At 42.2% G+C, this 144,179-nt stretch overlaps 2 protein-coding genes across 2 annotated transcripts; both read left to right on the forward strand.

The window, feature by feature from the left end:
- Positions 1 to 27,135: 27,135 nt before the first annotated feature.
- On the forward strand, positions 27,136 to 80,464 carry LOC122175136 (deubiquitinase DESI2-like). The gene is made up of 7 exons (XM_042862569.1): positions 27,136 to 27,174; positions 42,631 to 42,736; positions 45,035 to 45,090; positions 59,449 to 59,521; positions 60,771 to 60,864; positions 61,877 to 62,018; positions 77,507 to 80,464. The coding sequence occupies exons 1-7, from the start codon at positions 27,136 to 27,138 to the stop codon at positions 77,747 to 77,749; spliced, it is 753 nt and encodes a 250-aa protein (XP_042718503.1). The 3' UTR covers positions 77,750 to 80,464.
- A 1,794-nt stretch (positions 80,465 to 82,258) lies between these two features.
- On the forward strand, positions 82,259 to 119,872 carry LOC122180905 (cytochrome c oxidase assembly protein COX16 homolog, mitochondrial). The gene is made up of 4 exons (XM_042872875.1): positions 82,259 to 82,354; positions 90,219 to 90,296; positions 106,494 to 106,556; positions 118,908 to 119,872. Exons 1-4 carry the CDS (start codon positions 82,295 to 82,297, stop codon positions 119,022 to 119,024), a joined length of 318 nt encoding a protein of 105 aa, XP_042728809.1. The 5' UTR covers positions 82,259 to 82,294; the 3' UTR covers positions 119,025 to 119,872.
- Positions 119,873 to 144,179: the final 24,307 nt, after the last annotated feature.

The raw sequence follows: 144,179 nt of genomic DNA on the forward strand, positions 1-144,179 counted from the left end.
TTCCTGTAGCCTTGAATTTTGTCTCTATTCTGAACACTGTGTAGAAAATTTTCTGTCATGACTGAAGAAATGAATTAAATGAAAAGAAAAAAGCTAATGATGACAGGGTGTACATGCAAAAAATGAGAGAGAATGCTAAGGAGAACACTTAGAACAGCTGAAACTCTTCAATCCCTGTTTCTTTCTCATTTTCTTCAATTCCCTCCCTTATTGTGAACTTACTGACCTGCTGAGGCCTGAGTTTTCATATATGTAGCGTAAAGACCAATCCACTTCATTTAATTGGCTTCCTGTATATTCCAGGCATTTATGTCTCACCAGGTTTCCTGAACTATATACACTAATGACGTATATTTGATTTAGGCATAACAGTGAGAAAGAGAAGCCAGGCTTGATTTGAAGATAGGAAGATGCGCTGCTTCTGGCACTTCTTAACTAAACAAACTGAAAGGGAGCATATGAGAGGAAAAGATATCTTACTTCAGTTTGCCTTCAGATTCCAGCAACTGGCTTGTTAGGTGTTATGAAAGAGCCCTCTAATAACTGATGTTTTTTTCCCTGTGAGAGGGCTTGTGTTTTGTAATTGTTTTACTTTTCACATATCACTTCTAAGAAATTAAGCCAACGGAACCCATTAGGATTTTCAGCCAACTTATAAGAACTGGTTTGTATAAAATAACTTTTACAAATCTCTTAGAAATGGTAGACTCTTTTCCCCATATTTTTTTGTTTTCTGAAGTGCAGTACAGAACCTGTAGATCACAGTACAAATGCCATCGCCACATAGAGAAATTCACTTTTTTTCATTTTATATACCAAAAAAGCAGTACTGTTTGATCACTCTGTGACGCTAGAAATTTGTGTTAATTGCCACTTGAGTTTTGACTTCTAAATCCACCACTGTGCCCAGATGTGACCTACATGGTGTAAGAGTATGAGTATTTGTGTTTTGTGGAATTCATGCATATCTTATATGAATTGGTTGTGCTTAGTAACAGATCTAGATTACAAGATCTTTGTCTGCCTTGTCTGTGGTATAATTTGCTCAGCCCACTATCTGTAGTGATACTGATTTTTGTCTCCTGCCAGACCACTGGTGAAAATACTGAATGGAATTTGGTATAGAGGCAGTGTCCCAACATGGTTATGATTTTTTTTTTTTTTTAATAACTGTTGGCATCTTCTAATTATTGGATTCTTTGTATATTTAACAGACACGTTTTGATGGTTGAGCACTGGCACAAGATACCCGGAGGCTGTGGAGTGTCTTTCTTGGAAGTATTCAAAAGCTGCCTGGACGTGGCCTGGGCACCCCACTCTGGGTGCCCCTGCTGGAGCAGCGATTGGGTCAGATGGACCCTGATATTCCTGCCAGCCCCAGTCACTCTTTGGCACCATATAGCATCCTTTTTCAATAAACCATGTATCAGCATGCTGCACAGTGCTAAGTAGATTCCATCCGAGTGGCTGTTAAACGTCATCAGCTTTCTTCCTGGAAGAAGAAGATACAAGGATAGTAGTGTATTACCATTGTAATTTAATTAGGTGAGTTTATTAGTCTCACTCTCCTCCTCTTTCCCAACTTGTTGACGTCGCTTTATGGGACTGTGTCCCACAGCTGTGGTCCCAAGAGAACATTTCTATGGAGAAGTCTGAAGGAGAGTCTTAGCTTTCCTTGTGACTAGCTTTAGGCAGACTGATGCTTCATCCATGCTGCCTTCTCAAAATGCTTCCTTTTAAGAGCTCTGGCTGTTACCTTGCATGCAGCTGAGGGATACTCCATGCCGTTCAAGCTTTCTCGAAAAAGGATCTGTGGGAGTGTGCACTGACTCAAATGAAGAGCAATGCTGTGTGGACTTGAACCATGGCTTTCCTTGTCATTCTGGAGAGCTTTTGTTTTTGCTGCTGCATCTGTAACTGATTCTGGCAAATTTCACTATAGGCAGAGCTGTGTGTCTCTCATTTGACTGCTAAAACCAGCTTTCCTAGAATAGTGCTCTTATTAAGGGAGGCTAACTGTGCTAAGTATGCAGGATAATTATTCAAATTGCCTTGTGTTGATTGGCAGTTATTTGCCAAGCTTTTGTGCCTGTGTGCAACGTAAAACCTCTGTCAGTAGGCACTGTTTCTGCTTTCTCACTCACTGTGCATGTCTTCCAGCCAAGTATTGCTTTGGTAAGGTTCTCTTCCCTCTCATCCCTCTTCACTAACTCTCAGCAGCCTAACATTTGTGCCTGGCTTGCATTTTTTGCAATGACACAAAAGCAATTATTCTTAGAAAACTGCTGCTTTTGCCTTGTATCAGCAAATACTGATATTTGTTAATTCAGCGATGTCCCTTTAGGTAGTTAGAAGTTATGTCAGATTTTGACTTATGCACTGAACCAACTGTTGGACTTGCTGTTACTTACTCCTTTTCTTTCCTTTTTGGAAACAGACATTGGCAGTTAGCTGTGTGACAGCCCTCTTTCTGACTGGTGCTTCTGGTGTAGGACATATGACTGGAACACCAAGTGTGAGCCTTTTCTCATCTGATGTGGCTGAGGCTGTCCAGTTTGACAGCCTCAAGCTCTGATCAGCTCCAAACTTAGCCCAGAGATGTCCTAGAATCAATGCTCTGAGTATCAGTATGTTAAGCAGGATGCTACACTCTTTATAGCAGTCTTGTCTGGCCTCCAGCTTGGGGCATGTCTTTGAAGACCCCCTGGTGCAGTCATGATAACTCTGAGCTCCACATCTGTCCATTGTGATGTGTCTGTGCCTCACCTTCCCAGTTTCCTGATCTCCTGGGTGGTGGTGAGAGAAAAGAGGCTTCCAGCTGTTAGAGAGCAGCAGTCCACATTACGTCTGTACCCGTCTCCTGCTATGAGTTGGATGGGAGGGATAGACAGATCTTGGCTGGAGATCACCAGCCAGATGACAGTGCATCCAGTACTTGGGAAAGTTCAGCTGAATGCAGGTCATGCTAACTAAGCCTGTCATGATTCTGCTGGATCATGATATTCCCAAAGAAAACAAGCAAAAAGCAAGCTAGTTTTGCAGAGGCAGGCAGAGTTTTAGAAAGATAGCTGTACTTGTCTCTATATCAGTGGCTAGCAACATACTTGGAAAAAAAAGATTGGGAAAGGCTTTGAGCAGGCTGAGAAAAGAAGTGCTGGAGAATCCTATTTGTTCTTATTCATAGCATTTGTGTAAGTATTCTTCTAAAGAAATGCAAGTGAGATTTAAAGGAAACAATGTCTGAACTCTGTTCAAGAACACTCCTTGGGGTGGGGGAATTTGGGCAACAGTCAGGACGGGTTGAGAGATGGTTTTCAAGGTATATTACTAACATCAGTTGAACATCAAGCTGTTAATTTGGAAGTAGTCTACATGAGATGATGCAGTGGTTATTTTCCACTAGTTAGTGTAGGAGAACACTTTTTAAAATTATTAATTTTTTATTTTTTAATTTAGAACAATTGAAGTACTGGCAGTCTGATATTAAAAGTTGTTAGCATGAGGATTCCTGGGTGAGGAACTGCAGTCTGAAAGAAATTGCTTGGTTAACAGGCAAAATATTTAGTAAGTGTTTCATTTAAGTACCTAGGCTATATACGAGTCCAAATACAACACCATGAAACGGTGGGTTCACAGTTACCCTTAAGGGTCTTTTGCATTCACTGCTTCTCAGCCTGCTTCAGTAAAGGTCTAAACGATTAATATGATAAAATAACAAAGGAACAGGGATAAAAGTTGTAATGCTTATGGTTTCTTTCACTTCTTTTTTCTTTCTAAATAGCAAGCATAATACAGAATTTGAGTATATAGTTCAGAGATTTAATTGTGGAAGGTGAGTCGTAATCCATGATTATGTGGATATATTCCTGCTTTTATTGTGTAAATAACCAGAATGGTTTATAGTGAATGTAGAAAACAGGTCATGCAGCTGTGCTTACGCTCCACCTCAGGCTGTTGTGAGCTGATACACAAAAGGCACACAGGTCACACACTATGTTGGTAAAGACAGTACCATAGGCAGAAAAGGGGAAGTATTACAGAGGGGCAGTATTCACCTACTGTTGGCTCTGCTGTGTTTGGGGAGCACAGACAGGGTGAGAAATGAGTAGAGATGCCAGAAGGCCCAAAAGTCTCACAGAAGCAGAGACTTCATCCAAGTCCCTGCAGTGCTGTGGGGCTTCAGGGTCCCAGCTGAGCTGTCGCATGCTAAGTGGCTTAATTGCAGTAAGAGTGCCACAGAACTCAGCTTGTCTGCCAGCCAGCCACTGGAAGAAAACAGTTCTGCAAAGAAATTTAAGTCGAGTGCTTTTTTCATGTGATATTTTTTTTCCCTAGCAATCATACCAGCTTTGCCAGTCTCATTTCATGTTCAAGTTCTCCTTGCTTGGCAAGCCTTAATTAACCTCTCCTTGAAGTGCTGCTGTGCCATGTTTTTGTTACTGAATTGCTTGTAGTGTATAAATACTTCTAAAAATCCTATGTGGGGGATGTAAAAGTGCTGATCAGCTGAACGAGAGCACAGAGTTATGGCAGGAAGCTGAAAATAAAACAAATGCAGTCCAGCACAGGGGCTTCTGTGGCTGCGTTTTGTTTTTTGTTTTTGTTTAAAAAGCAATCAAAATTCTCCCCTCAGGGAAACCACTTACCACTTTTCTTTGGTACTGCTCAAAGTGCTAGCTTAAATGCTGGCATCAGAACACGTACCATTGTTCAAGGTGAATGCTGCAGTATGAAGATGTGGACTGGATTTGAAAGACACCAAAGACACATGATGGCTGGAGAGAGAGAAGGGTACTGAAACCATGAAGACTCAGCTGCTGTTGCACAGTTTGCTCGTGGCTCACTCAGTATCCTGTATCTTTCTGCTGATTCTTTGCAAAGCAGGTCCTGCTTTCCCAACTTGCAGGTTTATTTTTTCCATAAAGTCAATGTGCCCTTGATTTTGAAGTGGTTAAAGTTAAAGGGATTTACTCTCAGCTACTTGATCTGACTGAAATTTGTTCTGACAGTAGTGATACTGAGCATTTTAGAGGTGAGATTGTAGGCTTCTCTTTAATAGGGGTAGCCATTTCTGATGCAGAGCTTAAAAATGAGATGCTTTGTCAAAAGAAAAAGAATAGTAGGTCTCTGTTTCTCTGTACCTGCCACATTTCTTTTGGACTTGGAGTTAGTGGTGGGAGGAGGATGGCAGAGTTGTCTCCCCTCCTTGTCAAATGTAGATTTATTTAAGAAGCAACAAAGTGGAAACTGTTCTCCAAAGCTTTGCTTTGCTGTGGCCTTCTAGTGTTGGTTGTTTTTTTTTTTCTTTTCAGTGCCTAAAATACATTTTTTTCCTTTTATTATTTTTTTTTATTCAATTTTATTTTCTGGGTCTTTGGCAAAGCAGATGTCACATTTTTCCACTTAATTCTGAGAGTTTTTCTGCCTATCGCCAGATCCTCCATACACTGAAGAGATGTAAGAAATGTTTCATGCCTGAATTAGAAGCTTGAGGCTAAATACAGGCTGATGCATTTTCTCTGAATTTAACTCTGTTGTATTAACCAGTTAGACAACTTGAGAGAAAAGTGGTTTTTCTCTATGGAGAAGAGATCTTTGCTTGCCCTTACTGGTAGGCAGAGAGGTCATTACCATCTGTGGGACGGGGATGGGTTAGCAGGGGAAAATCCTGGTGTGCCCCAAAACTGTTGTCTTGAGACTCTGATTGAGAGAGGAATTGGAATTTCTTGACTTGCCTTTTAAGGGTATTCCATACGGATTAATCCCTTACGGATTAATTCTCAGGTATGGAGAACAGGAAGATGTTTTTGTGAAACCAGCATTAATGGTGTGTTTCTGTCACTTAAACATTGCCTTTGTGAATTCTTTCAGATATGAAGTATAGCCCATGTAGTTTTCATGAGGACACTTGATGTGCCTTCTTTATCTGAATCTGTTTATAAGTGCGTAGTACACTAGGACTGAAGAACTGATTTAATACTGTATACACACAGAAGTTATCCATCATTACAATCTCTGCCTGCTTGCTAAAGATCTATAATCAGTCAAAGTTAGTGATTCACTAGAAGTTCTTATTTTCTTGGTTCCCAATGTGGCAATATCAAATCATTTCCTGTTTATAAACAGTGACCAGTCCAAATATATTTTGATAGTTTTGTTTTGTTTTAATTAGCAAAGGTCAAAAATGTTCTTATGAGTTGGTATGCATGAATGCTAGGAAGATTGTGAAGCAAGGAAAAATGAGGAATTCATGCCAATGGAATGTTGTCACAGATGGTGAAAGAGATGAGTCAGACTGGGATGTGCTAATAGCTGTTAATGATGAAGGAACTCCTTCTCAAGCAGTTGTTAGTATGGTTTAAGCTTATCATTTGCAGACCTGTGTGTTCATCCACAGATTTTAACAACAGACTCTTCAAGAGCTCAGGGCTCATAGCCATAGCTCACAGTTGCTTGCACACATAGCTAATTGGAGAGGGTCTCCAGCAAGATGATTTATGCCAGAATTGGTGACTGGCTGCATTGTTTGTCCCTGGCTAAGAGAACATGCTGATTATTTAAATAGCCCAAAAGAGCAGGAAGAGGGTAGAAGAATGGAGAGCTTTAATGTTTTACCAGCACATCTCAGTTTTGCAATCCTACTTATTGGGCACATTGAAAGTGTCCAATTGTACGTAGTGGGAGGAAACTCTGCCTGTCAGGGGAATAATCTCTATTGAAGAGAGGGGATGTTCTTAATTGTGCTTCTTTCAGGATAGTAATAATGAGCTTTGCCATTGGAGGAACAATATCGAACAAGGAACTAGGTCCAAATGTCATACAAATTCCAGTAAACATAGTTGGATCAAGTGTTTGTTCAGACTGGTGACTTTGAAAAACTTATCTAAGTGGGCAGTGTCATAGCTGTCTAATCAATTGTTTGTAGACACCAGCTATATATGCTATGGCTCTGGTCTTTATTCAACTCTGTGCTGCTGACTATCAAAGCTTCTGTTGAAGCCCTACCCTGCACTTGCACTGACGGCACCTTCATGGAGGTAGCTTTGCCTCTGGTCAGCTGTTGAAGAAGGTACCTCACATACTCAATGGTAGCTCAGGGAAGGGAGCAGCTGTCCTACAGTGGTGAACATCTATCCTCAAGACAAAGGACAGATGTTCACTGAAAGAGTCACCCGTGTCAAGCAGGTGCTCTTTTGCCCGTTGGTAGCGCACACTCTGAAAACCAGCCTCGAAAATCTAGAGCTTTAGTGTTTTCTGCAGCTAAATTCCTACTTTGAAGACAAGACGAACCATTGTAGTTGCCCCTTTTATAAAACTCTTTTTATTACCTTAAAAGAGTAAATTTTTGTCTGAAATGGAAACAAAGCATGACTACTAGGGGGATCTTTGAAAAGCTGCAGGAAGAATACTTTCAGCTTTGTAAATGGTTCTTTATTGTAACCCTTGCTATTATCAGCACAAAGCTGCTTTTTGTGCTCTGCAGGTTAACAGGGAAGTTTTGAACAGTTTCCTAACAGGAAGACCTAGTGACTGAGCTAAGTGATACTTTCTACTAGATGAGAGGCTTAGCAAAGGGAAAATGAAGCCATTAACTAGAAAACCTGCTAAATGATTTTTATATCTTAACCTTGCATGCAGTATGAGCTGAGTGTATTTTTAAGTCTCAATTATCACTTCTTGCTGTGCTTTTCAGTACTGAACTTAAAGTTGACTGGATGCTTAATAAAGAAGTGAACTGAATTACTGAGCTGTAGGAATTCATCTTGGGGTGAGATATATCAGCATAGAATTTGTTTTTCTAGTAAGGGATGAATTCCTATTTTGAACCCTAAATGCTACTTCTGATACTGCCAAAGAAAATGTGGTAGTCAAGGCTCTTGGATTGAATCATCTTATAAAGTAATATTAAAAGCCTGTGTGAGATGTCAGCAATCATATGAGTGCACATTCATGCAAGTAATGGGAGCAGAGTGGCTGCTGCTCTGAGTTGCGTTAGAGATCTTTCAAATTCAGAGATGATTGTGGTTCTGGTCTGTGTCTGGGACCAGTACTGGCTATTTGTGATAGACTCCATGGGAGGTGCTAAGAAGATGAAAGGAGAGTTATAAAACTGTGGGGTCATTAGCTTACATTGGGTTTCCTCTGGTAATCCTATTCCTAAATACTGATGGTGTTTGTATACTGTTATAACCAGTATCCTTTAATCAGCTAGTAGAATTGTGAACAGACAGGTGGGTCTCAAGAGTTAGCATGCCTGCTTGCTGACTCTTCTGCCTGTTTCATCTATTAATCAAATAAAAGGTCTCAGCTCCCTGTATAAAGTTTGCTTTTCTGTTAGTGGTATCATTTGAAACATTGCTATCATATCACTTGTCTTTTTTATCAGTTGACTAGCGTGTATTTTAAGTGAAGAAACATCTGAGTTTTGAAAGTTGATATATTGTGCTGTCAGCCTTCTGTTACTGAGGAGAATTATTTGTTTATTCTTATTTTTCTGCCCTCAATCACAGGCCAGAATGGTCAAATTGTGATTCCTTCAGCTTAAACAACAGTTATTTATTACTTCATTATGAGGAGCCTTCTAAAAAGTGGAAGTTGGTCACTAGTTCTTCTTTGCGTTGTAATCCTGTAGGAGTATCTTTGGAATTCTGCTTTCCAGCAGCTATTCAACTGATTTATTAAGAAGACGAGCAAGGTTTAACTTGCTCAGATTACTGTCTGAGCCTTTTAAAATTAAGAAAAACAAACATGTTTTCCAGTTCATTGAAAGAGAAGCTGGTCTTAATGAGGCTGCATGTTTTTCCTCTGTATCTCCTCGCTTAGAAGTTCAATGTACAGACCTCATCCTTTGATGCTTGCAGTCCATACCCCTTTGGATTGCTTATACCAATGATCTCAGTGGAAGAATTAGGAATCTTTAACGTTACCTTCCCATTTACAAAAAATATTCAAGGGTGGTTTTTTTTTTCCTACTACTGCAGCAAGTAGTGACTGTGTTCTTTGTCTCTTTCAAGGAGTTGCCTGCCCCTTGATGGTCCCTTACTTCCCCAAATGTCCCTTACTGAGTTGTTCTTTGGAGTTTTTTGCTTTCTTCTCTAACTGTGCTCGTTCCCATTTTATTTATCCTGACTCCTGTCACTCTTCTGCAACTGCATACATCCCACCTTCTAACAAAAGCAGTGTACCTTATCTGCTTTTCTAGAGTCTCTGAACTGAGACTTTTGGGGATGCAGAGGGCAGACAGTGATGTATTTTCATGTTTAGGGTAGAGGCCGCTAAACTTTTTCAGATAGCTGTCTTAAATAGTAAGTCCTAGTTTTTCTTTTAGTTTCAGTATGTATATGTAATACGTACATATGATGATAATAGGCTCATACTTCTGCTGTTAAGCTTCAAGACAACTAAACTTCCTATGAGCTTCAGCATCTAAAGATACTTCCAGGCATATCAGTACCTGAAGATATGTTATTGAATGCAGAAGTTGTTCTAAAGTGAGAGTTCTGGTCTACCATCTGCAGGGGAGCTCTAGGTAGGGACTTTTAGCTGCTCAACTCTTCAGTGAACTTCATTTTTTCTTCTTTTCTCATCACTCAAATTAATATGGGGGATCTGCATTGTTTACTGTTCTCTGGACATCTTCCTGTAGCTCTTCAGAACGCAATAGTATGTTTTCTGCATCCTGTCCTCTAGAACAAAAGTTGACCTTAAGAGAGAACGTGATTTTTGGTTGAGTTATCAAAGAAAAGCTGCAATTTTTGCTGACGTTTTGCGGGTCAGAAGAGTGCTAATCCAAAAGATTCCCTGTGGAAGGCATTATGTTCCTTTTTAAGGGACTCTTCTGAGCAGCTGTCAGTGCTCAGCTTGTCGTGAACTCACTGATTGGGCTTTTGTGAATCTCACAAGCTCTGGAATTGTATAGCAGTCAAAGCCAACCTTTTACAGATGGCCAAAATGATTCAAGAATTGGTAACATTTCTGTGAAAAAAGTGGAAGAGCCCCCAAAATAGCAGTTAGTGCTTTGCCTTTGTGAACAATTTCATAAAGCTATTACAACCCTGTAGTGTTAGTGAAATAAAACATGCATCCCTTGGAGGTAATTACTTCTTGTTTCTGTGCAGAACTGAGCAACTGAGGTTGTTTTAACAGCTCCTTTCCACTCCTGTATCTTGTTCAGAGTTGGAGATCTCTTAAGAATACTGGTGGATTTTTTAATGCAAAATGTACTCTCTTTTCCTTGTCTTTATCTTTCCCTCTTTCAAATATCAACAGTTACGGCAACAGGAAGGCTGAAAGCAAATAAGCAGCTGACAGTCTTCCTAATGGGCAGAAACACAGGCTTGGAGTCTCTCCTGAATTCAGTGGCACAGTGGTAGAATCACAGCAGAATTGCTAGTAGTGACGTAGATTGCATTTTGAGCTCTTAGGGTAGCTGGATTTAATGAGGTGAGATATTACTCATGCAAAACCTTCTACCAGAACTGATCAGCACGATGTACACAAATGCAGAAAATATCGTCTAAGGTCTTAAAATGCCTTTCCTATTTATGTATTTATTTCTGTACCCATTACAAAATGAAGTTTTGTTTGACCTTCACTCTACTTATATTGTGCTTCAGTGCATTCTATCTTTATCTACTGAGTTTCCATAGCCCATACTGTTTGTAGATACAGGACAAAAATGGTGTTTTACAGTCAATCATCCAGGAAGGTAAAAAACAGTTGGTAAATTTAGCCCCAGATTTAGATAATGCAGAAAGGGTTTACCAGGTCTTGGGTGTCAAATTCATTTTTTGTCTGTTTGAAAGGCACTTAATGGCTGAATATGTCCTTGGTACCTTTGAACAACGGTTAATACTCCAAAATAAAGATCTCAGTCTATTCTTTCTCTTGAACTTCAAAGATATTTTATTGGAATTTCAATCTTGGCTTTATCTGCATATTGATTTGAGAGTAATATTGAGTTGAAACACCCTCCAGACTTCAGGAAAGTTCAGATTTGAATTTCAAGAATGGGTTGGATTGAGAGGAAGAGAGAAGGAGAGCCTAATTACTATTAATGCTTTAATTAAGTGTAACAGAGCTGCTTGAACATGATAATCTGATTTTCTCTTTAGAATATTTTTGTCTACTCAGAAATACCCATACTGAAAGTGTATCCTTCCCATAGTATCACACCTGCGTGAGAGCCATTTTATCCTGTCACTTTCAATGAAAGTTAAACCAGGAGTATTTGAAGTCTGTCACTTTTGGCTGACAACTACTTCATGTCCATTTTCATGCATTCAGCTTTGTGTGTATAAGTTTCCCCTGCAAGAGTACAGCTTAAATACATGGAATTCTGCATGCCTGTACTCTACATGGACTACCTGCAAGACCCATTTGACTGAGAACTATTCAAAATCAGTATTTAGATATGCAAAATATGAGCATGTGTGTTTGTGTCTATGTTCAGTGACAGGAATCAGTGCAAGAGTACCCTCCAAACTGAAGCTGTAAGCAGCTTCAGCTATTGTCAGCAGTAGTGGGTAAGGCCAGCTCAGCATATGTCAAATTGTGTGGAGGTATGTGTCAACAAAACAGCTCTTCTACAGTTGCAGTCAGACACTGTTCTTAGTGCTGGGGCATCCTGCAGTACTGTAGCTGCTGCTGTCTGCGTTGTGGTGTTCAGGCCTTCACTTTGCTCCCTGTTAGCTTCTCCTCCTGGCTCTCTTATTCTTTCCCTGTGATGGAGTGGCCATGAAATGCCAGTCCTGCAGATGGCACCCAGTCCCCCTGGGTTTTGGTGCCCCCCCGTCTAGAAGCAGAGCAGAAGCAATCAGAGCCCTTACAGCATTCTGGGGTTCAAGAGAAGAGGAAGAGAGATTGGGGCTGTGAAATTTTATTGAAGGCTGTTTCTTCTGTGCTCAGAGCAAGCTGTCACAGTGCTCCAGCTTTTCAAAACATGAAAAAGAATTAATCTTTACAAGTTCATCCAAAAAGTGCAGTAATGCTTGCAGCCTCTGAGTTGAAGCTACAGGCTGTTCCTTGCAGGAAACCTGTTAATATTTTGGGGGATCAGAAGGGGCACGAGCAAGGATCAGCTCTATGCAGCAGTGCATGTTGATGAACGCTTGTTGCTCAAGTGGGACTTGTTCTGTCTCACCACCCACAATCATGGTCACATCCAGCCTTTGCCACTTGTACACAGACAGCATGAGAGTTCCGCCAAGCTGACTGGGTACTGCTGGAGAAAACAACAAGAAATCCCAGTAGTAGGAAGAATAGGGGTATTCTCGCTTCTTTTGTGTAGAGGAGAATCTTCTCTGATAGGAGGCACTTGCAATTCTCTTTTAAGATCATTGTGTTACAGTGGAATTTAGGCTTCAGCTACCAGAAATTTTAGCACTGGGAGGATGTTCTGATCACTCTGCACTGCAGCCCTTCACCCATTCTGGACTGGTGCATGGTCTCTTCCTTTACTTTCCTAGACCTTGTGCTGCTCTCTGAGTGTGGTAGGACAATTCCTCTTTCCCCTGTGCCACGATTCCTATAGGAAATTTTTGCTGTTTTTTATCAGTGAAACCCGTCCTGTTCCATGTGTCTTTTGCATCTGCTCTTGCTTCCTGAAGTCAGAGTTGCTTCTATCTGTAGTTTCAATATATTAGAAGAGTGATGTTGCTTTTAAAGCAAGTAATAGGATTTCTAAAAAGAAAAATGCTTTTAGGGTCTAATTTGTTTTATGAAAAAGTGTTTTATAAGCTGAATATAAAATAAAAAAAAAAATCCTAAAAAAGTCTTGGACTACTCAAAGCAAAACAAACTTGGCCCGTTAAATAATGTGTTAATAATAAGCATTTATAAAATAGATGGTGGTTTCAATCTGATATGACATTTATTTGTCAGTCCTGTGCAGACAGCTGATGAATCATACATAGTTATGGCACTTGTGAACTGTAAGTTTCCTCATGACTGAAGGTAAATGTCAAAGATAGCATGTGTTAAAACAAGGTATCTTGCTTGGCAGGTATGGCTTATTCAAGAGAGAGACTTCTGTTTCATACACATTCTCTTTACGTTGCTCAATTGAGTGTACTGGTTCCTTGAGCACCATCCTACAGCTGTCTTATGTATTTGAATACCTCCTCCCCATTTAGCTAAATAACATTTTCTTTGGTAGTGGAAAATGAAGAGTGTATGATCAGTGAATTCTTTCTCTTTGGCTCTGTTGTAGTAAGCATCTGTCACCTGTGCAGATCAGAGGTGCAGCATGAGCTGGGTTAGGACTCTGCTGTGGCTGACATTGATATCCTACCTGAGTAGGAGTAGGTTTCTTCTGTCAGCACTCAGAGCTCCATCCTGGCTTTTTTCTAGCAAACATGATATCAGACATTCAGACAGAGCAAAGGACATTTGATGAAAAGCTTTTGTCACCTGGCCTTCCAGGGCTTTTCTGAAAGCTTTCCTAGAGGACTTGGATCTGATAAAGTTCCTGAAGAGTTTTCACATCTCCTGATGGTCTCTTTTAGCTTCTCACTAATATCACCACAGAGCTTGTTCCTAGGATAAGTCAACAAACCCTGGTCCTCAACAAACTCTAAAGGTGGGCCCATGTGAACCTAATGAAGTTCAGCATAGCAAAGAGCAGGGTTTTGCACCTGGGTCTGAGTAATCCCAGATACATATACATACTGAGAAAATAACTTGAGAGTAGCCCTGTGGAGAAGGACCTGGGGGTCCTGGTGGGTGAAAAACTGAACATGAGCCAGCAGTGTGCTCTTGCAGCTCAGAAAGCAAATGGTATCCTGGACTCCATCAGAAGAGGGGTGGCCAGCAGGGGCAGGGAGGGCTCTGCCCTCATGAAGCCCCATTTGGAGTACTGTGTCCAGGTCTGGGGCTCCCAATACAGGAAAGATGTGGAACTGTTGGAGAAGGTCCAGATGAGGGTCATGAAGATGGTCAGAGGGCTGGAGCACCTCCCCTGTGAAGACAGGCTGAGGTAGCTGGGCTTGTTCAGCCTGGAGAAGAGAAGACTGCTAGGAGACCTCATTGCAGCCTTTCAGTATTTAAAAGGGATTATAAACAGGAAGGGAGTCAAGTTTTTGCAAAGGTGGACAGTGATAGGACAAGGGGGAATTCTTTTAAGCTCAAGGAGGGGAAGTTTAGATTGGATGTCAGGGGGAAGTTCTTTACAGAGAGTGGTGAGGTGCTGGTATTTTGTCTGTGTAAATGTTCCAGTGAAGGACACGTCAAGGAAAAGAGTGGAGCTTTGTATGGGAACTGCTGAGTCACAGCCTGAACCACTGATTGAGCACCTGGGGAAAGGACCCGTCAGCCCTGGGAGCACAGGTGAAGGCAATTCAGCTGTGACCAGAAGGGGTGGAGCCTGGCTGCACCTCTTAGTCCCCATTTAAGGGCTGAGTGCCTGGGGAAGGAGCTCTTTCTGGAGATCTCTCCTTTGTGTTTTGTTTTTTTTTTTTTTTTCCCGTGGGCCTGGATCTTTGGAGACAGGAGAGCAATCCTTCTTTCCTTCCCTTTGAACACCTTTCTGTTGTGTTGGTCTCTCTGTTATTACATCTCCTGTGTCACCAATCCATCGTGTTGATCTCTCTGATTGTTACAAGCTTCAAGTTGTGACAGCAGTCTGCACAAAGGTGTGTCCCCGGTAGTCTGGAGTGGATGGAAACGTCACTGTCTGTACTGTGTAAGACTGGTCTTCATGCATGCATGAAACATGCTTCTGTTGTCGATTCTTCGGTGCTTATGTGAATCATTGATCTGCTCTTCCATTGTAGTCCCAGGGGAAATGTTCTGCTCTTTTGCCAGTGGTGAGTAATGGAGCAGTTATAAGGAGTGATGGGAATGTAGATCTGATGAAGACCTTGCTGGAATGGGAGGCAGAGTTAATCCTGTGCTGGTGCACACCTTATGAATATCTAAAAGAACCTCAGACGTGAATGACTTTTTAGTGCCAGCAGTGAGTTTTATAGCTGCGAAATTCTGACTGTTCTGAATTGTTATGTGTAGCTGAACTGGTGCGAATGATATTGTTGTTTGTCCCTCAGCTGCTGGGAGTAGGTTTTCAGGCCTGAATGAGACAGGAGGTACCGCTAAACAGATTTTAAGAAATTTCCCTCAAATCAATATTTCCATGATCTAGCATCTGAATCTCTCTTTTCGTACTATCTTCAAGAGATAGGATTAGCAAAGGGATTTGCTTGGAAAGAGTCCAGCAGAGGGCCACAAAGACAGTGAAGGGCCTGGAGCATCTCTCTTATGAAGAAAGGCTGAGTGAACTGGGTCTGTCAGCCTTGAGAAAAGAAGACTGAGAGGGGGCCTGATCCAGGTCTATAAATATCTAAGGTGTGGGGGGCAGAATGGCGAGGCCGGACTCTTTTCAGTGGTGAGTGGAGACAGGACAAAGGGAAACGGCTGGAAACTGCAGCATAGGAAGTTCTGCACAAATGTGTGCAAGAACTTCTTTACAGTGAGGTGACGGAGCACTGGAACAGGCTGCCCAGGGAGGTGGCGGAGTCTCCTTCTCTGGAGATGTTCAAGACCTGCCTGGATGCCTACCTGTGCGACCTACTGTAGGGAACCTGCTTTGGCAGGGGGGTTGGAAACGATGATCTCTGGAGGTCCCTTCCAACCCCTACAATTCTGTGATTTCAAAAGTAGTGTAGTTCAAGATAATGGAAAACTCCTGACCTGAATCTGATTCCATTTGGGATCTCAGTAACAGCTGCAAATGAGGCCAAGCTGAATTCTATCAGCAGAGCAAAATCTCAAGAGCACCTTTGGAGTATGCCTAGAATACAAAACACAGCTAACTCCCTTGCATTTATTAGCATGCCAGTTCTCTGAGAGGAGGGATAGGATGTGTATGTGTATGACTTGATGGCTAAGGTGAAATTGTGCTGCTTAAATCTGTAAGGATGAATTTGTAGAATCCTTGCTTGTTGATGAGGTTGGGATGCTTTTAAGCTGGTAGAGGGGAAAGGTTGAGCACCTGCTGAGATTCCATTTTGTCAAGCAGTTTCTTTCTTGATAATGATGGGAGTTGTTCTGCTGTGCAGTGTTTTTAGGAAGAGCTATCTTTTTCATCTCAAAGGCTGTTTTGTTTTTTAATTCTTAGGGTTTTTTTTTTTTTTTCCTTTGGGAAATATTGATTTCCCATACAGTCTCAGTGGGGTTTACCGAAAGAAACAAATTCCTTTCTTCTCCATTCTCTCTGAAGAGGCTTTTGGGGTGTGGAGTACAGGGATTTTTGCAGAAGTGAATAATGGAAAGAAAGATAATGCACAGAGCTCTTGCCAAAAATTAGTTTATTTATATGTATGTGAATCTATATGTACATATGAATATATGCACCTCCCCTGTATTTAATATTACATTTATATATGTGTAAGTATATCATGAAATCCTGAATTTCTTTGAAGAAAGATCACTATGCCAGTTTTTTCAGTTTCATCAGATATCCCTTTTCAGGACCAGCTCTAATAACTCTTATTCCTTTATGGATGGTCAAAATCCACACCTGTGACTTTACTCTTCAGTTGACTTCAGGCTTTGTATTGGAACAAATGCTGTTCATGGTCTGGCCCTTTCTTTCCCTAATTCTTCAATGAAGTGTTAGGCTTATAACCTCTGCATTCTATGGTGCTAAAATTGGTAATGTTCTGCATCTTAGAAGGGCATCCAGGGCTTTACAGATGGTCATTCCAAAACTAGACTGGGGAGGCAACGAGAATTCAAACCATGTGCTTTTCCATCCACACAGTTCAGCACAGCATGTCTTCCCATTGTACTTTTTTCCTGCCTGCTCAGGCTGTACCCTTGGTTTACTCTATAAGATTTTGCTCTGTGTGCCTTTATGTTACAGTAGAGCCTTTCATGGGTGAGTTCAGGTGGTTTGGTGCTGGGAAGAAGTGTCTTTACTTTCTCATCCAGTTAGCAACATTTTTCCTTTGTGTAAATGTGTCAATTGTTAATTAACATGCATTAATTGTTCATTGTTTCCCACTAAAGGAGGTGTGTCCCAGCACTATCAGGCTGGTGTGTCTGCAAGCCCAAGCTCTTTGCTGGTAGTGCTAAGGCAGCATAGTTATCATCTGTCACTTTGGCACTTTCATAACAAAGAGTTTGTGGTGGTGTGTTACTGCCTGCCAAGTTGTCATCTGTCTTATTTAGTGGTGAGTAGCAAATGATACAGGACATACCACTTAGTTCTGTTGAGCTGTTGAGAACTGTTCCATGCCGACATGAGCTCTCTGGCCAGGATTTCCTCTTGAATCCAGAGATGACTTTTATAGCAAGAGGAATCTAGGAAGAGAATGAATAAGACCATAGAAGAGAAGACACAGAGGATATGTTCTTGGTCTGTTGTTGAGAAAGGCAGTGGTATTGGTTGGGGGTTGGAGGAGGCATATAGAAACTGTTTCTTCCTAAACTAGCAGGCACTTCTTACCCCAGGGCTGTTAGCAGACCCCATAGGAGACACATCAGCCACATTCTACTAAGCCAGTTCTGTCCAGGAGGAGGGCTTTACTCATCATCTTTTCTCCTGTCACGGCACTGTGGCTTTGTTCTGCCATTCCTTATGTCTGATGAGTGAGATTAGGAGTTAGAAAGGAGTGCTGAAATAGGAATTCACAGCTCCTTGGTGGGAGAAAGGGAGGGGGATGAAGGGGATTGAGACCATTCTGATCCAGCAAATCCATGTCCATCTGAAGAACATCAGTGCACTCTGAGTGTAGCTGGAATCCTTGGGGTCCTAGCATAAAAGTGAAGATACTAAGGTTTTGCTATATGTTAAGTGCTGATGTCACTGCAATGGAAGTGCATTTGAAACTAGGGAAGCATGTGTGACATGCTCTAAGAACCACAGTGTTATCCTTCTGGAGAAGATGAAAGAATAGATGATTGCTTAATTAAAGTACATAATTTCTTTAGATCAGTTCTATTGCAGACAGAATCGTTCTATCCTCATATTATTGCATGGCATGCCATAATCTTAGATTCATGTGACAAAATGGAAATCATAAACCTTAGAAGAAAAGTTACACAATACAAATAGGCATGTCACATTTGAGAAGCTGAAGAGAGCAAAATCATCCGTCTATTGTTTCCTTCCCGAATGCTGTCTTGTACTTCCCCTACCTCAGTTGGAATACTATTAAGGCTGCACATTTGCTTTTCAGTAAGGCGTAATTTTCCAAGAAATGATCACACAGTAGCTTTAATTCTAGGAAGTCCTGTCCTTCGAAATAACGCCTCCACCCCAGTTCAGAGCAACAGTTCCTTGCATTTGTTTTTACATGAGTTATTGTCATGGATGGTGGCTTTGATTACTGCTGTGCAAGGGTACAAGTAAGGGCAAAACAAGCACCATGTATTCTTCTTTCAAGACACGTGAAAAGATAAATGAAGCCTCTGTGTCAAGCAGTGCTCTCTGAGTCGAGTCTGAGCAAGAGTAAAGCCCGATGTCTGGGAGTGTTTGGAAATGCAGATAAACCAGAGGGGAGTGGAGGGGGGTGGTTGTTGGTGGGCTGTGTGTAGGCTACCCTGAAGAGCCAGGTGGAACGTGTCTGGAGTGACACAGGGAGCAAGGCACAGAGTTCCTTGGGAAGAGTAAGCCTGCTATGGGCTTTGTGTTTGTTGGCAGAAATAAGACTTTGCGTCCATTTCTGTGGGCCAGCAGAACTGCACCTGCAGAAGTCCTTTACTGATACAATCATATCTCCTAATAGGAACATAGATAGGCCTCTGATACTAGCAAACTGCTTAGCTAGAATGTGCAACAGGGAGAAGAAATATGCTATTTTATTTATCTATTTATTTTAGTTTAGTTTCAAGACTTTTACCAGAAACAAGCTGATATTGCTGTCTTGGGTTGGTTATGGCTGTAATTGTGGATGAGTGTGCTTTAGTGTTCATGGCACTAACAGTTGGGAACAATCAAACTCTGATATTTGTTTGAAGCAATGCTGCCATTTTTATGTACTGAATTTCTTCAAGCTCAGTTATGAGGACAATCAGTTAGAACAAGTGAGCTATTTGTGCCTTGCAAAATTATATGCTTAGGCCTGTTGCTTTGAGTTTTTCAGTGATTCAGGGCTGGAGAAATCTATGTTAACATTGGAGCTTGTTGATAAGGATGCCAATTTCACTTCATTAATTCGTATATTATAGGAAGCTAGTCCATTAGCCTGCAGTGCCACCTAGCCTTCTCATCCTTTGGAGAGCAGAAAGTATGGTGTGACTATTTAAAAAGTTAAAAATAAATAGGAAAACATCTATGTAATGAACCTTTTCCTCCTTTGTTTAAAGATACAATTCAGTCTCATCAGAAGATTTTTCACTAGCATTCTGAAAATCATTATGCCAGTGTTGGGGAAAAAGCAGTGGAGAAATAGACAGTTTTTTTTCAGAATGTTAGTTCTTTGCACAGTGCAAGTATTACTCATAACTTGTAAGGTCTGAGCTTGATGAGGAAGCAGCCAAGCTGGTGCATGACTATTAAATATTTTAACAGTCTGATTCATCCCAAAGTGATTCAGAGACTATTGATAGTTGCCCTGTCAGGAGTTACCTTCTCTGTGGTAAGTTGCAGTGATTGGTGACATACCACTAGTGCTCTGTTTAGTGTAGGATCATGCTCCTGGAATTGGAAGAAAAGGTTGAGACATAAGTACAGAACCAGGCTGGGAGCAACAGCCCCCGCTCAGGTTGGATGCAGGAGGTTAATGAAAGATAAAAAAAACACGTCTTTACACCTATGAGCTCTGTCAGCTTCTGGCACAGCTCTGTGCTTCCATCAATCTCTCTATCCTGTCAGCTGATTCTTCTCCCTCACTGTTAAAAGGCAGAATTGTATTTTCCTCACTCTTTTGGTGGTTAGGTTCACATTATTTACTTGCTCTTCAAGTGTTGATCTGACTTGCATGTTGTTAGTAGGTGAGAGGAAAAAATAAAATCATCATTTTGACCAGTACACTTCCAGGGCATCTGTGACAGCTTCTGCTTTTCTAAATAACAAATGCAATTAATCTGAACTTTTGATTGTGTGGCTCTGTGGAAAAAAATGCACAGCTTTTTGCTTTGGCACCATTAGCCTGAATCACTATGTATTTAGAGCTGAAAGAGCTTAGAACATCGGGTTCTTTGTGAAAGACAACAAATGGTGAGTAAAGCTCCTGCCATGGCCACCCTAAAAATGTAAATAGGCAAAAGGTGGAAAGTGTGCATTGCCACAGGCTGTTTTTGGTGCTGGGGATTCTTTCAACTAGTTTGTGATTGCCAAGTAAAACCTCAAACCAAGCCCAATGAATATGGATAGGATGGGACACCATTACTGTGTTTCTCTGACATGGTTTTCAGCTTATATTATAGCAGTATTCAAAAGAATTGGTAGCCAGATATGTCACATGTACCACAGCAGGCTGCTTCAGATTTGTGGGTGGGAGGAGTGAGAAACAAATCTATTTCGTTCCATCTCCAAATCCTGCTCTGTTTTCCTCTGTATCTGTAAATCTTCCTTAGTATTTGATCTTATTAGATGTGAACAGTTTTGTTTGAGAAGGTACTGCAGTGGATTTGGGCTTGATTAAATAAAGAATCAGCTGAGCAGTGCATGCGTATCTGATGGTTAGCCATGGCTTGTTTGTTACAGATGATGTGCGAAAGCATATTAGAGTTCCCAGGGTGTATCTTTGCATTAAACAAAGCCCATTGCTGAGTCTTGTAGAATTGCAAAATGCTATCCATAGCAGCTTACAAGTTGCATTTTACTCTGCACACCTTTCAATATTTTTACGATTTCTTCACTTTTTATATTCAGATGCTGATCAGACTGCAAAGAGGATAGATATAGAGAAGGGAACACTTAAATTCTGTGAGTAAGGTATGATGCTTACATGCATCTTTTCATTGGTATCCTATACCCTTGATAACTTTTCTGGAATGCAGCTATGATTTGACTGCAGAATATGATACTCAGCCGGACAGAAAAAGAGACCTAATACCCATGTATCTGATACCTGCACACTAATCTGTAGGTGGTTTGAAGGTGCTGGACCAGCCCAGCTTAGCATCTAGTGAGCATGAACATGTCTTGAACCAGTTGACCAAGTGTGCCAAAAAGGGTATAAAATGCCATAATTTGAAGTTTTTGGGTGCTGTGTTTGTTGGAGTGTGCTTTAAATCTACAGGAGTAAGAGTCCACGTTTCCTGCTCCTTGTAATGTTACCACCAGGTTATTGTATGGAAAGCAGGCAGTGATCCCAGCAGGGTGTGGACTCTGCATTTAACTGGTTATGTGGAGATGGAGGGACTGGTGCACATCAAGCAAACCTGTTTACTGGGTCTCTGCTCTGAACTGAAGACCTCCTTGGGGGGCCCCCCCCTTCCCCTGGCCTGCCTGAAAGTCCTCTAGCCAGTGGAGTTTAGGGCATACACGGCAGAGGGATAGATATAGTCCTAGTCCAGGAAAGAGACAGCTTACACACACTGAGGGCTAAGCTGCAGCTAGCTTTTTGGATCTTATCCTCATCTTCACAAGTATAGCATTGCACATCAGTTCAGTTATCCTTGATCCTGACTGTATACACTGCAAGTTTTCTATTCAGCTAGATTTTGGTCACTTTGTTTCTGTGTACCTCTGTGATGGGGAGCTGGTGACATATCTTTTCCCTTGCTGTTTACCCCTGCCATCTCTTTAAATTATTGTACTGTCTTTCGGTGTGTTTGTATGGTATGTAATAACATGAGTCACTGCTCCACTGCATGCTGTTACTGTATCATGGTGTAAGTAAGTAGTCTTAAGATGTGACTGAAAAGCTCTTTGAAACTAAACCTGTTTATCTCCTCGGGTATATAGAAAGTTACTGTTACCGATATTGCTCTTGTCCGCATGCAGTGGCTGATCTTGAGCTATTACTTAGTGCCATTAATTTGTTAATAACATTCGTAACTACTTGTCTAATCTTTACCGTCAGAATGAACATGGATGTTCAGCATTTCCACCCTAGTTTCCCTCTTGTATATTGATTGCCTATCAGCTGACAATGTTGCTTCATGTAAACAGAGTCCAAACTGCCAGGGACCTGAGGGCACAAGTGGCCCCTAATGGCCTTGCCCGTTCTACCCTGAGTCTCTCCCAGCCCTATCCATGGCCCAGCAGCCCCATTTCAATCCAGCCCAGGACTGTCAGCCTCTGCCCCAGCTATGCCTGCCTTGGTAGGATGTTGGACTCCAGCCCTGCCCTGCTGGGCTGGACCTGTGCATCGGTGTCCCAGCTTGACATTGGACCTTCATCCCTGTGAGCCTGCCTGACATTTGGCTGAATGGGGCTGCCATCTCCAGGCCTGCCCTGTGCACCTTGTTCATGAATTGTGGGATGGGGCCATGGATAATGAAGGTTCTGCTGTGCCAGTCATGTTACTGCATTCAAGAATCCATCCCTGTAGGAGCAGCCAGCCTTCAGTGCTCTCTGACAAATAACCTAATATTTAAAAGTTGGGAATTGTTGCTGCAATGAGAAAGGAGACAAAATGCAAAACTGAATGGAGTTGAATGCAAATATTAATTTTGCTACCTTGAGCTACTGACACGTACCTAGCTTTCAGCTATGGCTCCCCACAGTCTTGTTAAATCCTTTAAATGCCTAATTTGACAATTTTTCTTCCCCTTTTTGGTACAATCTGAAGGTAACTGCTTCACCTATTGCATTAACACAGAGCAAAGCATAGGCCCTCTGGCATTGCTGGCATCCTCTGCTGATTTCATCTCCCTGTTTTTTTTCTATATCCCACACTCAATAACTAGAGTGGAATCAGTCATCTCAATGTTATGTGCTAAGTCTCAAGTGGAAGGAAAACTCCTTCAATCAAAATGCTTCTTGTGACGTTCCTGGAACAAAGCTGCAAAACTCCAGCACCCACCCAAGAGGTGATTTGTTAATATAGATGGAGGTAGAGCAGTAACTCTCTTTATATCCTAGCATATCCTCCACAATCCTTAGGGATCTGATAAAATACCATCTACTTTCTAAAATACTATTTTTTACTTCCTTTAAAAAGGGTAGTCTTGGCTAATGTACTCAGAACAGGGTAAGAATGACAACTTGATGTGGGCAAAAGCACTGTATACAATCCAAAATAACAAGTTGTTAATATAATGGACAGCCAGGGATGGTGCACCTGATTTGGAGATAAAGCCACTATGTGTCTTGGTGTTTAAACTCGGCAGCCCAGCTGTGAAACATACTTGAAATCTCCATTGTCTACTGGGTTTCTAAGGAGCTTTGGAAAGCGCGTGAGAATGAATTAAGGAAAGGTGTTAATTTAAGCTGGAATTCCTGACTAGTAATGCAAGTAGACAGACCCTCAGGTGCCACCATGAACTCTAATACTTCCATTAATTCTTTCTTGCACTTCTGTTTTCCTTTTGTTCTTGTCCCCAGTGGAATATTGCAATGCTGTTTAGACTGTCCAGCAGTGCCGCTTTCCTGAATGGGAACCTGGAGGAGGTGGCTGAAGTGCTCTCAGTTATGACCTTGATACTATGTAATTACTGAAGCTAATACCTGCTTGGTGGTTTTCTTTTTCATGTTGGTTGGTAACATTACTGTCTACTTTTAACCCTTTCACTGTGTTTTTTTTCTTAACCTAAGAATGTCTTATCTGATTGACAGGCAGTGATTCTGGAAGGCACGCAGTTTTATGTTACAAATAGTAAGTGTGAATAACCAAAATTGAACGTAAATGAACACCTTCTAAGTGGTTGCCAAGGATGTGGAGAAACTTGGGAAACTAGTCTTCTAAGAGGCTGTTTAAAAGTGAGCTTTAGAGTTAAATCTGGAGAAATGTTTGTTTTTGTGATGTCCTGAAAGTAGCTTTGGGATGCGCTTTGATCCTGAAGCCACTTTTAGGACACAGAAGAAACAAACAGCTTTGGGATCAAAACAGATCCCGAGTAAGGAGAATCTTTCTTTCCTTTTGTATTTGCAATTAATTTGAATGCTTTTTAATGCTTAGACTATGATGCCTGTTAGCAGTGTGACTGTCAGCAGCATTGTACTCACACCTCTGAAATAGAATAGTTTGGTTGCATGAGTGATATCAGCCTGAGCTTTTGGTGAAACATTTTAACACAGTCCAAAGCAAACCATGCCTTGTAAACAATTTACATGACTGCAAGTAGCTTATATGAATGTTAGAACACTTGTATTCAGGCTGATCCCTTCTATCAGGAGTTATAGTAAGTTTGCTAAAATAGAATGAAGTAAAAAAGGGTCCCTCAAATACTGGACACTGTGGAACAGCTTCTTTCCATGAACACTAGAGAGCCTAGAGCAGGTACATTCGTGATATTGCTCTTGCAGTTATATTTCAAGTTAGGTGGAGTGAGTCTTGGTCTTCTTGTGTGAGTGACATTTACTCTCTCTCCTATAGCAGAAGTCCTTTAAATAACAAAAGCACATTTAGACTGGTTTTGATCACCTGAATTTAAAATCAAGCTCTTAAACTTTTTTTTTTTTTTTTTTTTTTTCCTTCTTTCTCTATAATTGTAAGTGGGTTTGTTGTCTCTTTTTTTTTTTTTTTTCCTCTATAGGTGATTATTTTAGAAATGTTTTTAGGATAGAACATGTAAGATTGTGACTGTCTGTCACGTTCTGAACTACTAAATATTTATAGGTGTCTGTCACTGGAATATGGGCCTGGTTAAGTCTCTTCATTTATTTTTAGTGAACTTTGGGTACTGCAGACACTAGAGTTAATTTAGCAAGTAAGCAAGTGGACAAATGTGGAAAGAGATTGTGTGCTGCTCATCTTTTCCAATTACATCAGCTGATCTTATATCAGCTATTCTCTTTCTCTCTCTCTCTCGTATTTTTAAAACATCATTGCCAGAACAGCAGAGAGAGCCAAAAGTAACAATCTCAGGATATCTTTGACAGTTTAGCAGGAGCCCTGTGGGATTCAGTAGGAGGTTTGCTTTACAAGTGATGGCACAAGTGAAGGAGCTTAGCTCCTTTCAGTGGGAGCCTTTTATTGCTTAGCAGTCTTTAGAATGATGCCTGGGGTTCAGTCTGTCCTCTAAGCAATATCTGGACGTTGAGCTGTAAGGGAGTAGGAGGCACCCACTTCCACCTGCACAAACTGTTCCTGCAAGCCTCAGACCGCTACAACCAGATGGTTAAAGGTGCCTAAACAGGGTAACTGGGGGTTGATGGGTTGGAGAACTGGGGTGCTAGCCCCAGCATCGTGTGTCTGAAACTGCTTAGCCCACTCATGGAATAACCAGCCTGGGTGAAATTGCTGTGCTGGAGTCCCTACCACGCTGCATGCTCAGGACCAAGCTGTGGTATTCCCCTTTCAAAATACAAATGTATACGGTTAGACCTAGAACTACTTCGCCCTCCTTTGGCACCAGCTGGGGGATAATTTTCATGGCTGACTCTCTGGAGCTGGCAGTTAGCTATGCAGGACGCGAATGCACTCTCTTTTCAGGCTTGCCTGCCTCCAACACAAATCCTCTTGCAGACTGTGTAACAAGTCGTTTACAAAAATGCAGCTCTATGGTCTTTTCCTTCAGCTCCTGACAAAGAGAAGTGAGCCCTTCTCGCAGACAGGATGGTTCCCGTGTGACTCAAGACAGTGTCGGGATGGGCTGGGGCATGCTGGGCTTTGCTGATGTAACAGGCTCCCTGCAATTTTCATTCAGATCTGGTTGGCTGAGAGCTGGCAGAAAGCCTCAGATACGCCTCCAACGCAGATGAGGTCATCTCTGCTTTTTTTTTTTTTTTTTTTTTTTTTTTGAGCTGCTCCAGAAAGTCTGCGGTGTCTGAACATTTAAGGTCATCATGCCAGTTTGCACACCACCTTGTATCTCTGCATGCGGGAGCCCATTTCTCCATCTACTACACCCCTTCCCAGCACTATCACAGACCCCTCTCTCCCTTTAGAGGGAGAGGAGGAGCAAAGGGAAGATGAAATTACTGCAGTGGATTTTATAATTGACTCTTGCATCCTGATCAGAGGAAAGCATTTGCTGGAAAGATGTTGCAGGACTGCCCAGATCTAACACAAGTGTGAAGTAGCTCCAGGACAGAAGAAACTCCGGACCTTGCCACTAACAGAAGTGAAACTACTCGCCGTGCCCGGTCGCTTCATCCCTTCCCCGCCCTCCCACCGTGTGCCGCGCAGAGATGCATCCAGCCAGCAGAGGAAGGGGTAGGTCTCCCCGGCTGTCAGTCAGCAAGGGCTGCCCGGCCCGGGACGAGCTGATCCCGAAATAAGGACTCGCCCTGGCGGACAGCAGAGCACTGGGAAGCGCCCGGAACCGCACCGTGCCGGGAAGCGTCGCCCGCTCGGCATCCTCTTCTCTCTGGAGCCGCTGATCCCTCGCTACCTCCTTCAGAGAACTGCCTGTTAACTTCGGCGCCGAGGCCGGGTCTGCCCGCCCGGCTGCGGGCAGGATGGCGGCTATACCATCCCCACTCTGTCCTGGGGGCAGCCAGCCCCTTCCTCTTTTTCGTCCCACCGCCGAACCGCGCGCTGGAGCCACTGTGGCACCGTCGCTTCTCCACGTCCTGCTGGGGACGGAGAGCCCGCTCCGGAGCGCCTGAGCGCGGGCCGAGCCCCAGCACCGCGGACAGCTCCCAGCGGACCGGTGCGCCCGGCTCCGTGCCTCGCAGCCGCGTTGTAGCAGCGCGCTGCTCTGCCGAGGACGCCGAGGCCCCCCCACAGTCACGGTGCTGCCCACGGCGGTAGAAGAAGGCTTATCTCCGGGCTCGGAGGCTGTCTTCTGTAGATTGGGATTTACGAGCCTGACTGCTGCTTGGTTACACAAGTCTATGGACTCCAAGGTGTGCTACTGAGTTAGAAAGAAATCTGGCATCTGTCACGCTGTGGAAGGGTAAAAGCAACCCTATAGAGCCAGCAAAACAAGCCCAAACCTTCCTACCTCCCTACAACCAACTTTACCCCCCACCTACTGACCGTAAGCATTTCTCCTCCCTTCATTCTCCTTCCTTTGGAGGCTGTAGGATGAGGCATTTCCCTCTGTCTGTCTCGGGGTAAAAGGATATCCTAGGGGCAGCAACACACATCTGGCAGGGATTGAAAGGTTTAAATCCAGCCTCCGCGGCAATCAACAATGGCCAATGAACCAGTGATTCTGAATGTGTATGATATGGTGAGTACCAAACAGTTTTGATTATGGGGAGCAGTGGGGCTGGGTGGGAGCTTATGCTTGGAGGCAGACATTGTATGAAGAGGAGCCCAGCACAGTTCCTCAGGGAGGATGATATCCACCCTCCTCCAGCAATCTCTTCATCTAGGCATGTCATGTTCTGGCTGTCAGAGATGATGCTGACCATGGCATTTTTCTTTGAAATGTTTAGCATATTGTGCCAAACTACAAGTAAAACTGTACTGGATTTTCTGCAGAATTTTTTAGGAGCAGTAGTGGGTGAGGGGAGGACTTTTTAATTTCCAGTGTCCCAGTTAAGGAAGGACATATGATCACCTCTCTCTCTTTGCAGGAGCCACTCGTCATTTAATTTTGAGAGATCGAGCACTACCAGGCTGTGGAAAGAGGGTTGGGATGTCATCCAGGGATGAGAAACATCTGTGGAATTGTATTAGGGATGTTGTTTCCAGGTTAATAGTAATCTGAATCAATTCCTTATGCATGAGATCATAGTTAATCATAGTCTCTGAAGGTTAATTGCAGCAGAAGGAGTAAAAAAAAAAAAAAAAAAAAACTGGTGAAGTTTCAGCATAGGGAGGAGCATAGGGACATGCTCCTTGGAAATATTTTTTGGAAGTTCATAGTGTAGCAAGTTGATTCTCTTGCTCTCTTCTTGTATAGATTGTAATTGGAAACTACCTGTGCTGAAAAATCAGAAAATCTGAATCCTATCCTTAGCACAAAGACCTAAAGAGAAGATGGCTTGGCTCAACCTGTTTTTCTCTCTGACTTAGCACAGGCTTAGGATAAGCATGTTCGGATGAGGAACGTTTTGATAGTGATTTACTTCCTCCCTGCATTTGTTAGTGAGCTGAAAGACAATAAATACTTTTCCAGAGAGTAGCCACCAAAGAGCAAAGAGTAGGCTCTGGTAAATGCCAAGCATCTTTTTATTGCAAAAATTAAGTAGTCTTTTGTTGGCTAGAAAAGCTGAGTTATTTCCTCATGGAAGGAGGGTGTGGTAAGGACTGTTTGGGTAGGATTGTGTCTGTGAAAGACAGTCTGAAAAGCACAACTAGAATAACTTGAAGCTGCCTCTACCAGAGCTACTATAGGCAAAATTGAGCAAGTTGGTGTAAAGTCTTTCCCTAAGACTTTGGTTTTGAATGCTTAATGGTCTATGATTCTATTCTACAGATGCTTGGCAGCTTAAACTGTGAACTTTCCCAAGCTGTTCTTCAAGCAAGGGCTGGTAACCCAAGCATCTGGTGGCAAGTTCTTGGTAATCAGAGGTCAATATTGCAAATGTCAAAGAGTTCCTAGCTAATAATTTGAAGAAGGTAAAGGGGTTGTGTTGCTCTTCTGTTTACACACTATCTTCCATTTTTTTTTTTTTTTACTTTGTTCTGCTGCAGGCTGTGGTCTAAAGTTTCTCAGCCACTATTGAGCTGTTCCAAACCAGTGATATTTTTCTACTGAGCTGAAAAAATGTGAATGCTGGACAAACTTTGTCTTTGCGTTTGTTTTTTAATGCCACTGACACTTAAGATGAAGCCCTTAGGAAGCTGGGGAGGAAGAAACTTGCTATTTATGGTCACTGTGTTCTGAGATGGAAACCCAGGCACAGTGAACTGAGTTGAGATCATCAGTTTAATTCACAATGACTTTTACTTCCTGGTAAGCCACAAAAACCTTCATGTGTCAGTACTAACTCCATAGGGTTAAGCACAAGTTAATACTCTGTACATAGGGACCATTCTATTTTCATGTTGCATCTGTTTGACTACCACTGAGTCACCTCCAGTTCAAATTCTGCATCATGATTATTGAGGCTACATGCTTTTCTATTGCTGCTATGATTTTAACACCATGGAGTTTGGAATGTAGCCATGCAAAATCTGCACTTTGTTACATTGTGGTGGGGAATTGCGGGGGAACTGGGAAATGAGCACATTTGTTTGAATGGCTGTTGGAAAACTAGTCTTGAAGAAAAAAAGACAGCTGGGGTAACAATTAACTGGATGTAAAGCTCCGCTTTCCTGACAAGCATCATGACCCCTGTATGGCATCTGGAAGCACTTACACTGCAGGAAAGCTTACCCTTAGGGCAGAAGTTCAATTATGGGCTTTGTGCAGCCATGAAATACTCACTCTGTGCAGTCTCATGTATTCAAAGATTATAGCCATTTATCTTTTTACCCATTGGATAGTACTAGGCTTGAGAGAGAGGGGAAAAAAAAAAAACAACAACAAAACCTTGTACTTAATAAGGTGCTTTGCAGAAATTACTGAAGCAGGTAAATCTATTTATTAGACTTGTTTTCTTCAGCATCAAAGAACTGAGCAAAAATCACTGGGCATTCCAAGTGTTCAGAGTATCTATACCAAAAGCAATTTCTTAATCCCCCAGCATCCAGGGTGATTATATCTTATTTACGTGTTGCTAAAGAACTTCTACGCACCTGTACATGCTTGCAAAAAGAGAGGAAGGGAGAACTTTGCAGGAGTATTTTAAAGAGTATACAGGATGCTGAAGTCTAATTTAAGTGTGCGTGTGAATGCAGAATAATACAGATCAGGGGTTTGGTCATGGATAGATCTCTTTCCCAGTTAGAATCCATCTCTCACATGGACTTAACATAGGCCAGCAGCTGTTTGGAAACCTACCGGAAATAACTGGGTCTATAAGATCTGTGGCAGTTTGCTCTGATCAGTCCCTTATCACTTTACCTTTGGAAGTATAAATCATCAATTTTCTCTTGATAACTTGTAGCTTCCTTCCCTCCAACTCCCCCTAATAAGCTATTTATTGTAGATTATCATACTTGGATCACAGGACTGATTTCCTTCAACAAGAATCTCACCCTTTTTTTTCTGTCTTACTTTGAAATAGTTGACTAAATCACTGTAATATTAATAAATGTCACTTCTTTAAATCAGACACAAGAATGACTGCAGATATTGCCTGGGTTTAAATCTTAAAGCACACTAGCTAAACATGTTCAACAAAAAATAATCCATTTGGCAGAGATTCAAGCTGGGGGCTCTTGTGATGTTTTCAACTTACTGCACAGCACAGTCATGCTACCAAATTTAAAGAAAATGTATTTATATCACTGCTGTCCTTCTTTTATTGCAGGTATAGTTGTTCTGAATTTCCACTGTCTTTGCAGCTGATAACACACAAAGCTTTCTCTTTGATCTGCTGGCATTTTTGCTTATGCTTTATGCCAGTGAAAATGAGACCCTGAGCTGTTTTGCAGAGAAAAATGGGAGCCCTGGTCAATCGGCAGTGTTGATGTAGCAACTGTTTGGATGAGAAGGATGAGTCTTTTTCTCTTCCTTGTCCCACTTTTATCCCATTGGCATTGCTTATCATTCTTAGGTAAATAGCATTCAGGTTATAGTAGGCACAGTAGCTCTAAGATTTCTTCTTGTGACTTCTGACTTTAGAGAAGTACCAAAAAATGTAATGATTTATAATGGCCTTCCCAAAGTCTTCCAGTCCTTTATATCCTATACATCACTTGCTATCTGAAGGGCTGATGGCTATTAGCAAAGAGCAGCCCTGCAGAAGAGTAAATGGGGTTTCTCTTGCTTCACTGATCAATGGGTGACAGTGTTGTCATTTTGATTTCTCTATCATACCACTGAATGGACCAGCTAAGTAGCCCTGACAGAAAGACCTCAGGATACCACTGGCCTTCTTGGCCAAAGTGCACATTTTCGGCTCACGGTCAGCCTGTTATCCATCAGGACACCTAGGTCCTTCTCTGCAGAGCTCCTTTCTGTCAGGTCAGTCCCTAACTGATGAATGCAATTATTCCTTCCCAGTTGTAGAACTTCCTCTTGTTAAGCCTCACAAGGTTTCCCTCTGCCCAACTCTCCAGCCTGTCTGGTGTGTCAGCCAAACTTCCCAGCTTTGTAGTATCAGCAAACTTGCTGAGAGTGCAGTCTATCCCTTCATCCAGGTCACTGTTGAAGATGTTATGTAAGACTGGACCCAGTGTTCCCCCTTGAGAACATTGCTAGCTACAGGCCTCCAGCTAGACTGGCTGCTGATCACAACCCTCTGAGCTCTGCTAGTCAGATATCTCACTGTCCTCTCATTTGTTCCACACTTCCTAAGTTTATCTATGAGGATGTTGTGGGAGACAGTGTCAACAGCCTTGCTGAAGTCGAGGAATTCTCCTTAGCCAAGGGAAAATTACATTCCGTTCACTGTGGCAGTAGAGTGGGCTCTTAGTATTAGCTAAATGGACTGATATCCTATCTGCAAAGTGAGGGCTGAGGAAACACTGTGGAGGTACCAAAATAGCTCCTCACTCTGTGCGAATACAGGTGAATGAGCTGTGATGCTAGATAGTGACAGTACAGTTACTTGGGTACAAGTCCTAGCCTGTACTTCTTGTACCCTCTGTCCTATTGCCAGGGAGTGTGTGTGTCAAGGCAGAGGCTTTGCAAGTGGGTGCCTTCACTACAGAGAGAATGATGGGGGCAGAAGGTGGGGGGCTGACCTAGACTGTCCTTTCTCTGTTAGTGGTATTGCAACGTTTCAGCAGTAGGTAGTAGGTAGTACCTACCTAAGTAGGTAGTAATAGTCTATCATTCTCCTCGGAAGAAGTGAAGTAGTTCTAGCTGTACCACTGGAGAACATGGACCATGCTCTGTATAGCCAGTCAGCTTCTGATCTCCCAGCAGAAGCTGATCAGAAATTGATCACAGCCTGTGAGCAGATCAGGTGAGTAGAAAAGCTTTGAAGAGGTTGCTTATTTCTGACCTTATAAATGCCTTTCAGCTTTCCTAGGAAGCAAGGCTTGGCAGGATGGTGCTGTATCAAGAGGAAGCAGTTTGGCTCTCTTAATTCCAGGAGGGAGGTAGGGAGGGGATTCTCAGACAAGCAGCTTGTGGTGGGGAAGGCTGCATGTGGTGGTGTTCTACAGCAGACGCTGAGATAGCGTGAGAGTTGGATTTTGTATAATTTATGTGCTCTGAAAAGAGAGGACAGGCCAGTGATCTGTGAGGAAAGGCTTAAAGCTAGAGGGTCTGTATGGCCACTCTGCAAATGCAGAATGCTTTAGTGCTTTAAGCTACTTTCTCTCATACAGAACAGTATGAGAGAACAGGAGATGGGAGCTCCTTTGCTGCTTGTTCTTTGCAGCTGAAAAGCATTTTTCTTTAACATGTACTGCTTGCATCTGATTTGGAGGTAGTGACCTGTGTATACGATTAAAAACCAACGCAATCTTGCTATCCTAGCATTGCTTTTTGTTTTTCTGCACGAGTGTGTGAGACTCTGGCCACTACAGTTACCTGCTTTGGGATGAAAGGAATTAGAGGCTCCTTGTATTTCTAGCTTCAGTACTCAAGGAGTCTTTGAATCTATTTTAGAAGCAGCAGCATGATTGCAAGCAGAACACTTCATTCTGTGGTGTGAATGTTTTAAGCACTGACTAGATCACAGAACATTTTATTATCTCTCTGTTTGGAGGAAAGACTAAGTCTCATTCCTCAGATAAATGTCAACACGTTTGTGATTACTGTAAGTAGAGGTCTGTGATGCTTTTTAGCTCACTTAGTCAGAAGGGAGAGAAATCCTCTTGTGGGTGGTGGCCCTGCTTCTTGCACTATTCACTAGTTGTTTGTGAGCAGCTGTGTAGAGAAATACAGCCTCACCTGACTATTTCTAAGAAAGCAAATGGAAAATGGATTTTTTTCATCACATAACTTGATAGCTGTAGTGTTTCTTGATACGATGAGCTAAAGAGATGCTCTAAGTTAATACAGCAACTTGTGGTCTTGAAAGATAAAGTGATATAGAGTCAGTGGGATCTTTCCTTTCTGTTTCCTCTTTCATACGTTGGCCAGTTAATTTATCAAACAGAACAGAATGCTAAATATTGCCTCTAGGAGATTTTAATTAAATTCTGGCAACTCCAAATATATTAAAAAAGTTGTTCTGAAACAACACCTCCACTTCTTAAAACACACTAAATGAAATGTTTTGACTCTTTTAAAAAATGTTTGCCAATCATCTCCGGCCAAAACCGTTTGCCAAATCTGAATCACTTCCATTCTCAGAAACACATTGTTCACTGAAGTTTGCCGCATTCTTAGAAAAGCTTGGTAGGGGTAACGATATCCTTATTTATTCTGTGACCACTCTCAAAGCTCATAGAAATTCCTTCTTCCACGAATAAGCTCTGGCTTAGGAAGCTCTGTGTTGTCTTATCTTCTTCACAGGCTTCTTATGGAGTAAGTTTAAAGGTAAATCTTTTAAATTTCTGAATGATGAAGGAAAAGTTATGGTCTTGGGATTTTATTGCTGACTTCGTTTATACAGAGCCTTGATCTTCTGTCTTCAAATCATATCACATACAGCATGCTGTGTAACAAGACAGAATGGTGAGATAACAGTTGTCTGGTGTCTAGCAGTAGGTTTCCCCACAGTGCTGTAATATGCCCTACATAAATGCTAAACTGTTTTTGTTTCTTCAAGTAATTGAACTTGCCACTAGCAGCATTGGGAGGGGAGGACCAGGTGCACCTCAGATGCTTGTTTTCCTCTTCTTCCTGGGGCTTTCATTGGCCTTTTGTGCTAGCTCCTTTATGGGACTGGGTTTAGACTGCTGAACTGTGCTTGTGCTGCAGAATAGGTCTTGGGTTCACAGTAAGTCAGGTGAATTATCCCCTGCAAAAATCTGTAATGGCAATAATCATACTGAGATACTTGTTGTTATGGGCCCAGCAAAATCTCTGGGAAGACTCTTGGTTAGAAACCAGAGACTGGATAGATCAACACTGTGGGTGAGGGAAGGCAGATAGTAGAGAGTTGCTCTAACTAGATGTGAGCAGAATCCTTAGCCCAAGGTGTGAGAGACTACTTCACCTCTCTTGGATGCAACATTTCCTGGTGCAAGTGTCTGGCTTCATAAGTGCATAAATTTGGTGTTATGGCAAATCTGCTGGCAGTACATTCAAATCTTCAAATAAGTCAAAGCTCTAGCTGAGTAGTCTGGCAGTGGGGGAAAAATAAGGCTTTGTTCTGCTTTTCTACCAGACTGCATCAATTCGATTAGAATGATGACAGGCTGACCGCAGGCAGGCCAGGCACAGACTGGGATTTCTGCCTTGCTCTGCCTGAGCATGGGAAAAGGAAAAGGAAGGCAGTCCGATGGTGCAGATCACCGATGTGGTCAGTGCTTGATTCAAGCATGTGAGGAAAATGATGACGTGGAACTAGACATCCATTCTCTCTTGCATCTTTGGAGAGAGGAAGTTAATTGGCAGATGAAAAGATGCAGCAGTTTACACACTGATCTGCAGCTGAGTTCAGCAGTTCAAGAAGAAGGACTCAATGCAACATCTGATCTAAAGCAATTCAGAAGCTGCAGAGTAAGTGGCATGGCCTGAGTTAATAAGTCCAGTGATGAAGTGTGCCCATTTATGCATAATAAACAGGGTTTTGTTGTCTTAGCAACAGCCTGAAGATGCTATCTGAACAGCCTGTTTTGATGTTGTCAGGGTGACAGGCTGTCTGCCTGTCCACGTTGTTGCGGAGTTTCTCCAGCACTGCAGTCCTTAAGCTGACTCCAGCTACAGCATTCACCCCATCAGCAGCTCATTGAATCTGTTGCCCCATGAACTGACTTGAATTGGTTCAACGAGGATAATGTGAGAATTCTCACTTCTGTTAGTTCTATATGCACTAGGGAAAACTGCTGTACAGCACTCTCTCCTTTACTTCAGCATTGGCAAATATAAGAAACCTTGATGAGAACAGTGAGCTTAGGAAAGGGTAACACAGTATGAAAAATGCATGAGTTCTTCTGGAGCAAAACCTCACAGGTCTTCTTGTAAGGCTGGCTCCCATGACAGTGCTGTTAATGCAGATCCTGCAGATTCCAATCTGACTTAGTATCTCTAAAGTCATTTCAGGTTCCCGAAGAGGAAGGATTTGGCTTGCTTATGGGCAGGATTTCAGGTGTAAGGTCAGTTGTAACTTGGAGATACAAAATTTTTTTTTGCTGCTGCGATTTGTTCTTTAGCCTCATCTATGGGCAATGTCGCAATCTGCTAACCTGTCTCTGAGCATGATTCTGGGCCATTCTGAGAAAAATGATTGCTTGCTTTTGTGAAACTGTGAAAGCTGGTGACTAGTGAATTTTCTCTGCTGCTTTTTGTGTTTTCACCAAACGTTAAGGCAGGCTCCTGTTAGAACACAACACTTCTGGCAGCAAGGTTTAGCCTCTGGCTGTCTACACTGTCAAGTTGTTAATGTCCCTCAGATATATATTTTTAATTTTTAAAGAAATCATAGTATTGTTAAAAGTTGATGGGTTGACGGTACTGGAGACTGTCATTCTTAACCGAAAAGACCTGCTCTGTCTGTTGCAAAGCAGACCTTTCTGCCTCGTGTGCTTCTTCTGTTTTGAGGTTTGAGGCACTCTGGTGCCAGGGCTCAGCTGGCCATCTAGCTTCCCGTTGGGACAGCCCCTGGGGATCAATTATACATGCAGAGGGGGCTTCTGCTGCAAAGAGCTGAGCACCAGTGACAGAAACAGAGCCACTAAGTTGGAACAGCTGTCAGATCTGTTTTGAAGGGTGGTGGTGGTGGGCAGCTAGATATATACTTGTGCATTAGTGAGATGGACTGAATCTATATGGGTGTTCTAAGACTCCAAGCCACTTTATTGACTTGGGTTGTGCTTATTTGATTCTTTATTTTGATTTCTCTTGCTCCTGTTGTTATGCCAAGATGATGTAGCTGAACCTGGGGAGGGGAGGCGGAAATCAATCAGTATGTTAGATCTATATTTCTGCTGGGAACTAAGAAAAGCAAAACTCACAAGTCTGTTGACTGCTTTCACAAGCTGACTCAAATTCTTTAGTGGGATGGAGGGAGGAAATTTGATGTCATTCTGTGTAAGCAATGGATGTTCTTGAGAGTGAATGGTCTAGAGGAGTGAAAACGTCCCATTGCTTCAGAGCTTTATCTAATAATCAGTGAGATTTGTCAGGGCAAAATATGAGGTTACGTCCTAAGAATGGAAAATTCGTCTTAATCAGTAAATAATTTTTTCAGCATTGAATATTAAGGTGTATGAAAAAGCAGTGATAAGGAGAAGAGAAATGCTTTTGTCTGCAATTGATTTTTGTTAGGCAGGGATGCTTATTTACATAAGGGATTGCCGGATGCTAGAAAACGCTGAAAGCATTTCAGCCTGTTTATTAAGTGCCTTCATCATGTGGGTCAACACACAGGTCATCTGCCAAGTGGATACTGATGGGTTCACATATCTGGGAGATGGAGGAACTGGGACCATGAAAGCTCTGTTGGTGACATGCTTTGTTTAAACTTCAGCCCTGGATCTGTTACTGTATTTCACCTCTAGTCTTACTTAAATCAACAGTGAACTCCTCAATATCTTCTACTAGTGATTTATACTGTATGTAAATGTAAGAAAAGGTTCCTAGGGTACTGATTGCTGCCTGGGGGTTAGAGTGCCTGAGGACCTCAACGGTGAGTTATAGGTGGCCTTTTCTATAGGTTAGCTTTCCCTAGGTGCATGATGCAGGAAACCTTGAGTATTTCTAGACATCTGTTCTTGGCCTACCTGTGTGTCCTACTCTTTTTGAGACTACTTGAAGCAGATGACCTTATATTTGCTATATATTCGTCTTCTCCCAGCTCTGGATTTGCCTGATGAATGTTGGATATAGCAGAAAGAAAAGATCAAGAGGTTAAGCATGGGGGACTAGTGTGAGATGTCATTCTCTCTATCATTAATGTATACTCTTGGTGGTTTGTAGGACCTCAGCACAATTCTAGTTGAATGAAATCTGGGTTGTAGGTGAGATGCTTTCTTAGGAAAGCATTTACATGAAAAATGAAGGGCTCTGTTTACCTGCCTAAGCACAGGCATTGGAGGCCAGCTCAGGATATCAACCTGATGTCCGGTTTCCCCTCTATGAAGGTCCAGATCTCTTCTCTCATGGATCCTGTTCCACAACTATCAACCTTGTAGACATGTTTGGAGTATTCTGAAGCATGATATGTTGAGAGGTTCTGACACAACTGTTAGATGTGTGCTGGGGGAGAATCAGTGGTATTTCTGCATTTGACTACTACCATCTAGCGTGCTGATTCATCTAGAGTGACAGAGACCTGGTTAAAGTCCCTGAGGGAGTCAAACTGTCCCTTCATGCAGGTCTGCCACAGAAGCAGACAGCAGGACGCTCAGGATCTGGTCATTCTGGGCCTGTTGTGTCAAAACACATAATATTTGTTTGAAATATTCCTTTAGTGAAGAGTGGATGATTCCAGTGGGAGCTAGCTGCTCCAGGAGGGCGTCTAGGCTGGAACCATGCTGTGGCATTATTCATACTTGTTCTCTGGTCTAGTGAATGTGTATTTTATATAAGAAGGGATCTTTCCTTTGCTTCATGTGAAAGGGAACTACTTTACCATGAAGTGCTGAGAAGTCTTGACTGCAGACACACCATGAGAGTATGGCCAAGTTGCTTCCTTCTGAATCCCTTCTACCAGGCTAAGGAGATTTGGAATTTGGTCCGTGTCCTCCTGAACTAGTGCTTGTACTCATTGTTACTGGGTACAAACAGAAAGCACTTGCTATTCCTTGTAAATAGAGGCCAACTGTACTCCTATTGCTTTGTTTCCTCTTAAGACATTTTCAGGTAGAAGCCAGTCTTTGTTTGCCCTGATTCCTTAGTTGACTATGCAACCTGAAAGATAATGCAGCCTCTCTTCTGAGTCTATCCTAGCATTAAGGATAGGCAGGCTAATGCATCGTCTTAAACTACCCTGTGATGATGGCATTATTGAAAGGTGGGAAGGCAGTGTTGGATGTTTTAGAATCTGCAGAGGCTGGAGCAAAAAGTGCATGTTCTGAGCTGAAATCCTCCCACTGGCTTTGGCTGATCTGTCCACAGTTCTAGTGCTCATTGTTCTTGATTGCAGTGTCATTTGCTGTGCCTTTGTTCACTCTAATTTTTATGGCTGCTTGTTATCCAAGGCAGCTGGCTATCTTTCTTTGGAGATGTTGGAATGTTGCATGGACCAACTCCACTTCCTGCTGCTGAAGCACTGTGCTTCATGGGCTTGCTACTGTGTGGATGCTGAGGTCAAATGTTTGAGGAATGGTTTGTACCAAACTAAAACAGAACAGAATAATTCTGGTGTGAGCCAAATAGAAACAGATCAAAGAGAGGCAAACTGAATCATTCCATTTCAAGCTCAAATCTTGGGACTAAAAGAAAAGTACTACAACATGTTATTTTTTTTCCTTAAGCTTCATAAGCGAAAGGTGGCTTCTCCAGAGCAAAAGCTTTCTGGAGGATAAACAAATGCAAACCATATGAACCCATGCAAATTTTGCTTCTTTTTCTGTCTGTGGACAGTTCTGGCTCTTCCCTTGGATAGTGTGCTGCTGGCAGGAGACAGAGGCCATGGTAGCCAGAGGCCTTGACAGAGCCAGGCAAGCAGAAAGGATGCTCCTTGGTGGGAAAGGGAGGACAAAAAGTCATCTGTCCCACACCTTGTTAACTGGATTAGTCCTTCCAGCCTTGCAGCACTTCTAAGTGATTTTCCTTCTGTCCCTTGTATCCAGGCACAGCTAATGAGAGGGGCCGTTTCTTCTGGGTGTTGAATCAGAAGGCAAGAGAAAAGGAGGATGTGAGGGAGATGCTTGTACTTCAGTCCCTCAGAGTATTTCTTCTTCAGTCTAATGGTAACCAATCAGAATTTGAACTTTTCAGCATCCTTTAAAATTCACCCTCTTTCTGGGAGGACAGTAAGGAGCAAGATACAAGTAGCAATAAAACTGACCTCTTCAAAATCCTTTGCCACAGTGAAGTTATTCTAGGAAGCTAATGCATCCATCTGCGGCCTTAACGTGCCATGTAGCAAACAGCATTTATTGAAATGCTCCAAGGATTCCCTTTGTAGTGTGTAATTACTTTGAGATATGCAGCTCAGTTCCTGTTGCAGCTGTTGTTTTGGATAATTTTGATACAGTTAAAGCTCTTGCTGGATCAAACAAATATGCAAACGGAAATTTTTAAAGTTTATGTGAAGAACAAATTAATATTCTCTAACATATCAGGTACTTAAAAATCCTGTACTTGGTGCATCTGAACTTGGATTTTACTTCTCACACTCACAGGACTTTGAAGCATGTTTCCAGCTGTCTGTTACCTCTCCAGAGGTCTCAGAGGTGTCTCATTAAAGCTGATGTTAAAGCCTATTAAATACATGAAGGTAGCTTCTAAGGATGCATCTCATTTAGCAGAGTTGTCACTAGGAATTGGCTGAGATCGTTCTGCTCTGATCCCCCAGTGACTGGCGTAGTGAAATTACCTTGAGAAGAGCAGAATAATACCTTCTGTGTGCTGGGAGACGAAAAGCAAAGTGTCTGGAAAAGGCTGCTGACTTACTAGGGGCGTGCCAACCTTGTCACCTTCTCTCCCTACCAGCTCCCCACCCTCCTCCTTGAAAGTGCAGCCTCAGCTTGCAGAGCTTGCAGATGGGAGGCATCTGTCCTTGAGCTCTGTGTCTCCAGACAGTTAATTATTAATCATCACAATATCCCTTATGTCAAGCATCTGAACTGCTCATGAGGCATGGAGAACTGTTTTATCAGTCAAGTCAGTAAGGTTTCAGTGCCCTACTGCTCATTATTTGTGATATTGTTGTTCTCTCAAAGAGCTTAAGTACTTGAGGACAGACAAAAACACCCAGAAGTAATGGTAATCTCATCTGAGCCCCACATTTGATGACCTAGTACTCCTAGAAACATTCTGTATGCCCAGAAACAGGGGCAATATGTGTAGGAACAGGGAAAACAACAGAAAGTTAAGCTTGCATCATGGATCCTGCAGTACTGGTGCTATACCACTGGGTGTGTTTGGAATGTAATGCTACTGCAGTGTAGATATTGTTGTCCTTTATGAGTAAAAGTCTCCCTTGAAAGGCACCTAAATAACATTTAGATCCTGGGGATGCAACTAGATACCTGTCTGTGAGATGCTGTTTACTACTGCTTGAGGAACAGTGGGACATGTGAGCTTGTGTGAGGCACCTGCAGTTTGTGTTCAGGTAGTAGGCTAGGTAGGGGGGGCTTAACAGAGACAGACCAAAGAGCAGCCATGAAAGAAGTCACTCAGCTTGTGTCAGCGTGTAGGTTGTTTTTGAATGTTGGGAGTATTCAGATATGAGAACCTGACTTCCAAATCCTTCTAGCTGGAACTATTCTAGTAGGAAGGGAACGGTGCCAGCACTGTATTTCAGTTTTACTTGTGCTTACGTACATTGACACGGATCTGGAAAGAAATCAAAATCCCAACTCCTTTTCATTTATCCATTGGACGGTTTTTATAAGGAGTAAATTTGTTTCCTTTCTCCTGTCTGCAGAAAAAGCGTTTTGAATAATGTCATAGTGTGAGGGTCACCCAAACAAAAAGAAAGATGCAGAGCAGTGTGGCACAGGATGCCTTTACTAAATACCTTGGAGTCTGCAGCTGTTGCTAGACACAGTGGTAGTTCTCACTAAACATCAGGCATCTGAGCTCTTTTCAAAAGTGTTCTGAGTAATCTGAAATCTCTCAATAGCAAGAGCATTTTTCTAGTAAGTTGCTTGAGCTGACAAGCAAAAGCAATGTTATGCTTTCCTACCTCCATTTAAAACCTTACTGTGTGAATTCTTAGGTATGCAAGTGAATGAACCATTAAAACAGGATCATGCATGTGACTTAGCGTGCTCTTTTCTTCCACTGTGGTACAATTAATGCTAAGCTTTGCTAGGGCTTCCAATTCTCTTCCATCCTTCTGTCTTTCCCAGGATGCCTTTATGCAGAGTGAAATAAGCAATGGTGAATCTCACAGGATGCTTTTTTTTCTCAGTGAATCAATGATGGATTGTCACTGATTAGCATAGCTAGGGTTGACTTTACTCATATTTCATTCTATCCTAAGATATCATGATAGCAGACAAACTTGAATTTGTGTGTAATAATAGAAGGGGAGAGATGTTTTTTTTTCTTTCTTCAGTTCAAACATAACATCATGTTCAATGACACCACTGTGTTTTTGTGAAAAGTACAAGTGCTTCGAACATGTGGGAATCAAAACCTCTAAATAGATTGTGTAATGCTGCCAACGAAGCATGTCCTTGGACCCTAGCCGAGAACAGACAAACCTTCATTTTGACTAAAGCACTGGATTTCTGAGAAAGACCAAAACTATAGTCCTAGTTTCATCACACTCAACACCCTCTCCCCCCCCCATCATACTCACAGCAAGGTGCTTAAATCTCTTTGCTTTGGTTTGCCTCACCTGTGGGAAGGGAAAGAGTGCTCCTGTTGGGGTGGGTAGAGATGACTGTGGGATGCCAAAGGAGTTAAACGCAAACAGCTGCTTGGAATCTGAGATGTAACTGCTTGGCCTGGGTTGAAGGAAGGGCAACCAGCAGCAGGGTTTCTGGGAGGTGAGCTGGGGGCCTGCTGATGGGATCTGCCTGACCCATGCCCATGGTGAGTAGGCTTCTAGCCCAGCTTTTGCCACCTCACTGGCTGCCTCTGACTTTTATGTGTATGGGATGATCTCCCCTGTTCTTGCCTCCTACCTGGGGATGTTTTTTATCGATCAGCCCATGCACCTGCTCCTGGCCTTTGCTTTTACTGGCCTTTGATTGCTTAGGGCAGATGAAGTGTTTAGAGGCAGCTGCTGTTTCTGTCATTAGCGCCCAGGCTTCCTAGGAGAATGCTGCTGGCTTTGTGACAGGCTGAAATCTGAATCAGAGGGAGTGTTTTGCTTTAGCATGTACAGAAGGAATGGGAGAGCAAAGTAAGGAGGAGGGGAAGATGTCATTCAATTTGCTATTCATTTAATTATGCTAGGAAAGCACAGGCAATCTGAAATGATGGTGTGCAAATTGCAGATATGCATGTTGCAACACACTGGTATTGTTGCAGATGTGCAGTGAGTGAGTAAGAAAATAATGTAGAGCAGAGGGCCATGTACACTGTCTTGCTAGAATACATTAGTTCCCTGTGAGCAGTTCTGTGCTCTGGGGTTGCTGCCGATACTTTCCAGTTTAAAGCAGTTTTCAGTATCTGCGTTGTGCTGCTGTTGCAGGTGCTGTAATAGGAGGGTGCCCAGGAGATCTGTGTAGTCTTTTCAAGGCTGGCATATGGTCCTTTCTGTCTTCTCTACTGTACTTCCCAGTGCTTCCCTGGAGAAGGAAAAAGCTGTTATCCTCATCCCACAACTGAGGAGCTAGCATGCAGAGAGAATGGCTTGTCTAATGCTTCGGTGTCTCGTTGTTGTGCTGTCTCTTGGGATTTGATTCAGCGTTATGTTTGTGAGACTGTTCTTCCTTTTGTCCAGCTGTGGCTGCTGAAAGTGATTTCTGATTTCTGAAACTCTGATTTCTTTTTAAGGATTATGACAAATGTCTCCGTGCTAAGCATTTTATTGAAGCTTCCCAGTTTTCCTGTGCTTTCCTGGATGATGGATTTCAGATAGTTTCCAGCAGTGGAGAGGATAGTGGGTCAGAAGCACTCTTCCACAGCTCATTTTTCTTAAAATGAAACCGCAGGCTCTGTGTTGCTATCGTGATTCCAATTTGAAAGAAAACTCCTAGGACTTCATGTTGTACTGTTGACACCAACAGGATCAAAGATGGCTCTTTCCACACCAATTAACTTACAGAACAGCTCTGGTAATACAATTCAAGAGGCTTTTCTGAGAAGATGTCACTTAATATACAGGGGTAGATGAGCCAGAGCTAGAAGAATTAATGCCCCACTTATTTCCCATGACCCTGTATAAGCCTTGCACTGAAATAGAAAGAGATGAGGAGAAACAGTCAGTCCTAGTTTTGCCCAATGGCTAGGCAACAGGATTTGCATGTATGTTAATCTACCCAAACTCATCTTCTGCTTTAGAAGCAAAAAAAATTGCTTTGGGTCAGCCTGAAGTCATTATGCTGGCCAGTTTATACAGATTATCTTTTAATTTGATGGCTACTAGATTTGAAAGTGGTTTTGTGTTTCATCTGAGACTTGTCAAAATAGAAAGCAACCTAGGATTTGGGGGATTGGGATACAGTGGCATTACACACTGGGGTTACTGGAGATGGTGTGTTTAAATACTGCATGCACATCTATGTTCTGTGGATGGTTTGACAGACTGTAGGCTTTAGGAAAGAACTAGTCTAGCAAAGAAGGGGAGAGAGCATCTGTCAGTAAATAGGTGGATAAAGATGCTCTGTGCTGCTTTTAAGAAGCACCAATCATCTTTATAACTTTGACAGGTGGCACAGGGGCAGGGAGGGGAGGAAGAGATTCAGTGAATCGTGTGGGTGGTGGAGAAATTAATCCTAATGAAATGGAAGAGCAAATCCACAGTGAGCAGAAAGCTTTGGATTTCTGCCTTGCTGGATATGGATAAATGCAAGAGAATCCCTTTTGCATGCAAGAGCTAATTGGGCAATTACCATGTAATCTCAAAACCATTGCTTAAACTGTATCCCAACTATCAAAGAGCGAGAGACTCTCTTCCAGCAGTTCTCTGAATCTTCAGATAGGAGTTTGAAGTAGGTCTCCACTGTATCTTTCTCTCTCTTCTGGGAAATAAAATTTTGTTCCTTTTTAAAATTACTGTTATAATATGAGAACTCACTTTCAAGAGGTTTGCTTTTCTTTCTTTTTCTTCTTTTTTTTTTTTTATTAATGTTTTCATTATTCTTTACACAGAAGAGAACACACGAACACATGAATGGCCAAACTGGCTCGGGACAAGGGTTCATCTAGTCCAAGACTGTTGTTCTTCCCATTGCTGGAGACAGAGCAGAACAAGCATATAACATTTCTGGCTAACTCAGAGTTTATGACCCATGGCTCTTTCTTCCTTTTGGTTCTCTTGAGCAGATGCATAAACCCTCCTTTACTAGGAAGTTGGCAGGTCTGCTCCCTATTGTGAAAAGCCCCCCTACCAACTACCCTGCACTGAAATGTCTGCCACTGGCTTCTTTTGATTTTGGATCTTGTAGCTGACAGTGACTCGTCAGTTTCTATCTCTGTTTTTCATGCCACCTGCAGAATCCTATTCTATTCCTTTGTCTCTTGACTAGCTATATGAAGAATGTCATAACATTTTTTTTAGAAATGGCAGTTAGCCATGTCAGTAAGATCACTGCTTTCTTGATATTCACTGACTTCCAAAGAATACCGCAAAGTGGATTTCATGGAACTCCCCTTACAGAAATTATGTCGACCCTTACTCCAACAATCATTTGTATTGATCTGTTAATTATATCCTTTATTATAGCTTCTGTTAGTTCATCTGGACTAGATGTCCAGTTCACAGATGTGTTGTTCACTGGTTCTCAACCTGTCCTCAGTTTAAAGATTGGTACTACAGTTGCTGTCTTCTAGTGTTTGATTCCAAAGATGCTTTACAGTAGAGAGGGTGCCCACGACAATTACTAGTGTCCTTGTTTTACTCTTCTGTCTTTATAGTTCGTCTGAAACCTTTGCACGTGCATTGTTCTGTCCCTGGAATTCTTCAGGGCTGATTTTTGTCTGTTCATATTGTATACTCATCTGTGTCAACCTTAAACAGAGCCTCTTCTGGTTTCCTCACTCTTCCTACTCTTTCTGCAAAAAATAAAAGTGGGAGGTTCAGGCAGGGGGATATCACCAGTTTTATTTTAGTGGAAACAAGAAAACTCTGATGCAAAGATTTTATTTAGTTTCTTTGCAATAAGTATGTCCGTTTTAAGCTCTCTGTTTTACAGCTTTGCTATTGCTTGGCCCTACAGGCTTTTCTGATGTGTCGAAGGAAGGATTGATGGAATAGCTAAATGTTACTGGAGAGGCTATCCTTACCTTCTTCAGGTCTGTCTAAAAGCTGTAAGTGACAATGTCTTTATTTGCTGTTAAAAAACCCCCATACTGAGGCAATTTGAGTGAGGCGATTTGGATCAGTAAAAGAGCTCTGCATATTTAGAAGTTTTCTAACCCCCTAATGTATGGGTTCATGTTATCTAAATATTTTGCGTGACTGGATTTGAACTGAAACTTCAGTGTTACGATGGTGAATGATTCTATGCTCCAAAGAACTTGTCTGAAGTCTCCTCTGAGCAGTGGTATTAAAGATCAATACTGAATTAAAACTTTAAAACTCAGTACTGATTCCTGTTTACTTCAGACATCTTCCCAATGCTTGCTTATGATGTGAAGCATGTTGTTTTCCATCTCACCTTTCTGTTGAATGTAGTTGGTATTCTTTTTCTCCGAGGGAGAATTTCTTCTTTAGAATTGGCACCAACACAGTGATTCAGCATTGAACTGGTCTTGCTCTTGTCCTTTATCTTTGACCATCTCACCTGACAAATGTAGAGTCTGTGCCTTGCTAACACTGAGTTGGAAAGGAAAGCCAAGAAGACACCTGCAAACACAACTGCTCAAACCCCACTGACATTAGTGTTGGAGTGAGATAACAACCATGGTTACAAGACATTTAGAAATACAGCTGACTGCACTTTTTTTTTTTTTTTTTTTTTTTTTTTGCTAAGAGACGAAGATGCATTGGTGGCCTGTATTTATACATCTAGCACTGTTTTCATGCTTGGTTACTTGGAAGTTACTGCTGTTGAAGGATAGAAAACCAAGCTGTGTACTTATTCTTATGGCTCACAGTGTGCAAATATACCTTTGAGGATGCAGCAAGCTGGGAGAAAGCTGAGAAAAGTGCTTTGTGTGTATTTTCATTGCTGAAAGATGCTGGCCTCTGAGCAGGCTAACCATTGACACAGCACAGGCATTTCAAACATTCCTTTGGTTGTAGTGTCCAGTCAGTTACACCTTTGCTCCCTCTCTGAAGTTTTATATGGATTACATTTTTAAAATTGTTTGGATCTTTTTCACTGGCAGAGAAGCTGAGGAATATTCTGAAGTGTGAAGGGAAAAAACAGTAAAAGGAATTATATAAATGATACCAAGCTTACATTTCATAGCGCAAAAAAAAGGTTTACCATAAGATGAAATACAGTATCTGGGCTGCTGATCTTATTTGTTTGACAAATGTGTTTACCTCTTATATGCATTTATCTAACTCGGGAGAAGGAAGATAAATGGAGTGGGAACTGAATGGTCTCAAATCTATCCACTCGTCACTTCAGTGACTTTCATTCCTTCAGTGTCCAGATATTTCCTTCTCATATAGGATTAAAAATCTTCATTTTTCTTTTGGTCTCCAAGATAACTAACTTACAGATTTAGTGAAAGAAATGAGATCCACATCTGCTGCACAATCTCCCTCATCTTTTGTGAGAGTTATGTCCATATCTCGGTGGGTTCCAGTTGCGTGGAGTTCTGCTTGTGTTCTCCTGCCTTACTGTCTGAACATTGCATAGAGCCAGTGGATTGCTTTAGAAAGAGTGGCAATTTCTCAGGTCTCTGCCTGTCAGGGCAGCATTTTTGAGCGCTCACAGAACTTGTCTATTGAGTTGAGTGACCTATTATTGCACGGGTTTTTATTTTTAGTACTAATCAAAATGGGAGTGTTCTGCTTCACTCCTAGAAATGAGTTAGTTTGGTTTTGAGAGCTATGGATCCTTGTGAGCTGAGACAGAGTAAGGCCTTGGTTTTTCTGTAATAGGTATCTGAGCATCTAGACGGTTCTTGAAAGAAGTAAATCATAGGGAGAGTTTAATCTGAGAGCAGATGTCTTTGATACTAGAAGATGTTGTGAGCTAGATGAGGCATTTACAGTGTTTACCCTGTTCTCCTGTATTGGCCTGGCCACAGTTCAGATTAGCTGTCTACTCTGCATGCAGGAAAATTTTTTGGCAGACCTCTGAGGAATCTGACAGATGGTACCGTTTGCCTGCTGTGGTACAGATATTCAATCATTTCCCTTTTAACTAAAATAAATAGAAGCCAAAATGCAATTGTAGTATCTAATGGACTTTGATAGAGAAATAAAACTGGGAGAGTGAGGTGGGATATTACTGGTGAAATTTATTACATAAGGTAAACTATTCTCCTTGATCTTCCTGATCTGTTTCCTTATCCTGCCTTTCCCCTTCAATCCTTGATCTCACTATTTGTGTTTCAGATGTACAGGTATTATGAGATGCATGTCCATGGAAAAACCAGCCTGCTGAATTGCATGGTCATTTCAGGTTTTCTTCTAGGCATATGCACAGTGGACTAGCATAGAAGTTATGTTTTAGCATTAGTCTAAAATTTTTACCATACCCAGTAGATGGAATTACTTAAAGCAGCCTGAGTGATATTTCAACACTTGTCTCACAAATGCTGTGGTTTTTGGAGGGAGGAGAGAAGACAGGTTTAGTGTTTTCCATAGAAGCTGCACATGTGGCATGGTTGTGCCTGTCCCTGTGGTGGGGATGCGACTCTTGTGAGAAACAATCACAGAGGCTGTCCCACTGGAGAGCCATGCAGATGGGCATGTTTCAACCTGAAATTACACAATTTTCACCCAAAACAGTGTTTTCATAGTAATAAATGCTGAATATTTGTTGCTAAGCTCTGGAACTATCTGCCATTCCCATCTTTTGATAATGGATCACCATTAAATGGCATTAGAGCCACACATCCAGTGCTGCTTATTAAATAAAGACAGTGGGAATCCTTGAAGAAAAATAAATCCCCTGTAGCCCTCAAGCAAACCAGAGTACAGCATATTGCATGAGAGTCATTAAGAAACTCCCACAGCTTTTTAATTTTTTCCCAACCATCATGGCATGCTGCATGTATTAATCACTCTCTTGCATCTTCATATGGGGGATAAAGTATCCTCAAAGCTGTTTGTCAGCATCCAAAGCTGAGTGTCACCATTTAGAAATGATTACTCAGACTTCCTACAGTATTAGTGGCTAGTGTTGTTTTCAGTCATTCTAAGTAGTGCTAAAATTACCCAGTGTGGAAGCCATTTGGTCATGAGTTATAGAGGAGTCACTATCTGCACTTCTGTGCTTGCTGTTTTGCTATCAGTTTTGTACTTTGTAGTAGACAGGTACTCCAAAAACCAGTGTGACATTAGGCTAGGTTACATGGCAACCCATTTTTTTAGACAGTGACCTTCATAAGGAAATGTTCTTTGCTCTGCTCTTGTATAGTCCTCTTGAGAGCAGTGGGAATTGGCCTTTTGGGGAAGGTGTATTTGAATTCCCATGGCACAGCGACGTTTCATCACTGCTATGGCTGAGTTCCTTGGCTTCTGCTTTGTCCCTTAAATTTTAATATAGAAGCATCACTGCAATGCACTTCTTCAGTAATTGTGATGCAGACAGAGACTTTATGATTATGGCACAAAAGTACCCATATCCTTTCTCTCGTAGGAAAAGACAATGCAGAGAGATGAGGCACAGTTTAGAACTGGCACTGTATTTGAAGAGTTTTATCCAAGACAGGACAAAGCAGCATAAGAAAAAAGGACAAGGCTTGCTGAGGAAGGCTGTGTTTCCCTGTATTTTCCTAAGCTAAGCTGGTTAGAAACACTGCCAGCTAGGCATGGCCCCTGGAACCTCTCCAGGAAAAATCTCAGCTTGCACAGTTAAAGGGTTTCCCCCATGCATGCTGGAGAACAGATTCCCTTCTTAGAAGCTTAGAGATAAATATTGATTTTTGCAATAGCAAATTAATGTTAATGGCATCCAGCCAATTTCTATCATGGGCGTAGTGAGATATTTTGAAAGTGTTCTACCAAAGCCAGCAGAGATTATGGCTTCCTTGGGTGCAAGCAGCCCACACCCCTGTCTTCTGACAGCTGCTGCTGACTCACGGGCACAATTGCTCCTGGCAAGTGGGTGAGAAGGTCAGAATGAGAATTTACAGGTCTGTATGGCATGTAAACACTGAACTTGATTTATGGCCTTACACAGCATTTGTATGGGCAGGAGATCTAGAGAATGTATCGTTGGTTTTGTTTTGTTTTGTTTTGTTTGTTTTTAATGGTTACTTTATTGCCCAAGGGGATCCATGTTCACCAGCAGTAGGTGTAACTCCTGGCTGTAAGGTGCTGCTGTTGCCATTAGGAACTCCAAGGTGAAGTCGATGTCCACGGACTTACAGCAGAATATGAATCTCATGTCCTTTTTTGACATTCTACCTATGGGATTGTCCATACAGTCCTTCGGTGTTTTGTGTATGGAGGTATGAACGCACTTTGGTCTCCTATTTGAAGCTCAGATAGTTTTCTTTTGGACAATAATTTTCTTTACTTTAAAGTTGATGTACCTTTTCTTATTAACGCCTTACTGCTGAAGAAGTCAGCATTTGTCTAACAAATCCTAGCCTGCCAGCCAGCAGTTTCCTTTGAAGTTGTCTGCTGCCTCCCTTGAGATTCTGCAAAACAGGTAGAAAGTAGTTTGCTGTTCTGTTTTTTATGAAAGGAATGGAACAAAAGGTCTGCTTATTTCACTGCCTGAGGTGTTCCTGGCTCTTTGGTGACATTATGAAGAGATTTCTTGTCCCTTTGTGATGGCTGTAATTTACAAGGACCTTGTTACCTCAACCTTCTCTGAGTAGTTATCCATATAAGAACTTAGCAGAAGTCAGAAGTTGCTTTAACTACTTTCTTAGTGTAAAGAGAGCAGATGTCACTGCTTTTTGTATCTGGGAGATACATGTTGTCCTTGGTGAAATTATTAATGGAGTAAGCTATGATGCAGAAATGATGGTAGTTTTGTAAATAAGAAAGGCTGTTGATATGAAATGAAGATTGAGTATATTTGGATGATTTGGCTGTCTAGATAAGTGTCAGAATAACTGGAAGAATCGTTGTTTGTGCAGAAGGGCTCCAAGAGGCTCTGATGGCTGTACCCATGAACTGGATCCTGCTGAACAGTAGTTCATTCTTGAATTACTAATGGATGGAGAGTGTATAAGAAAAGAAGATTCAAGAAAATCTGCCCTACTTGGTCAGACATGGGCAGTTGGCATTCCAACACAAGTATATGTGTTCTGGCTAGGCAGAAGCAGTCTTAGGGAGAACAGGACAGAGCAGAAGAATCAGTGTTGTATGAATACTTGGCCACTAAAGGAGAGAAATTCAGGTACCTGAGTAGGGTGAGAGCCTCTGGCAGAGAATCCTTAACTGCCTGTTTATATGGTGGCATGGATCTCTTTCTCTCCTGATGGACCTGTTTACGTGCACATACATCACATTGGTTAATGATTATGGTTTTCATCTTGGATGTGACAGGCTGAAGTTCAAATTCCTGCTACAAATCTGCCAGAGCAGAGAGAATCACTGTGCATTTGAGCACCTCAGAGCCAAGCTGCAGATGTCTGACAATTAGCTGCTCTATGGAGAGCTCAGGGTGCATGTTACCTATGGCCTGGTTTTCCCAACAAAGGCAAATATTTGGGTCTAAGCAAACTTGATACATAGACTGGAAACCACATTTTCAAAGGATACACTAAATGTCACTTTTCCTTCTGTACTACTGCCTGTCAAGGCCTGACAGGACTAGCTTCTGGACAGAGGTGGTAAAGAACCACAGTTGGGCAGCCTCTTGAATGTGCCAGCTCTTGAGGAAAGCTGTTGAATGGAAAGGTGAAGCACAGAGCTCTGAGGCCATGCTGCTGGCTCTAGTTTGGCCATGACTTGCCTAATAATTCTACAGTCTGCACTCACACTTCAGAGGCCCTGTGGTAAGCTGGACTGTAGGTTATTAATCTCCCTGTGGTTTTGCATGAGTCAGCTAATACGGTCTTTGGGAAACCTGCTTCCTGACATGCCCAATGGACTGTGCTGAGGGCTTCCAATGCACATGGGTACACAGGATCCAAAATATGCTCAGCTGAGAATGTTAATAGCTTCCTAGATACTACCAGTGTAAAATGTTTCAGGCCATTCAATACTTCGCCATGCACAGGCACACTAACACTTTCTTGATATAGTTTTCAGTCATATAAATCTTTCCTTGTGCTTTCTTACTGCCAGAAAACTCAAGAATAGTTAGCTTAAGTCTCACTTCATTTTAAACTGAGTGCGATACTCCTACTTGAATTCTTTTGTACCATTCTTCAAAAGTCTTCTTGCATAATTCATGTCAAATGTTTGCAAATTTCTCATCTGTAGTCATTGCCTTGCCAAGCTATTAACTCTTTTGTATTAATTCTCTTAAGTCAGTCTGTGATCACTTAGCTGTTCTTTCTGAAAACTTCTGAATTTGTCATTGTGAATGCATCTCAGGGAAAGGTACTGGCACTTAGCTGAGTTCATAGCATACACAAGTTCTCCAGGTGTATTTCTTGCCTTTTTCCCCCTTCTAACCTCACTTTCTTTTGTCCAAGTGGAAAATGACTAATACGTGTGAGTCATACAGCAACTAATTCAGTCCTGCAACATGAGAATAATTCTACTGCATGTGAACAAATACTCTGTACAACTTACCTACATCGTCTGACTTTTTCAAGAGAGTTCAATTCCCTTTATGCTGTGAGCTTGGTTTGTACGCAGACAGCAAATGAGGTACATCTGTGAAGCAGAGAATTCACTGTGCATAAGAGCTTTATCAGAAAATATGTTCAAAAATATGGCTGCCCTAAGACTGAGAATGGACCTAATTCCAACCGTATAGACTGTATCACTTGAAGCAGTGACTTTACTGACACTCAGTGGTATACTGCAAGAGGGGCAGAGTTTTAAGGCTAACCCAGGAGTTAAAACACTTTAGTATAATCCTACAAATGGACACATTTTTTTCCTTCTAGCTTCATGTTCTTGAGATTGATTGTACAGGGATGTTCTCAGAACTAAGGAGATGGAGCATGTGAGGTGGTGTGCAATAGCAGGGAAAGCCTTTCTGCAAGGGTTATTGAGTTTACCCATCTCTAGCAACAACCTTTCAGTGCTTCCATCAGATGCTTGCAAACCCACTCTGGCCTCCTTCAGGCATACTCAAAACTGAGGTTAAGGGAAGCAGGTAGAGGTTGGGAAAAGGGCATATTGCTTCTCATATGGCACAAATAATTTACTACAAACATCGTGTTATGAACACAGATGCCGAAACTGAGCTATTGGTGTCATGACTGCTGTGACAAACCCTTGATCTTGTGAGTTGACTCCTGCTAGCTTCTGTGTGAACCTGCAAGTAGCAGAAGACGCAGAGATGTTCATTCTGCAGGGACAGAAAACAGTTGCTTGATCTAGCCAGCTAGCTGCTCTCTCCCTCCACTGGAAAGGCAGGTCCCCGATCAAGTTCCAAAACACTGGTTGGATGAATGTTCAGTATGCCCAGCAGGAGTTGGCTGCATTGAATGCAGATTTTGCCAGATTGGCCAGAGTAGCAGGTTACAATTGTGAGCAACTTGAGGGAAAGGTTACCCAGGAGTGAGCTTTCTCCCTGGTATGGCTGCAGGAAAGAAGTTCTGTTCAGGATGATGCATGCCATCAGTGCAATAGGTTGGAAAGTGGAGTGGCAATGGAGAAAGTCAATGATTCTAAGAGTTGTCAAGTGATGTTAGTATGCTGAGCCAGGACTATGCCTGCCCTTTTGTAGGATGAAGTGGTAAGTGAAAACACTGAAGCTAATTTTTTTTCATAATTTTAAGTGTATAATGTTCAGAATATACCCAGAAGTTAACAGCTGAGATACATGTTATTTCCTTTCTGCAGCATGATTAATGTTATTCTGTCCTGCTGTTCTTCCAGTAAAATCACATTATGTCACAACATTGAAGCATAAGTAGATTTCCAACTCTCCCTCAGCAGCAACATCAGTTTTTAATCCACATGTGGAGTTCAGAAGCCACAGAAATAAGCCCTTTACGTTTCATGATTGCTAAGATTTTAGCACTGGTTCATCCATCGGGCAATTCAGAAATGTATCATGATGTCTGAAAAACCATAGCAAGCTTCAAAGAAATTCCTCCTGAAGAAACAGCTGAAGAATGTATTTAAACTAGCTTGAGAGGAAAAGAATCCTGTGCAGAGCCTGGCTGAAAAATATAAGAGCTGCTTATGACAGTTGGCTCTCACAGTCCTGTAGGTGTCTAGCCTGTGTTACCTCCCCAGAGTGCAGGTGATTCTGTGCTGGCAAAAGGCCACTCTGACGTGTTGTGTTGCTTTGTCTCTTCTCTTAGCTTAGCAACTTTTATGGGGTTGTAGGAGGAATACATTTAGCATCATAAACTGTAAATTCAGGCTGTAATTGTCTGGAAGATTCCCTGTTTACTAAGATATATTACCAAGAAGAGTGAGAAACTGCCCTCAACAGAAGCTGAGAAGGGCCCGGCTAGGAAGTTTAAACCCCTCTCAACCAAAATGCACTGAAGCGGTCAGCTGCACAAAGAGGTGCCTTGCGTTTTTCTTTCTGCGGTGTGACCCTGCTCCTGAGGTACCTCCAGCCAGTTCTTCTAAAAAGTCTTAATGTCCAAATCTGAAGTGGAGTCTTCTCATGTATGGCCTTCCATCTAAGTGCCACATCAAGCTCTCCGATTGCACTGAGGCTGCAGCCTTCTCTGCACTCGGTTGCTCTCCTGTAGGAAACCCTGGAGTTTCCCAGGCTTTGATCAGTTCTGCCACTGGTTGTTCACAAAGGTGCCAGTGACTGCTCTCTATGAATTGTTTTTCTTGAGACTTGCCTGCTGTTACCTATCACAACTGGAGACTGATCTATGGGTTTGGTTTGTAAGAGAACTGCTTACTGCAGTTTTGTGTTTCTTTAACATTGTCTGGCATTTAAGTGAAGTTAGCATACCTGAGTAAAACAGATGCTTTTGGCTAATAGGATTTAGAGCGATCTGATAGCTGATGCAGCACGAGACTTGCAGACTGATCCCTTTTGCCAGCAACAAACAGAGCACGGCATAGAAGGTGATCTTCCAACTGAGAAGAGTCATATTCTGTGAGTTCTACAGGGTGAGCACCTATCCAGACAGCTTTTCCCAGGTATAAACTACCAAAGACAGGCCTCTGCCATCACTCTTCTTCTCAATATCCTGTTAAGCTTCTTTTTCAGTTGCTGTTCTGCGTGCATGCATTTAAATCCTTTTATGCTTAATCTGTATTCACAGTGTATTAGGGAAATAGCATTTTAGATTTGGTTAATATAAAAACCTTGACCCTCTGGGGGAGTGAATGTAAAAGAGACACAGGTCACACTGAAATGAGCTTGGGTCGCATCCAATTGCCAAAGAAAACTTACAGCAGCCATGCTATATAATTGTCATTCCACATGATGATGATGATGATTTTTTATTACTAGAGCTGTGGGCCAGAAGGAATGAACAGCAGAAGGACGTGGACATATTAGCAGAGCTGTGTGCATGCTTGGGGCTGTGGGACACAAGTGAATACTGCCATAATATGACTAAAATGCCTTGACAAAGATCTACAGGAAGCCTGCTGTTCTTCATGTCTATAGTTGAGATAATGCTTTCTTCACTACTGCAACCATTATTCAGAGAATATTCTGTGAGCTGTTTTAGGCTCTTTCCTTCCACCTCTGCAGGCCCAACATTCTAGATTTTGGTTTGGTTTGTAGAAAAATTCACAGGGGGAAACTGAAACTCTTTTGAAGTTGCTGAGCATTTGTATCTGGCCTTAGAGGGCTCAGATTTCACTCATGGATTTCCTGAAATGATGTTCTCTAGTTTCCTCTGTAGCTTTGTTGTTTGTGCTCTCATCTCTCAGATCTGGATCAATACATGTCAGAAAATAGTGCCAAGGTACCACTTTATTGCTCTCTGGCAGGTCTCCTGCATCAATCAGATGTTCTGTTTAATACTGGCTTTTGGCTTGAGCTTAAACAGCGCAGATGAATTTTTCTGGTGTTTGATATATGACTGACCAGTACATTTATGACCATTCACTCTTCGTTGCATGTTTTCCTGAAGTTGCCTAGGTAAGGTAATGGCAGGGCCAAGCACTACAATACCAGGAAAAGGCTGCATGGTATATCTAATAAATGCAGAGGAAAGAAGAAATGCTTCTTGTTGGTCATACTCCTTTCATGGAGCATACCAATAGCAGCTAGAGCCCTGGGTGTCCTGCAGTTGGATCTGACAAGCCAAGGCTCTCTACTGCAGTGAGCCAGCTGCTCTGTCCTATGGACAGTCTTGTCTCTAGTCTCAAGGGAGCTAGTTAGGTTGGACTGCTTGGTACAGGAATGCTGGGAAGAATCTGATGATGCCACAGAAAATAATGGTCTGAAATAGGGCAGATAAAGAAAAAAACAGTGATAAAAATGTTGATGTTATAGTATGGCATCAACCAAAGATTGAATTGAAATATAGATGGATCTCTCTTTCTGGAAACCTGTGCTTTCAGTAGCAGTTCTTAAAAACTCATGCTCTGGAAAGTCAAAGGGTGGCATTATCTGCAAGTGCTGCACTATCTGCTTCTTTGTATCAAACTAACAGAGGCATAATGAAGCTCTTTAGTTTCTTATCTACAAATATGAGATATGGTTTCCCATCCCAATAAGACTTTCACTTCTATTTCCGAGGAGTAAAGATGAATAAAATAGATAACATAACAACTGACTCAGAGTGTCTCCTGAATCTAAGCTATCTCACCAGGCGTTTAGAACACTGAAGCAAAGTAACCATGAAATCAGGGATGGCTTGAATTAAAACCGGAAAATTCCAAATTCTACATCATCAGGGACCTGCATTAAAAGATCTTAACTGATACACTGCAAAATGCAAATGGGAAGAGGTTCCTCTCTGGTTTGAATTTGATTCCTGGGCTGTCTCCTGCTTTTCTGAAGCAGCTGCAGTCTGTTTTGCCTTCATCCTTGCCTCTCTTCCCTTCTGAGCTGTTCTTTGTCTTGGTTTGTGATGGAAACAAGACAGAATGGTCCAAGTCCTTCTGTATAGGCTTTACAGCATGATTTTGCAGGCAGCATGCAATGCAGATATGAATCACAAGTCCCTCTAAGATCCTGCTGAATTCAATCCCCCAGCTCTTTCATCTGGCTCAGAACAGGCTGCAGAGTTTTTTTATTTTTTTTTTTTAATCTAAGCAATAGCCAATTTACTCAAGAGATGAGTATTTGCTGACTGTTGCTGCTATTCATATGCTCAGAACTGCAAAGCCTTTGGAAAACGAGGCTGGCTCGTGCTTATGTCTACAAACTGGATTTCAAATTTGGCTTGGATTCTTTTTTCCAGCTCTGCAAGTGATTGACATGTTCACTTCAGCGTAGGTTCCTCCTGAGACAAGCCGTGGGCTGTGCCCCAGTGCCAGGCAGTGGTTGCTGCATGTTCAGTCGTACACTGAAGGCACATTCTGCAGTACCCTGGAGATAGGGGTGAGCTGAGGACAGCAGCAATGATTCAGAGCTGCTTTGCATTTTGGTCTTGATAATAGTTGAGTATCTTCAGTATTATCTAAGATGCAAATCAGATCACACTTCAATAACACCCCTGTGTTATTAAGGTTATTTGAAAGAAAACACTAAAAAGTGTTTTTGCTTGGTTGAAATTTAAGTATGGCTGAGGTTGTCACAGTTCTGTCCATAATTGTTCAATAAAAGGTTTCATACCAAAGAACACATCATTTAAATACAGAAAAGTCTGTGTTATGGCTGTAATCCTTCAGCACCTGGCATAGCAGAGAAATACTTCTGTTTCTCTCCCTTCCCCTTTGGTGGAGCTTCCTCACTAGCTGTCCTGCTGTCTGCAGCCTGTCTCAGCTGCCTTGGTTGGGCAGGGGTTGTTCTGGGGCTATGGCCATGCTGGGAACAAGAATGGTGCAGGCAGGTGGAGGATGGGATGGGCTTGTGTCACGACAGTGCTCTGCTTATATGAGGCGGTTGTATTTAGTGCATTATTTTTCTTCTTTGTTTGCTTATTTGTTTGGATGCAACATGGACTTTAACAAGGAAGAAGGGAAAACTGTATTTGAAAGTGGATTTCAATTTAAATTCTTTGTTTGAAATACAGAAGCCAGATGCAGCATGGCCTCTGCGGATAGCCTGACTAGCTAATATGCAAGAACATTTCTGATTTGAAAAGATCTTATTAGTTACTCCTGTAAGCAAAGCAGCTGGTGTGACCCTGGTATATTGCACTTGTATTATTGCTGTGAGCCAATAGCTCAGCCTGGGGGAGAAGGTAACCTACTTACCTTACCCTCTGGAAGCAGTTACTGTGGGACTGCAGAAACTAGTATTTTTGTGACTCTTACTGATGCTATCTGAGAGCCTGAGGTGTTAGCCCACAAGACTGGGAGATGAAAGAACTGAACTGAGGGCATGCCCTCGCTGCCCATGTGAGATGGTCTTGGGCTCCTTAGCAGTTGTGGCTGGTATCATATGGTTTCTTCCCATATGCATCTCTTTCCACCATAGGAGCAGGGGTATCCCTCCTGCAGTGGGCAGGGAGACAGAGGTCTGTGGAGAAAGGCAGCAGAAAACAAGGGGGCATCCATCCACAAACACCGGTGCGCTGCTCAAGAAGAGGACGTGCTGCTCATGTCTCATCTCAGCTGGTGGATATTGAGGGCTGCTTCGTCTAGCTCTGGTTTAGTGCTCTGGTGTGCCCAGACCCGAGAGTTTGCATAATTCAGTGATGAGTTAAATAGAGGTTCTACAAAAATTGAAGAGAGCGGTGGGAAGGGGTCCAGGTTGGGTCAGGTATCCTGCACTAATAAATGATCTATGATACCAAAACTCAAAGAACAAGAAGTATTACAGGGCTTGCTGGAAGGAAAGGAAGCTGCTGTACTGCCAGAAGCAAGAATTTTGGGGAGCACAGTATAAGGTATCAATACTGACCAACCCCACATCAAGTCAGGCTGGGGGCAGCACTTTTCACATCAAAGCTACTGTGTTTTTCCAGAGTAGCAATGGTCACGCAGAAAGCATTTCCAGGTGATTTACAGAGTTACTGCATTCAAGGCAGTCATCAAAAATACATAAGAAAGCAGAGTGCAGGAGGTAGATGGAGTGCGCCAAACCTCTGGCTGCCTGAGAGCAGAGGGTTCTGTTCATCATGTGGACCTCCATGTCACCAGGCACCAGAGATGCTGCAGATCATTGTGGCTTCTCCAGAAGCTGTTAGCTGACCCATAAGAGAATTTTCACTTAATGAACCATCATCATACAGAGAGACAAGTGAACGCCGCTCTCTTCCCTTGCAGTGCTTGATTACAATAGGATTTGCATTGCTGAGATTTACTAGAGATGCGTTTTCACTGCATGCTAACTGTAAGTGAACTGTAAATACACCAGGCGCTGGCAATTTCCACTCATTGCCTGAAAATATCATTTCTGTAGCAGCACAGCTCTGCAGCTAACCTAATAAATACTTGTGCTGAGCAGGGCTCATTATCTCCAGTGCAGCACTGCCCTGGCATAACTGCACAGCTCCCCACTCCAAACAAGCCCCAGCTAAGCTAATTCTGGATGTCTGCACTGTCCTTCACGGTGTGGTGGAAACAGGCCCTGAGCAGTGCTGGCAGAAGAGTGGTGCATGCGTGCTGTGGTGCTCCTCTGCTCTACACTTAATGAGGAAGAGCTGGACTCCAAAGCAGCAGTTGCTTAACAGCTCCTCTTGAAAATTTGTCTCGGAGTTGGGTAATGTTGTGGTTGCCTCACTCCTGATTTTGGAGCAGCCAGACTTTAGTCTCTTCTGAAACACTGCTTGATAACGTGATGTGCCTCTGAGCAAAATGTTGACTGGTATGTTCAGAACTCCTTTTGTCCTAAAAAGCAATTACTGATGATGTAGGTAACTACTAAATGGTGCTCCTCTGACACACAAGAGAAATGGATTTGTCTCCAAAATCTGGTTGCCCAAATAAACCTGCCTAAAACTTGCAGAAGATGTTGGGAAGTAAAATAGTGTGCAGAAAATATCTGGGAGTGCTTTAACTCAAGCTCTTCAAGATCTGGAAGATAAAGAGAAGCGAATCTGAAAAAATAGAGAAAGATATTTAAATGAGGAGAAAGATGAATGACCATGTCCTGTCGGAGCCAGGTTTATGAAGGTTCAGGTCTGTTTGTATCTTAATATAGGAAAATGCCTTATATGGCAAGGATTAGATGAGCCTGTTTTGGAGAAGTAATCCTGGTCAGCTGTGCTGACAAGGTGCCCACCGCTGTCACTCTATAAAGAGTCACAATTTGTCTCAGAAAAATTACAAAAATATTTCTTGTCCTCAAGAGAAGTTGCCTTGAGGAAAGGAGATGGAGGGATGCGTTAGGGCAAGGCTGCATGTTTCTTTCCTGCTAATAATTCCAAATGTGACTTTTTTTCTTACTGTAGTACTGGATAAATGAATACACCTCCACCTTGGGCATTGGTGTCTTCCATTCTGGCATTGAGATCTACGGCAGAGGTATGAAGTATTTCCTTTTCGTTATCTTCAGTACATAGGGAAAAAAAACAGCATGGCTGGTCTGATCTGGAAAAAAATCCAAAATTTGTAGTTTTTGGCAAGAATGTTTTGAGCAGTGAAAAACTCGACCAGTTCTGTTTTAATTTGTTGGGTAGTCCAGCTAGAACTTCTGCAGTTCTGCCATGAACCAAGTAGCTCTTCTGATCTTTAGTGTGTAATTGCAGACTCTATAGCTTGTGCAGGCATGTAGCAGAATAGCAGGAAGGACCAATCAAATTGGAAGGACCAGCAGTGTAGGAAAGTCTGGGGTGGGGGAAGAGAGATGGATCAGTAGCTGTATTGAAACCTATATAAGGAAAGTTTGTGCTAATTCTGTGTCAGAGTAAACCAGCTTTGTGTTAGTTTTTATCAGCGTCTATGGTCTGTAAGTTTTGAAATAACCAAGTGGTTTGAAGCTGAGTAGAGAATCCAAGGGATGCGGTCAAGGTGTCTGTGAGAAGAGATGCAGCAAAGTGAAGCCAAAGGACAGGACAGCATCACGGACTTTCCGTTTCCCCCTTCAAACAGCGTTAAATGGGACTGACTGAAATTATCTTACTCATGGTATTTTTAGCTAGTGACATGTAGCAGATAAAATGCCGGGGGTGCTGTGCTCTGTCTCAAACACAGTAGCTTTCATAGGCCATGTGAGATGGCCCATATAACATGGAGGGGCCTCCAGGCTCAACCCACATGCTAAGGCAGCAGAATGTAATTAGCTTGGGTTTTTTTTCCAGCAAAGAATTCCTCATAGCTGCCTGCAAATCCCTCTGGAAGAAGAGGACAGATTTCTTTCTACTCTAGGAAAGGCTTCTCCCAGCTCAGTATCACTGCTGACAGCCTCTCATAGTATTTCCAGATGCCTCTGCCACAAAACTTTGTACTGACAGGAAGCCATGTGGACAGGCACAAAGAGGTGGACCCAGCGAGCTTTTCTGGCACTGAGAAGTAGATTAGCAGTGCTAGGTACTAATTAGCAGTGCAACCAGCAGTATTAGCACTGATGGAACCTGCTCTGGATCTGAGGCTTTGAGGGTATCCTCAGGCTGCTAGGTAACTGGGCAGAGAAAATGTCTTTCAGAGGCTGACTGAAGCTGATTTTGGCAATGGCCCAGCCCCTGGTGCTGATGCTGAGCTTTAAAGACAGTTGCCATCCTGACACAGAGTTCATTCGATTACTCACAGTCTGTCTGTTTTCTTTCCTTGTCAGAGTTTGCCTATGGAGGGCATCCCTACCCTTTCAGTGGGATTTTCGAGATCACACCTGGCAGTGCGGTAGAGCTTGGCGAGACCTTTAAATTCAAGTAAGGGCCCTTTTCTACATTTTCTTTCCCTGCTAGTAGCTGTCTCTGTAGGGAGAGCAGGGAGTCCTTTCCCCCCTTCTCTCTCATTAGCGCTCTCACTGCCTCCTTTACACAAACCTTGTTCAAATGGAGCTCTGCAGGGGTTCTTGATGGCTGATAAAACTTACACCAAATGAGGAGTGGTGCTGAAGTGTGTTTAGAAGGGTTTAAAAGTATAGTTATAAATCAGTGTAGTTCTCTCTTCCCATTTTCTTTGCTTTCCGTGCTCCTGGTATTACCTATCAGCAAGAATGGAAATAACTGTGTGATACAGAGCCAGTGCATGGGGAAATAAAAAAACTACTCTTTTTATGAGCATCACCTTGTTATGGATATTGCAGAAGTCAGCTCTTGTGTTTATACTTATGCTGTCACAAAAGACAGGCCAGCTTACTAGAAGAGTCTGAGAGGATACTTCATTAAGGGGTTGTTCAAGGTGCTCGGGCTTTGGGGCTGTGATTCAAGGAACTGCCCTCAGAAGATGGGACTTGACTTTCACAGGCTATGGGTTTACACTGGTGGTACTGCAGACTTCAGAAGAACAAGCACTATTGAGTGAATACTGAGAGAAGCAATATGTTCCCACATAAAGCTCTGTCTGCTCCTTTGTGGCCCATACCATGGAAAACGTCTCTATGACGGGAAAACTGTCTCCACTGTCCTACTGTGATTTTCTGCTGAGCAGCTATGGATATAGGGGGAAACAAGCAGACCCCAAGAACTGAGATGTCCCTGGTGGTGAGCAGAAGGCTCTAGGGACTGCTTCTGTGCTGTAATCTGCTTTACGGATAAACTTGAGGATATTAGCATGCCATTTTTTTAAGTAAGAATCTGTCTGATAGCCCCAGATATGCATGTTGATGACTTACACCTGGCCTTCTTGCCATTGCCTTATCATTTCCTTTTTCCTGGTGACATATCACTCTCTTCATTCAAGCTTTCCATGTTTCCTGTTGTGCTTTGTTTTTACTAGAGAATCCATCGCACTAGGCACCACAGACTTCACAGAAGAGGATGTGGATAAAATTATGGAAGAGCTGGGCAAAGAATACAAAGGCAACGCATACCACCTGATGCACAAGAACTGTAATCATTTCTCTGCTGCTTTGGCTGAGGTGGGCACAGCTGTTTTCTTTCTCTCTCTTTTTTGTTTTTTGCTGTTTCAGATCTGTAGTAGTGCTTACAGAAGCATCCTGCCAAGTCAGAGCCAAGAGTCAAATCTCTTGTCTCAGCCCTTAATGTTTTTGACAGCCTGTTGATGTTCAAAAAGAAAGGGTTAGGAGGTAGAGATGCAGCAGGTTTATTACTGGTTTGGTTTAAACTTCCTGTAAGACTTGGACTTCCTGCATCGAAGCTCATTTAATAGGCTGCAGAGCAGAAATTGCAAAGACAAACCTGGCCAGCACTCAAACTTCTATCATTTTAATAGCAAGAGCATAAACAACCCTCCGTGATCTGAAAATGAATAAAAATGGCTTAAGTGTTCTGCTAACAAAATATTGCAGTATTCAAGAAGTGAGTGTTCTATTTTTTCTTTAGCGTGCACTATTTAGAATGCTTTTTTTTTTAAGTATTGACTTTTTTCTCATACTTCTTTGATGATTATACATTTCCACTTTGCCAAAAATACTGAATTGTAGGAGAGCTGTTATTTCTGCTCAGAGAGAACTGAAGCATGGAAAAGTGCAAATTTATCCTGAATTTCTGTTAATTTGGGATATTCCATTTTTCAATTGACCAAGATCCTACAATTCTGTGGGAAAGTTGCATTTCCTCCATTCCCCGCTGAGATGTTCAAAGTTGATGTTTCATTAAGGCATGTGTCTTCAGCACTTGTGTAAATCTGAATTCCGGATCTTGACCTGTGCCAGAAAAGAAATAAGAAACAGAAAGTGCAATTGACCTTCTATCTAAAACCAAGACCATGTTTCTGTGTTTTCTGCAGGAATTGTATGGCAAATACAAGGATAGAAACTTTTTTTACTGAGTTCAACTACTTTAACTGCAAAACTTTCACTTCATTTTCTGGTGTCCCCATCCTCAGTCACTGCAAATCTTTCACCTTTCCTCATTATACAGAGCAAGAGTCCAATAGTTTCTTTTGCTACAAGTGACCATTTCCAAACAAGGCCCACCATGGATCCTAAGTGAGATGAGTCTGTAAAAGAAAAAAAGCCACCACCATCAACAACAAAACATGCATGATGTTTTTTTTTGTTTTGTTTTGAAGAAAACCTCTAATGAATCTGAGAACCAGCAATTAATTTGTGAGGGACTCGCATACACTCTTAGGAAAACTAGTTCTTAATTGATTTCACCTTTGCTAATTATTGGAAGGGAAAATGACATGAGTCCATTCAGTAAATGCTGTCATGTTAAAATAAGCAAGGAGAAAATGTATCGGTACAGAATGAGTTTCAAGCAGTAGAGTGTCTGAACTACTGTTTTGGAATCAAATCATTAAATTAGCACAGAAAGCTTACAGATTATTAAAACAAAATGCAAACTTAAATATTTTGGAGGAAACCTAAGAGAAAGCTGTACGATTATTAGTGGAAGCTAAAGAAAGCTTTACTTGCAGCAGTGAAATAAGGCCATTGCTTATTATATACTTTGACATGTAAAAGCTCTGTCTCATGTCCAAGCCATAAGCTCAAAGCCCTTTTCCCTTGATTCTGCTGGAACACATCAGCAAACTTTTTACTGCCCTTTCCTTCCCCAACCTTTGAAATGTAAGTCAAACAAGACAGAGGTTAATAGAAAACTAATAGCATATTTTAAGTTTAAGATTTGTAGTAAAGGTGAAGTAAACCTTCAGTGAACACCTTATCAGGAATGGAATGTAGGGTTAGGTTGTCCTACATTCACTTTCTTAACAGATTAAGCAGACCCATATGCGTGGACTTGTTGCTGCCCCTTAACACACCCGGATAATAAAATAAAAGCCTAAATAGCTAGTTCTGACACTTCTGCTCTCATCCTCTTCATTACTCATATGGGTAAATCAAGGTGGGAAATCTATCTAAAATATTAACAGCATGATTTAACCACCACAGAACTCAAAAGGTCAATTTAATAAATCCTTCAGAGGCAAGCAGGATTATTTTGCTGCTCTTCACATACAACTGTGCTCATTATCCTTGTCTAAACTATTAAAAATGCAAAAATAGAGGAGGTACACTTCAGGTCTAGGAGTAGGAGGCCCTGGATGGTCTCTAGCATCAAGATAAAGAAAAAGGGGCCTAAAAATCTTAAATAGCCAGTGTTAAGACAATAAGAAGTCAAAGTCATTCACTGTGTCTCAGTCAGCAATACTAGAAGTATGTGTGACTACCTTATGACAGATGTCTCCATCCTTTTTTGTAAGTGCACTAATTTGACAATTACTCTGTTTTAGAGCTAGGTGTGAGAGAAGTAGCATAGCTTAGTTCGGGACAGTTCTGACCACATGGTTGAAGACTGCTTGAAATCTGATGAGGCAGAACCTCTCGAACTAAAAGCAAGTTTCTATTCTCATTTCTCAACATCTGAATGCTAGCTTTACTTTGCAGCCTTAGTGCTTTCTTTTGTTTTTGTAGTACCCATTAAAAAAAACTGCACAACAAAACAAAAAACCAACCAGCTACACGTAGAGTTCCAAGGCAGAACCTTCAGCTGGTAAAGGTGAGCAGAATGCATTAACTGCATGACACGTGGCTCTCAAGACTATGGAAATACGTCATCACAAAATGTAGAAAAGAGAACTGAGATCTGTGCTCTAAACCAATCCTGAGACTAGTCTTGGTGTTTGTATTGTCCTTTCATGCTCTCCTTCTGTGCAGAAGTAATAATAATACTAATTAGCATTTATTTATGCACAGCTACATTAAGCGGCAGTTAAAAGCAGAAAATGGGAACAAGTATTCAGAGAATTAAAGGAAAGGATGTTAGAAGCTTTGTTTGGCAGAATAAATGTGCCTGGGGCATAAGCAGTGTGGTGAGTTCAGGAGAAGATTGTTCTGAGCCTCCTGCCTAATGCCAGGCAAGTCACATCCTTGCTTTGTGCATGAGTATCCTATCTTGTATGCTGGATTACTTCCTTCCTTTGAAAAGAACTTTGAAATCTTTTGATGAAAGCTGCCTTATCTGCCGTGGTGAATTAGCTGGCTTGTGGCTTGTACTGCTCTGTATCAGCAAGCAAAGTGGGAGCTGGGACTTCATAGCTGTGTGGTGATCATAGAATTAGAGAATTGCTCAGGTTGGAAAAGATCATAAAGATAATTGAGTCCAATCACGACTTCACTGTACTACCCTATGTCTAGCAACCCTCTGCTAAATCATGTCCCTGAGCACCACATCCAAATGGTTTTTAAACACATCCAGGGATGGTGTCTCAACCACCTCCCTGAGCAGCCTATTCCAATGCTTAACAACCCTTTTCGTAAAGAAGTGGTTTTTGATATTTAACCTAAACCTGATGTGTGAGTTAATGAGTTCACACAGATATATCTGGCAGGCCTTAGGACTTGGCTGTATGGCTATGTACTTGATGGCCATGTTTGGTCTTCCTGATGTCCTCACTTGGCTGTGGACTTGCTAATTAGTATCCATACAGACCTTGCCCTGGTGGCTGGTCTGCAGGCTGGGAGGATCCCATCTGGTTACCTGGACTGAAGGAGCTGCAGCCGAAGCCTTGATTCTGCAGAGAAGATGGAAGGGAAGGCATAATGCTGCATTTTCTGGCAGCTTTCACAGAGAGTGAATAAGTGAACATGTATGACCAGGGTTCTTCTCCTGTGGATTTTTTGAGAAACGCTTAATCATTAGGAAATTTAGGGTACTTGAGAAGTAAAGAACTGCCTGATAGATGTAAATCTCTGCCTATTAAGTGCTGCAGACTGTCTTCAGTTCTGAATGAAGTTCTGCTGTAATGCAGTGAAGAACTTCTTAGTGAGCAGCAGCAGTCATGAAGGAGGAACTAGAAGCACTTCCTGAGCGCATGCCCCACTTCCATTTCAGGCACCTGACACACCATCACTGGATACCATTTTGTGGTTTTCCTTCATCCTCACAATCTGTCAGCAAGGGAAGGTCAGGGAGCTCGATCTAATTAGTGAAAGTTTAGTTAGTGTTGTCTCAGCCACTCTGACTGCTATATGGTCTTATGGTAACTGTTTTTATAAAACCACTTAAGCAAATTAATTGTGGGTTACAGTAAAGAGGTTCATCAAACTGGGATTAGGAATTTGTGTACAAGGAACTGGTTCATTTCAAGCTGCTTGTGTTGACAGTGACCAAAATCAAATAGTATCCGCATCATGCTATCTGAGAAACTCATCAGGAGGACGGGAAATCCTGGGGGGCTTATGCCTGCAATTTCTTCAAAGGAAAATCAGTTGTACCACCAGTATCAGAGCCCAAGATTCCTGCAATGTTCTGAGCTTCCGTGCCTTGCTGTCTGTTGGTATTGCAGGTGCTTCAGGGAGGGGATGCTGCAGGCACGCAGCAAAGATTTTAGCATGCTGATAATGTTGTGTATGTGGATTAAGTCAGGATGACTTCAATATTGGGTAAAGTCCTTCTGTTTGATCATCTGCTGGTAAGTCATTGTGTTTCTGACAATCCCAACTGTACATGCAAATGGCCCTCCAAGGAACAGCAAAATATTTATATTCTTTATGAGTTGCCCTGCCTGACAAAAGAGGTTATTAAAACTCTCACAGATGGGAAAAAAAAAAAAATTGACTACTAAATATTAGAAAAACCCTTTAAAATAAAAAAGACAAAAATAATTAGATCTTTCCATAATACGATTTATTGAATTTCCTGGTTTTCAGAACAAGGACATGATATAGCAAAAGGATAGAAGTTGTAAATTGCTGTAAAGCAAACATTAAGGAAGAAGAAGGCCTGTCAGCCTGACCTCGGTACCAGGGAAGGTTATGGAGCAAATCATCTTGGATGAGATTGCACAGCATGTACGCAGTGTCCAGGGGATCAGGCCCAGCCAGCACGGGTTCGTGAAAGGCCGGTCGTGCTTGACCAACCTCATCTCTTTCTACGACTGGGTGACTAGTCTGGTAGATGAGGGAAGGGCTGTTGATGTAGTCTTCCTAGACTTCAGCAAAGCCTTTGACACGGTCCCTCACAGGCTTCTTCTGGGAAAACTGGCTGCCTATGGTCTGAACAGATATGCACTTCTTTGGGTAAGGAACTGGCTACAAGGCCGTGCCCAGAGGGTCGTGGTGAATGGAGTGAAGTCCAGCTGGCGACCCGTTTCAAGTGGTGTCCCCCGGGGGTTGGTACTGGGGCCCATCTTGTTTAATATCTTTATTGATGACCTGGATGAGGGCATTGAGTGCACCCTCAGCAAGTTTGCAGATGACACCAAGCTGGGAGGTGGTGTGGATCTTCCTGAGGGAAGGGCAGCCCTTCAGAGGGATTTAGACAGGCTGAACCGTTGGGCTGAGGTGAATGGGATGAGGTTCAACAAGGCCAAGTGTCGAGTTCTGCACTTTGGGCACAACAACCCCATGCAGCGTTATAGGCTTGGGGGTGAGTGGCTTGATGAGTGTGAAGAAGAGAGGGACCTGGGGGTGTTGGTTGATGCTCGGCCCACATGAGCCCACAGTGTGCCCAGGTGGCCAAGAGGGCCAACGGCATCCTGGCCTGCATTAGAAATAGTGTGGCCAGCAGAAGCAGGGAGGTGATCATCCCCCTCTACTCAGCACTGGTGAGGCCGCACCTCGAGTACTGTGTTCAGTTTTGGGCTCCTCACTACAGGAAAGATGTTGAGGTCCTGGAGCGTGTCCAGAGAAGGGCAACAAAACTGGTGAGGGGTCTGGAGCACAAATCTTATGGGAAGCGGCTGAGGGAGCTGGGATTGTTCAGTCTGGAGAAGAGGAGGCTCAGGGGAGACCTCATTGCACTCTACAACTTCCTGAAGGGAGGTTGTGGTGAAGAGGGATTTGGCCTCTTCTCCTAGGCAATGAGCAGGACACGGAGCAATGGCCGCAAGTTGTATCAGAGGAGGTTTAGGTTGGACATAAGGAAGAACTTCTTCTCTCAGAGAGTTGTCAGGCACTGGAATGGCTGCCCAAGGAGGTGGTGAAGTCGCCGTCCCTGGCAGTGTTCAAGAGGCGTCTGGATGACGTGCTGCGTTATATGGTTTAGTACTAGTGGTGGCAATGGTGATGAGGGGACGGTTGGACTGGATGATCTTATAGGTCGTTTCCAACCTTGTGATTCTATGATTCTATGATTCTAAGAATACATCTGTCCTTTCAGCAAAAAGCCAGTTAAAGTAATTGCTGGCTGTAAGCTCCACTGCAAGAATCCACAGGTCTGAGGTCCTAGCCATACCACTGCTGTGCAGAAGCACTTGTCATTGCATCTTGGGGAAACAAGGAAGTACACTATGAACAGTGTGCTTGGGGTGCTGAGAAAGAGGTGCAATTATGCCATCACCAAGCCTATTCTTTGAGTATATATAAGGGTAGGTGCACGCAGATATAGGGAACTGTGAAACTGCTGTCAGAGAGCTCTTTTCAGTGCAAGAACATGGTTTGTGATTACTCTGCAACTCTTCAGTACAATTTAGACTTGTGGAATGCAAATGCATAGGTGGCACAGCTTATACCTCCAGACACATGTAGAAAGGTTGAAAGCCAGTAGACAAACTGGGGCAGATAAGCACAAGCCCTATTCATTTGTAGGCACGTGGTGAGTGCGCAGTGCCTGAGGACAGCTGCCTGAGAACACAGCAGTAACTGAAGGACCAGAGAGGGGATGAGTGCTTTCTCCTTCCAGGTTCTTCAGTCTGGTGATATTCCTCAGTACTGAGTAAGGACATTGTGTTGCTGCAAGTTAAAAGATTCTGAAAAAGCTCCTACTGCTTAACCCATTCACAAACAGGATGACTCATTTCACTTCCCACCAGCAATTTCCCGTGCTTCTGAAGCTTCCTGTCTTAGATAAGCTATGGAGCTCTGTTCTTACCAGTGACAACAGTTGGTACAGCATGTCTCAGAAAAGGGCAAACCAACACGGGAAGGGAGAAAAACACTTTTGAATCAGTACCAGAACTGGCAGATAAGTGGAATGACTCAAGGAAACCTCTCCTCCTCCCTTCATCAATGTTATTACTGCCAAGAAACTGGAACAGTTGCTATTTAAATAAATTGTTTAGCACCTTGCAATAGGCCACATGACAAAAAATTATCAGAGAAGTGAGGCTTTTGTGAGCAGCAGGGAAAATAACCCCTTTTATTTCCCAGGAGCCAATGGTGGGACAGCAATAACGTCTGTGAGTCTTCTGAGCCCTTTTGGCAAGATCTGAAGTTGATGCTTATCAAAAGAAATGAATTGAAAGACACTGATTTGATTGACCTTAAAGATTGTTGATGTTGAAAAACTTTGCCTGAGGGCAGCAGAGACAGAAAGTTTTATTCTTTTATCATGTCTTCTCTCACTCTTCTTGAAAGAGGAATAATTTCTTGTGATTTATATGTATGCAGAACAAGTCAAAACACTGTATTCTGTAGCAGATTCCTGGCCTGAAATTATTTATCTGTCTTGCAAATGCTCTAAAGGTTTTGTTTTGTTTTGTTTGTTTTGTTTTGTTTTTTGAAACAAACAAAAACTTAGGAGAGGGTTGGGTCTATTAGTAGGTCCAGTTTGGATTTCTAGGGGCATTTTCAGAGAATCATAAACATGGGATAAATTTGGCTCAGAAATACTTGAATGAGCTGGTATGAATTCCGCTGGAGTCAACATATTCTGAATTTGGCTGCAATTAGAGCTGGTGAAGCGGAGTTAAACATCTGAGAGTGGTCAGGCTTTGGCACAGTCTGCCCACGTAGGTGGTGGAGATGCTGTCCCTGCAAGGTGTTCAAGAAATATGTAGATGTGATACTAGGGACTGTAGTTTAGTGGGGAACATCAGGGGTAGGTGGTTGGACTAGATGGTCTTAGAAGTCTTTCCCAATCTTAATGATTCTATGATTTCATGATCTCTATTTGCTTCCTAAATTATGACCCAGAGTAAGGTATTAAAACTGACCAGAACCAACACTGAAGTTAGTATGCAAGGCTAACTTCTATATGTGATCATCCTTCAGAAGGCTCTTTAGGGTCAGACTGATATCTCTTTATCCACCTTCCTCTTGTACTCACTGATCCTTTTCACCCCTTTACTCCTTTAAATACCAATGAATCTATTTTGTTACTGATCAGTATTTTGTCATTCATAGAAAACACATTCCAGGAGGAGAAGAGAGAGGCCTGAATCAGAATCAGTGTATTTGTGGTTTTAGAAGTCAGAATCTTACTAACGCAGCACTGTGAAGTTCCCCTGGGAGTTAAATAGCACCCTCCCTCCTGAAGTCAGCAGGAATCTCAATTCAGTTGACAGGGATGTTCTCCAAATGATGACGCTCTGAAGGTTAACTGATGGAGTCTGCATGGTGAATCCTGCAAGTGAGGATTCGTGCAGGCATCTGGCCTCCTACTGTTGGTTGCTGACACTACAGTATGAGTCTTAAATCTCCATGTCAGGTTGGATGGATGTGCTTGGTAAAGCCATACAAACAGAATCTCCCTGTGGAGGCTGTGGGGTTGTACTGAAGGGACAAGTGATGGTGGCCAGCACATACTCCTTTCTCTCTGTCTGTCACTTGTCCTTTTTCAGCTAAGGCAGAACTGACAGCATATAACAAACTTGCATCAGAATCATGCTTCCCTTAAAGTAGTTTGACTTCCTAGAGATTTGCTGAGAAAGGCAAGTTTGCTGAGTCAAGGACCAAATGAGGGCAACTTGTTAGTCACAATGCATAATTCAACCCCAAAGCTTTCCAGGTCCATCCCCAGACACACATGAGCTCTTGTAACATTATTAAAACTAGAAAGCTTTCCTTAGCCATAAGCCCAGAGAGAAGGGATTAAAGATCAGAGAAGGGAACTTCAGGAGGCCTGTGTGTCACAGTCAAAAGCAAGAGAAGCTTTTATAAACCATTCTGCAGCAGGTCCTAAGGAGACAAGTAATACCCATTTGTTTTCCTTAGTCAGCAGTTGCTAAAAAGTCATCTCTGTTGTGAGGAGGAGATGTGTGTTTTGTTGTGCAAAAGCATACATGCTAGTCTGTTATTGGCAGAGGACAGAGCACTGCAGACAGGCAGGAAAGGGGGACAGAAATGAACAACAAACCGTAAGCAACCACAGGGTATAAAAAACACGAGTCAGCCTTGGTTTCCAGGCACCTGAGCCAGTCCTCACACAAGCTGATGAAAGACATGCTTTATTTCATTAGCCTCGTAGCTAGTTCTATAAGGAACAGGATGCGTCTTGTTTTCTGTTTTTAAAATACCACATGCATCTAGAAGAATGTTACTAATAACGACATCCTGCACTCATAAATTATCCTCATGATTTCAGATGGATGTCATTTTTCTCTCAATACTGCCTATAAATATGCATGAATTTGACTCTATGCTGTTAGTGAACTGCTGCACTGCATTCCAGATGTGCTACTGCATTCTGTAGTGACAAAGTGAGATTTCTAAGGGTAGTTTGTGTATCAGTTGAAATTTATGAAGTATTTGGGGAGTCCTTGGAATGAAGGCTACAATAAAAGTCCATCATTTTTCCATCATTAGCTTTTCTAGTCTTGCTATCCTGAATGAGTGCTCTATCCCAGTGAAAGTGGTTAACAGAATAAATCCGAACATGCACATTCCAGGTCTCTTGGTAATTCCTTTTCCTCCATCTACCTACTTGTGCAGGGGAATAGTATGGCAAATAATTTGAAACAGAAATCAAACTCTCAAAATGTCAAGTTCCGAGGACATCATTTCAATTTTTTGGAAATGGTCTGATTGTGCTCCATGAGCCTCTGCAGTAGTTTCAGGTTTTCTCTTTAAAGTGATCTATCCAGCCAAAAATATTAAGTGTGAAGATATTATAAGAGTGAGTTTGGAGAGAAAAATGGAAAAAAAAACCAACAAGCCACCACTGCCACCAACAAAGAAAACCAACTCAGCAAAACATTTTAAGGTTCCTGGAACTGGTATAAATGTGGATATTTTGTACCATCTATTTTACCTTGTTGTTTTATTTTTGCAGCTGTCTTTCCAAACCAAAAGCTCTGTGGCCTTTCTGTTATAATTAAGCGTAACAGCTTGGAGCTAAGTTAATTCATACCCTCTGGGGAGTTCATCTCATCATGGAGTCTTTGAGCGTGACTGTGTGTAAGAATGCTAAGAATACATCTCCTTTCCACAAACAAAGATGGCAAGGAAAAACCATGTCCTTTTTGCCAGTGCCTGAAGTGTAAATGAAGTGTCTGAGTATGTTGATAGCTTTTGAAACTGGAAGCTTTTGCTTAGGAGTCCTGCCAATGCTGCCAGACAAAGTCTTCCCCTGTTCCTATGGCTTCCAGTATTCTCTGTACTCATTGCATCGCCATCCTCAGTAACCTGCTGCTGTGCAGTGTTAAGAAAGAAGGCTTCAGACTGAGATGGAAACGTAGGATTTTCCTGGTTACCTATTCAAGAAAAAGGCTGCTGTTAATGTCCATTAATCCATGGATGTGGATTGGCCTGGACATGTTCAACTCACACTTTGTGTGTGTGTGCACATATATATTTATGTATGTTTTAACATATGGATGATCATGCTGGGCAACAGCTGTTCTCAGCCACTGGTCTTGAAACAGCACCTCCTTGAGTACCAGTAAAACCCTTTGCATTCTGTAAGACATGTCAAGGGTAATACTGTACAGTAGCTCAATGGATATGTGCCCTGTGTGGATGCTACCTCATTTTCAGCAAGGCTGCTAAAGTGGAAGTGGCGGTGCGTGGCTTAGCAGATGTTCAGTGCTGAACTCTCAGAGGCTCAGCCTGATGATAGGAATTGAAAGAATTAGCATGCATTGTTTGAAGAATGTAATGTTACTTCTGGGCATCTTGATTTTCACAGATTGGGGCACTATGTGGTTACTTTTGGGAGGGCTCACTTAAAAAATAAGTTCTTGTCTTATGCCAGGGGTGTCCAATGTTTTGGCTTGCAGGAATTGTCTTGACACGCATATCAGATTTATAATATAGTTAATGTATCTAAGTAACAAGACTTATTCTTAACATATTTTTTATTTAAATATAAAACACAGGTAGAAACAAAAACATAAAATTAGTGGGATATGTGACCTTGTATTTCTGAAAATAATTCATCAGTGTCTGGTTCCTTGGCACTGGTTGCAAATGTTAGTGAGTTCTCGAGGTGCTTGTCAGAAATTTTTGATGAAATGTTACTTTTCCTGTGATTCATCCTTGAAAACAGTGGTTTACAAATGTATGTACTGCCAAAAAGCGATGACGTATAAAGTGTGAGTGTGAAGCACGGGATATTTTTGTCTTTTAAGACAGGTCTTACGAAAATCTAGTAAAGAGACAATCAAATTTTTCTTTGAGTTGAACGTCTGGTTGCAACTTCATATGTTCCATTTGAAAATGTGTAGTTAATGTATTTATGTCAAAAGGAAATGGAGTTGTGAATATGAACAAAAAGATGATTTTTTTTGGAAATCTGAAACCTGTTCTCAAATTCTTTCATCAAAACTGAAAACAAGGCTGCATATTTTATGCTAGTGTTTAGCCAACACATAAAAGTGCATGAAATTATTTGCCATATCTTGAGCTTGCCATAAATTTCATTTTGAACTGTTATGATTTGAAACACAGCACAGATAAGTTGATTCTCACCTTATGCTTAACTCTTCTAAATGAGTGGTCAAATCCACCAAGAATGCTGTATCTATGAGCCATTTTTCATCTTCAATTTCTGGCACAAAGTTTCCTTTTGGTTCCATAAACGAATTGATTTCATTTTGCAAATCGTAAAATCTTTCTAGCATTTTATCCTGACTCAGCATCCATTCTTTTAAGGAACTCCTGGAACTGGCAATGATTCAATCCCGTGGACTTTATGAAATTCATAGCTTTGATGACAATTGGCTTGATGTTACCGTTTTTAAAGCTTTTGCACATAAATTTTCTTGATGTCCGATGCAGTGATATTTCATCAAAATGAGTTGCCAGTGGTAATTGTGTCATCTTCTATTAATTTCATAAGTTACTCTTTTTTACCAGTCATCGTCGGGGCAGCATCAATAGCTGTACCAGATGAGTTGTTGACAAGAGCTAACAAAAATTGCTTTAACGTAACTTTTACTGCTTCATACACATCATGATATTTAGTTGTGTCTTCTAACAGCACCAAAGAAGCTATTTCTTCAGTGATTCATTATCAATACCTCTGATGAAAATGAAAACTTGAGCCGTATCTGTGGCATCAGTACTTTCATCTATTGCCAAGTCATAAAAATTGAAATTGGCACTCTCCAGATTTCCTTTGACAGAAGTTCCTACTTCTTCTGTGCACCTGGCTACAGTCTGGTGAGACTGATTTTAGAAAAATCTGGTTTTTATCAGGACACATTACATCTACCACACTTTCCAAATATTGCTTAATAAACTCATCATCAGTAAATGGTTTTGATTTTTTTTTTGCAATCAGATTTGCTACCACATAACTAGCATTTACAACTGAGTCTATTTGTGTTAACTTTTTAAAAAAGATTATGTGGAGATGACAGACTTTAGTTCCACTGTTTTGTCTTTACAAAGCATTCCTTGATATGCATCGAATTTGGCAGCGTGTTTTTGCAGATAATGTCCTTTCAAATTGTAATCTTTGAAAGCTGACACAGTTTCCTTACAAATTAAGCATAGTGCCGTATTATTTGTCTCGACACTGCACTGTTCTCAACAAGCAGCACAAGCATGTGCCAGGTGTAACACACGTGGAGTTTGATGCAACTTAGTGTCCGTGATGGGTACAAGAAACAGTCAGCACTGCATTGCACCCTCCCCTTCCTCTGGTTCCAGTAACAGTGCCAGTCGCACACCAGTGCTTTGATTGTTGCCGAGTGATGGGTGCACACCGGGACACAGCTGCCACCATGACGGTGCAGGGCAGAGGGTGGCCGCACTGCGAGATGTGCCAGGCCGCACGCGGCCTGTGGGCCGTGGCTTTGGCATGCCTGACTTATTCTTCTGTTCATGGCCTGAACTGCCCCAGGTGCATCATCCAGCACAGCACAGAGCCTATTGCATCCAAGCATTTTGTCTTAGGATCTACAGCTACTCAGTTCTTCAGCCTCTTTTGAAAGGGGCTCCTTTTGTGAGACTACCTCAGAGTATGTCTGGCATATGCCAACAGACACAGAGTGCTTAGAGTGTAGCTCGGAGCATCACTCTCTTTTGAAAGAGAAAGAGGAGGAAAACAGCTCACTGATAGCACTGTCCTCTGCAAGGCAGAAGACTCAGCCTTGTCCATTGATGGATGGCATTTAAATCTGAGTTTTCCAGCTGTTTCCCTGCTCAAACTAAAGCATACAGGAACTTTAAGATCTTGCTGAGAAATTAACCCTAGTTCTTAGGGTTTTTAATAGAGGGAAGAGTCATGGGTTGCAGTTCTTACTCCCAGAGCTCTTTATACATTTTAACCAGGGTCTCGTTAGTGCAAAATGGCAGGCTTAAGATGCTGAGAGGCTCGTCTTGTGTTCTAAATGAGCTGCCTTTTGGTGAGCTGAAATCCTGGTGTGGATTCGACAGCTGAGCAGCAGTAGCACCCAACCTGTCAGGACCAGCTTCTCCGTCAGATTTGGCTTCAGCCCCAAATGTCTGAACTGCTGTTACCGTTCAACTCTGCAGATGCCAGCTGGGTCACTCACGGCTCTAATGCAGTCCTCAAAATCAACTACAGCTCTGGGAGGCATGTGTGACTGTCACAAGGTGCCACACAGTGGAAGCTGCGCGTACATGCAGCCTGCACAGGGGCTTCTGCCTGAAGTGGGGACTGGTCTCAGGAAGCAAGTAGGAGCTTATCCCCTTCAAAAGACAGAAACCCACCTGTTTGTCAGGCAAGAAAAAAACCAACTCAAAAATTCCAAACTCCAAGAACCTTTAACAAAGATGAGAGTTCTGGTTGGGGAAACAATGGACGGTAACAGGGTTCTGTGAGTTCACTGCTCCAGTGTTTGGTTTTCAGTTGAGAACTGCCTTGAAGAGCCTCAGTAAGTACATTTTCCATGGACTCATATCCAGTTGGAAAACATACATTTCCTTTTGCTTTTGTTGTTTTATTTAAGCTCAGTTGGCTTAATCCCATTGCAGTCGGGTTTATTTGATGTTTCTCCATTAGCTAAGTACTGCTGGGTGCTGTAGCACAGTATGTTTTATGGCAAGGAGCTGAAAACAGAGGAGCAGGTTGTAGCATTAGTGGCATTCCCTGCAGTTGCTTTTTTGCTCCCGTTGAGCAGTGTGTTTTGCTGAGCAATGGTAGGCTTCTCTAACATTCCATAGTGGAATTAGCATGGTCATGGGTTGACTGCCTGCTCCACACCTTGTTGGGAATTCCACGCTGTTGGAGTTAGCTAATTTAGTTGTACTCAAGGGGACTGCTGGACTGATGCAGAGATTGTTCTGGCCAGATCACAGTATGCATCAAGGACCAGATGGTCATCAGTCCTTAGAACTACAAAGCAGGCTGGCCTGTCCTCCAGCAACTGCTCTAGTGCTGCTCCCTAACAGATCTCTTAGAATCTCTGAGGAAGCTCTGCATTTCCATTGTCAATAATAGACATCTCACCAGATAAGCTCTTTAGTGGACTAGAGACAAACACCCTCTTAGCTTTTGCAGTAATTAGTATTAAATTAAGTGTAGTTTTAGACAGGAAGAGAGTGGCAGAAAGAGCAAAGTAATGTAGCATTGGCAGAAGGAGCAGCGTGGGAACCTTGGAACCATTAATCTACATGAAGTGGGATTAGTGGGGTGGAATTTCCTCCCAGTCTGTCCTGTAAACTGTACTGGAAGGAGAATTCAGGTATTATGACCATTGTACCTGCCACAGACTTTAGGCTCTGGAATGCTGTTGTGGTACTGGCTGCACTGGCAGTATATTTACCACAGACATCTCCTTCAGGCTGATTAGCTCCTGGTGCCTCTTCTGTGTCTGCTAAGAGAAAACAATTGTCAGAGTTATGTTTGTTCCTCTTTTCCCCACTTTCAGGAAATACCACACAGAGAAATTAAAGGGTAATTTGACAATAGGAAAAAGAGTAGATACCATGGCTTGACTGACTTGGTGTGTCAGCATGAGGATGAAAAGTGAGCAGAAAGAACAACTTCTTAGATGTCTCCATCTGCCTCATTGGGCTCAGCTTCTTGACTCCTCAAGGTCTGCCCAGTAACAGCCTAAATCTTTTTGCAGAATTTTTGAGCCGAAGATGTTGAGGGCTGTGAGCTGTTTTCCCCAGTCACCGCTCTGATGCTGATAAGGGCTATGGCTGGCAGAGCTCTGTGTGCATGTTGAGAAGTCACTGTGTGCAGTCATTTGCATTTAGAGCTGTTTTTAGCTGCAGAAGATGCTCCCTGCATTCAAACAGCTCTCATCAGAGCAACGGGGAATTCACCCTGCTGAGATGATGGTGCAGATGGAAATAACATTGCCACTACAGATGCCTTTTGGTACTATATTAACTGTGTTCTTTCCTTGTTTGCTCCACAGATCCTGTGTGGGAAGGAGATCCCCCGCTGGGTGAACCGCCTGGCCTACTTCAGCTCCTGCATCCCTTTCCTCCAGAGCTGCCTCCCCAAGGAGTGGCTGACCCCAGCAGCCCTGCAGAGCCACATCAGCCTTGGCTTGCACAAGGAGGAGCATGGGGACACAACAGACGAGGAGTCTCCCTCCACCTCTGCCACTCCCTCAGCCTCAGGCACCTCACGAACCTGTAGACATACCAGGGTCTGAGCTGTGCCCACTATGGCCTCTAGTAACATTCTCCTCTTTCTTGTGCTGTTTCTTCCTCAGTCACCCTTTCGCACACCATGGTTTCTCCCCTCTTTTCTCTTTTTTCATCTGACAAAGCAGGGGAGGGAAGACCCCTACTACTGAGGAGGAGAAGCTTCAGACCCTATTCAAAAGGCTGCTACTACAGTTACTTGGCAAAATGATTGTGAACTCCAACACTGAGCTGAGGAGTGTGGCAACTACGCTGGATTCTCCTCCCAGGATCCCCATGCTCCTTGATCCATGGAGAATGCTGCTCTCTCAGACATGAGAGCTCATGTAGGAGCAGGGAGCACCATACTGTGATGTCCCTCCACTAGGACAGTTTTGTCTTTTTATCTCTTCCCCCACCCACTTGATCCCAGCAGCCTCCTCTGTATTTTGGCTTGGATTGCCATGTGGCAAATTTCCTGCTTGCACCCAGTGAGGCAGGCAGAGCCAGAACTCAACCTTCTCATCTCTTAGACCAGCAACAAGCTCCACTCAGCCACATCCCTTTTGTAATTATCAGGTTTCTAATTCATGTGAAGGAATTGAAAGGTGCTGATGTTCTTACAACTACCAGTTTTCATTATTCAAATTTAAGAGCTCGACTGACTGCCCTGCTCTTGAAAATAATAACAAAGAGAATCCAGAAAATGAATGTGTTACTATGGCTTTTCTTTGGGATTAAAAAAAAAAAAGCTACTGCTTAGAGGCAGCTACTAAGTAGGTGCAGAGATGACTGTTGTCCATGTTGGTGCTTTTTGGCACAAACCCCTCTCAGATCCCCTACTTCTAGGCAGTGTTCCTGGTTACCTTTTTTTTCCCCAGGCTGGCAAACGTATCTCCTACCTGACATTTGCTGGCTGTTTTTGAGGGAAATGGCCCTCTGGAGCAGTAAGATAAGGGGAAGAAATCTACTGGGAAAATCAGTACTTCTTTCAGCTTTTTCTTCTGCACCCATAAACATAAAACATGTCTCCTGAGCCACCCTTCCCCAGACCATTGCAGAGCCAACCCAAGAAGGTAAAAAATAAGTGATGAACCTGTTTCCTCCTCCTCCCTTTCTGGAGGTGGAGGAGGAAACCTAGGGCCACATCAAGAAAGCATGGGTGACCCTTCCCATGCATGGGCCACCATGGTGCCTTCTGTTGTGTGCACTATTTCACTGGCATGAAAAATGGGCAGAGCTGGTTTGTTGGTCTCTCCAGGCAGGTTCTTTATATGAATCTGGTTGTTTCTGTTCATTCTGATGGCTGACAAGAAAGATGAGGAGGGAGAAAAGGAGAGGTATACCAACCCTTCCACTCAATTACCTCACCAAGAGTTCAGAAGATGCAGGAGAGCATCAAAGGGAAACCCAAGCCTCTCTCCCCCTTCTAGCTCCTTTTGACCACACAAAGGAGGATAAAAAAGAACAGGTCTGGTGATGACAGGAGGTTGCAACTTTAGAAACGCTGTTCTCAACAGCTGCTATCAAGTCAGGACTTTCCCCTCCATCCAGACTGTCCTTCAGAGATGTTGTTTCTTTTTACTCTTGAAGGAAGACCAAGAGCATGCTAAATCCAACCAGCTGTTTCTTTAGCTCAGGTATATAGAAGTGCATGCTCTCAGTGCTGAAGGTCTTGGCTATGATGCACATGATGTCTGCACAGACAGTGCTTCATGTTTTGTTACGTGTGCATACCTCCAGTGAAAAAGGAGAAAAATGTGTGTTTGGACAATGAGCATTTTACAGCGCACCTTCCATTTTCATCTTCTGAACAAATTGCTGCAAGTTCTGTACTGAACTAAAGTTATACTCCTTATAAACCTTGGCTACTCACAGTCAGTACTGCATTGTGAGCAGTTCTACAGCTCCTGGTATCCAATCCAGCACCAGTCTTGATTACCCTGGCTTGTTCCAGGATGTTTAATAAGATTTCCATCCTGTTTTCCATTCTGCTGCCCAGAAACATTACACAATGTACTGTTGTGTGCTCTTTTCACCTGCAGTCATGGTCACTGTAGCCTAAACCAGCAATGCAAGTTCCATTCGTCTGAAGTTCCCAGGGTGCCTGCCAATAGCCAGCAGCACAGTATGTGCAGTGAATTTTAAAATCACTTTGTAGGTCCTTCTCTGGAGGTGAGTAAGAAAAGGCTTTCCCAGAGCTTTTGCATAGACCAGGGATTCCTGATCTGACAAAAGCCAGCCAACCAGCACCCTCAGGTTACTATTCTGCACCTGAGCTCCAGATAGAACATCATTATACATTTAGGAGAGAACTACGGCTCCAGTGGCACATTTCACAAGTAAAACCTTCACAGTATTCCAGAAGATAAAATATCTAACTGGCTGTGTTGTAACAGACAAGAAAGCTGCACTCAGCCTTCTTGGGGATGTGGATAAGTGCTTGAAGTATTGGGAGTAACACTTGGGGTGAACTGTTGTTGTCATAAAAACTAGATGTTTATCTACTTTTATGTTTGTCAGTCTTTTATGTAGGGGTCATAACAAGGAGGCATGCAACCTCTGTTGTAAGTCAAAATGAGAATATATTCCACTCTTCAAAAAGGTTTCTCCTCACCCCTCTCTGTTCAAGGTGATTGAACAATGATAAGAACAAAGGGACACTGTGGAAATAAAATATATATTGATAATAGCTTTATCTCTGTAATTTAACAGCATTTTAGATTATTAAAAATGAAAACATTTTTAAAGTCTAATTTACTGCTTATCTCTGGCACAGCATGTTTGATTTAAGCAAATCTTATCCTTCTGAACATAAAATTATTGTTATTATCATGTAATTATATAGCATTTGCATTTAGTTTCATATTTGCTTTCTCTTACTCTTCTGGATTGTAACATCATGGGAAAATTTCAGATACCAGTAGTTATCAGTGGAAACAAAAGAACAGCTTATAACTCTTGACCAGAGCACTCAGTGGCACCAACACAACCCTTTAACCCAAGACTTGTTGGGCCCTTTTAGAATTTGGAACATGAGGGTGTTGACTCTGCATGTGGGCATCAGCAGCTGTGGATTATTTCTCTAACAGAGAGCTAATAGCAACAGGTGAGAAAGTAACAACAAAGGTGAGGTTAGCATAATGCTGGTGTTACATGTCAAACTGTTTCTAAGGAAAGTTAAAGTGAGAGGAATGAGGTAAGCAATAACCTCTCTTCTCAGCACTTCTATGTCTGTAATGGCAGCTGTCGTGGTTTTGGGAGATTCATCCCACCCTCAGTACAGCGCAGAGATGGGCACAGGACTGTTCTCTTCTCTTAGCTCCCATATGAAAGTTGGCATTTCTGGAATTCAGGTATTTGACTGAATGGTAGAACTCATTCATTTGCTACCTGGAATAAATAATGAATGGTTCTAAATCTTGGAGGAGTTTATCTGTGCAGCCAGCTTTGTTTTGAAAGGATATGCAAGTTTCTGGGGTGCAATGTGATTAGGATAAGGGATAACAATGTGGGAAAACTGACAGTGTTCTGGTGGCTGTCACTTTCTTAGGAAACAAAATGAAAGATGTAGCTAATGACCAGACTTTGGGGACTGCCTTAATCAATGAGCTTTGACAGAAAGGTCAAAATCATGAAGGAAACCCTCTGGAAGGATGTCTGTTCTTCTACAGAAGCTACTGGGGGCTACAGGTGTACCTTGCCAGCACTGAGCTGACTGTCTTTTGTTGTAAGTGAAGATTCAGCTGGCAACGCAGCAGTTATCCACCAAGTGAATATTAACAAAGCCTACATGCTGCCCTGGGGAGGGCAGATGCTGTGTGTTCCTTTGCAGCAGTGATCTCAGTGCTTTATTGTCCCTGAACGGCACTGATTCCTGCTGCTCTGGTCCTGCCCTGCTGGGGTGTCCCAGCTGTAGAAGCTCCTGATCCCTCAGTACCTCTTGCTTTCTCTAAATGTCCCTGATCTCAGTTTAGACACAAAGTCTTTTCACAGAATCACAGAATGGCCTGGGTTGAAAAGGGCCACAATGATCATGTGGTTTCAACCCCCCTGCTACGTGCATGGTTGCCAACCAGCAGACCAGGCTGCCCAGAGCCACATCCAGCCTGGCCTTGAATGCCTGCAGGGATGGGGCATCCACTGCCTCCCTGGGCAACCTGTTCCAGTGCATAATAATTTCTTGCTTTCTCATTCCTGTGGCTTCAAAGCTCTCTCTCGTGAAGGCTAAGTCCCTGCTCCTTCCCCTGTATGCATTCAGAGAGCACTAACTGTATGTCAGGGCAGGTGTGGATCGCTGCAGTTCTGCGGACGGCACTTTGATCTCACCATGACAGCCGCACCGCAGCAATTCTGCTTTGCTGGAATACGGAGCGAACCGCCACTCATGAGCGTGATGCCTTAATATAACGACGCAGTACATTTATACGACGCTAGGCAACAGTTGGCCCGCCCTACGAGCCGGCCTCGCGGAGCGCAGCGGAACGCCGTGTGTGGGCTGCGCCGGCGGAGGGAGCGGTGTGGCGGGCGGCCCGGCGCCGGAAGCGGCAGCAGCGGGCCGACGGTGGAGCCTCATGGAGCGGCTCCGCAAGCTGTGGCGGGGCCGCACGATGACCTTCGGCGTGCCGCTGCTGGTGAGCGGGGCGGTCAGGGAGAGGGTTAAGGTACGGGAGGTGCGGCGGGGCGGGGAAAAGCGCTGTGCGGATACGTTATGGACGCCGTGGCCGCAGCTTTCCGGTAACGAACGAGTCCGATTCGGTGGGGAGGCGCAGCTGGGGGCGTGATGAGGCGTTGCGGGAAGCACGGCGCGGATGTGCTGCTTCTCTTGTGGGGTCGAAAAAGTGCAATAAAGCTTGCGAGCGACCAGTCTTCCAAAAGGACAAGGTGCCTTGGTGGGTCCTGCAAGGTGCACGCAGGTCATAATACTGTGGGGAAAAAGGGAAACGTCGTTCTGAGAGACAGAAAGATGCAGGGTGAAGAGATGGACTCCTCCGAGCCCTCAGCGGGACGAGTTTAGCAGCTCCTGTAAACTCGGGAAGGCCCGGCACATAAAAGATGCAGCAGGCGTTGTGCTGCTGGGGTTACTGCAGGCACCCGGTCAGCTTGTCCTGAGAAGTTCTGCACGGCTGTTGATACGTTGTGGGTGGCGATGCTTTTGTGGCTTGTGAAAGAAGCGCTGAAGTCCACACACGTCGGATCGGCTGCTGAGGGAGAAGGGACTCTTCCTTAGGATGGGAAGTTCGTGGTACTCTTTAGGAAGGGATTAAAGAAGCAGCTGCCAGCACGGCTGTGAGTCCCAGACCATGGCAGCCCTTCAGCATTTCTGATGCTTTTGCACGATTTCTCATCAGTCTATAGCAGAAGTTTTGGGGTGACTGTTTTTTTTTTTGTTGTTGTTGTTGTCTTTTTTTTTTTTAATTAATTAATTAATTTTTGACTTTGCACTCCAGAATTTCATTCCCCTTTCTTTACTTCAGAGATCCTTCCTCCGGAGTCAGTGTTAAGCAGAGGAACGCTCTGCTTTCTTTCTTTCTGGGGTTTCACGTCTCCCCTGCCTTAAAATTATTCTCCCCTGTGATTGTCATCGTGCTGCTGCCCAAAGACTACCTAACGAGGAAGGAAAAGGACAATTCATGTGGCTCATGGCAGCTCCCCAGCTGAACATTGAACTCTGAAAGCACCTCAGGAGCTGAACACAGTTTTGCTAAAAGATCAACTGCAGCACCAGTGGCACTGAATGTGTGTCCAGAACTGCAAAAGTGTGCCTTTGTGACCTTCAAGTTCTGCTGAATTTGGTGATAATACTGACATACAAGGTCCTGTTAGAAGCTTGCGTGCTGTACATTTTTTCACTAGACAGAAGTTTATTCTTCAATACTACCGGACCTCATCAGCGCTATATTTTTTTATTGTAATTATTATTATTGAAATGAATCTCATGTCTTGCCTCCTTGCACTGCATATTTGAATAAAAAGCCTCTATAGCACTCTTTAAAAATACTCCAAGGTTAAAGAGATGGTAACTCAGTGGTAGGTTAGGCTCTCGCTACGAGCATACATGCACAAATATATATAAAAAATATTTCTTCCTTTTTAGTGTAAATTATCTTCTTGATCCTTTTATTTCCCCTGTGTTCATTTGGGAGTTGTTAGAATATTTTCGTCTGAAAGGGATTTTCTTGGCTGATCCTTAAAACCTTAAACTGACAACAGCTTTGCCAGGAAGATGTGTCAGTTGCAGTGTTTGGGCACACTCTTTCCAGCTTGTGTGCTGCTGGCCAGGCAGCCTGAGGGCTGAAGTGGAGGTGGTGACAGCTGTGTTGGTGCCAGGCTGACTGCATGATGTAGCTCTGAAGTTCACTGTTAGGGTGGAGGGCTGTGCTGTGGTGACTTAAGTGTCTTTGTCAGCTGCATTGGCATCTCTTTCGTATCATAATGTAAAATGTCTCCTTATCACATGAAGCCTACCATACACAAGCATTTTCAGGGTACTTGGTTCTATTCCAGGAGAGCTTCATCACTACTTTAAAAAAACATGGTAAAAATCATTAAATTGCATGCTCAGGACACTTTCCAAATCTTGTGTTTGTGATTCAGCCTTTGGCTGATTCCAAACGAGGGTCTTTCATATCCTGTAAGTTGCAGAAGCCACATGCAGCTGTGGTTCCAGTTCTCCTGTCAGCATATCAATATGAATTTCTCAGTGTCTTCACAGGCAGGACGCACAGTCTGTGCTCATTTGGGGATTTCTGTTTTACACCTGTTTAAGCATATTGCTCTATACATGTGCTATTTCAGATTTCAAGCTTGTAGAGCATTGCAAAATCCTTCATATCTGTAGATGAGGATTTCCACATCTTTCCTTTTCTTTTGCCTTCTTCTTTTTTCCCTTGTCATGTAATGACTACATGTTCACAAATGCTTTCCTTGTAGGTCTCTTCCTCTCTCTGGATCTTCGGTGTTTCAACTACTGTGTGCAGTGTTGCCAAAAGAGAAGATGAGGGCAGCCTGGAACTGTGAAAGATCTTTTTTTCTATGAGTAAATGTTTTCCTAAAATGTATTTCCACCAGTGTTCATGTGCACAGACTGTCCTACATTGCCATCTACATTGCTGCCTTGAGCAGTGCAGGTTTTCTTTGATAGACACTTCATCCCAGGCATCAGAGGAGCAAGACGGCATTGGGTAATGCTGTGACCATGTGTTCATCTCCCAGGAGACCCACAGAGAAGCCCAGCAGTGTCTCAGGCCACGCAATGAACCGCTGGTCTCCCAGCCTTATCGACCTGCTCCAAAAACCCACATTCCCACCCATCAGGATGTGAATTTCTGTCTGTGGATGAGTTTCTTTCACTGCTGAATTCCAGCTCAACTGGAAGCTGTGGCTCTTGCTCTCTCTGTAAAATGTTATTAAATTCACTTTTGATAGTGTATGAAAAAGGATTGCTGCAATCAACATTTTTTTTACTTCTAGATATGTCAGTGCTATTGTTAACATTGTTGGCATCACTCAGGGTAGTGGTGGGGGAATGCAGGCTTGGGGAATTGGCAGGATTTTCATTAACATCCATTACTTTGTGGAGTTTTACAATGAGATGTGAAATATGCAGAACTGTCAGCTCATCCATTTCTGAGCGCACCTTTGGATCAGTGCCTTCAAATTTTCTTTTTGATTCTTAATATTTGAGGAGTATCTTCCAGATAAGTATTAGACAAACAAGTAGGTGCTCCTTTCTACTTTTTGAACCCGTGAGTGCCCAGATGGTAATTTCAAGAAGGAATCCAAAGCTTGGCTTTTAGGAGCTTCTGGAGAAAGAGAAGGTGGTAACCCAGCAGCTGCAGCTTGGCCACCATGGCAAACCTGGTTTTCAGACAGCTGCAGCTGCTGAGTGAAGTTCCCGGGTCATCTGAGCAGCCCAAGCCATCAATGTGTGTAATGCAAAGTGACAGGGCTGTGGCTGAAAATGCCCTTTTTTGCTAATTGCTCACACTGAGGAGCATATGGCTTGCTGTCTCTTCTGCATTGTTCTTAGGTTGGTTTCTACTTAATGTGTTTGCCATTCTTTCCAACCTGTTATGAAATGGACATTTTAATAAACAAATGTTTTCAGTTTTTTTTCTTCCTAAGACACAGAATAGTAGCATTGCAAGTGACAGGCTGAGAGAGTTGGGGCTATGCAGCTTGGAAAAGAGAATGCTCCAGGGAGACCTGAGAGCAGCCTTTCAGTATCCAAAGGGGGGCTGTAAGAAATAAGGAGTCAGACTTCAGCAGGGACTGCTGTGGTAATATTAGGGGAAACAGTTTCAAACTAAAAGAGGGAGATTTAGATTGGATATTAGGAAGAAGTTTATTGCAGTAAAGGTGGTGAAGCATTGGCACAGGTTGTCCGGAGAGGCAGTGGATGCCCCATCCCTGGAGACTCAAGGTCAGGCTGGATGGGCTCTGAGCAGCCTGATTTCACTGTGGGTGTCCCTGTTCATTGCAGGGGGGTTGGGCTGGATGGCCTTTAAGGAGCCCTTCCAAATCATACGACTGTAAGTCTAAGTGTGTGGACTGGTTTTGGTGTATTGTGGCCTGTAGCCACTCGTATTTGCAACTGTCAGACTGACTGCTTTGAACATACTCTACCTTGAGCAGGTTAAGGCAGTGCTTGTCCAAGTGCAGTACTCTGCCTGGAGTTCCAGGTTGCGTAGCACTGCACAGGGCTGCGTTACCAGCTGGTTGTGACTGCCTCTGCTGTGTGCCAGGTGCTGCCCCAGGTGAGGATGCAGCCATCTATTGGCGTGTTTAATCTGTTTCTGGATGTAGTGCAGTTTGTAAGCTCTAATGTATACAGTAAATCAGAGCGCTCCCTTACTTGATTGTGCTCTTGAATCAAATTAAGAGATTTGTATTTTTGTTTTTCCCCTGATCTGAGCTGAGAGTGGTTGCGGACAAGAAGAAAAGCAGACATGGTTCCGCTCCCACTGGGAGCAGGGTGAAATCTCAGTCAGTTTCAAAGAGGATTCTGCTCCGGTTCTCTCTCAGCAGCCTGCGCAGCACTGGCAAGCAACTCCTTTGAGTGGGAGCTGGCAGAGGAGGGCGCTTGAGGCTCGGCTGATTTTCTTGGCAGTGCAAAATGCTGCTTTATTTAGGAAACAAATGGGAGACTTCAGTCCCCTGGGCTGCCAAATTGCTGTCTTTCACCAGCCCTACACTGCATACATGACAGTTCTTTAGAAAGGAAACCCCAAAACCCTTTTGACTGTGATCACTGCAAACTAAAATAAAAATCATTCATAGCTGCTCTAGTTTTGAAGCTCACAATGAGTAGTTGGAGGGTTTTGCAGCAGCAGTCCTGAAGAAGAGGCTGAAAATTACCACATTCCTTCACCAGCAATATTTATCATAACATTTTCCTGCTTTCTTTACACCGTAATATGTGTTGCCAGCGCTAATTAGTGTGGTTTCATGTAGGGCTCTGCAACAAATGTAATGTACCTTAGTGATCTGCCTGTCACAGCCACTGCTGTAACAGGGATGAGTCTCTCTAGCAACAGGGATGCTTATAACACCACCAATCGCTGCTGCTGGAGAAATTGTTTCCTGTTATTGTTTTAGCCCAAGAGACTGAAAATGGCTCCAAAAAAGTAGGGATCTGCTCTTAACTGTATATTCTTGTGCTGTTATGAGTCCTCGGTGAACGTCGTCTCGCTGTGGTTGGTGACAAACACAAGTGTTATCCATCCTAAGACACAGTTCAAGTGATCAGCCTGATGCCATCTATAACTAATTGCATAACATACTTCCCAACGCAGAAGTGAACAAATAGATTTTTAAAAAGAATTAAAGAGAGTTTTATGTCATTTTTTTACATAAGACATTTATTGAGTCTGCTGAGTCTATGTGACAGATGGTGCTCTTATGTCACATCCTATCTTTCATTTTGTTTTGCAACACGCAAGTCTTCCATGCATGCATAATTGCATTACAACGTTGTAGGGTTGTTTTTTGTTTTTTTTTTTGTGTACTCACTGAAACATAAAGAAATGATCCAGCACGAGTTCTTTGATGGGAGGTTGAGCTCACTGTGCTGCTGAGCTGCTCACCCTAACGGGTGCTGAGTGCTGCTTCACCAACGTGTTTCCTGATTTTACATCCTAAGCTAAACTTTGGGAGGAAAGGAGAAAGCACAGCATTTCATCACTCTGCTGACTGCATTCAAGTAATTAAGCAGGTTGTGTTCACTACATAATAAAGTTTGTGCTCTGTATCTGAAGCATGTAAAACTACCGGTTCTGTTGCAGAATGCCGTTATATCTCAACTTTCCGACTTGGGTAATCTTCAGTTGCTCATGCATTTACATTTTATGATTTAAGCATATGTATGATTATCAAATCAGGATGGAGGAAAATGTACTTAATTTTCTTTTTGTTTGGAGTTACCTTCCCAGTTTTCACTTTAAGTGGAGCGTCAAGTTGCATCTGACCTCATGAAAATGTTGCCAACCTGATTGTTCTATTTATATGGTATCCTGAATAGCTTCTGCTAGGATTTCCCCTGCGTCTCTTTTGTCTGGGCCTGGCTGGCATTTGTTGGAACATACTGGACTTTGCTTTGCCCTTGACTTACACTGAGCAATTTAATTCATTGTAATACTTTTTTATCTTGCAAGGAACGTAGAGATTATCTCCATTTTATAAATTGGAAAACTAGAAACGTGAGTGAGAGTTATGGAGTATGCAAAGCCAACAAGCTAAGAACATTGCTGAAATTTGTAATGTCTTACTCCACTTCTGATTATTTTGCCTGCTAAATCTAGATCTATCATTGTTTGTATGTCTGTACTGTTCCCTTTAAATACAATTATATGAACAAGGTGAGGACATCTTCCCTCATAGTACAAAAGAGAACAGTAGTACTTGAGCCAAGGCCAGTACTTCACTCAACACATTGTCTGTCTCCAGGTACTTTGTTACCTTTAATGCTATTACAGTTGCAGAAACTCATTGATACTTTCCTGTCATTTCTTCTTTTACTGACTTTTGAATGCAGTTAAATATATATATAATTAACTTAAGAGCTGCCCGTAGCTGCTGTGGCATAGAATCATACAATCACCAAGGTTGGAGAAGATCTGGAGGAAGAGAAACTGACCATCACAGTACTGGAAGTGTAAGGCATTCGTATTGATAATGGCTCTAAGCGACGTGTCCAGCTTACCAGGCTGGCTGTTCTGCTTATGCTGTATGAAAAGCAAAAGGAAACCGAAATGCAAGTTTTTTACCCCAGGAACAGCATAAAGATGTTGTGAATAAGGTTACAGTTTCAGGCCAAAACTTGTCTTAAGGAAGAGAAGTGTGTGTGTATCAACTTCTTTATCATGTGTATAGCTGCAAACATGAAATTAATGTATAATAGATGGCTGCTGTCAAACAAGTGAAACAGTGTGGTGAGGCCAAATGAGAGCAGCACATGATTTATTTCATGCAGCAGCTGTCTGCCTCACTTCCACTAGCTACTTTACAGAGTTTTAGATGATCTAAGCTAAAAAAGTCCCCAAACATTTGCTTTATAGTTGAACGTGCCTTTGTTCATATTACATCTCATAACAATATACTTCATGCAATTTTGTTGTCAGACAGGCTAATTTTGAAGTGATGCTGCAAGGATTTCTGCTTTCTCCCTTGTTGAACCTGCTATACACCAGTGCATCTGCTTTGGCTCCACCACAGCCACTCTGACATCACAACCATAAAGCGCTGTTTGTAACTATAAACTTGACTGTAGTACTGCTGATTTCTTTCTTTAGGACATGACATTTGTTAAATTAACACATAAGATGTTAATTAACATAATTCTCATTAGAACTTAAAGAATATCAGCTAATGGATTTTTTTTTGCTGAGATGTCAACCATATTAAGATTCATTTACTGTCTGTTCCTTGAGACTTTCAGCATATGGTGTGAAGATAGCATATCATCAGCTGACATACCAGATACGGCTGAATAAATCTTAAATAATTTTCAGGCTCTTTTAAACTATTTTGAATGCTTTTATTTTCTGTTTCCTGTTACTTGTTCTTACCAGAATATTCATACATAAAGAAAGCATTATTTTTTCGTTGATATTAATACTTCCTTTTCTATTGTATGTATAGATGAATCAGTATCTATCCACAAGAACAGCATTAATGCCTTGAGCTACAAATATGGGGCTGTCCCATTTGTGGTAGGCCTCTCAAAGGATTTTCTTACCAACCTTTTGAAGCTGTAGCTCTGTGATATATCCAGTTGCCAGACCACAAAACTTTGCTCTCTATATTTCTGTGTCAGTATGTGGAGTGTTCTTCACAACATGTAAATGTTTAGTTGTTGTACCGAGGGACGTGGTTCAGCAGGAAATGTTGGTGATGGTTGGACTGGATGATCTTGGAGATCTTTTCCAATCTTGGTGGTTCTATGATTCTTTTTTCTGTGATGGTCCTAACACATGCTTTCATTGTGCTGTTTTTCAGCTCTACATTGTTGGAGGATCTTTTGGACTCCGTGAGTTTGCTCAGATAAGATATGATGTCCACAAACTACATGGCAAGGTACTTCAAGTGGTTTTCTCTTCATTTCATTTTGCAAATGTGCTGACTCATAAAAGATAGTTTGCTCGGACAAGCAAAATATTAGTATTAGGAAATATTATTTTATGCTCTTAGGCAGCAAGCAGTATAGATAATAGAGGCTAAGATAATAGCAAGTCTTTTTGCCAGCTGTGGAAAGTGATTAACAAATAGTTTGGTTCCTACTGTTGTTTGTAAGTGGCAATTCTGAGTCTGGAGAAAGGAAGTGTAGCACATCAGGAAGGAGGTTATTAGAAAGATTTTGTACCTAATTTAGACTAAACAACTTTATATTTTAAAAGGTGCACAAAAGAAAGTTGCTGCCCACTGGATGAGGCTGTGCATGGCCCGGTTCAGCCTGGGCTCACATGCCTGCAGGGCTGGGGTACTTTTTGAGCCTGCCATTGCGATGCAGAGGGTCATTGTGGTCCCAGCGCTGCTGACTTGCAGAAGGTGTGAAGCTTTTTAAAGATGGTAGAGTGCTTCATATAAAAAGTGTTTATGTGAGACTCCAGACACTGTCTGTGCATAAGATGTTCACTACAGAACTTGTGACATAAGTCGGAGTGGGCTTGCGGTGGCTTTCTACTGTCAAATCTTTCAGATCCTCACCTGTTCAGGGTGTGGAGACCCTCATGTTTCGCCTTAGACAATTGTTGTGGGCCGTCTGAATTACTTCAGTTGTTCTTCATTGCTCTCTGCACTGCATACCTGGCTATGACACATGAAGCACCATGCAGGCTGCTACTGCTCAGACTCTTACGTGACATAGCCCATAAGATGGGAGAAGAATCTTAGTGCTCTGGCTGGTTACTTTTTCCAGTCCTAGGCTTTCAGAACCAGCTGTAGCATTTAAGTTTTCCTCCAATCAGGTGGCGATCACAGGAGGGGGGAGAAGATGTCTGTTATTCCTGTCAGTTTCTTAGTCAGATCTGTACTCAATAGGTTACATTTGACCTCCATTAATTGAACAGTGACCGCAGCCTAGGGTAAAAAGGCAGTCATGGTTATGCTTATTCAGACATACGTCTCAGCATTTGTAACCAAGGGAAGCATCACTGAATTAGACAGCAGTATATGGAAGCTCTGAGGGGAAGCTACTGCACCTTGGAGTTCTCTGAAAAGCTAAAAGAGGACATCTGGATTCTGCTCCAGCCTGTATTACTTAAGGCTGCAGCATCTCTTTTGTTTCTTTTCACGATTTTATTTTTGAATAGATGAAATTTAAATAAAGAACAGTATAGATTAGCTGCAATCTAGCAACACCATCTTTAGGCTGGTAGTTACAGTGAGACAAATGAAAGTAATGCGTTCCATTAGTTTCTGTTTCTATGTCCATGAAAACAGAGTTAAGAACCATTCTAATTCAGCAACTACGAGTGCATAAGTGATTAGAATGCAGTCTTCTCTCTCTATATTGGTTGAAATACTTCACATGTAACTTAGGTAAAGAACAGTAATCTGTGTAATTTAAAAATGCTATTAAAAATCCAATGATCATAAGATCTTCACTGGTTGAGACATCTTTCTGTTAGAGTAAATGTTCTTCTTATGTAACACACAGAAGTCCTTAGCAGAAAAAGGAAGAGTGCACCTCTTGGGGAGCTGGACAGTTGTATGCAAATTGATGTAGACAATAACAGAAATGGAATCTTTTTTTGTTGCTCCTTTGGAATAAAAACCTTACTTAAATAACACTTTTTCTGTATGGAGCTCAGTAGGCTTTCTCATCATTTAAATTAATGAAGCTTCATAGCCTTGCTGTCAAACATGGCAGGTTTATTATCTCTATGTTACTGCTGAAAAAATGGAGGTTGTGGAAAGTTAAGCAACCCATCTGGATATAGGGTAGGCTTTGTAATGCCTGAGTGCCTGTCTTTTCTGGTTGCATATTAAGGACATGCGAATTATGTTGTACCACTTATTGTGAGCATGGCTGCTGAACTTATGTGTCTGCTAATTCTGCTGCTAGACAGACAGGACTTAGATGGCTCAGCTGATGTGTGGTGTTAGGATTGGAACAAAAACAGAGCTGCAGAAGGAGAGGGACTAGCAGCAAGAACAGATATTCTGTCCTTTTAGAATAGCATCTTTGGATATCAGGGCATTGTTCATGTCTATCTCTCTCAAAAGAAATAAACCTCATTGGGTACACCTTGATTTTACTTGGGATACCAAGACCAGCTGTATTCTGCAAGCATGCTGAGCAGACTGCATTTAGATAAACTTGTGCCGAGATGCTTATTGATGTAAATGCCTCTTATGCTAGACAGAATCAAGAATTTCTCCATCATCTCTTGTTGCCAGAATAGCCATTAATGCAGATTAGGCAACTGTTTCTTTTCTGGGAAGAGTTTATGCAAATTGCAGTTGGACATGGAAAACCAGATATGCTTATGGGAAAGCCACCTTGAATTAGTGGAGAAGCAGTGGGCAGGTTTGTGTAGGCATGTTTCCAAGCACCTTTATTCTTAAATGGAAAACTAAGCTCTCTCTTTGTCGTACTTTAATGTTGCACATGCAGTTGAACAGAGACACCTTTAAAACAGAAAATGTGACTTCTGTTTAATATACAAAAAATGTTTAAAGTACATAACATTTTTTTGAATTTACATTTATTTACTTTGTGCCCACTTTTGCCATTCAAGGCATGGTTAGAGACGTGCTAATTCAGATCTTATTTTGGATATAAGTCTTGGACAGAAGTAACAGACCAGCGATCTGTACTGTTGGCTGATAGTTAATGTGAAGGGCTGAAGAGCAGCAATGCATCAACTTCCTGGGGAAGTCCAGGCTGACAGCAAATCCTTAGCAAACCCTTCTGACTAATAAAACAGAGTTTTTAAGCTCCAATACAGCTTTATCGAGGAGATGTTACTGGGAGGCAGGTTCTCAGTGTGAGGAGATCGCACCAAACAAGTTCCTTCAGGGTACGTGCAGCACAAGCACTTACGGGTAACCTGGAATCTTGAGGTCAGGAAGCAAAACATCAATTGATTATAAAGTCTGCAAATAGTTCCTAACATGCGTTGTGCAAGAGTGCATCGTTGTACTGACCTCTTCAGTGGTTATAAGATATACTCCTCTTTTTCTTTTGTCTTAAGCAAAGACAGCGCACCCCAGAAGTAGAATTCTAAGAGATCACCTTAGTAATGTTTTACTGAGATATAAATGACTGCAGAAGGCAGTTACCGAATGTTAGCGAGTCTCACTTTCTCTGTGAAAGGAAGGTAATTAAAGCTGCTCTACTTTACATAGGCAATAGGCAAGTTAATTAAGTCAAATAGAATTATTTAAATTCAAATGAGTATTTAAAAAAACATTTCCTCAGTTGAGATGCATTAATTCAAGTGTTTTGGGTCAGGGTGAAATAGTGCAGGCGGAAACAGGAGCAGAGAAACATCCTGTTGCCATTAAGGCCTTGTATCAGGTAGGTATGCAACTGGCAATTGCCTCAGGAAGGTCCAGGAAATCAGCCCAGCATGTACTGGTTGCTGGGAGTGGATAGTCAGCAAGGGGTATCTGCCTATTAGAATGCTTTTGTGTTGCAGTCTGAAACATTCCTCTGCACTGAAAGTTGTTGGAAAGCACTGATCATGACAACTGCAGCAGCTTGATATTCATACAAGGCTGCAATACCTACCCAAAAAGGGTAGTACATCTGCAAGTGAGTGGACAAGGCTGTGTTGCTGGCTGGCGTTACACAAACCAGCTCAGGTGTGTATACAGGAATGGCAGGTGGAGCCATGCCCCGAATTACTGCTACTAAAACTGCCTGTTGGTTATTGCTTCTGTTTGATGGAGCTGTGCTTGAAATCGTGTTACAACTCAGTATTCCCTAAGTACAGAAGTCTGACTTAAAACATGACTGACTTCACCATTGTAAAGGAGTAATCTGACCAGGTGAGGTCATTGCAATTGGACTGAATGGGAAAAGCACAAGGTTTGTTCTAACAATAACTGATGGGCATGACTCTGTGGCTGCCAGCCCCGGTCATTCCATACACTCAGTTGTCTTCTATTTTCTGCAGACTTTCTGCTTGATTTTGTTCCAGATGCGTATAGACTCATCCTCTGGACTTCTAGATGTGCCAGCACCTCCTTCCAATGTAAAGGTCAAATTAAATTAACACTGTTAGTACTTAAAATAGTCAAAATTGGATTATTTGTACAATTAGAGTTATGTAAGTGAAATCAAAACATTCAGCATCTGCTCAGCTAAATCTAAATGTATGCTTGTGATGCTGTGCATTGTCTGGGATTCACCTTGCTCATGTTTCCACTGTCTTGAATGCAGAGCTTAGTTTGGGAGCTATCCAGGCAGCCCAGTGTAGATGGTTTGAGCCAGGAATGCCTCCTTAATATGCTTCTTTCCTTATTCAAATAAATGCTTGAGAATGATGTTCTTGTTTGACTGCAGGAAAAAGCAGAGAGATTAAGCTCAAAACTTTATTGCTACTACATTTCAGTGAGATGCACCATCCTTAGCCCAGCAGTATATTCAGTTTGACAGGTAAATAGTAGGTGAGATAAACATTTGTGTAATTTCAGGTGAGGAAGCCTCAGATCCTATTTTAAACACGTATCTTACTGCCTCTAGAAATACCCATCTCTATTCAGTTGACTGTAGCAGAAGCCTAAACAGTGTTCATGCCTGCCCTTAAAGTTCTTTCCCTGGAGCCTCGTGCCTTCCTTCAGAAGGAACTCCTACTTGATCCGCTGGTGGTCTTTGAAGTATAATGGGATTATGGAGAGTTGCCTTTTCTGCTCCCATGATGTCATAGGAGGTAGCATTAAAAAGAACCTGTTGGATGCAAGTGTGAACAAAACTGAATCAAAACCTTTTTAATTACTGTTTTGTGGATTGTTCTGGATGGGGAAGGTGTCTTTTCTAAGTTTGTCAGCAAGGAATCATGAAATCATTTTAGGGTCTGTCACTGGACTTGGTGGAGTAACTAAGTCTTCTCAGCAAGCTTTTGGCTAACTTTTATTTACTTAGAAGTGCACCTTAATGTATTTGATTGGTTTCAGTAAGCTAATGACACAAGCACAGTGCGGCAAGGGATCGAGGCTGATGATTTTGTATTTATTTTTACTTAAGCAGATCAGGTTGGCCTGAGTCAGGCACCTAACAAGGACAAACTTTGACTAATTTCCTTGTGTAAGTTGATTTAAGTGATTTTCAAAGACTAAATTCACTGATCTTGGTCCTAGGTCCTCCAAAAATTAAGAAAATAATACGCTGAAACCTTTGATGCTTTAGAGGCTCTCATATGCATAGACTTAGGATTGCTTGTAGGGAAAAAAAACTCTTTGTCAGTCATTTCTCATTATGTAATGGAGCACTTTTTGCTAAATTAAAGCAAACCTTGCTTTCAAGCATGGCCTGCTTAGTGGAGGGTTTTAGAATTGAATGTTAAGTGAAGCAGCCTGGCTCCTGTTGGCAGGGGGATTTGAAGCTTGTTATATCTTTTGACTGTGGTTCAGAATCGTCCAAGGCAGTAATTTCTGCCCTGCAATATGGCACAGAAATGAAAGGTAGCAGAGCTGCACTGTGGTGGTACCAGATGTTCAGACATCAGTTTTCTGTTGTTTCAGTTCAGTCCAGAGGGACTGTATGGAAATAAGCTGTCTATCTATGCTATTCTTGGAAATCTTTGAGGTTCAGCTGCTAGCACTGTATTTGTGTACTCTGCATCGATTTAAGGAGAAATTAATCAATTTTGCTTGAGCTCAGATTACTTTCCCACTTCATCTATAAACAGTGTTTACTGAATTTGCTATGCCCGACAGATAGGTGAATTTTCATTTTTCAGACATCCTCTCCGTTTAGCATTTTAACCTCTCAAAAGCAAAATATGTATCCAGTCCTGGGTTCGATAAGATTTTTCTTATCGTCTCTCCATCCAGAGGCTGATACTGTGTGCATGCTTTCAGATGGTTTTCAATCACCTGCACCCCCTGCTTATTGCCACCACTGACAGCTAAAAACACTGTGGGACAGTCTGGGGGTGACATATGGCCCATACCTGCCTTTTCACATAATCCCTATCAAGTTGAAGAAAAATGAGACTCTGATGAAGGGAGCCTGTGCTAGTAGTACCGGGAGACCTATGAACACCAAAAGACTTCTGCTAGTAACCTAAACTATATATGGGCTATCAGAAACACGCTATGGTTGTTGAAAGCTGCAACAGTCTCATTAAGTTGGTGATATGGGATATGGTGATAGTAATATTATTTGGTAATACACATTTTTTCCTGCCATCCATGCTATGCTATGTCTTTTTGAAAGGATACCTTAATGAGCTTTGCTGAATGAGAAGTGGCTTGTCTTTAAGAGGCAGAAAGGTGATGTGTTTTTAGTACAGATTGGAAATAATTGATTTAAAGATTCATGGGCTTAATATCTGACTAGATCAGAAGCTGTGATTCCTCTGTTCTGTGGCTGCCTGGATGTTTATCACTGCTGGCCTGAAGGCCCTTCGTGTGCTTAATATTCTGCTTTAGGCCAAGCTCTCTGGTGCTAGAGATTTTATGGTGTTGCGTAGCTTGTCATTTATTAAGTATATAGAAAACCTTTTAGGCTTGGTTAAATATATTCCTCGATCTATATTAAGTGAGATGTGATCTCCCTTAGGTGAGCTGGTGAGTACAACCTCCAAGGCTTCATACAGAATGACTGTAGAAGTAGGGATGCTTTCTGGTACCTTCTGGTTTGGTCAGCACGCCCTTACCCAGGGTGTGGAAGGGAGTTTAAAGGCACATTTTATTTGTCTGGGAAATTCCTCAGTCTTTCCTGTTGTGGCTCTGTAGTTACTGTTGCTCTAATTGCTGCCCAGTGTGAATTCCCCTCCTAGGCATTTTAACCACCTTGCGTTTTGATTTATTTTTTTTTAATTTTTTATTTCAGAAGTCTAATTCAGGCTGTGGATTTTGCTGCACAACCAGGTGCTAGCTGCCTGTAAATCTCCTTCTGAATCTTGAGATTTGTGTGCCAGCAGAGTGGCTGTTGCTATGTTGCCTGTTCTGAACAAGTAAATGTCAGATGGCCTGGTGTGTTGTTCCAGCTTTCTTGTATGTGGATGCACTTAGAAGATTGCCATAGAGTGAATACTTCATGTGAGGGCTCTTGTGTTTCTGTCCAGGAAAACGAGGACACAATTTCTGTCCTACCTGGCATATCTTACTTGGAAGTTCTCAGTAAAGGCTGCTTGCTGCGTATGTTCTGGATGGTTGCACACAAGGTAACTCTATTTGGATGGCTGACAGTCCCAGTGCATGTATATTCAGCAGGATTTCCAATCATCTAGCAACTGCGTCAGAGCTGCTGCATGACTGTGCTGCCCAGCATCTGGAAATTCCAGGCAAGTGGCCAAATCTTTCTTTTCTTTTTTTTTTTCCGGTTTGGATTGAATTTCTGGGTGAAAAAAAGGGCTGCATCTAGGGAAAGCTGGACATCTGGCAGATTTATCTCAGATTATTGAGCTTCTCTGTGACAAAGTATGAAATAGAATGCAAGTATTCCGGGTTCCTCATTTTGAAACAGAAGCCATTTTTCCATTTCATAATTCTTTATGGTCTTTCTTTTCTCTTGTCAAGATTAGATTCAGATGAAGAGAAGACTGTTAAGTGGAGAAACTCATTATAGTGCCATTGCAAGTGGAACTAATTTTGGTATATAAAGTGTTGATAGATTTCAGAATTTTACATTTTATACCTCGCTAAGTATTCTATTGTTTGTTGTTTGTTTTTTTTTAAATCCTGTCACATTGACACGATTAATTAGTGGTATTTTTAGCCATGCAATTGGAGGGATTGCAAGTGTGTAATTCAGATTCAGGTAGTTTTTGGCTCAAACATAACATCCAGCTGTTTTCCCCTCACCTCCCACAAGCACCAGGAGAGCCTTGCAGTCTCTTCATGAGGCCCTGGCAGTGGAATCAGCAGACTGAAACTCAAGTGGAAGGGCTGAGGTCCCAGTCCCCAGATCAGGATTTTCTGTTGCTCTTGACTTGTAGATCTTTACAGTTGTTACCAAGAAGGCATTGAAAACTCTTTACACCTGCAGATGCTCCCATTTTAAGTGTGGTCTCTAAGATTTTCCTTATCCTTTGTGTTTTGAGGCTGGAAAAAACTCAACTCACTTGATTCTGTTGCTAGCTACTTCTGTGTGGCTGAAACAGCAGAACCCAAACTCGTATGTGGAATACAGTTGCTAATGAGAAAACACACGATCTGTATCTCTCCAAGTATCTGTTACTACACAACACATTTATAGATTTGCTTGTGTTTAGATGGGTGATATATTTTCCATGGAGTCTGCACTGAGCCTCCTGTGTGTTGTGTCAGGCAGTGCTTAATGCCTTTTTTTTATGACATACAAAAATGAGAACAGGAGCGAGTGCTGAAATGAATGTTGTAGCTGGTATAACATGGCGTCTTGCCTCTCTGGAGTTGCAGGATGACAGAAGGTCTTTGAGTTTGCATGTAGTCCTAGTGCAGGCAAAACGGCAGCCTTGAGGTCAAGAAGTTCACAAGCTCTCTTTAAAGCCCATCCACTTCTGAACCCTTGAAGAATATACATGTTCTTACACAGCCTTCCGTGTTCTGTGATGAATGGGAGCAGGAGACTCTCATTTAGGTATTCCCAAAGGAACTTCTCTTTCTTCACTGATACAGGATGTAGAAATGCAAGCTTTGCAATACTGCATAGAGAGAGAACTTGCCCTATTATTATCTACAGTGCATGAATTAAAATCCTTCTCATTCATAATTCCCGTTGAACTTATTATAGTTGTTTTTTTTTTCATGTTGGATGCTTAGCCCTTAAAAGTACAATAGTAGCCAGAGGGCTTAGGGACTGCTTTCTGCACAGCTGTTGTTGAGTCCTATAGTATTTTTTTAGTTCTGGAAGCATTACATGGTCCATTTATGTTTTTCTCTGCTATAAATAGATACGTCACATTTGAAACAATACAGTAAGTAACAAGATCCAATTATTCGGAATATCTAATGGCAAATTGGAACTGCAAATTTTCATCTCGCATAATGGAAAACCAGTAACTTCATTAGTCATGTTTAATTTTAATTACTCCACATCTCATCATTATGGCTTCCTTTAATATACCCATCAGAACATCTGATGAGCCTTCAGCAGGTAAACATGCTCTTTATTTAAAAATAGTGGCAAAATATCTTTCAAAAGAAAAGAGTGCATGACATACAAATTCTGGTCATTTTATACGTACATTTGGAAGGCAGTAAGCTCTGTGCAAGTATAAGAATAGGATTTTTCTTTTTCTGTAAAACTTCACTAGATGTCAGTATGGAAAGTATTTTTACTGTAGGGTGGAAAGCTGTTATAAAGGCAGTAATTCCTTTAGAAAATGGATATTTAGGATGGTGGTTGTTAGAAAAACCTACGTTTTTTTCAGTACGTAATTTGTTGCAGAGATGGAGGTTGGAGAGAACAAAAGCCATTGCATGAAGTTCACATTGAATTCTGAAAGTTGTTTCTGTTAAAATACCCATTAAAAAATGCCAACGTTTTTACAGTACTTACAGAAAGTTTTGAGACTTGTAGCCAAAATCAATTGTTGAGGTTAAAACCCAGCAAAATATTTTTCTTTTGTTTTATATTGAGAAATATTTGGACTCAGAAGAAGACTTCAGTGTTTGTTTTCTTGCTGGTGTAGGTGATGGGTTGTTCGTTGGACTAGAAAAGCTTAGCGGTCTTTTCTAACCTTAGCGATTCACTGACAAACAGCGTGGTGCCAGGCTAACCAACGTGGCAGAAAATACATTCCAAGCTGCACGTGTCAGATTATTAGCAGCCGAAGCATTATAAGGAATTCTGGGAGGTTTGTTGAGGTGTTAAAAAGTGCTTGAAGGTAAGTTAAGGTGTGATAAAACTCGTATTAAATATGGTAAAATCTTTTAGTAGATTTTATGAATTTTTCATAAATTATACCCACTTTGAGGAGAAGAAAAGGAGTTACAAAGGCTTTTGTAACATTTCCTTTTTCTGGACTGATACCTTAAGGGCATTTAGTTTGTATTGTGTACTTCATACTGTTTAAGTGGCTGTAGTAGGACAGGTATTGCATACTAAAGAGGCTTCACAAAGGCACCTTGAGAAACATTCTTTATATTTCTGAAGCAGATATCTTGCTCCTCTTGTTGTTTTGCCTGTTAATGCTTTGTGGTGGCTGATTCAGCAAATTCTCCAAGCACATTCTTCCAGGTTAAGAGACCAATGGTCCACATTTCAGCCCAGAGGACTGAACGTGCTGCTGCCTTACTTTTCACCCCTTCCTGTAGCGACAGATTAAAGCATTAAATCCTCTGTCAGTAAAAGCAGGCTGAGCCATTTCTGTCTTTCTTGCATAGTTCACTCTGAGGCCTTGAACATATTTTTCCAGTTCACCTGGATGCTCTTACACTTTTGTTTCTTGTTCGGAAGAAACTAAAAAGGAGATTGGGGGGAAACTGCACCCAATTCTTGGCAAGTTCCTCCCTTTGTGCTCTTGGGCTACAGGGGAACCAGGATATAGTAAAGCTTGGGGGTGCCACCCTTGAGATCCCATACTGGAAAGTTCTGCCCTGCAGAGGTGGTTGGGTCTACGCTTAGGGCCGATGCATCCTCATGTACACAGCAAGATTTGGGTTTTCTTGCAGGGACCTTTCAGAAACACGAAGGGTTTTGCTGTTGCTTCCAGAGTTTTGTACCAGAAAGAGCAGTTTTTGTGCTGAATTTTACTGTGAAATGAAATTTATGGTGGCATATTCAAAGCCAAGGTCTAAGGTGCTAATTTATGTTTTATATATCAAATAAATGTGCACCTGCAAATCAAGCAGGATATGAAGGCATACCATTCATTGATTAAATGCTTGAGTACCTTTTTTTTCCCCTCAGAAATCAGAGCTAGAAAACTTTGTTAGCTGTGATGATTTTATATGAAAAAATCTAGATGTGCTTAAGTACTTGCTAATGAAAGGTTTGGTTTGGTCTCCATATTAACTTTGAACATAATAGCTTGCATTGTCCTTACATTATTATGTGAAAATACGTGGTCCAGAGTTTGAGATTGTAGGTGCTTTCTGTTTGTTTATTTGTTTTAATCCATCTGGAAGCAAGCAGAAGATTTAGATTTTGAGAGATTACTGGCACATCATGTACCAAAACTGTGGGAACTGCTTCTGTAATAAGATTTAATATTGCTCCTTTGGAAATGTCTGCATTGATTTCTGTCAGAGGCAGGATTAAATATATATAGTTCTTGTTTGTCTGTCTGTGTTCTATGCAGATCTTATGAAAGAGTCAAAGGATGTGAGCCTGAGTGTTGGATTTGTTCTCAGTATCGCCTCAATATGCAGAAGTATTCCTGTCCAAGCTTGAGCAATAGCCTTACATACATGTTTTCTGTGTATTAAAAATTCGGAATAAAGTAATTAAAGGCTGCTGGGAATGCAGGCACATGTAATGGTATGTTTTCCCTTGCCCCTTGCTCTTGCTGATACTCTAACCTTCATTCTCTTACTGTCTTTAGCAGAATGACACTTAGCTGTAGATTACAGGCACTGCCCTGGTCCTGGCATGTGTCGTCTCATGTCCACAGCTGCCCAGGCTGCTTAAAAGCCACAGGTTGGAATATTTGTGACACAGACTTGTAACAACTTATTGGAGTCTTTCCTCAAGGAAAATTTATGTTGCTCTGCTTAAGACTGCTAATTTTCCATCTAGAGGAGTTGACATGATCTGTGGATTTGAAGATAGTATTCTATGGGACAGCCTGAACTGGTGGTTTTTGTTTTATACTAGGTTTCAAAAATGGGTGTGGAGAACAAACTGCAGGATTTCATGCAAGCAGTCAATTTTGTGGGCTGTGTTGTGGATGCTGCAGGAGAATTGTGGCCCATCTGTTTATGCTGGTGTGAGCAGATGGGGAAGAAAAAAAAAAGCTTAATTCATGTTCATTAAATCCTATCCATTGCCCTTCCCGTTTCTAAAGTAAAAGCTGAAATCTTTCAGTGGGATATTATTTTGTGGAGAACTGGGTAAGAAAGAGTACCCATGTTTTAGTAAAAATAACTAACTAGTTTTAGGGTAGACAAGTTCTGTCTTCTGGAAATGTTTGCTAGAGGGAAAGTTTTCTGAGGCTGGAGTGCAAATATTTGGTCAGGCCCTGGCCACCAGCGTATGGCTGATGTGAGAGGGGCCTGTTGAGGCACAGGGCTCTCCTCATGGCATGGCTGTCCTTTGACAGCATTGCTGTGTAGCATGAGGGAGCCCACAGTTTTAGAAGATGTTCTGTACTCACAGCTTGGCTTGCCCTAAAACTCCAGCCTACAAATAGTGAGAAGGTATGGGTAAATAAAGGATAACTATTGTGAAGGTTGGCTGTCTGAATTACACACCCGGGCGTGCATTTGTTCTGGGTGACAGGATGCTGCCTTGAAAATCAGAACGTGGATCAATTCATTGCTGTCTGAGGACTGAATGGAGGATGACACTGCTCAACTGCTTTAATGCACTGACAGGGGGTAGTGGTGGTGTTCTTTGGGCTCCTTGCTGACAGAGCCATCCTTTGGGTATCTCTGAGGTAAAATAAGCGATGTTCACAGCTCTCGGTCACTGTATTTATTATTTGCTTCTAAACCAAAATGAGCTGTGGTCACTGAGGACCAGCACAGAGCTGTTAGCTAGAGAATTTTTAGTAGTTCTTAAGTTTATAACCATGCCAGGAATATTTGTGTCACAAATAAAAAATACCCTTTACCCAAGAGAACACAGGGGCTGGCAGCTTCTCACAGCACACTGCAGAAGGCCCCAACCTGGTAGGGGTCGTGGGCTTGAGGTGTTCCTGCCCACCTTGAAGAGATGCTCCAGCTCTGCACCCAGAGCCAGGCTTGGAGCTAATTTGAACTGAAAGACTGGAACGTTAGCCTTAACATGAGAAGTGAGCTATCTTCTAAAAGGATTTTAGAGACTTACAGCTTCAAATAGCTGCCTACTAAGATTTCTAGGCATATTTTTGTGATTTGCTGCCTGAAGTTTTTTGTTTTGTTTTGTTTTGTTTTTAAGTCTTTCTCTTTGATAATCTTGAGAACCTTTGGAAGTTTAGTAAGGGTAAATTTGAAGGTACGGGAGCTTGTGAGACAAGACAAAATTATAGTTCGATAACTTTGCTCTTACAGTTTGTGTTGAGATTTGTCTGTATACCTACCCTTGTGTTTCCAAGAAATGTAATGCAAAATGAACTTGTATAGAGCAACATACTTTGAGAAGGTTTCACGCACGTTGCTATGAGCTCTATGCAGAAATGGTAAGGGGTGAACACATTTTGGGGAATGGTATCTTTAGTACAGATGTCCAAGCCTTGCTGGTGGCTTCTCATGAAAGCTGTCCAGATACTTTTATTGTGCCTTTCAGTAGCTTTTCAGCAATAATTTCAAGATATGCAGTAATTAAAAAAACAACATGCATCTTTGAATTCCATTTTTAGTGACAGAGCTTGGATTTAAATAGATCTTAAAGGAGTATCGGAGATTTGGCCTGACAAGCAATAGGCTGGTGCAAATGGATGTAGTCTTCTGTTCCTGACTGCCTCCTAAATGATGGTGCAGAGGTTACTGCCAGTGCCAGGCTGTGAGGGCATTTGGGCTTTGCCCTTTCCCATCAGCTTTATCAATGGGGATTTGTATTCACAGCATAGCTGATGATTCATTTCAACACGTGGCTGAATACTTATAGCTCTTTCAGCAGCACGTGTGTTGGCATGGCAATCAAAATGAAGCAAGATGTGCTTGCGCTTGGCTCTTGAGGAAGGTGTGTGATGTGTGGCACTTCTCTGGTTCTACCCACACTGTGAGTGTTCCTGGTATAATCTGAGATTGTGGTTCTTATTGATGTTAATCTGCCTTTTCAGAATGGCAGTAGGACTGTTACGTTTCCTTTTTTTCTTACTGTACTGTCAGAAGGATTACGCAGCATGGTACAAGTGCTGGGAAAGCAGAGCTTCAGAGCACACTTTCCTTCAACTACCCTGTTAGTTCTAAAAATTATTTGTGACCTTCTGTTCAGATTTGGCAACTGCAAAATGGGGCTTTGCAGCCAAGGCCTTAGAGCACGTGTGACTCGACTTCTGAGCACAGTCAAGTGTGTTTTAATTATACATTATAGGTAAGTATGTAGGGAAAGGTAAAGATAAGAGGAAATACATCTTTGCTCCCTGGTATTTTTGTCCAACTTCAAGCGAAATACCATGTTCTGCAGGTTGGATTTGAGTCTTTTGTCGACTTGTCAAGTAAATATTAAGCCCTTGCCAAGATGTTTGCATCATTTGCCCTCAAGATAGGGTTTAATTGCTATTTTTTTCAATAAATTAATTTGCTGAATAAAATTTGTGCTTCTAAAGAAGTAGATTTTCTTTGTTTCTTGTTTATGGGATAGTGGTGTTTTTTTCTGAGAAATTTAAAACATCCTCTTTCATTTTTGCATTTTTGTCAGTATTACAAAGATAATGTGGAAAAGTTACAAGTTCTGGGATGTCTGGGATGTATCTGCTTTAGCCAGTCTTCTCGCTTCACAGAGGGAAGAATAAATATGGAAGGAAGTGTGAGGACAGAAGGACCTTCACTGCTCGTTTCCCTTCACCTTGTAGGAGTTAAGTTATGGCTGCAGCTAATTAAGTAAAGATGCTGCTCCAACCGTGTTATCTCAGGTGTCTTATTAACTGAAGGGAGAACGTAGGAGGAAATGAAACTCCCTCCTTCTTGCTTCTTCACCTGCTGGAGCATTTATTTCCCCTTGTCCATATGTGTGCTGTGAGAACGCTAAGCGTAACAAATGGTGTTTGCATTTAGTTCTGAACGCACTGAGGTCCGCGATCGCTCTCATCTCAGCAAACACGGGCTCTGCAGCCTGCCTGGCCGCCCAGCAAGGTCCCACTCTGTGCCTGTGATGGATGGGTTTGCTGCTCTAATGAGGCATGGCTGTTGTTGGAGGTCACAGTCACAGAAAGGGAGAGGCAATCTGTCTGCAGTGAAGGGCAGTTCTGTGCAGGCCTTGAATACCAAGGCACAGACATAGCGTCTCATTTTTTATTCGGTGTAGGAGACCAGTATAGGGCGGAATCTGAAGGTAGAAGCCAGGCGAGTTGTCTAACTTGTATTCCCTCCTTTCTAGACTCATTTTAGACTTTCAAAGCCAACGATGATAAGGATAACTGAGCACTTTTCAATCAGATCAAGAAGTAGCAAATTAAGAGTAACAATTTATGTTGATTGAATTGTTCATAGTTGGACTAGTGAACCATAGCTGTAGAACTGAATACATTTCCAGTCCCCTCACACATCTATTGGTTTAACAGCATTTGTATTTAAGGTCTAAAAATGAGAATTATTTGTCGTGGTAGATTTGATAGTCTAACTGATTAGCCTAAAGACTGTGTTTGAGTACTGCACATTTGGCTGATTTCTGTTTGAGGAGAAAGAAGATAAAACACTTTCTCTAAGGATGAAGAATGTTTCTGCTCTCAGGCCTTTTAAGAAAGGCTTAGGAAGGGGAGGGATGAGCACATCTCCCTCTGGGCTCAACTGCATGAAATTTATCCACCGTTGTTCACTCATATTTCTGTTCTTGGGTTTGTTCTTTGACTAACTGTAGGTTGGCAGTAATTGCCAACATTGTTGGTATAGAATCAAAGCTAGGAAAGAGCAATGTGTTCTCCAGAAAGTTGGAAATTTGATTTATGTGTAGACTTTGTAAAGCAGAGTGTGTTGTATGCCTGTTCACTGAACACACCATTCAGGAGTAAAATATGTAACATGAAAGCAGTTTTTTCTTTGTTGGTTTTCTTTTGTTTGTTTAAGGCTTTATTTACTTCAAAACTGTTGATCTGAACAGTTTCAGGTGGAAGTATCTAATGTTGTGCAAGTATGGGTCTAATTACAGATGTGCTTCTGGTTTGATATGAAAGTTTATTGACTTGTCTCTTTTCAGCCCAGTTCATCATACTACTGCCTAAACAAACAGCATATATTTATAGGAGAGGAGGGATTTCATGTACTGATACTTACATTATATGAGGCTTAAATTTCTTTTTAAAAAAAAAATCTTAAAAGCAAACTTTATTTATATATATATATAAATATATATATATATTTGTTTTACAGGTTGATCCTGCTTTGAAGGAAAAATTGAAGCAGAACAATGTGACGTTGGAATCTGAATATAAGGTAAAATAAATCTGTTGCTTGGGGCTCATAACCTTGGCTCCCCTTTATTACCCTAGCTGCTGGTGGGGTGGGTCTGTCCCTATCTAAAATTAGATCAGCCATCTGCCTTGGACTCACTGATGTCCAATAAAAATAAGGTTTTATGTAAGGGAAGATTTTTGAACATGCAGTGCTTCTTTCTGAAAACAGCTTTACTTTGATGTCCAGGTGCCTACAAATAAATTTGACTATGTGTGTGGTTTACCTGGTCTATAAAAGTAGAGCTGATGCTGGGCTTAGATGGTATGATTATGTGTATATGTCAACACTTCTGCTACATAAGTTTTGATGCTCTTTAGCCTGAACAGTGTACTTGATATGCTGCCTCTTACCGTTTTCTTGCTTTTTAAACTTCTGTATAGCTTTCAAACAACCGTGATTACTTTCTCACCATTTCAGGAAATTTTATAGAGAAATATTTCTTTCTTTCCTCCACAGTACATTTTCTTCAAATATTACTGAGCTTCAAAATAGCTATTTTGTCCAGTTTAATATTTAGAGTTTCATAAATCTTCAGGTCTGCAGAAAGCCTTGTTAGGAGAACTGGAAAAAGGCTCCTTGTATCCAGAAGCAAAGCATAAAGCTAATTCAGATAATTTTGATGTTTTAAAATTGCAAATCAGATGTCTAGTCAACACTCTGTCTATCACCGTGGTCTTCCCGGTGATTATGGCATTCAACATTCCTGTCACAAGCCCTTCAAGAGCTTGATTGCACCCATAGCTCTCACACTTAAGTGTCCAAATGGTGGTATGTGGTCTTGCTAATAAAACCTTTCTATTACATTACTCTTCTGTGACTCATCTGTGAAAGAACTCTCAACCTTTTGCACTTTTACCTATGTAATTTTGCAGAGCATCTGCCTACTTGCTAGACTTATGACAATGTTTTACCATTACTGAAAATAATTTGGAGCTGTGTTCTATAACAAACTGTGTTCTTTGGTGTGGGAAATAAAAAGTTTTGATCTTTAAGTACATGTGGAAAGCTCAAGTGGAAACTCAACACATACAAATCCAGTCAGTTCTGAATGCCTCTGCAATTACTCTGCATCTCGTTTTCCATAGAATATAAGTGTGTCCACTCTGATTCATTTATATGGAAGAACCACAAGCAGTAAAAAGAACCGCATCTCTATTTTACTTGCTGCCTAACCACAAAATCAACTGATCTGTATTCAGATATGCTTAGATTTCTTTCCAACAAGATAAGTAAATAGTTGAAGGGTAATATTTAAATGGCCATAATTGCATCAGCTTTATGGAGAAATCAATGGTAATAGGATGTGGCCCGCATAACAACATATTACAAGCCTACTCAGGTAATGAGGTTCCTTCCTGATGGACAGAAGTGACAGAAGCAATCTTACTTTTTCTTAATTTAAACTGCTGAGAGTTCTCATGCTGAAAGTTTTCCAAAGCAGTGCTTGGGTTCTAGGGAGGGCAGACCAGTATAGGAAAACAAATGGATGTGAATTTCCACATAATTAGAAGAGATCCAGATCATTGTTTTGGTCTCCGGTCTCAACGTGTACTTTACTGTGAGCGCTGACCCGCAGGCAGGAGGCATACTCATTCCTTGCTTCAGTGAAGCTGGCGGAACCACCAGCAGTTCGGCAGTCAAGCGTGTACTTCACGGCCTCTCTGTCACTATTTGACAGTTTTAATCAATACTTACTGCCTCTCTATTCTGATGGACAAAATCTAACCAATCACCGAGTTACCGCTGACATTTAGGAGAGCACTTTTCTGCGGACCCCATGTGGTCCAGCTCTTAAGAACATCTAATTCTATATTTAGGTCACATTGGAGGATTACACTGGTGGCTGTTTCTAAATTTGGTGTGATAAAAGATCAAGGGCAGTTTCAAAAAAAAGTTGCTGTTTTAATATGTGAAGCCTTATTTTATGATATTATAAGCATTATATCTGCAGCTGTTACTGAGGGGACCAAGCCAGCTCTTCTGAAGCATGATTGCTTGATGCATGCAAATGTCCATTGCTCTCCCCTCACAATGACTTTTAAAGTTATCTTCTTGCCCTTACAAAAGTCTACATTTTGAATATGTACTGGATTCTTTTAGAATGTAATAATTTCTGCTTAAGGATATACCTTTATTGAATTATTACAGACGACAACAACAGTTCTCCTATTTCATGCCTGTTGAAGTCTGCACTTTTTCTTCAGTGTGATGTGGTGGTGATGAGAAAAGATGTAATCACAGATACAATCAACTTACAGCAAGAAAATTAACAAAGATGTTTTTATCATCTTGTTTATTAACTACTACTCCCTCAATCTAAACAAACTTTACCATTTATTCATATAGGAATGTTTTTGGAAAGTGTGCTGATTTGAGCAAGATTGTATTTGCATCTGAATTATGTACTCTTATGTACTCTTATGCATTTCTTATATCTGAGATCTGTTAGTAATGCCATTCATTACGAGATTGTACCTCATAGGAACAAGCTACCTTTGTGTGTGTTCTCTGTTGTTTAGGCATTCCTCTCACACACTTCTGTGTCCTCATCCAGCCAATTAGTCCTTGCTGCTCCCTTTTGCCTAATAAATCACAGCTCTGTCCACTAGTGTCACTGGTACTAATAGAAATGTAGTTCTGCTGCTGAGCTGTGCCTTGTAGAACACACTGTAAAAAATGTCAAGTTCTTGACCTGTGACAAAAGTCTAGAGTATTGTATTTGAAAGTGCAAAAAGACTGTTTGGAAGAAAGGGGTAAAGAACTGATTATGGTGATGAGTAACAAACTTTTTGTGGATACCTAACAATCAGAATATATTCCTTGTCATTGTTTAAATGTGATGCCAAAATTGCATTCCTTATTTTGGCATTTTGTTTCTGTACTTTTGTGAAAATAGCGATGTAGTAGACAGTAAAAAAAAAATGATCCTGCTTCAAGTCAGTCACATCGGACCCTGAAATAAAGAATTGTTGTTTAGGGTTTTTCAAGCAAAAAACCCAACAGCCAATAACAACCTTAAGAAGAACATATTAATAACCTACAGAATTATAATTTTATGATGGAAAAATCAGTTGAGTTTAAACCAGATATGTTTTTAACCAGCAGGAACTGAAGTACAGTTAAATAATGTAAAATTATTGCTGTGAAAATAGTAAATGAGAAGGTAGAGAAGATTGATAAAAGGACATCACAGAGTTTTCTTTTAAGTAAGTTGACAGGTTGACATATCTAGGCAATACTGAGTTCTTTTTTCAGTGATCTGGAAAGAACTGTAAAATCATTACTGATGTACAAGTGACACCAAAGTATTGAAGTAGTCAAAGCGTGGCCAGGAAGGTGCTGGGACCTCTTCAGCATTACTTGGTAAGCGGGGCCCATCAAATGAGCGAAGTACTCGTTAAAAAAGCCTCCCTTATCTGTTAAAAAAATGGAAATGCAGGTCAGAGTGGACTGTGATGAAATGCAGCAACTCTGGAAAAGATTTAGGAGTCAGTGAATGAATAATTCAGATTGATCTTCCATAGTGGTGCTGTGGCATAAAGAGCTAATTCAGACTTTATAAATATAAACTGGAATGGCAGATAGTAGGAAGAGATGACTTTTACTTCTGAGTGTGTTATTGATGAAGCTCGTGCTCAAGTGCAATATCCGCTTCTGATGTCCACATCTTGAACAGGACTTTAGTAATCAAATAGGTTGCAGAAAAAGCTGAATATGTGCACTTAGGGCTTGAGAAAATGCCTCAAGGAAACTTTAAAGATTTGAATACTTTTGAAAGTGCGTAAAGGAACGCTAGTTGTATATAAATACCTTCATTAGAGGAAAGTGCCAGCTATTGAAGAGTTCTCTGGTGCAACAAAGATAGTAACAAAGGCCATTATTAACAGATAGGAACATCATTTGAACATAACAGGAAAAAAAAAAAAAAAGTCTGGCTTACAGAACATTAAATTGCAAAATTTTAAAGTTTTCCTTCAACTGGTTGTGAACTGTTGGGCTTGGCACAGGATAAGTGAGTAGAGTACAGTGCTGTGTGATTGTCTAGAGAACACTACTCCTGGTTTAATGTATCTGAGTGGTTTGCAGATTTTGTTCCTCGTAATTTGGTAGATCAAATAAAGGTCAGTGTAAGCTCTGAATGGACATCTCACTGTTTGTGTTGAGAATTATAGCAGAGGTATTGCAATGGCAGCGCTGAAATGTTTATCCAGGACAGTTAAAAAATCAAAATCAGAGGTATGGTGGGGTGGTTTGGAACTATAACCTGTGTATTTACTGTCTTAAGAGTATTCAGTAGATACATTAGAGGTACGGATGGGAGGACTGTACTGGAACATAATTCAGCAGAGGCTGAAATCTGCAAGCATCTTGTTGGTTCCCTGGTTGATACCAGAGGATTACTGACTTTGTTGTTATTGTTTGAGAATTAATGGATTGGCCTGTTTGATTGATTTACCTCAGTGTCTGTGAGCTAAATGCTAGTGGCTATGTATCTTGAGCTGTTTAAGAGATGTTAAAAATATTGGAGAAGAAAATCCACGCTGGTTTATGACACCAAGTGAGATGAGATGTTCCTTCTTCCTCTAAGCCCTTCCCATCTTTTCTTTGTCAGAGTGTTGTTAAGCAAAGCTGCTCCAGACAGTCATGGTTCTGCCTGTCTTCCAGGTTGTACATTGGACAAGCACTGGATGAAGCTGTTTGCATTTCAGTTACTCCAGTGTAAACTGAATTGGGGACTCTTTTTTTCACTGTAAGTCCTCATCACTTCTGGTTTTGTAGAGAAGGACAAAGTGGTGTTAGCTTGCCATAGAGACTGCCGTGGACAAGACAAGGGAAAGATTTTGGTTAAAAATACCTTGCACTAGTAGTTTTATTCTGAGTGTGTATGCAATCCATACCCAAGCAGTTTTCTCCTCCTTCTTGCACTCTCAAAGCTCTAGTGCCTCAAAATGTGATTAAAAGAAACGGAACAAACAACAACAATCAGATAAAGGTGGAATTTAGCGGTGGATGGAATAGGGTCTTAGGAAGAGGTGCTGTGAGAAAGCTTTCATTCAGAAAGAGACACATACCTCCTGAGGAAAGCTCACAGGACATCACTTCCCACTGGCCTTATTTCTCGAATTCATCTTTGCAAACAGTCCTGTAATATTTTTTTTTCTACTCATTTTTATAGCATATCTCTTTGCATGGGATTCTCAGTAGGTATGAACTGTTTCTTTATGTGTATTGCATCTGCATGTTTCTTAGCCCCGTAAGATGATGATGATTTCTCATAGGTAAAAACCAAAGTAAGGCAGCTAACAGTGCAGTCTGGCAGCAAACTGGCCTGCAATGTACACATATGTTGAACAAATAATCTCTTCTCCTTTTTCCAAAGTAGACATCTTTGTAACTGCCTGCATCCTTGTGTGGCTTTTTAACCCAGAAGAACAGAGCAGCTCTCATCATGTTAGGGCCAACTCTGTGTGTTCTCTGTCAACAAAAGTTTTTTGTTTTTAAAAAAAAGAGTAGGGAAAGTGACATCCACACAGCACAACTGAATTTGTTCATTTATGGTCCTAGGGGAAGCAGCTATCTCCCAGGCAGCGCTGGGAGTGTTCTTCTGAGGAGCTGACTATGTAGAAATGTAAAGCACATCTGTCATTACTGGGCCTCCAGTGGGGAATTGCTAGATCTTTGGTATGAAATAACTCTAAAGTAGCTTTTAATACAGTGTATGGGAATTTAGCCATGCCATTGAGGCTTTATACATTCCTTGCATTTACTGCTTCTGAAGTGGATACAGCAAAGCAGATAGTGTTTATGGAATGGACAAAAAAAGAAAAGGGAAAGCAAAACTAACATGAAGTGGCCAATGAAAAGCCACTTTGCCAGGTCACTGAGATGAGAGCTTCCTTAGAAACTATCTGGAGTCTGGAAGTCAAAGAATACTGTGACTGCCAGATGATGCCCATATAGGCACTCCAGCTGTTTGAAAGACTTCAGAAGGTTGCTAGTACAGTTCTCACATGCTTTTTCCTTACTTTTCAAATTACTGTAGACCATCTTTATGTAGCACTTAAACAGTACAAACATACTGTGCATTGTAAGTTACTGACAAAGAGTGGGATGCTGTATGTCTTAAGAGACGTATTGATCAAGCAGGAGAATGAGATGGTGCTGGAGACTGATCATGGATACTGGCAGTTTTTAATGGAATAATCAGGTTCTTAATAATTGAGTGGTCACGTTCCCTGTTTAACCCCAGGCATTGTGATGTGTCTGGTCAGAGTTGAGTTTTGTTCATTGAGCAGTTACAAGGCTGAATGAAATGCCGTTAATGTTTTTGATCTGCGGTGCTCTGTCCTCTCATGGCATCTTCCCAGCAGGTCACTGAGGCAGGCAGCGTTCACTGTGCCATCTCACAGCTCAAAAATGAAAGTGGAGGAGGTTCAAACCTGAAACATACTCCAACCAAAGTAATACCCCAGAATTCACCTCCTAAAACTTCTTCTTTATTCTTGGAAAAATTCAGATAAGTGCTTCAGTCATTCTCAGGTACAACATTTTGAGGGCCCATTGATACAGACGAATTGAATGGTGTATTTTCAAGCTACTTGTTTACTATGCTGTCAGCAGTATTGCTGAGAAGTATCTTTACTGACCTTGGCAGTACAGTGGGGCACCAGCACCCATATCAGTGTCTTCATCAAACATCTGCCCAATAACACAAATCAAAAGTTGCCATTGATGTCATTAGAAAAACTATTTTTGACTGGAAGGATTGAAGTTGCTCTGCTAACAGCTGACCAAAGCCATAGTTTTTCAAAGAGAAAAGCATTCTGCTTAAGCATATAAATTGACAAGCGAGTTCTGGATGAGAGATGTGTTGAAAATCAGCAGGAAGGTATAGAAGAGAAAGGAAGTTGTAAAGAACAGCATCTCTGTGTGCTGCCTGAGCTGGCTGAGGCCAGGATAGGGGCGGTGCTGTGTGCGACACAGGTTGAAATCAGGAGCTTGGAGAGCTACGCTAGTTAATGCAGTTGGGTGCTGATTTGAAAGAGTGTGTTACTTTGAGGTAGTCATGTAAAGGCTTCGATTGAAGTTTAATTTGACATTATTGTTGTATAGTTATTCTAGTTGTTTCTTTTCTGATTTCCACACACTGGTGTTAGTTTTGCAGTTTCACAGCACCTGATCATTTCTTCTGCTGGTGGTCTCTTAGCCCTTTCCCTCTGATATTCATTACAGCTTTTTTTCTCTCACATAAGAAGCCTGTAAAAGCCTAGTTTTCATATCTCTTCAGAGGGAAAAACACCAGGTGGGACTTGTAAGTCCAGTGTATTTCAATCCTTGTACAATGCTTTTTGGTTTAGATGTTCAAGAGGTTTTGTTGTTTTTTTTTTTTGTAATTGTTAGGCAGATACGTTTTGCCAAACTTTAGATACACATAGTGAAAAAATAGTTCACACTTGAAAGTGTATTTATAATCCAAGTAAGATACGTGAAAGAAACCTTCTCTGTGTTGCCAGCTTAAAAATTCAGCAGGCGTTTGTGGGCTCCAGACAGGGACAAGCTGTGGAAATGCATCTGCTCTACCTCCTAGCCACAGACCTAGAGGGTTCAGGAGTGATTTGTTGCTCTTACTACACTTCTGCACTGCAAAAGATCTTGGATCTCCTTCAGCCAAGCTCAGCTTTCAATAGTTGAAAGAGAGCTTGCACACATCCCAAGTGTCTGTCCCTCTTTTAGAGGGCTCTTCTGCAGAAACCAGGACAGACCTTTGCAGAGTTCATTATGATGCAAAGTTGGCAAGATAAGACACTTAACATCCAGAAATTTCTCACTGCTGTCAGCTTGGCTAAGTCTCCCGAAGTGTAAATTCATAAAATAAACCTCAGTAAGCAGCTTTTTACTTCCAAGCGCAAGTTAACCATAGCTTAATAAGACTTCCATATGCCAGGGAAGTAGAAGCCATGCTAAGTGTACTTCATTACTTAATTCACTGTGGAATTTGCTGAATTTTGGACGTTTGATTTTGCAGGTATAATAAAGAACTTGGGCTGTTCTTTATACGTTGAGTATTTCAGAGTTTCAATTTTGATGAAGGAAGAAACAGTAAAGCAAATGACCCATGCAGCTTGAGTTCTCTTGACTTCATCCATACTGCTCTGTAAATTCTTTGAGCCCAGAAGTCCATCGTGTGTGCTGTGTGAGTGTGATGCATACATAGCAAGTTATTTCGTGAGATTTAGTGTGACTTCCAAGATTTTCATATTAAGAGTAAAGGAGGAAGTCATGGCAAAGTTGTGTAACCATATAGTTCTAACCAACTACCTTAATTGTTTGTTTTATTAAGTAATTTGTATCACTGTAGCATCTTCACACGAGATTATGAGTGCACTCTGCGAACGTTAAACTTGATGATACCTCTGAGACGAAGGCAAGCATTTCTCATTCTTCAAATTGGGAAAAAAATGTAATAGACAATTTGGCATCGCAAATAGATGGCATCTATAATACAAATCCTTTACAACATTGCCAACTAAAGATATTTCTGTTCACTCTCAATCCTACGATTCCTTCTGCCATGCCAGTTGGAGTGTTTGCGTAGTCTTATGCTTAAATAGAGTTAATTTCTAAACAGTGTATCCCAATGTAGTTCAGTTTTTCTGATTGGGGCGCAGCCCCACAGTGCTGAATTGTCCAAAGTAAGGGGAAAATAACCTATGTGGAAAGAGCCTCTTAACCGAGCTCGTGCTAAGTTAATTGTTTGTGCTGTAGGTGAATAGCATTGGGTCCTACCAAAGGTAGCAACAAGAACTCTGTTGGTTTCATCTGTGTGGATTTTGCCAGTCTTCAGCAAAGCTAAAAAGATAATTAAACCTGTGGAGACTTAAATGCAAAAACTTCACATTTCTTCCCTTACTGAGCAAAAAATATTCTGGCCATAGCATTCAATTTCCTAATACACTTATGTATAACTAATACAAAAACTAAACATTCTCTAGTTGGAAAAAAAGAAAGGTACCTCTTTTTAATCTTAGGGATGCTAATTATAGATAATTAAATCACAGATAATTAAATATAAAATTTTGTTGCATCCTAAGCAAAGTGAGTGAAACCAAGATTTTATTATGAAAATGAGATGTCAGAGACATGGCTCTGGGAAACATGCTGTGGAAAAAATAATAATAAAGCCCGAGAAATGTGATGATAAACTTGAGGCTTTCAGTCCCTCTGGAGGAAATATAGTGTAAACCTTAACTCTGCACGTCTGCATCTCGGTGTCAGAATGGAGCTCTTCAGTCTATCTTTCATGGACTTCAAGCTGTTTTGACAGTCTAGCAAGAACAGCCAAGTTTAATGCATTTCTTTCATTGCTTCTCAGCCATAGTATGTTCTTCCCTGGCTAAGCTTTTATCTGCAAATGGGGTTGCTTACTATAATAATGGGAAATAATTGTCTCTTTGAGTTAGAGTTATTTCTTTCTGTGGCACTCGTCACAGAACTTATTGCAACGCGCTATGCAATAAACGGGATTTCACATGTAGGAAGCAGACTACAGCCAAACGTTTATTGCAAGTGGCAACTCTGAATTAAGTCCATCATTGCAGCAAGGCTCTGCACGTATTTTTGCCAATTTGGGTTTGTTGTGGCCTGACAACGATCCTGCAGGAGTAGAACTCAAACTCTTAAAAAAATTATTTTACTGTAAGGTTTACAGAGGATTATGGCTTTTACTTACTAACCAACCAGCCAGATATTTGAACCAGCAGCTCAGAAGTGAAGGCTTCTTTCTGTCCTCTGCGGTGCACTGGTGCCACATGGGCTGTTTAACAAAAGTTTTAAAAGTCAGCTGTGTTGCAAAGAGTTGAATGTTCTTTTTTGTTCACTGTGCCTGCCTGCATAACTGCATTTTTTCTTGGATTTACAGCTTCTGTCAGTCCTGTACTTTTAAGAGGCAGTTTAGCTGATTTAGGAAGTGAATCAGTAGATTTAATGGACTACACTGATCTTACTTTAAACAGCTAATTTTCATTATCCCTGGGGCTATTTGAGACGAGCAGGGAAAGTGGGGCTGGTCTGATCTGATTACATTTCATTGTAGTCTCCAATGATTGACTATTTAGTACATTTGACTGGGAAAAAAAGCTTTTCACTTTTAAAACTGCCAGACTGTATGGATTTAGTAAAAGCTGGAGATGGCTTACCATCTTTATGGTGAAATTAGGTGGGCACAGTACAGGGGTCTAAAAATAAAAAAAAATAAAACCAGTCCAGTCAGGTTCGCTTCATTTGGAAAGAAACCCTGCCATCATGCCTGAATTCTAACAGTGTGATGCGGCTTGGGTAGTCCGAAGAAGCTTTGTAGAGGGAAAGAAGTTACCTTTTATGTAAATACAAAGAAAATAAATAAGAAAAATGTTTCTTTCTGCATTCAGTAGACTCTTTAATTCTTTGTGTTTTAATTGACAAAAAAAGAACCGTACATATATCTCATCTGCGCTGTAGTTTGAGGCAATTGCATTTACTGCAGAGAGCTGTGGTAGCTTTATTCTGTCACTAGATCACAGTGTGTTTTCCAGCTGCTTTTACTCTTTCCATTGGAAGTTTTATAAACTCTTTGAAAAGCCATTGTGAATTTCCAGGGCAGATTAATACAAACTTTTGGTAAGGTTCTGCAGTATGCATCTCTGTCTTGATACACTTACGTAGTGTATCTTCGGGTTTTACAAGCTTTGTGGTATATATTTTAAATGCTGTTTCTTGTTTGGACTTTGGGAGCTGAGCACCCTTGGGAATAGTTTAGAACTTCACAGCTGTGTGGTACCTCTGTGCTTAATAAGATCAGCAGGCCTGCCATATGCTAAAGCACAAGGTTATTTTTAGTGTAGTTTCCTTGAAACTGCTATGAATCAGGTGTTAAAGTCTGAATTTGCAGAGTGGATAGTTGCTGATGCATGGGATGATGCGTCCCTTCCCTGAGCACCCTCCTTCTCCCTCTTCCTAGGTCAGCACGGATCCCTTCCAGCTGAAATCAAATAGCAGCTAGTTATAAGATGTATAAATAGTGAGGGCCATGCTTCAGAAAGACCCGTGCCAGCTCCACTATATGAGAAACTCAGCTGCTTCTACCTTGGGAAAGTCTGCTGTGTCTGTGTTCTCGTAGATCTTCTGTTGAGCGCTGCCTAATTTCTTTTGATATCTGACAAAACTTATTGCAAATTGTAGAAGTGGCAGAAAACTTTTATATAACATGAACTCATAGTAGCAGGTCTGTTATAGTTGTTGAATTGTTTTGCAGTTATTTTTAAAGTTCCTTAGTATTTGCATGCAAATTAAAGCAAATTAAACTACAAGCTCAAATTAAACTACATTGCTCCAAAAGCAATGCCTCCTATTTATTTCAGTGCAAACTACAGCAAGTAAAAAGAGCACAGTAACACTATTTGATAGAGCAAACTGTCATCTACAGAGCATTGGGTGGGGTTTGGCTCTGGGTCTGCACCTGCTAGGTGCTTCTGCATCTCTCCCAGACTGTGGAGGTGAGTTCCAACAGCAGCAGCTTCCTCAACAGCAGCACTTGATGCTTGAAGCTAGAGGGGCTCCTCTTCCTCCTTTTTGCTCTTCCCTCAGACTAGATAAAGACTGTGGTGAGTACCTCATCTGAGTGGGGATAATAGGAACAGGTAAGGAGATCATTTAAAATCTAACTAGTTTTTAAGTATATGCTAACAGTCTGGCCAGTAAGCACATCCTACGTACAACTTTGTGAGAGGCCTGTGTCTATTGGGTACCATATAAAGCTAGGCAGCAGAAAGCGTCGTGCACTTCTCTCCACTTAAAACTGCATGGATTTGAGGGAATTGCACTGTTACTGTCTCTCATAGTGCTGGATGATTCCTCTTTTCCAGCAAGATTTGTATCTGTGCTGACAGAATACTTGAGGTCAGCACTAAAAGTGATGCAGCTATACCAACGCTTATCGCTCCCAACTCAGGCAGACTTGCACATGAGGAACTGATCTGGAAAACAAGGTGAGTGAAGAAAGAATGAATACAAAAATGCTTTCAGTCATGTTCAGATGCTGTAGGTCTTCCTGTTCTACCTTTCCTTATCTGTTGATAAGCAGTAGCAGTAATGCCCACCTTAATCATTTATTAGCTATATGAATACTTCCAAATTATTTCTCTTTGTTGTTGAACAACTTTTGGAGGGTGGATGACAGTTCTTCACCCCGATGGTGATGCTGTGTCTTGCACAGATAGAAAACAGTTCAGATTAATGCATATTATAGATCATAATGCTTTTAAGGTGACACTTCTGTTTGATGTTTATCTGCAGAAATTGGAAAAATCTGACTTGGATAACTGGGAGAACATCAGAGGACCCCAGCTGTGGGAAGATTCCAGGACTGTTCAGAAGCAACGGCGAGAGGCTGCCCGTCTCAAGACAGAGTGATTGAGCAAGCCTGCTTTGCTGCCTACGGAACCAAGTCTCAGGCTGGAGTACCTTATGTTCTAAACCAGCATCAGGAACAGATTTGGGATGAAGGAATTGTCCTGAGCAATTCATGCCAATATGTATATAACTAAATGCGAGATCAAACCAAAAAGCACTATGTTGTATGAAGCTCTTTGTTTGCTTCTGTTTGCACAGAATTCCACAGGCTGTATATGAGAGTTCTCAATTAAAAAACAAAACAAAACAAAACAAAAAAACTGATTTTGGGAATATCACAGTTTTTCATTGTTTTTTTGACAACCACAGTTCAAAAGAGAGGTTCTTCAGCAAGAGTTCACATTTCAAGAGTCATTTCTCAGTGCCACAGTGAAAACAACAGTGCTGTCATCTTGATGTGTGTGACCAGATAAGTGCTGCTTTGGAGAGCCCCTGCATGACTTCAAGCTCTTAAGCTTGGCAGGGACTCCACAGGCATATGAACTGTTCGGAAACAGTGAGCTTGTTTTTGGCTAAATAATGTTCTTGTGTTTCATTTTCAGGAACTTGTCTGTACAGGAGCATGTGCAGAGTGTCAGCTGGTAATTGGTCAAGTAGCATTTATTTAGCTGTGGGCTGATTTTTTTATTAGTTTAACTATCAGTGTCTGCATGCAGGCAAGACCTTTGTGTTGGAACTTCTCAGCTTAAGTTACCAAGACGTGTGCAGTTTTCATGTGAGCAAGCATTGCAGCAGCATCTTCCTGAAGTACTGTGTAGTGGTAAAGGGCATCTTATGTGTATGATTACATGCCTATTTGTGCACATGCTCAAAAATGCTTACCTTTTGATGAATTATTCTGAAACATCTTTTTGTCTTTGCTGTTTATTTGCTATTAGAGGAGGATATGCTTCTTCAGAGGAGTAGAGCACTAGAGCACAAATTAACTGTAGATTCTGGATTCAGAGTATTCAGTGATGCCTATAGATAAAAACCTTGGGAACTCACAAACGTGTGGTTATTCTCTCTGCAGGGGATTTGTGAAATGCAATCGAAATGTCCTTTTGGACACTTTATTTAGGGGTAGATTCCTTGTGCTCATGTAAATCTTCCCTCAGCATGTAGTTTTTTCAGTCTCTTGTGATAAGGTCCAGTCTTTCAGGAAGCGAAAATACCTTGATTTTTGAAGAGTTTGAGGAGCAAGTCATAAAGCAGTAAGTAAAATGACTTCGCCACGTTTTCTGCAGGTTTTCTCCTGACAGAGTTGTGAAGACCATCAGAATGTGTATCTCGTTTGGAACAAGGCTGGAGCTGTGTGTTTGTGCGTTTCCCTGTGCAGAACCATATGTACCTTTGCTTCTAAGTAAATGTGCTAGCAGATAACCATGAGAGGACCAAGAGGAGCAGTACAAGACAAGGCAAATGTATATGCTATAAGGAAATTATTATAAAATTATTATAAAAACCAAGAATGTGGGGACATTAAGGTTTGCTATAACTAGAGAAGAAGGAACATTTCATTGTTTCTACATTCTTTTTTACCTGCAAGTTAATACGATGTTCTCAGGCGAAGAAGATATAAAATAAGCACAAATAAGGAGCAACTCAAACTACCTAGCTTGCTAAGCATCTTTTCAGCTCCTAAATTCAAATTCTGGTGCAGCTCCACTGGCAGCAGCAAGATTGATTGCTCAGAGTGCAGTAAGTGCAGTGACAGCCTTCCCTGAGCTAGAGCTCCTACTAACGCTAGCACCATGGCAGCTGCTGAGGTGCTAGCTGGGCCACTGGAATTGCTTCCTTACGTTGCATGGCATAGACCCATCTTAAGTGGATTCTTCAGATTCATTATGTCTATTCCAGAGGAAGTGTCTTCCTTTCCCAGCCTTGACTGAAGTTACCTTTATTTTGCAGATGGTGAGGAATCAGTAGCTTCCAGTTTTGCACACATTAGGTATGATACTACCCCTGAAATAAGCACGTAGCTTTCTAAGAACAGCACATAGGAGAAGTTACCTCTTCCCTCATGGGAAGAAGAAAAGATATTTCTCTTTGATGAAGCCCTTATGTGTATCACGTTCCTTCATGGCCAAATCACACACTGAAAATAACCCATGTATTTTTAGGAAATTGATACGAGGGGTATTTTGGGATCAGTAATCTTATTTTAACATTTCTGGAATGTGGTTGCAGTTAATTCTGTGGAGAACACTTTTAATGTTGTGATGTAGGACCCAGTTTTGGCTTTTGATATTTCTTTGTGGGTTGCAGTGTTCCCCTACTTCTCTTTCACAGGTGTTGTATTTCTTATAATTTCCAAGGGCATATTTGTAACTTCCTTTGAGATGACATCTCTGGAAAGTGATGGAATTATCTTAGCACAGAAATGACATGCAGTTGGAAAACATTTTAAGTTGCCCCTTCTCTTCAAGATACGCATGAAGCGATAGTCCCAGTTGGACTGAATATTGAGTGATCTTCCACTTAAAAAATCCCATTTATTCCCCCCACCCCCTTTTATTCGTTTTTGAATTAAAACAACAAAAACAAAACAAAAGAAAAAAAGCCAGCAGTGACATTTGGCAGCTTCAGAAGCTGTCCTTTTCATAAAATGGGTAGAGCTGCCTCAGGATTTTTGCCTTATTGCCATGCATTTGGACGACAGCCTCGTGTTTTATGCTGTGCTTTTCTCAGCAACAGAATTGGAAATAATACTTATGAAAGTACCAGACTGAGAGACACTATTAAAGTCTCTTAAGTTGTCACACATCCTGAAATAGAAGACACTCCAGAAATAAGGAGAATTGTAGTTCGTAACACAGAGAGGCAAACATTTGTTGGTTTGGGATTCATGCTTATTTTGATTGTTTTTTTTGTTTGTTTGTTTTTGTTTTGTTTTGTTTTAATTATCCTTCTAAAAGCCACTTCTGATCATCTCTAGGGTACCTGGGAACAGCCCTACCGAGTTCCTGATTTGTCAATCTAAGCGTCCAGCACCTGTTGCTGAGAGTCCAGAGTTGATGAATTACAGCTGTCTCCAGGATCAGGAGAGCTTTAGCAGAGGGTTAGAGGAGGTGGTCCCTAGAGGTCCTTTCCAAGGCCCTGTGAATCTGTGAGCTCAGTGTAGCACCAGTGAGTGTCCAGCTGGATGGTTGCCAGCTGTTAGCACTGTTTCAGCAGTGGGGACGGCAATGGAAAAGAAAAGTTCTGTTCTGGGCAGCCATGCACAGCTGTGATATCACAAAATGAACAGCGTCTCAATCAGCTCATGGGCAAATGGTGGTGACTGTGTTGAAAAACAATGTTTTGTAGCTGAGAATTTGCTCTATCAAATAGTGTTATTGTGTTGTTTGTAACTGTTGTGGTTTGCGTGGAAACAAATAGAAGGCATTACTTTTTGAGGGACCTAATGAGAGATGTGTGGTGGAACTTTTAAAGCAGACTACAGAATGCAGAAACTTCTTAACAGTGTCTTAGATACACCCCATCAGCAGGTGGGGAGCAGTCCTGACAGACAGGATCGGTAGCACTGATCGGTGTTGGCAGGAACACGTGCACAGTGCTGAGCACTCGCATCAGGAGAAACCCATTTCTGCACAGAGAAGCAGTAACCTGGGGTGGTTTAAAGGTGAGCGTTCTGTGGAAGTTTTACAGTTAACTGCGTGTACACTGTGTACTGTGTTTATAAGTGAAACTTAAAGCAGTATGTTTCACCTTCTGAAATCCTTGTAATTCTCGATGATCTTGGATTTGCTTTAAGTTGCTCTGTTTGAACTTCCAGCACAAGCCCAGGAGAAGCTGCGTGTTGATTTCCAGCATTTTCGATGAGCTTTTCTTTCTGTAAGAAAGAGGAAAGCCTAAGTATTATCCTTCAATTCAAGCGATGTTTCTTATGGGAACTGGAGAAAAATAAGGAAAAAAAGTGTTGGCCTAAAGTCTTAGAGAAAGCAGAAAAGCCATTTTGACCTGAAGATGAGCACAGAATTTTCCATAATTTTCTGTTTTTGGAAAGACTGCTTTTTCTCAGTGTTTTCAGTGGAAAGTTTCTTTTCATCCTTCATTGGAGTAAGGTTCTCAGTAAACATCCCCTGTATTTTAGCCTAGCTAACTACAAATTTGTATTCAAAGTAAGGTCATTGCTGACTGTTGGGCCTTCTTTTCCTATGAGGACTTGCAGCCAGACGCATCCAATGGAAACAAGAACTCCATACAGATGCTTTTCTTAAACTCTTCCTTACCCCAGGAGAACCAAAGCAGTCTTTCCTACCGCTGGAATCAGACCGACTGTATTTTCATGCTGAACATGTGCAGTTAAAGTCCTCCTTAGCACAGACAGGTAATTAAAGTTTCATCCGCACCATCTCCTGCTTGGGAGGTTTGCTAAAATTAAATTCAACCAAAGGAGCAGCTGTTAGTGCTGCAGAAAGGCCATGTAAAATACATTCATACATTGCAAATGTGAAAAGTAGAATGTGTCGTGGTCACAGGTCATTTGAGGGAAAAAATAAACAAACTAGCAATAAGGCAGCACTGTGTATTACCCGTCTCTGCGGGAGAAATTTATGTGCTTTCACCCAGCATGCTTGGGGTCAGGCTTGATGTGCTTTAATTGATGGACAAATAGTGTATTTAATTTAACATTTAGCCATCTGTCAAGGTGGCAGATGAAATCCTTGGCGTTGATACTGACTCTACTGTGCGTGTTCTGCGTGAAATCCTTTCCGTTATCAGTCTTGGGGAGCCCCAGTGGCTCCCAGCAGTCTTGCTTAATCCCAGGAATAATCAGAGAGAAACCCATCAATCTGTCCTCTAGATGCATTCTCTTTTTTTCCTCCTTTCTTCCAGCGTTCTTGCTAAAAAGTAACAGCTCAGGTTCTGTGCTGCTTATTTCTAATGGATCTGATCGCAAAATGTCCTCTGCTTTTTTTAGTGTTCACTGTCTATTGAGAGTTGAAGAATAGTGGTTTCTAAATTAATTTGAAGATGTCCTGTAAAATGTAAGCTCTGAAACACAGCCCCATTATTGTATCCCCTTAAGTATGGCACCCTGCATACACTGGGTCTCTTTTTATCTTTAGATACACAATGCTTTGCTCTCTGTTTTATGTACAAAGGAAATTAAATGTATTTTTTTCTATAAAAGATGAGATCTTCATCCATCACCAGCTGTCAGCTCCTAATAATGTTGCCCAGAGAAGTGTTATCTGTGATTTAGTGGCTTTAGTGGACTATCTTTTGTTGAATAGAGGATGGCAGAATAAAATTTCAGCTTAATATAGCTCTTTTCATACTCCCTCTGAATAACAGAGGAAAGGAGGAGAGAAAGAGCAAATAATCTTGGCTTCCCAGCTCAAGTTTCTTCTGTTTTACAGTACATAGCGCATTTTAGAAAAGGAAAGAAAATAAAAAGAAACTAAGAAAAAATAATTTAAGAAGTGGAAAGAAGAAAAGCTTAGGAACAAAAATAGTATTAGAAAACAGTGTTCTTTCTGACTGGTCCCTCTGGATAGAGGAAAAAGGAAAACCATTTCTGTCTCAGGAAGAACTTCTGGGCTTAAAAATGCTCTTGTCTCAAGTCAGAATGAAAAGTCAGGTATTGTGTTTTGAAAGGCGGTGGTTTTATAAATGATTTTGAGTGAACAGTGATGTTTTATTTTGCTTTTTGTTTTTTCCTGTTCTTGATTCTTTTTTCTCAGGGAGCTTAACTTCAGTAATGAAAAGCCACTGGTCTTAAAAGCATATTTTTCGCTCAAAAGAACATCAACACAGAACGTTTCAGCAATTTCCAAAACTTTTTCCCCCCCAGAAAATATTCTCAGTAAGAGTGATGTAACAACATAGGTTCCTCTCAATGAACAGGTTACTAAATGTCAATCAACCAGCTAGGTTATTTTTCTCTGATACATTTTTGAGCCAACTGCTGTAGTCCATTCCTCAGTTAATTGGTGTATCTTTGTCTTTCATGCTCAATGTATGTGTGTAGCTGCGCACATTGTGGCAGTGCACAGGAGTGTTATCCCCACACTGCACAGGGTAAGCTGCACGCTTGCAGTTGACAGGGGTTTTGAAGACCTTTTCTCTACTGTCTCCAATGTTCTGCTCTCCTGGCTGATGATACTGTGGCTTTTACGTCAGCTGAGATGTTGTGTCTGAAAACAAGTCCTTCTGTCTCCCTCCTTTCACTAAAACTGCAACCTAAATTTATTTCTGTTCATTTTGTCTTAAATTATGTCGTTTTGTATTAAGTATTTCAAGCAGAATTCACATATGCTGTAATATAATAAGAAGAAATCCAGCATTTTTCATAGTCTCAAAAGGGCACTACGCATGTGTAAAAGATAGGTGTATGTTTTCCATCATTTTAAATTACTTGTTGGAGGGGAACTGTTAGGTCAGGGCTTGAGCTGGTGATTAAGCACCTGGTGAAGGAGTGTGTGGTTGGCCCAGGGAGCGCAGGCACATTGCTTGCACCTGTGCTTTGCACATGGGCAAAAGGAGTGGACTCAGGTGGGAGCTGCCCTGCGCTCATATAAAGGCCAGCCACTGAAGGAAGAGTATGTCTTGTACCTAGGCTGCTACCTGAGGAGCGCTGCATTGCTAGGGAGCCCCTTCACCAGTTGGGTGAGTTCCAGTCTCCTTTTTGTTTATGCTTATTGGCCTATCCACAAGTACTTTACCTGGTATCGCCAAGAACCTGTCAGAAGCAGTTCTGCTTCTTTATAAACAGAATACCTGTCTAGCAATGAAGTGATTTTCAAGTGTGAAAAGACTCCAGTCTGCTCATGTTTATATGTTTGACGTAACTATATTCCATCCAATCTGGGGTCAAGTCTTACTGCTATTTGGCTATCCACCCCACTGCAAATGCTTTTTGCCATGCAAATGTGTATTCTTGGTGCAAAAGTCTGAAATTGCACACTTGTTTGGTCTCTGTGCTCCCTGTGAAGTGCAAACATGCTTATTGGTTGTGCTGAACTAATAACAAAATCATGAACTCGGGGCCCTGTGAATGGGACTACGGGCTCCGAATGAAGTTTGAAAATCAGAGCATGCTGACATTACTTTAAATTTCTTCTTTTGAAAAGCTCTGAGCTTCTTGACAACTCAGCCTCCTTTAGGAGCAAAAGTTTTGCTTAGAACATCCTCCAGCTAGACTACAAGTTGCATGGGCGGTAAGGTCAGTGGATCTATCTCCACCAAGTCAGCAGGGAACAATAAAAAGATATTTTCTGCCATTAAAGATAACCTTGTGTACTGCAAAAGCAAGAAGAGTGTGTCAGCAAACTGGCCCTGTGAGAATAGTTTATTGATGCTGCTTGAGGTTTCTCGTAACATGCAAAACAGCGTTATTAGGACAGTAGAAAACTGGGTACAGACCTTTCAGGATTATGTAATAAGAGCAGATCAAATACCATCTGCCTAACTTGAGAAGTTCTGACTTCTGTTCCAAGGAGGCTTGCCCTGGCTCTCCTTGGCAGAGTGCGCAGAGGCAGCTGCTGATCGCTTTTGTCCTCATCCCATCACCACTTCTTGCCCTTTTGGCTGAGATCAGATGCAGTCCCAGGCCAAGTCCTGACATGTCCTTGGCGTGTCTCTGGGAACTTGCAGCAGTCCAGGCTCAGTGACTTACTGGCTCTTTTCCATCTCTAACTACTGTCATTCCTGCTCCATAGGAGACCTGACTTAGATTTAGAAGTCAAATTTTTAATTGTTATTATTTTTTTAAGAAGTCAACGCTTCAGGTAAGTCTCCCCCTGAGGACTTTGTGTTCGTCCATGGTGAGGTTCTGGGGCCAGGCAAAAAAAAAAAAAAACAAAACAAGACAAAAAAGCCATCTCACCCAAGAAGCCCTTACGATACTATGATGATAATACAGTGGTAATACTCCCATATTTTTCAAGTTTTGGTAGTTCCTGAACTTCTGAAATCTGAACTGAAGCACCCACAGGGGACACTGTAATCACCAGCCAGGCTCAGTGTATGAAGAACTCACCCAGTCCAGGCTTTTGTACACAGATCTATTAATTTGCAATTAAAAAAGAGGCAATCAGAACAAAGTGAAGGTTTTGATGGCCCTGATTTTAAAAAACAAACAAACAACCCTCCCCCCCGAAAACTTGAATGCTATTTAGTCTTGGATTTTGTTGGGACATTGGGTGTTTCTATGTCTGCCCACCTGAGCTATGACGCATGCTGGGTACTGTGGTTGGAGGTGGTGCTTCTGTCAAGGTCTGGGGAATCACCCAGATAATGTGTCCCTTCCTTCCTGATTTTTTTCATCCTGATGTGGCTTCAGGAGCCTGATCTTCATAAGAGGAGATTCTGGAGGAGATCTGTGCAACTTTTTCTGGTGAATTTGCTCAGAGCAGTCCCTGCTTTGCTTTCTGCAGGGGATCTAGCTTAGGGATTATATGGAATGTGCTATATAGTTGTATCAGCATAATTGCAATATGCAAGGGTTTTTATTTTTACCAAGTAATCCCTCAGTCACTTATGGAACAGGAAAATCATATGTATTATCTCTGGAAGAGACCGTAAAATGATATGGTGACCATCTTGTTACTAAAAAAAGGAAAGGTGGGGATAAGTAATAAACCACATACCCTGGGCATGCAGTCTCTGTCTCCCTTCTAAGAGTCCTGTGCAGACCTGGAAGGAGTGGGCTGTCCTTGTGGGGAGCACAGCCTCCTCTTGGTGTGTGGCAGTGAGCCTGGCTCACATGTGAATGTGTCATTGTGTTCATCTTTTAAAATGAACGAATTATTAGTTTCTGTAATGAACCAGTCATTCAGAAGGCAGTCTTCCATTTTCTTCTTTTTTTTTTTTTTTTTTTTTTTTTTTTTTTTTTTGAGAGGTAACTCATGTTTCTGGGTTTACAGAGCAGCTTGCTTCCGTGTTCCCAAGGGAATAACTCATTATCCTTTAGTACAAATTTCATACTCAAACGATCCCTGATCAGTAACTAGAACATAAAGTGCGTGTGCTATTTTTGTACGGAAAGATATCCTGTGTTTAACTTTGTAGTGAAGTTGCTCCGTGAGATGTGCGCGCTGCTGCAGAGCATCCACCTTCAAAGGGCTTTCTGAGATTTTAAGTAAATACTTGATTTTAAATAAATAAAAAACTTATGGACCCCAAAACAAGTGCTGGAATGCTTCAGCCATCGATTTCTCCTGTTAAATTTTGAAATTGATTACTTTGAGACACTCACTGACAGAAGTACCTTTCAGTCATGTAGCTCTTCTGTGAACAAATTAGAGGCATAAGGAGCATTTTTTTTTTTCTGAAAGAACGTTGAAAAAGTCTCAGTACCTGAATTTCGTGATGCTGACAACGATCCTAAGTAGAAGTGATTGCATTTTCTTAATCTTCCTAAGTCATAAATCTTTTGCATAGTATTTTGCTTGAAGTAAAATTCTGTCTAACGTTTGAGGACTTGTACCAGGCTAATGTGCTCTGGTTTTATACAAAAACAACCATGTTGCTGGCTTTCATTCCCTTTTGATCCACTGTTGTTGAGATCTATTGCCTGCCATTTATAGCATTTCCAACCTGTAATTAAAGCTTCTATTTTGGATACCTAACACACAAGCAGGAATTACTGTAACTTAGTATTTAGGTATGTCTTTCAAACCACAGCAGAGAAAGAAAATGTTTCAAATGTGAGGTAAAAGCATTTGAAGCAACAAAAATTTATAGCGATCTAATTTTATGAATAAGCTGTAATTTTATTAACTATTTTCCCATCATTTTGAGCAGCTTGCTTGCATAAAGTCTGTCTTATCCATGGGCTGAATGTGGTATTCGTTCTTGTTTTGTAGATTTACTAGTGCATCGAACATTTGGAGCAAGACAAAATGAGGATTTTTATAATCACCTTCTTGTTATCTAAGGTCTTCTGTATTTAAGTGCTAGTCTGGTTTCTGAGGCCCTCTCCCCCAGGCAGCTGGCAGGGCTTTTCTGGCATGTATGCACTGAGTGGCTCATGTTCTGAGGGAGCATCAGGCTGCTGCATGTGATGGAGCCCTACTCTGTGTCTGCTATAACCTTGGTCTTTTGGCAAGGAAAAGGCTGTACTGGCCTCAAAGAGTAGTTGAAATGGCCACATTTGAACTGTACAAGCCTGGAGCTCTTTCTGTGCAGAAAGGCATGGTTAATGTTGGAGGGTGGAAGAGGGAATGGTATCCTTTCCCTTTGGCTGGGCGAAAGGGCTGGTAGTCATCCAAAGAACTAGGCTGGGCTGTGTGAGCCTTGGTACGTTGTGTTGTGTAAAGGAGGGACATAATGAAAAGAAATGAATGCTCTTGGCCCCCAGAACACCTTTCAGGTTAAATCACTGTTTGATTGCTAACACGAAAGCTGGAAATTCTGTTCTACCGGAGGCGGGGAGGTGGGGGGGAGAACGAAGGCCCATGTGTATTTTTAGCATTCCTTGTAATCATGTCACCTTTGGAAATGAAGGCATCAGTGTATTAGAGCAGAGGAAGTGGGGAGAGGACATGTTCTACCAAGAGAAATGTCATGCCCAGAGTGGATTGACTTGAGTTGCACGCGAGCTGTGCACAGTGATATTGCATCTTCCTCTCCCCCCAGATTCTCAGCTGCATTCAGCTTACTTCCTCATGCATCTCTGCGTTTCTTTCCAGGTGACTGTGCACTCCAGATAATATCCAACCAGAATACATCTGGCACAGGCAGAGTGCTCTTCTGGGATCACAGAATTATAGAATGGCTTGGGTTGGAAGGAGCCTTAAAGCCTATCCTGTTCCAAGCCCCTGCTATGGGCAGGGCTGCCACCTGCCAGCTCAGACTGCCCAGGGCCCCATACAACCTGACTTTGTGCACATCCAGGGATGTTCCCCCAGAGTGATTCCCTGTTCTGCCCAAAGAGTAAGGCAGCCCCAGCAACGTGACATCATGTAGCTCAATGGAAGCTACTTAGCAATACCTATTTCTTTTATCTTTTTCCATAGGGAGAAATCAGATCTAGCACAAGGAAGAGAGGAGGGAATCTGTTCAACAACTGATGTTTATTTGCTGTTCACCTCTGAAATGCCAATGAGCATTTGTGCTGTCTAGGTTGAACTGACTGTTGACCTTGGAGAAATCACTGACTGCTGCTCTTGAAAGAAATTGTTTCCTACTTCCTAAGAAGTATAAAAGAGGTACAGAAGGTCTGTCCTGGTCTCCCTCCCATGTTTATCATGGATAAATCACATCATAACTGCTACAAATAGAAAAAAAGGGGGTAATTGCTTTTTCTTCCCACCCTTTATTCTTATCCCTTTCCCAGCTGGCAAGGGGTAAAAATTAGTTCTCTGCACTTATGCAATGCCCAGAGAAATGATCCTTTGCACCAGATAAATTCCTTGGTGGTGTTAGCAAGCAGCTCGAGCCATTAGATGTCCCTTTTAGCTGATAGTAGAAAGGAGATCACTGCAATCACTGGCAATAGCTGTGATCTTTCCTAGGTGTAGAGATGCAGAAAATGTGATGTGCTAAGTCCCATGTTCTAGTGATGTGCTCTGGGAAGGCTGGGGGGAGATGCCTTCCAGCCTGAGCTGTTTTTTAGTGGAGGAAGATGCCCAGCTGCCCAAATTGGATCCGTGCCTCTGGCTCAGCTCTGGCAGTGTGTGTTGGCATCTGCAGTAAGAGACGAAGGAGCACCTTGCACAACTCTTTCAGCACATTGGGATGTTTTCATCCTGGAAGATAACAAAGTAGAAGGAAACAGTTGCTTACGGAAGGTTGATCTGCTGCCTTCACCTTGGCTGGAGTGGCTTTCCTTGAGTGGGTATGAAATTAGTTCTGGAAGGTTTTTGAAAGGTTTTATTGTTGGGAGCATCTTGCATGTGTCCGAGAGCAGCTGACAGCCCTTACCTCTTTCTCATTCTTCCCTTGAGCATTATATTCAATCCGTTCTCCATTGTATTGGCACCAGCTGAAGTGTGATGTTTCTCCAGATTGCCAAGTCTTCAGTCAAATGTATACGCTACCTCCAGCTGCATGACAGCCACCTGTAAAATTAGTTAAGTCACACTGATTTCTCCTGCCGCCTCTTTTCTTTCTCTGTGGATGAGCTGATGATCCGAAGGACTTTGGAGAACCCAAAGACCTGAAGTATGTGTGATGAAAAGTGAAATAAGTGGCACTGTTTCCTGTTTTTCTCTGAGCAGCAAAAGGTATCTTTAATAGATCTTTGTTTTTCCACACAACAAACCCATCAAAAGGCTGAGCACAGGTCTTCCCCCACTTCTTTGTTCATCTTACCTGGCTGTTAGTGACGACAACTTGTATTTGCACAGCACTCATCAAAGGATCTCCAGATAGACATCCACCTTTAGAATCTATTTTTAACCTCCTTTAATAGATACTGAAACTAGGAAGCAGGCAGGTTTGTGCTATGCGCTCCTTCCAGCACAGCTGTGCAGCGGGGTGAGAGGAGGTGAGCTGGCTGCTGGAGCTGTGCGGGCAGATGGAGAGGGGCAGGGCTCCTTGGGGCTCTTGGGCTGCCTGGTGCAGTGTGTAGCTAGGGCCAGGCAGCCCCCAGACACAACAGGCTACATCTCTCTCCCATCAACTCCTCTTACAGCAAAAGTAGTTGTTCTCTGGGTGACTTGGGATTGTCACACAAGCGTGGAGTGAGGCTTTGTAGTCTGGTGGTGTGCAGAGTGATGTGGTGGCTGGAGCGTGACCTCTCAGATGCCCAGGGAGCCTTGCAGCACTCAGGGAGTAGCCCCAGGCACACATAAGCACTTGCTTTAGGGAATCACCCATAATTTAAAGTGGAATTACATGCTTAACTTACTAAATTACTCTAGGCTTCACTTAAGTATGTAATTAGAAATTATGTACTAAAAGATAACAGTTTGTAGGGCCTGCTTGCTGTCCTGCTTCCATTTCTCCAACCATTGCTTGGGCTCTTGCATAGTTCTGCCTAGGTCGTGTACCCAGCCTTGGGATCAGAAAGTAACAGGGACAGGATGGGAGTCCATAGGGTGCAAACCCATATGGTAAGTAATCTCAAAATCTAGGAACATTGCAGTGGTACAAATAAGACTGGAGGAGCTGCACAGGCACAAATCCGGAATGTCCTCCAAACCCAGACCATTCTTTAAGAGATTTTTCCCTCCAAGGGTGGGTTTGGAAGGAGCCAGCCACATCTATGCTCAGCCCAGCTGTTGGTGGGGCTGTTTCCCAGCATCACTGTCCTGCCAAGAATGGTTTGATGTTTAGCAAGCTCAGCTGTGCAGAGTGAAGTCTTTGCATATCTCCCCTTCTAGTGGTTTCTCCAAATTGCTATCAGCATCCCAGAGGGACAGCACTGGGAATGCAAGCTGCCACTCCCTTGTGGTAAAGCAGTATTGAAGGCTACAAACAAAGGGCTGATAGCTGCTGAAGCCGCAGCCTTGTGCTGGAGACGCCCATCTGCAGAACTGAAATAGGCAGATATGCATGGAGATGTACAGAGGAGGAATGGGTCTGGACTGATCACATCAGCAAACAATGTCCTCATCTATCAGCTAGCTCCTCGGTGTTGGTGCCTCCCAGAGAACACTTCTGTAAGGAAGATGTTCCTAGCTCCTCTTGTGTCTTAAGGCTGTACTTGGCCAAGGCATGAGAGTATGCCAGGTGGAAGGTGTGTTGCCTCGTCATACGAGGGAGTGCTGTCTGACTAACAGATTGGGATTGCCCGCTGTGGCCTCCACTTGTTGCCTCTTGTGCCTTTAACATTATGTCTTCATTAACCGTATTTGTAAGGATGGGGAATGCAGGTTGAGAAGCTAAGAACTTTCAGTATTTGTATGATTTTAAATACAAGAGACAGGTTTATCATTTACTTCTAATGACTCATGCTTCTTTTTCAGTGCCAATTTGCCAGAGCTCAGAGAAGGCACGTTCACATTTTCGTTTGCCTGTTCTCTTTTATAGGTCTGTTTGCAGTGCACCTTTTCCCCTCTGACTGGTGCCTGTGGTGCCCACACCTGCACCTCTGGGCTCAGCAAGGTGTCACTGCAGATCAGATGTACTGGGAGAACAGAACCCACTCACGGACCTGCTCCCATGGACAGATCTTTCTCTACTTACTTTGCAGGGACAGAGGTGGTCAGGCAGTGGGTTTGAGAGTTCAGGGTGGTACCTGTCTCACTGAAATGAGATGAACCTTTGTTTGGTTTCTGGAAAAAGCTCTAGTCATGTGTCCTGATACACCCAGAACAAACAACAAACTTGCCGGTCAAGTTGTTCAAATCCTTTTACCTCATTACTCTATTCCTAAATTTCAAAAGGCATCTTTGGGCAAAGAGTTTTCCTTTGGTTCATCAGTATGAAGCTAAAAGCTGTAGTGAAATTTAGGAAGCACATCTTGTTCCTCTTGAGTCTGTGCTATGTGAGTACCCTCAGTGGAGCAAGAAGAGATAGTGTCTGGCATGTGAGCTGTGTTAATGAAGCACAGGGGATTGTTCAAGGTTCTTTTGGTCTGAAGTCAGCATCATCATGAAATTTTGAAAGAGAGCTGTGCCTCCTCCAGGCTGTCTGCATGCACAAACCACACTGTATGCTCATGGAGTGTAATCCTGCCTCAGGCCAAAGAGTCCTGCTTGAAGTAAAGCAGATCAATTAAAAATATTAAGTATTATTTTAAAAATCTGAAGTTGCAAAAAGGTAGCTGTGTTCCAGAATTCTGTTCCCATCTTGGGCTGTTTCCACCACTCAACTTTGGGAGCCTAACTTCACCCTGTCCTTAGCTCCTGCCAAGCTTTGCTGACCTGTGTGAGTACTTTCAGGCCTCAAATCCCACTGAGCCCCCAGGAGCTCTCCCGAGCCAAGTCCCACTGATGGTTGTTTTCCTTCATCTGTAAAAGCTTATTTCCCAGTGCTATTTGGATTTTTCCTTCTTCACCTCTGGTCCTAAAGCAGTTTGTTTGTTACAGCTAATTACATCTCTGTGGTGCTTCTCAGTCTGTTTCATTTCAGTGGAGAATGGTGTGGTTTGTGTTGTTTTTGGCAAGATCTTCTTTGATCCTTGGGGAAGATGAACTGCATCATAACTGGTGCACACTTTGCTTTCTGGGGCTTTGTTCCTCCCACCTTGTTATCTACCTAGCGAAACTTGATCTGATTTTAATTTAATTTACTGGTGTCACCTACAGTATGTCTAGTATTTAAGTAGAACCCAAGCACTTGTTCCAAGTACTTTAGGAGCAGGTTCTTGTGCTGCACTATACCAAAATGGAAGGTTCCTGGCCCACAAAATGAGAGCTGCATTCAGTTTTCTACGACTAAGCTGCCTCTCAGAGCAAGCTGCTCTATAAATGCAGCTTCTGCTATTCAAACAGAGGATAGCTTGCCCACACTGAGTAATTCCCACTCCCAAGGCGCCAGTGACAAACTTTGTGTCACTTCAACGCTATTGTTCAATTCATCCTGTGTGTTCAATTCATTTTTCCACAGCTTTTAGCAGCTCTAAAGTGTGAGCACAGCTTCATCCCCATTTCCTTCCTCTACAACTGTAATAAAGCAGGGAGAAGCAGAGCAGTACGTGTCTGAGGGAGCAGCAGCTCTTTCCAAATTCATGCCCATCATATGGCTGTTCAGCAGCTGAACCCTCCACTGTAGCTCTTCTTCCTCCCCCTCCCCCCACCCTTTTTCTCTTTTTTTTGTCATGGTGCCTCCTCATCTCTGATCTGATAGCAAATATCTCCTTTCATGTCCCTACATCAAGGCTGCCGTTCTGGCCTCCCATCCCATTTGCTTCTCTTTTTAATGCTGTGCCAGGAATATTAATGGCAGGCAGTGCTGCCCTAAAGCCTCTGGAGTAACCCCGTGCTTTGCTGGCTGGCTCTGTCCCATCCCCATGTGGGAGCACCTATTTATTGATCTGAGGGATGTGGAGGGCTAGCCCGACATCTTTCACAGCTGGCCCTGCTGTGTGCTGCTCTGCATGCCTCCTGCTGCCCCCTAGTGAGAAGTGTGCTGGCCCAGGCCTGGGCCAGTGGGACCAGAAGGGAAAGGAAGGGGGGCCGTGGTGGAAAAACCTTTGGTGTGTGCAGACACGGGTGTGTTTTCAAAGCCTAGCAATGCAGGACGTGCTGCTGACCGCATGCCTCCTGCTCCAGGCTGTTCTGAGTACTGCTTTGCCGCCCCTAATTCTGCTCGCAATGTGTAAGATTAATCCTCAGTCTACGCATGCTGCAAAGTTGAGAAAATCATGAGCAGGCTGATAGAGAGACTGACAAGATATAAAGGGAAGGGAGGAGAATGGGAGAAGGAGCGAGTTACTTGTCAAGTTGTTGTAATTAGGGATTTTCTTCCCATTTATCTTGGGGTAGCTCTATGCAAGTCAGTTGGGCTGCTCGATGTGAACCTAACTGAGTTTTGTTGCTGCATTACTATAAATCTCCCAGTGCAGAACATAGGGAGGGGCTCCTCCTCGTTCATGTCGTTGTTACCTAGGAGGGGTCCATCCAGCCTGACTGATGCCCTGCAATATCTGGCTGATACACAAGTTAATAAGGCAAGGGAGGATCTGGTCACTCTGCATTACTGACAGCCCCCCTGGGCAGCCAGAGCATTGCACGGTGTGACAGCTCCTGCTTGCTCTGGCTTAGCTGGGGATGAGTCACCTTGAGTGTCTGAGTTCTTGAAAAATTCTGGAAAAAACAGGGCAGTTAAATGTCAGCCAATGGGGAAAATGTTCAGCTGGGGTAAGTTAAAGCAGCTCCACGGCTATCAGAGGCACTTGTCACCAGACACCCACTGTGAGACCTAGCTGGTTTTGCAGGCAGGTTTCATCGTGTGCACTCACCTGCAGCAAATTTGCTGGGGAAGGCTGATGAGATGGTCAAGGGTTTGTAAAGAAACCTGAAGTACTGATACTCTTTTCTATCTGAAACTCAAAGTTTGCCTTATTGCTGAGGCCAAATAAGCAAAGAAAAGCTCAGTCATCTCCTGGTTCTCAGGAATTCTGGTACAGAAGCAGCTGAGAAAGTGTCTCCATTTTTGCCTGATCTACAGCTGTTTCCAGCTCCTGAGCTGTCTCTTTAGTCACTTTAAAAACTGATAGGAATTATTGATCATATTTACCTTCTGTATGTCTTGACTGATTTGCTCTTTGGAAACCAGAGTCTTGAGATGTGGAGGAAAAGTAAAGCTTGTCCCCTGGGCTGGAATAAAAAAGTGCTTTTCCATACCTGCAATCTATAAGGAGGCTTTTTTCCATGAGTATGCTGAAATACTGAGTCCTTGGCAGGTAGGGAACTGTGACCTGTTTTTTCTACTCTGCAGAGATGGTCCTCCAGCAGGAATCTCTTCTGAAGTCCCACTCGTGTGCATTTCTCCAACTTCCCTGAATGCACAGTTCTGGGGATCAGCAGGTCTCGCTCAGGAAGAACACAGACATCAGCATATCCACCTCTGCCTGGCAACTTGCCAAGGTCCTGGTCCTAACTGAGGTGTTAGGGACAGACCTGACTCTTCATTTCCAGTTAGTGTTGTGCAGGCTTTTGTCAGAGCTGTCTGTGCTGCAGCTCTCATTTCAGGTCTTAGAAGCGTGCCTGATGCTCAGTTCTAAGAGCGCTGAGTTCCGGGGGGGATGTGGTTGACTCCATCACCCCAGGAGCAGTGAGAGTTGCTTTTTACATGAGCTGTGCTTGACTGTGAGGTAAGCCTCAGATAGCCTGTAGGGAAGAAAAATAAATCTTAATTCTGGACACTTCTTGACATACTTCCCTGCCATGTTTCCCTCCCTGCTGCTATCTCTATCTACAAGAGCATGAGTTTAGCAAAGGAAAATTCCTGTGTGACTGTTAATAGTTAAATGCAGTTTTGTTTATTGAATGCTTTTGAAAACATAAAGAACAGCTAAGTGCGCAGGCTGTTGCATCCAAATGATTTACTGCTTTGCCTTTTATAGCTCTTGATTACATCAGGTTGCTGCATCAATATCTTGTCTATTACATTGCTGCCTGATGGGCCAGTCAGACAAGTGATATTATTGCTGGGTGAATTTTTCAGCTAGGGAGGCATTTCAAGGGGCTGTAGTGCAGATCTCCAAAAGTGGGAGTGCAGTTTAGACTCATGCAGGGGCAGATGCTTGTCCAGTCCATAGATGTAAAATAAATTAATTGTTTTCATGAAATATCCTGGGTATTTTGCTTAGCATTTGGCTGTACTTGGGCAAAACTCATTGCATCTGACTGATCTGGGCTGTACTCTAGTGGTACAAAGACAAGTGAGGGCTGCAAACAAGAGTCGGGACTCTGAAATCTCTGAGACATGGAGCTGTGTGTACTCAGCTCAGGATGAGATACCAGAAGCAATGCATTTCTCCATGTGGGGTTCACAAACTTCATTCCTTCCAAATATCAGCAAGGTAGAATCCAGTACATAGTGCCCCATGCTCCACTGGAGTTTGGTTTTCCCCTCAAGTCTCATGGTTCTTCTGGATGAGCGGCCTCCTGCTTAGCAGATTGAGTGTGCTGGGTGATTTTGCTTGAAGACCTAGCAGAGTCCACAACAGGAATGGATTCCTCGTGTCCTTACAGCAGAGCTTCATCCTGTATCTGAACACGAAGGAGTCTTCGCTCTATCTTAGCAAAGGTAACTGTCTTGCTACAGTCTCCTTTGCTTCTCCATTCCCCTTCAGCTGACCAACCAGCCTTTCCTGCAGACTGCGGAAGGTGTCAGAGTAAAGGGAAGCAAAGTTGTTGCTCAGTGTGTTAACTCCATGATGAGTTAAGTAGAGGTGGAGGATGGGAGGGAGGAAATGCCCCAATTCCCTTTGAGAGATCTTTCCTCTCAGCAGAGAGAGGCTGAGCTAAAAAAACAACTATAAAGCAATTCACTGATTTGTTGGTGAAAGTGACAATAGGTGTAAGCTTAAGCCCTGAACAACAACAGATTAGGATATGCAGGTAGGAGAGGAGAGGGTGCCTGTTAGTTCTCATCAACAGTTCAATTTCCTACTGTAGCCAGAGCTTGTGCCTAACTTGTGTACGTCTCTGATTAGATACACTTCACACTCCTGCTCTTTGGCTGCACGGTAAGACACGACGAGCGATGGCAGGAAATTGAACACACAACTGCGTGTCTGTGGCTGCAGGGAATGTGATGGCATTAGCAGTCTGACCAAGCAGCCCTTTCTGGTGACTCCAGAAACTCACTAAAATACAGTATGGAGCCTCAGATCCAATTTCCTTTCTCCTTTATCGTGGATGTACGCGTCAGTCAGAGTGGTTGCCTGTCATTATCAGATGATCCATCACATTAAAGCAAGGGGGAAAAAAAAACACACCAAAACTAATGCTTCACGGCCTTGGAGTTACTTTTCCTTTCATCTTGGCCCATAACACTTTGGTTTAGTTTTGTATTTTAACTACAGGGTTTGTCTCTATCCAAGTTCTCTGACCTGCTCAGCCCAGCTTGGAAGCCACTGGTGGAAACCAAGCAGTGTGTGCATCTGCACGTGCCCGTGCTGCTAGCTCCATCCCATGCCATGGAAGCTGGAGAATTCTTGCTGCCCAAGTAATCCACTTTACGCCTCTTTAAATGGATAATAAACAAGCAGAGTGTAGAGGCAGGGTGGCCAGTGACCTTGTGTGTCTAGCAGGTGAAGGAGGAGGTCCATACCAGGAGGTCCCTGGGCACTTTGCCCTCTTCTCTTCGGGAGGCTGAGCCATTAGTATTGGGACTGCAACCAGCTCCAGTTTAGTTCGAGGTCAGGACCAAGTCGATGCCCTGTTTGTTGTGATCTTGTCTTTTAGCAGAATACGTCAACTCAGCTGTTGTCATTAAAGGTCTGCTGATAGACTCTGTAGAGGATTGGTAGCTGTGATGCTCTGGACAGAGTCCATATTCAGAGTTAGGCTTTATCTCATCATCTGCTCTACTTTGCTAAAGTGATGGGAAGCTCTACCTTCCACCTGTGTGCTGTAGCAATGTTGGACTGATCAGAATGTTGTTATGCTCACCTCTCTAAAAGCATGTAGCAAGGCAGAGGACCAGAGCTGCTGGGTGTGGATAGGTGTGAGGAGGGATTGACCTCAAGTTCTGTACCAGCTAAAGAAGGTCATCCATAGTTCAGCAGTGTGCATTTTCTGAACGAGTCCTACAAGATGTGGAGATCCTTGTCTTGGCCAAAGCCAGTGCAGTGCTCAGACAGCTGTAGCTGATGGGCGCAAGTGTCTGGATGGAGGCCTGGCTCAGAGCCTGCCCTCACCACTGTGAGAGTTGCAGGAGCCTTTTCCAGGCAGCAGAGCCCTGGAAGAAGTGCACGTGGCTTATTTATTCACTATCTGCTGTTGGGAAATCTGTGAAGGTAACTTCCCATGCTCAGCATCTCAGCACCCTGAGGGATTTCTGTAGCAAGAACTGGAGCTTGTCTGTGCATTTTCATCAAAGAGAAGAGGTGACCTGGTTTGCAATGTTTTGTATCACTGGTTTCCCCAGCAGTATGTGGGGTAAGGAGGAACGAGAGGGAATCTGCAGCTGCATTGAAGAGAGGAATATTTTGTCTCCACCTTCTGTGATGAAAATCGCAGTCATAAAATTAATCGGTAATTTCATACTTCCTGATACACTATGAAGATGATTAGACACAGCAGCAGCTGGGGGAAGTGATGGGACTCATTGAGGCTTTGCTCTTTCTAATAATATCTTTTTTTTTTTTTTTTTTTCCCCTTCTTTGAACATGCGTTCCTTAAGCCCATGCTGGCAATGGTCTTAAGGTCTCAGCACATCCACCAAAGAAGTCCAACAAGGGAGCTGCAGTTGCAGCTGTATCTCATGAGGGCAGTAAACCATGAAATCACTGATGAAGAAATGAGGACAAAAACATGTTTTTATAGAGGATGGATGGAGTATGTTCCCAGGTTTCTGTATTTCCAAAGGCATGATGAAATGAGGTTCCCTTCATGGCTATACTGTATGCTTTTTCCCCTGCGTGCCTGGGTGATTAAAGCCAATAATGCACATGGAGGGGAAGGCCATTTCCTTTACCTTTCCTGGGATCCCACGTGGCTGTGGCAGTGAACCCACCAGGTTTCTGAATGCAGCATTCTGGAGACGTGTTGAGCTAAAGGGAGATGCAGAGGGGATGGTGCCCCACCAGCCAGAGGAGGAAACAGGACCCTTGGTCTTTTGCCTACTCCCTACATGGCAGCGCTTTGCCTGTGTCCCATGGAACCACCTCTATTCTCCTTCTCAGTAACAAGAAAGATAAATAAGCATGTTGATTAAGTAAGGGCTCAGCCCATTGCTGGATGCTATTAGAACAAGCAACAGGGTCAGTAGGGACAGCAGCTGGAGAGGGATTACAAAGGGGTTTGTGGCAGGTCCAGGCTGAGGGCCTTGCTGCTCCTGTGCTGTGAGCAATGTAATGGTAAGTAGGCAGGCTGCTTCTCTTGTCTAGTAAATACTAAACTTGGTAATGAGCCACATAATAAGCCACATAATGGGTGTTCTGAGCCACACCTTGATCCTTCAGAGGGCATTGCGGCCAAGTGTCAAGCAATTAGCCCTTGCAGCTGCCTTGAGCTTGAGCTACCTTGCTGCAGGTCTCTTCCTGCACAGGGCACAGATTGCTGTGGGGAAGCGGAGCTGCTCTAGACCTGCAGCATAAAAGATGCACTGACTGAGATCAGGGCTGAAGCTCTCCCCACAGCGTGGCATGAGGTGATGTGTGGGAAAAGGTACAGCTGAGTGTCTGGGCAGAAACAGCCTGAGTAAATCAACTCTTTAAGGGTCATCCAGTGTTGTAGTCAGGGTCGCCCACTTCATCCAGAACCAGGACATGTGTCAGAAGCATGGCCCAGCCCTGTTGTAAGACCTCTCTCCTCAGCACTGAGGGGGGAGCAGGGAGGGCATAATGGGCTCAGCTAGGCCAGGAGCACTCATCCGCTTGTGTTACCTGGGGAAAGGCCACAGGAGCAATGCACCTCTCCAAGGCCTCCCCATGCAAGGCTTTCACTCCTTTAATTAAACTATTAGCTTGCAAGAACGGCTGATGTTAATTTACGTTAAAGGTCCTTTCTCCCTGGGGTTTTACAAACAGGGATCAGAGTCTCCTGGAGGGAAGCATGGCTTCCTTCTAACTGCTCAAGGGGAAGAGACAATCTGGTGCTCCTCACTTTGTCCCAGATTTTTAAAAGAAGAGACATGATTGCATAGGAGACATTTTTAGTATGTCTCAGCTGTTTTGCTAAAAAAATTATTACATTCACCTTAAGGGAATAGGAAAATCTTATTCTATCTTTATTCAGCATTCATTGTTATCCCCACTGGATTGTGCTATCGAGGTCTGTGTTGTGCGATCTGGTAGCATCCCCTGAGGTCCGAGGCCTTCAGCTCCAGCATCTCGCACCTCAAAGAGCAGCAAGCTATGATATGAAGCCTTGGATGCAGTCCCTAAGTTAAGGCAACCCTCACCTTTGAGCCTAATATCTATTCCGTTACCTGTGTTCTGCCTGCATAGAATATAACCCGACCATTTTTCATTAGCAAAAGCAGTTAGTAAGTGCACTGTCTCCAAAATTGTGAAGGAAGAGGTGAAGGAGAAGAATCTGAGAGAGGCCGTACACAGCACATAGCTGAAGCACCAGCTGCTGCTCTATGGTGTCTGTGAGTCCTCCTCCCCACAAACAGCTGGCTTAGTTTTAGAACTGTGGATTTTTCTTTTCTTGCTAGCCAGCATTCAGGAAGCAGAAGAAATCTTGGTGCAAATATTTAACAGGGAAACCAGAGTGGAAGAAGTGCCACTGATTTTGTCTCTCTTGTGTTTTGAAATCAGTGAAGTATGAGCTTTTCCTATTTACTTTTGGAATCTGAAATAATTTTGGGAAACAGCTAAAAAAATAATTGACAAATTTGGGAGCCAACTCCTCTTCTAGAGCTCTGTGAGGCATCTATGAGAATGATCAGAATGTGCTGGTGTGCTTGCAGGCCTCTGTGATTATATCAGCTGCTGTCATCTGTCACGCCTAGCTTCATCTGATGTGAGGTTTCTTGTTCCTTGGTGAGAGTGTGAAGACAAGCAGGTCGAAACCACTTCAATAATCAGAACCTTCTGTATTTCTTCTCTATCTGAGAAAAGGGGTGTATTTCCAGCAGTATGGGTGCTGATTGCTAATTATTAGTCACTGCAGTTGGAAGGGGCCTCTGGATTTGCTTGTGCTTGTTAGGCATGGTCTCTGATGCTGTAAGCAAGAACACTGGTCCTTCTTGGAAAAGTCTTATGCTATTGAAGACCCTCCAAAATATATACACTAGTTTATAATAGGATTGGTATTGTGCTATTTCTGTAAGATGCCTACAAAGAAGGAAAGTCTCAGAGCTGCTCAATCTCTGAACACCAGCCCCAGCTAGCAATTAAAATGCTGGAGAAAAACCCTGTTGAGTGAATGCCTGTTTACTGCCTGGGTTGTACTATCTTGCTAGGTCTGGTTCAAGAGTGTTCTTCCTGAGCAGGTACATTCTACTGCAGATATCCACTCACTGATACTAACATGGAGAATTTTAGAATCAACATGTGTCCTGGATTCCACCATAATCAAAGCCCAGCTTTGAGGTCTACCCTTACTCTCCTTACTTGTCATCAAAAGTTATCAGCAGTTAAGATGCTCTGGACACACAGTGATTAGCTACTATATGTACTTTTTTCCTTTTTTTAAAATTTATTTTTGACTTTGTTGTTGTACACAATGTCTGAAGGATTAGGTTTATCCTCTAGGGCCTTGTTCATGTACAAAGAATACCTTTGGCAAGCACAGCCCGAGATACATTTGTAGTATCAGTAGCCTACAGTTGGGCTTGTCCCTGTGCTGTACTCAGTTGCTGTTGTAAAGACAGTCATACGGAAGTACTCATCCTAAGATGGACTTAGAACTTCCCAGAAGGTTTAGTTTGGGGTCAGTTCTAAGTATTGATGGGAAGATCTTATCAATTCCTACGTGTTAAAGTCACGCCTGCAAATCAGAGATCAAATTTGTTTCTCTCCTTCCTGTCCAGCACACAAATGCTAAACAAAGAACAAGCAATGTTTCATCCTTTCTTGTGCACCTGTTGCAGACAGTGATTCGCTAAGTCCTGTGTAGAAACTGCCCTCTGCTCATGGGAAGTACTATGAAGGCCCATGGGCTGTCACAGATATCCCATGGCTTGTCTGATGGGATCTTGTTTGCTGGTAAGGATGTGTGCATGAAGCCCAGCTTGGCTTTCAGAGCTCTAGTCATGTTTGCAAAGTAGGCTTTTTTTTGTGAAGAGAAAATAAAGCGCAAAGCTTCACGTTAAACATTTCCTCTGTAATCACAGCCTTGGAGCTGCCTCTAATGTAGTGATTCCTTTCCTCTTTTCCCCTAGAAAGTATTTTTTTCTCAGATCTGGAACTTCATTTCAAGGCTCTGGAGATGCATCATACCAATAAATGTCATAATGTGACATTATCCCATTGCTTCTGACATTAACCTAAGCAGGCACCTGATGAAAGCTGATGAAGTAGGAAAAGCAAAGCTATGAAAAAATAACATGACACAACCCAGATGCACCACGATCAAATCTCAGATGAGAAAAGGGAGCTGTGATAGGTCCTTGGATACAAACTGTGGGTCAGGAGCAGTCGGTGGAACAGCACGAGTAGATGTAGATTATTCTGTGTCTGTCCTTGGCTCAGTAGACCACAAGCTGAAAGATCAGAGGAGAACAGCAAGATGGTGGGAGCCATTTCCCTGCATTTGCTCAGCTAGGAATTTTCCGAGAAGCCTGCAGCTTGTGATTTCTGCTGTGAAATAGTAAAAATATGGCCCCATCAGTCTAAATTTTGGATAGAAACTGTGTGGAATCCTTACCTGTGCATGTTAAGTGCATACTTAGAGAGTGAAGGAGTAGACATAGATCCTTTCTGATTCAGTTAACATGCTCCCAGAGTTTCTTCCACAATGTATATGACACTGGCAGATTTTTTGGGTTGTACTGTGCCCTGGCAGAGCAAGTTGATGCCTGCTCCACAGGTTGCCTGTACCAGCTGTGCTGCTTTCAGGTGTGCTCCACAGGCATTGTCTCTGTTACCAGCATGGCTGTCAGCAGAAGACTGAAGCCATAGGAACTCTACCCTTAGGTGAGCAAGGCAAAGAAAAGAGAATGAAATCTATTTTTCTTGTTCTGACCCAAATCTCAAGAGCTCGAGAG

The sequence above is a fragment of the Lagopus leucura genome, unplaced genomic scaffold (assembly GCF_019238085.1).
Source record: "Lagopus leucura isolate 7727_CA_CO unplaced genomic scaffold, USGS_WTPT01 Super-Scaffold_1, whole genome shotgun sequence".
NCBI lineage: Eukaryota > Metazoa > Chordata > Aves > Galliformes > Phasianidae > Lagopus > Lagopus leucura.

Excerpts from the sequence above, each read along its gene's own strand:
- LOC122175136 (XM_042862569.1), top strand. The coding sequence starts at position 27,136 with ATGGCCAATGAACCAGTGATTCTGAATGTGTATGATATG. Across the intron at positions 45,091-59,448 it reads GCTATCCTTACCTTCTTCAG|TACTGGATAAATGAATACAC; the intron begins GTCTGTCTAAAA and ends TTCTTACTGTAG. Across the intron at positions 59,522-60,770 it reads CATTGAGATCTACGGCAGAG|AGTTTGCCTATGGAGGGCAT; the intron begins GTATGAAGTATT and ends TTTCCTTGTCAG.
- LOC122180905 (XM_042872875.1), top strand. The coding sequence starts at position 82,295 with ATGGAGCGGCTCCGCAAGCTGTGGCGGGGCCGCACGATGACCTTCGGC. Across the intron at positions 90,297-106,493 it reads TCCACAAACTACATGGCAAG|GTTGATCCTGCTTTGAAGGA; the intron begins GTACTTCAAGTG and ends TTTGTTTTACAG. Across the intron at positions 106,557-118,907 it reads CGTTGGAATCTGAATATAAG|AAATTGGAAAAATCTGACTT; the intron begins GTAAAATAAATC and ends GTTTATCTGCAG.